The sequence below is a fragment of the Salvia splendens genome, chromosome 2, assembly GCF_004379255.2.
Source record: "Salvia splendens isolate huo1 chromosome 2, SspV2, whole genome shotgun sequence".
NCBI lineage: Eukaryota > Viridiplantae > Streptophyta > Magnoliopsida > Lamiales > Lamiaceae > Salvia > Salvia splendens.
Genome location: NC_056033.1, coordinates 14,212,034 through 14,353,376, shown reverse-complemented (window position 1 = coordinate 14,353,376; position 141,343 = coordinate 14,212,034). Strand labels below are relative to the sequence as shown.

Genomic DNA, 141,343 nt, shown 5'->3' with positions numbered 1-141,343 from the left:
TAGTTCTAAGGAAAACCGAGTATCAGCCAGAAATGCACAAACATAAACAACAAGTGCACTTGATTGAAACTTGTACTAATCTTGTATTTTCTATATCCTAAAAATAGGACAGCCAAAGTATACCATGCCACCTCGAGTACTCCAAGATATATCCCTCCATTTCCATACAACTTTCTTCAGCTTTTCTAAAGCCAGATCAACCTGCCAAAAAAATTACCCATAAAGTAGAAATGAGTCAATCATCTAATTGTCGAGCAATATTAAGTAGAGGTTGATACAGTATGAAGAGCTGGGCTTGTTATAAGAGGTGACAACAAATTTCATTTGTGAATTCAAATCTTCTGTAATTAAGAGCAAGAGAGATGCACAAAGATATATATAAATAAAAATAAAAGTATGCATTGATGCTTACAGAAGTCAAATAAAGAAACAAACATATTAATCTTCTGTGGTATCTTTAAGATTTCAACCAACAATTGGAAATGAAAAATGAACAAATTAGAGATCAATTCCCCTCCAACAAAAGTCCACTTAGTACCACAAACTCCAGAAAGTAACACATAGGTGCTCCCCTGAATTCATCAACTCATTGACAGTAATATCACCTCTCATAGTCTCATGGACTCGGATAACCACTTATTATAGTTCCTTCAAGAATTTCCTAAAATTTTTAAGTTGTGTAATATTTTAGGTCAGGTCACATAATCTTGCGAAATGATTAAAATTGAGAAGAAACAAAACTCAACCTAGAACAGAAAATGCAGATGCCAACCAATTCTTTACTGACATTAACATATTAAATCAATTTACCTGGCCTTGACATAAAGCTGCCTCCATTAAAAGCTGATCTGATTCTGATTGTATTGAAAAGGATATTGTTCCTGATGAGTCAAACCACATGCGTTCATATAGTCTCCTGACCATGCTGTAGTCTCCTCTAGCAGCAAACGCACGCATCATCGACAGAAAGAGGTGAGGCTTGGGCCTTAACAAAGGGTTCCAGCCAGCTTGTTTTACTATCTCCCCAAATACACAGAGGGCACCTAATAATTATTCCGGAGAAAACTGCATAAAATAACTACTTTGCAATGAAAAACTGGAATTCAAAGCAAAAGAGATATTGTATAAATAAGTACCAATGCAAAGCACAATAATCCAAATAATACACATATCATAGAATACAAAGAAAGTCAAATAATGCAAAGTGCTGGATAAAACTAATAGACTTAGGAGAAAATTAATACGAAGTAGAAGATGCATTGTCGATATAGAATACTACTCCCTCCGTCCCATCACATGTGACACATTCTTTTGGGCACAGGTTTTTAGATAGTGGTATTTAGTGGTTAAATGAAAAGAAAATAAAGTAGGAGTGAGAAAACAAAGTTTGGAGAAAAAGTAGGAGAGAGGAAAAAGTAAGAAAGGAAACGTCTCACTTTTAGTGGGACGGCCTAAAAAGGAATACGCCTCACTTATAATAGGACGGCCTAAAAAGGAATACGCCTCACTTATAATGGGACGGAGGGAGTACCTTTTATTGATCCACAGTTTAGCAGTGCATCAACAGCTGTAGTATATGCAACACGGTCGATAAACGTTTTGCCATGTGATTTCATTTCTGTGAAGATCTTCTTAACTGAGTTAATATCCTTGACACGCCCAAAACCCTACAATTGGTGTTTCGAGTAATTCATCAGACAATGGCACATCTTCACACAGTTTTTTAAAAATAAATATACTATCCTACTTCCCAGCTAGTCCAAACAAGAAAAACTCAATTAATTGCACAATCAGTAATAAACATAAAAAAATACCAAATATGTCTGTTGCTACTCCAAGATAACCATATTGATATCGAAAAAGGACTGACCTGTAGTAATGTAGTGTAAGTAACAAGATCAGGGGAAACATCAAAGTGTTGGTGGTTCTGTGCTTTATCCTGCAACAAACAAAATAATTCTTCAAAAACCAAGTTTTTATTACACAATAGCACTCCATTCAGGAAGCTCTAAACTAGCCTTTCAGACACTGCATGCGACCTTCATTTGCTCATAAAGTAGCATTGCTTTCTCTAAGTTTTCATTCTTGATACACGCAAAAATTAAAGTATTGTAGCTCAGCCTATCAGGATTCAGTCCGTGTCTCAGTATTTCATCATGTACACCTAAAGCTGCCTGGGGAGAACCAGCTGTTTTGTATCCCTGAAAAGAGGAAATACACGTCAATGTACTTATCAGCTCACGAAACTGTAGGTAGGGGAAAACAAAAGAACTTGCATAATTCCAGTAGAATATCACATAAGTGAATTACCTTCATCAACAAATTAAAAGTCAAAATTGATGGAGCTCCACCTTCCTGAAGTACATGACCATACCTTGCAAGAAGTCCATTAGCACGGCGGAGATCCCCTGCACTAGATCAAAAATACAGAGAAGAAAGGTAAGCAGATATAATTGAAACTGGAGGCAACTACACGAAGGGACCCCTTATGTGAAACTGAAAAATGAACTAGAACTATCATTATCTTTATACCATTACAAACGAAGTTAGATACTCCTACAGATTTTATATAATGAACTAGTGAAAGAAAACTTGCAGGTCTACAACGGATGAGACAAATAAAACCAATGTTTTGGGTTGAAACCCTAACCTGATTCAGTTAAAGCGTTCAACAGACCACAAATCATCTCTGCCGACAACTGTGGACTACCAACAGCTTTACCTTTCTCCACAGACTCAAGAACTTGAAATGCTTCGTCAATCATTTGAGAACCACCCAAACCCTTAATAAAAGACAACAACAGTTACAGGAAAAGATTTATACACACTGCTACACTATGGGAAACTGTTTGTCACCAGAATATGAAGAAAGATATAAGATATCGAAGATGGTGATGTCTAGCTCTTTACAAAAGGAGGTTGCTTTCAGACACTGCTACAGCATTCTGAAATTAACATGGTTCTCTACACATGATACTCATTTATCGTAATAATTCATTGCTGCTCTAATCTATTGAAAATCAAAATCAATTAACCCGATAGTACCAAGGTGAAAGACACTCCTTTACACTCTAAATTAAACTCCGATATCCAAACACTTTAGTTTGTTCTCAATGAATCCCAGTCCTCAACTTACAGACAGCAGTGAAAAGTGCATAATCTCTAAAAAAATTACATCAGTATTAAGTGATCAATGGCTAATGAAACCTTTGCTCATCTTCAAAGGAAATTAACTGAACGCCATCAACGATACAAGTAATTTACAGACTAATCTAGCAAGTCACCTAATGAAGACAATAATATTGCCATCAGCAATTTCTTCTTCCTCGAACAACAAGTTATAGTCCTTAACTTATGATATATTCAACCACCATCAAAGCACATTGTACTGCAAGTAACTGAACAGTCAAGTACCTTCAAAAGTGTACCATAAGTAACCTCATCAACCCCACAGCCATCTGGCTTTGACATTTCATCAAAGAATCTAAGAGCTGAATCAATATCACGGCAATGAACACAGGCCTGCATCACGGCATTCATCACGATTATGTTCAGCTTCCCATGTTGCTTCTTAGCAATCTCTATTTCCTCAAATATCTGGAGGGAAAAAAACAAGAAAAGCTACAATAAATTAATGATACGTCTCATGTTATATTACAAAGTTACAATCTCCAAAAGATATTTTACTAACTGGAGTAAGTGGAAGTGCATTGAGCCATTTTACACTATGGAAAAAAATGGAAATGATAAAATAACATGTCCTTCAACGGATTCTAGAATTCAAAATTGACATAACATTATCGAATCTGGAGAGTACTAAAATCACATAGGAATTTCACCAAAAAAGAGAAACAGCAAATTGAATCTCAGTGGCATAGGTAGTCGGTAAAATCAGAAATTTACCGTAGCGAGTTGGCGGCGGCGAGTGAGGCGGACGATGCGAGCAGTGAGCGACTTGAGATTAGGGAGGTCGGAAGCGGGTGATCGGCGGGGCGGCCACTTGCTCGCATAGCGTTTGCGTAAATGTCTATGAGGACGCGTGGTAGGAGAGCGAAGCGATGAGACTGCCGGCGATGCGAGGAGAGATGGTGGAGGTCGAAGAATCGGCGGCAGAAGCTGCATTTCTATGGGTGATCGAGGTTCAGGAAGCAGGCATGGCTGATGGAAGATGAGAGAAGAGTTATGGATAACGTGTGGGACGCAGAATCACCATCTCTACTGATTTCCAAACAGATTACATTACTCATTTTGTTCCATTAAATATTATAATCAACCTAAATTATTATACTATTGTTTATCGTATTTAATGAAATTATAACAAATTGAAAATTTCAAATGATCGTTTAATTAAAAACAATCAAAGTTAAAATCTATACTATCCCTTTTCATCAACTCTCAATTGGTGCGGATGTATAGGAAGAAACAATTAAATTGCTTTACGATGAAATCTATAAATTCCATTATTGATTATCTTTTAAACAATTCAAATTATATAACTCTCTATCAAATTAAATTTTCTTTTTTCTAGTTGAAGAAACATTACGAAAGAACTCACACATCACTACAAAAGATGCACCTAATGTAGCGAATTTAACCATAGAAAATTAAAACATAATTTATCACCATTCATTGGAATAATTCATGTTAGTAGTAGCAACTATAATATCACTATGCATCTTGGAAAATTCAAAAAACGAAAAAGTAAACTTCAAATTTAGTTAGTAGAAAACGCATTTTACATCTTTTAGGTGTTTGAACTCAAAATAATATTCGTGTCGGGTTTTCGTATCTTGCCGAAAATTGGTAGTTGAAATAGCACAAGTCGTGTCTACATATGGAATGGCGCAAGGGCCACACTTGACTGCAACGTTGGACAACGATGCTAGCACAGGTCGTGCCTTAACCGGAGGTTCGCGCATGAAAACCTAATTAATTAGAGTTAAGATTGCAATTAGTCTAGATAGAACCAGTCCGAGAATCAACTACGAAAAATCTTAGTTATCGATACTGCACTAGAACCGCCCATATTAATTATCAATTCTGAAATAATCAAACTTAAGAGATATGGTTATCGATTAAACCATAGCGAATAACACCGAGCATCCGCAATAGAACGAATGTCCCGGCGGACATCCCAAAAACACCTTCTGCCACGTCATAAGGACATTCCACAGCACTGTCACGTCATAAGAGCATCCCACTCCACAATAGCGGACATCCCAATAATAAAAAAATCAAAAATTCGGACGTCCGCAGAAACCGACAGACGACCTCTTGTCCGCAAGGGACGTCCGCATCCATCATTGACGACGCAATAGCGGACGTCCGCTGTTGCGGACGCTCTAAGGAACGTATTGCCTTAGTTACTCAAATAATAGAATATTAAACTTATTTAGAAATCTTTTTTGGTGTTTGTTAATGACAAAAGTCTTGGATGGGTTGTATAGTCAACAAATTGACTTTGCCAATAATTCTAGAGGTTTGACTTGTATTATTGAGTCTAACTTTATCCAAAATTTAGACTTTTGAGTTTTGAGGATGAGAAATTATAAAGTTTGTTCTAGATTACATTTCAGAAATTTCTAAAATCGTGGCTATATATCGTAGCAAATGATTATAGCAAGTTTTCAGCTACATCTATTTTTTTATTATATGTTCTGTTCCACACAGAAAAGAAGCAATTTAAGCAAATAATGATAAAGAAACCACACAAATACATTCTACATTTTAAAATTATAAAATGAAAATATAAAAGGAAAATTATAGTGTATGAACTGAGAGTATCTCCAGTGGACGGACATCCCACTAGGACATCCACTAGGACATCCCAAAAACACCTCCTGCCATGTCACTAGGACTTCCCATCCCACTGTCACGTCACTAGGACATCCCCTCCTATGTCCGCCATTCCCACTAGGACATCCCGCAATAAAAAAAATCACAATAATTTAATTATGTAAAAACGGAAATATAATTTTGACACGGAATACGGGAAAGCAAAATACGGACAAAAATACATATTCATAAAACATAAAAAAAACATAGTTAGAAAAAAGCAAAATACATAGTCATTCGAAAAAAGAAAAATACATAATCTGTTGGATATTTTAGTGTAATTGGATTAACTTGATTGATCAATATAATTATAACGAGACATCAAATAAGTTGGAAGTGCGGAGTGCACACTTATTTGAATTCGTTATGATTAGACGAAGGTTCGGGGGCAGCGCCCCCGAGAGCGGGGTCCAAGGGGAAGCCCCTGGCGGGGTCCAAGGGGCAGAGCCCCTGGCTGGGGTCGAACTGTGCAGAAATCTTCATCCGGAAATGAAATTTTCGATAATTGATGGACCAAATTGCAATTTTATAACCCGCCAACAATCAGTTATTTTCGGTTGTGAAATGAAGGGATGCAACGTTTCATCCTAAACCTCTACATAATCCAACATCCCCGGCTCACTCCGCGTTGAAATGAAGTTCAACGAGCCGTATATATAGAGTTTTTTTTTTTAAAATAATAATTTCCGGACGTCCGACCGGGACGTCCGACCCTTGCCACAGTGGCGGACGTCCGCCCGCCCGTCGCCGGGACGTCCGAGGACACCCGACATCCTCACGGGACGTCCGTATCCGACCTAAACGCCACAATGGCGGACGTCCCGGTCGCCCGTCGCCACGTCCGACCGGATGTCCGACCGGACGTCCGCCATTGGAGATGCTCTGAGGCAAGCCTTGCTATGATCAATCGGGAAAAGTCAAAGGTCTACTTTTCTACTATATTTGAGCAAGTCAATATTTAGTTAGTTGTGATTAATAATTATCATTGAAATTCTAACTAATAGTATAGTGAGATTATGCATCTAAATCATGGAGTACTAGTACTTGCAAGTGTGTTAAACCTCACTTTCTTGAATTTCCTCATTAAAGAAAAGGAGAAAAATGCTCACATCCTTAAAGATTGATACGGCTATAATTTAGTTATGGTTGTGAGATGACATTTAGTAGTCCTGATAGGTAAGATAAATATCAATGGGATATATTTGTCGATCATTGTGCTTTACAGTTTACCCAATTTCCAATTTTTGTATTTTTTTTTACTTGATTGACTAACAAATCAATTCGATTCTTAAATGATTCGACCGATTTTAACCAGTTCTACTAGTAACATTTATCATTAGATGAAATAAAGAAAACATAATTATGTTTTTCAAAACTTTAAACTCGAAAATTTGAAACTCTTGGTCAAAGTTTTTATCTAGGTTCACAGACTTTATCACCCAATATATAGTAGTACATGATTAATTATCAACTAAAATCTGGGCAGGGCAGGGGCCACGAAGGTTCTCTTGACGAAGTCATAAGTCGTCCACTCACATATTCTATTATTCCAAATGCGATTTCCATTGAGCCGCCTTCCTTCCCCCTTTCAATCTTTCCCATTGCTATAAATACCCAACTCCTCTATAGTTGTATACTACAGGATTAAAAAAAAAAAGAACTCAAAAATGGGTCTTCTCCTAATCCAAAGAAGATATCTCCTCTCTCTAACACTCTCAGCAATAGTACTCGTGGGCCTGGCTGCGGTGAAGCAAGTCTCGGCCCAAAACTGCGGGTGCGCGGCTGACTTGTGCTGCAGCCAGTGGGGGTACTGCGGCACCGGAGACGACTACTGCGGCCGCGGCTGTCAGTCGGGGCCGTGCAACCCCCCGCCCAGCAGCAACGGCGTCTCCGTGGCGGATATCGTGACTGACGCCTTCTTCAGTGGCATCGCCGATCAGGCGGCCAGCTCCTGCGCCGGCAAGGGCTTCTACACCCGCAGCGCGTTCCTCGACGCGCTCGGCTCCTACCCGGGGTTCGGCACCGTGGGGTCCACCGACGACTCCAGGAGGGAGATCGCGGCCTTCTTCGCCCATGTCACGCATGAGACCGGACGTAAGTTATTTAACTAACTACTACTGCTACTACTTTGGTAGTATATTATAATCAAAACATACCAAACACCCAAACAAAGTCATACTATTAATAATGGAGTATTACTATATTAATTAATTCATTTACCTACTTATTTTGTAGGAGTATGTATTTATGAGTGGTTCTATATTCCTAATTTAGTGGCTTTCAATTGGTGATGTGTTTGATCTGCGACCATCGATTTCCTTTTACTTTTATATTTGTGCTTTTTTTTCATTTTTCGAGTTCTTATTTTGATACACTAGTACCATTAGTTCCATGTCGTGCCCATCAATTTCAATTAATTGTGGTTTGTGGACCAGAATATCACCTTTCTTATGTGCAAGAAGCCCGAATAGTTAAATAATGGATTAAAATTCGATAATAAGCCCATTTGGTCCATTTAAACTTTATTTCACAGTAGTTAATTTGGGTTGATTTTCAAATTTATTTACTTATAGTGATAGTTGAAAATTTTCAATTAAATATACACATTACTCTTGTATTGCATCTCATATTTCATTGTCATCTTTACAGACATGTGTTACATCGAAGAGATCGACGGTCCCTCTAGAGACTATTGCGACGAGACGAACACGCAATACCCGTGTAATCCTAGCAAGGGCTACTACGGGCGAGGTCCGATCCAATTGTCCTGGAACTTCAACTATGGCCCGGCAGGCAACAGCATTGGGTTCGACGGTATCAACAATCCCGAGGCAGTGGCGACGGACAGGGTCATCTCCTTTCGGACCGCTCTATGGTATTGGATGAACAACTGTCATGACCTGATTGTTTCAGGCCAAGGTTTTGGAGCCACAATTAGAGCCATTAACGGCCGGCTTGAATGCGACGGAGGGAACGCCGCTACCGTCACTGCCCGTGTTGGGTATTATACTGATTATTGCAACCAACTTCAGGTCGATCCGGGCACCAATCTCAGATGTTAATTTTGTGGATTGATTTTTAAAATATAGTATAATTATTTTCTCTAAATAATGTGTATCATGTTGCGTAACTCTATCAATTTTATGTGCTAGAATAATTTATATACATATATGTTTATTATCCATAGTGATACGTTGATCATACTATGTTGATTGGGAGATGATCTACTTTTGTTTTTCTAAATACTAGTTCATTTTTATTGAGTGATAGTATTTTGCTACCCACTTTAATATTTGTGACGACAGATTAATTAACATTGATTTTCTTCTGTCTCTTATATACACTTTTCAATTCCACTAAACACATGCACGTATAAATATTTATTCACTTGTACATTTCTTATCTGAAATAGAATCATGCACGACAGGATCGAAAACTAAACGATTGAAAAATTTTCTCTTTTAATAATTGCAACATTAAAGTTAAAGATCACATCATATATAGTAAATTGGGGGTGCATTATATTGCTAATTTTTTAAGTTGCTAACTCTGCTAACTTATCAACGCAGTGTATTAAAACTGTCAACACGATGACATTAAAATATCAACACATAATATTGAAATATCAACAAAATTATGTGTTGACATTTTAATATCTCCGTGTTGATATTTTTAATACACGACGTTAATGAGTTAGCAGAGTTAGCAACTTAAGAAAGTTAGCAATTGATGAAACGATTCAAACCCCTAGTAAATTGAGTATCTAAGACACTTAAACTTTAATCATTATGGAGTATTACTATTACCATCACTAAACTAATATGCGTACCAAGTTACAACCAAAACCTTCGCATTCATTTTTATAAGATAATCTCTTCAAAGTTGTGCAAGAAAACAAGAAATATTGGGCTTGCGCTGTGGGAAAAGCTTTTTGGTATTTTCTGTGTTTGGAAGAAAAATCCTGCCTTTTCAAGCCATGGTGGAGGTTCGCGGATGATAAAAAAAAATCCCGTTCATAAAATTGGCATGAATGGTCGGAATTATTGTGAAGACAATATGCTACTTCACAAATCAAAAGTTAGGAAAAACAATGTTGATTTTTTTACTTATATTTTAGTCGTATTAAATGTTTCTACGACACTATACATTATTTTTTTACCTTATTTTTCATGTGAAGTATATATGGAATTTATTTTTATAAAGTACTGTTAGAAAGGAAAATATGTAAGTAAGGAAAATAGGTAAGCAAGGAAAAAAAATTAATTAGGGAATGAGTATTATGGTAAATCTTGCCAATTTTATGTAACCCTTGGTCTATTTAAAGGAGGCGTACATATTGTAATTCTCTGAACAAGTTGAATGAATAATACTCATATCTTTCAACATGGTACCAGAGCAAAGGCTCATAACAAAATCATCATAGCCTAATACCTTTCCCGACCAAGAAGGCGGTTATTTTCAACCTGCAACATGTCAGACGATGAAGAGAAACAAAATATGGAGGAGACACGATTAAAGATGAGTAAGAATGTTACTCTAGCCGTTAAACTCAACGGGATGAATTATCCCCTATGGAAACGGCTGATGAGAGTAGCCATCGTGGGAAGACGAGCAAACAGGTATATCACCGGTACACCGCAGCCGCCGGAACCTGGAATGAAGGGGTACACAGAATGGGAGGAAGCCGATATGACAGTGTTCTCATGGATAATTGACAACGTCGAAACAGAAATTGTTGTCGACTTTGCACATCACCAAACCGCGCAAGCTCTGTGGGAGAGCCTACAAACTACATTCGAAAGTACTGCAGATCCATATCTGTTGTACGATCTAGAGGAAAAGGCTGGCCGAATCGTGCAAGGGGAACATGGGCTAGAAACATATTGGCGACATCTCCACGGAATCTGGGTCGAAATTGACCGATGCCAACATCAACCTGTGGATTGCTGCGACAAGGGGATTAGCCAACTTCGAACGTATGTAGCAACAAGACGGCTGTTCAAATTCCTAACAGGCTTGAATGTAAGATATGACGGGATCCGAAGGGATATTCTCAAGGAAACCCCGTTGCCCTCAGCCGAGACCGCATACGGTCTGGTAAAACGAGAAGCTACGCGGTTGAAAATCATGCCGGCAGCAGACATCGATCTCCAGACCGGCGCAATCAACGATGGATCATCATCGGGCCAAGTCGGACACGGGTTCGCCGTCACAAAACAGCCACCACCACGAACCGCCGCGCAACAGCCCAATCGCCAAGGCAGTTTCAAACCCGACAAATCAAAATTTTGGTGCTCTCATTGCGGAAAACAAAGACATACTCGAGATACATGTTTCCTCCTCGTTGGATTTCCGGAATGGTGGGATGAAAATCAAAAGGCTAAAGCTCGATTAGCCATCGGAGTCGAAGATGGAGACGGATTATTTCTGCAAGGAGCAGGGAATAGGGAGATGACTAACACCCGTGGGAGAGCAGGAGATACCCGTCCTCAACCGGGTGGAGGCGGCAGGCCCGGCGAGGCAGCCTTCGCGGAGAAGAAAAGAGGCGGGTCATATGGAGGTAACGGATTGGGGTTGAGAAACCCCGATCCCCAATTTGATTTTCAGAATAAATCCCAAAGCATGAGTAATTTAATTTCTGGTCCTTATAGTTCAGAATATATGCAATATGACCCAGGAAAATTACAGTTAGGACCCCAGAAAAACTATATTCCACGTTTGACCCCAAAACTGTTTGAAAGTTTCGTCTTAAGTCCAAATTGTTTTGCACCCTTGGAAAATATACCTATTGCATGCATTGCCTAAAGTAAAATTGACCCTAAGGAGAGTGAGTGGATTTTTTATTGTGGGGCAACTGATACTATGACCTACGATCTGAAAGATTTTTGTGAATTTAATGGGGCAACTAAAAGCCAAATTCAAACTGCCGATGGAGAGTTGACCGCTGTGGGTGGGAGTGGAACCATTGGAATATCCCCAACCCTGAAGCTTACAAATTGCCTCTATGTGCCCAAATTATCTCATAAACTTATGTCTATCAGCCACGTGACAAAAGAATTAAACTGTACGTTACTAATGCATCCAAATTTCTGTGTATTACAGGATATCAGGACGAGGAGGATAATTGGGCGTGGCACTGAGCGTCAAGGTCTTTATTATGTGGATGAGATTACTCAACAAGGTGGCACCGCGATGCTTGCTCACGGATCTGCAAATCGGGAAGCTTGGTTGTGGCACCGCAGATTGGGGCATCCATCCTCGGGGTATTTAAAATTGTTTTTTCCAAAGTTTTCCCATTTTAAGGATATTACTTGCGAATCTTGTGTTTTGGCAAAAAACCACAGACAATCCTTTAGATCAAGTGATACTCGTGTTAAGACTTTTTTTCTCTAGTGCATGCCGATGTTTGAGGTCCAGCTCCTATTGTTGGTGATCATGGTTTTAAATATTTTCTCATTTTTGTGGATGACTGCACTAGATTGACTTGGGTATATTTTTTGAAGCATAAATTGACGTTTTTGAAAAATTTACCCGTTTCTTTACAATGATCCAGACACAATTCCAAACCACGATCAAAATTCTTAGATCCGATAATGGTAGGGAATTTGTTAACAAAGACATGACTGATTTTTTTAAAGAAAAGGGGTTAGTTCATCAAACTACTTGTCCTTACACTCCTGAACAAAATGGTATAGCTGAACGAAAGAATAGGATAATCCTAGAGGTCACGAGAGCCCTGTTTTTTTACTCAAATGTTCCTAAATTTTTATGGCCCGAAGCTGTTGCCACTGCTGTCTACCTGATTAATCGTTTGCCTACAAAAATTTTGGGTATGAAAACTCCTTTGCAGACTCTCGCATCCCTTACTGATATTCCCCCACCTCTCATACTTCCGCTCAAAATCTTTGGTTGTTCCGTTTATGTGCATGTACCGAAACACGAAAGAGGAAAATTTTCTGCATGTGCAATAAAATGTGTTTTTTTGGGGTATGGGGTAAATCAGAAGGGCTATCGATGCTATCACCCGGGGTCTAGGAAGGTTATAACAACCATGAATTGTAATTTTCTAGAAAGTGAATACTTCTATCACACCCAACCTCGGGGTCAGGGGGGGTGCTGTTCAGGGGGAGTGTGATAAAATTGGACCCCTCAGTTTTCTGATGCCACATCCAAGTATCTCGAACGTGGAACCAACAGAACAAGCTAGTGTCACTGCCGAGTCAGTCACATCTGCTGTAGAGCCTCCTCAACCGCCTACGCCTGAATCGAGTCCTCCTCCAGTGATATCCGAGGTAATTCCTGAAACTAGCTCAGATAATACAGTTATTACTCCTGACACTTTTGGTGTAGACGAGAATGAGAATGCAGCAATTGATGGTGATACCGGCCGCTATATACTCCCCAACAGAACTACTCGTGGGGTCCCGGCTAAGAGATACAGTCCTGAGAGGATTAGTAGAAGCCGATATTCTATGGCGAATCTGGCTAAAGCAAATCTAACAGAGATGGCTAGAGCGTTTGAAGCAACACTTTACGAAGAAGAAGAAATCTCATATACGGCCGAGGAGGCTATGAAAATTGCTCACTGGCGAGAAGCAATGCTAGTAGAAATGCGGGCTCTGATGAAGAACAATACATGGGAAGTATGTCTTAAACCTGATGGAGTTCGAACTGTGGGATGCAGATGGGTCTTCACTATCAAACGGAGGCCAGATGGGTCGATTGAAAGGTATAAGGCGAGACTTGTGGCCAAAGGATACACTCAGACTTATGGAGTTGATTATGCTGAAACATTCTCACCGGTAGCAAAAATGAGTACTATTCGAGTGCTCTTCTCAATAGCGGCAGTCAGGGAGTGGCCACTACATCAGTTCGACGTGACAAACGCATTCTTACATGGGGAACTGAAGAAGCCCATTTACATGGAGCCACCACCTGGATTTGTTGGAGATTTCGAATGAGGAAAGATTTGCAAACTAAAACGAACACTACATGGGCTAAAGCAGTCACCTAGAGCTTGGTTTGGGAGATTCTCTGAGGCAATGAAGAAGTATGGGTATGAACAAAGCAACTCTGATCATACATTATTCTTGAAGAAAAGAGAAGGAAAGATTACATGCCTCATCATCTATGTAGATGACATGATTCTCACGGGAGATGATGAAGAGGAAATAAGCAAGCTAAGGAAGAATTTGTTTGCAGAGTTTGAAATGAAGGACTTGGGATTACTAAAGAACTTTCTGGGTATAGAAGTGCTAAGGTCAAAGAAGGGGATCTTCATCAGTCAGAGGAAATATGTACTTGACTTGTTAACCGAGACAGGATTACTGGACTGTAAGCCAGCAGATACTCCTATGGTTCATAATCATGGTCTGCGGATAGTTGAAGGAGCCGAAGCCACTCACCGCACGAGATATCAACGTTTAGTTGGGAAATTGATACACCTATCCCACACTAGACCCGACATAGCTTATGCAGTTGGAGTAGTTAGTCAGTTTATGCATGCACCTCAAGTAGCTCACTGGGAAGCAACACTGAGGATTGTTCGATATCTGAAAGGGACAACGAACCATGGGATTCTATTCGAGAATCATGGACATTTAGATATTCATGGATTCACGGATGCTGATTGGGCAGGGAACCCAAATGACAGAAAATCAACTGCTAGATATTTTACCTTTGTGGGAGGAAATCTTGTCACGTGGAGAAGCAAAAAACAGAAAGTGGTAGCTTTGTCAAGTGCAGAAGTTGAATTTCGAGGGATTAAGAGTGGGTTGACTGAGATTCTGTGGCTGAGGAAATTGATGACTGAGTTGAACTTAAACTCACAGAAGTCATGTAAGTTGTTCTGTGATAATAAGGCGGCAATCAGTATATCTGAAAATCCAGTTCAGCATGATCGGACAAAACATGTCGAGGTGGATCGACATTTCATCAAGGACAATATAGAGGCCAAGACGGTAGAACTTCATTTTGTGAGATCTGAAGATCAGTTGGCGGATATACTCACGAAAGCTGTCGATGCAAGAAGCTTCCATGAGGTATTGAGCAAGTTAAGTATCGGTAATCCCATTACTTAACTTGAGGGGAGTGTTAGAAAGGAAAATATGTAAGTAAGGAAAATAGATAAGCAAGGAAAAAAAATTAATTAGGGAATGAGTATTATGACAAATCTTGCCCAATTTTATGTAACCCTTGGCCTATTTAAAGGAGGCGTACCTATTGTAATTCTCTGAACAAGTTGAATGAATAATACTCATATCTTTCAACAAGTACTAAAAATAATCAGCACTTACGAAAGTAAAGTACATAAGATATTTGCTAGATTTATAAATCACAATTTAAAAAATGGATTCATATGGACACAATGACGACATTTTTGGCAACGAAGTTAATAAATATAGAGACGTTCGTTAACTTTAATAAGTAACAAGAAACACCTGACACCTATAATAAATACCACATCAAAGAAAGCTTTTGATTACCAACAACGTTGAAGAGTAAAAAGCTTCGAAATCTATTTTATACTTAGGGCTTAGCAATGGTATTCCCTCTCCTAAGCCCAGGGCCTATCTTCATTTTCTCTTGCCACGTCAACATGCTCATCTCATAATCTATCTCCCTGCAACACGAGAGTCTATCCCATGGCCTATCTCAAAACTCATCTCATTTCCATATCATTACTATTTTATTTTATTTTTAATATCAATGTCTAAATATTTTAAATTAATATATACACCATAAATTAATTCTTTGTTGTATTACAATATTAGCAAAAAAGAATACAACAAGAAGCAAATTTCAATCAAATTAAAAAAGACAAAATACAACATCCTACGTTAGAAAACAAAAAAAAACAAGATAGAAGTAAAATTGAGACTGAGATGGGAGAGGGATGAACGTGAATTGATGGAGAATGAGATATATATATGGTGAGTAAAAGATGAATTAATTTTTATATTTTTTAGAAAAAGGGGAGATCGGTTGGGCCAATGTATCAGCCTTGGCAGTGGCGGACACAAGTGGAGGGGGTGAGGGGCTTAAGCCCCTCCCAAACTTTTTTTTAATAATAAATTTATATTATAAAAAATTTCAACTTTCTTAGAAATTATCTTAAGCCCTTCCCAAGCTAATATCTTTGGGGTTTAAGGGGAAGAAGATTTAATGGGAAGGAGGGGCTGAAAAATAAAATCACCGATAAAACGTCTTGGAACCATGGCAACCGCATATAATGGGAAGAAGAAGATAGAAATAAATAAAAGCTGTTAAACTTAAATGAATACAATATGATAATAATATTGAAAAAGTGAATACCTATTCCCTAGTTAAACGGTGGCACGATCTTGCAAGTGTAACTACATTTTAATGATCTTACTTATAATAATAAAACTTTAAAAATTGTTTCCTAAATTTGCAAGAAACATTTTTCTATTGAATTACCGAAAACTAAAAAAGTTTTTCCCTTATACAGCCACACTCCATTTAAATTTATTCCAAACGGTAGAACAAAAAAATATTGAATTTTTCTCCCACAAATTTCAAACGAGAATTACAACTTGTCTTCTTTACCACTTTAATGGGTTAGGCCAGGTCAGTTTTTTCCTTTTCTTTTGTCATAGTTCACAAATTCAAATTCATATTTTTAATTAATATAAACATATTTGTGTAGTTTTGATTACCACCTAAGCTTTAATTTGCCACCTATGTTTTGATTTTAGATCTAGGAGAAAAGTTATAAAAATCAAAAGTTCATATATTTATATTCAAATTTTAAAATTTACGAGATAATTATGCATTTTTTTATGTAATATTAGATACTTATTGCTTTAGCAAAACAAACACAACAATTTTATTTTTCTTTTTGTTAATATAAAATTATATTCATCCATGAATAAATGTCCCATTATTCACATGCTCGAATTTTAATGCAAAATTGGTAAAATAAGAAACGAATAGAAATAAAATGTGTTAGTCGAAAATGGATCCTTAATGAGAGAAAAAAATTTCCTAAAATGGAAAGTTTCTATTTTTAGGGGACTGACAAAAAAACAAAAGAATTTCTATTTTTAGGGGACGGAGGGAGTGTGAAATTTTTTAGTGAAGCCCCTGCCAAAATTTATTTCTGCGTCCGCTACTGAGTCTTGGGATGGAGGCGGAAGGATTAATTAAATAGAAAGAAATACTTTGATTCGTAAGTTTCTATCGAGAGAAGTGCCAACAAAAATGATTGATTCATACAAAAAGATTTATGTCGCTTCAAATTAAACTCAAATGTTTTTCGAAGTTTTTAGGCAATTAATATCTCTCACTATCGAAACATACTAATTATGCTTATTAACACGTAAATGATGTCATAGCATACTCTACCATAATTGCTTGATCTAAGAGAAATAAGTTAAAGATATCCAACTGTTTTCTTGGACTTATTAATTCTTACAGCTAGCAGACGTATTAGCGGTAGTAGTAGTAGTCAACCATAATACTATCATAAAAGTTTCCACCTCATCCACAAAAAAGACATTTCGGATTTTTTGTGTCTCCATTTATCCCACACTGCTTCTTCCATAGAATTTTAAATAAAGACAGTTGCCAAATTCTTGAATTCTGCAAAATTTTCAGCACAAGCATCAAGAAAGGTTTTTTCTGTGTATAGCTTTCGTTTGCAGAGATTCAGTTCAAGATTGCTGCAGTGGAATTTGACGCTTGCTATAATGGATTTCAAGAAAGAGAAACTAGTAAGGTACGGTTTCCCCCATGTATGATTTTCTACACCACATTGTTTGTGTTTTGTGTGAATTTGAATTAGGGGGCTAAATGTTAAGTCCCATTTCTAGGATTCACAGTGAAGAAAAAAGGAATCTTGAAGTTTATTTGGAGAAAAATGGGGCTGAAAACCTGGATAAGCCACTCCCATTGTTCAAGAATTCAGCCCATTTATGGAAATGTGAAGACAAGATTCCTAAATTTGGTAGGGCTAAGATTTATCCAGAAGGGTCAAAACCAGACAAGAAAGCAATTCTTGATCCTGGGAGTGAAATTGTGTTGAAATGGAACAGAGTTTTTTTGTTTTCTTGCATAATGGCTCTGTTTGTGGATCCCTTGTTTTTCTTCATGCCTTTTGTGCTAAATCAAGACAATTCTTCATGTATGCATACAGACCTGAGTTTGGGGATCATAGTGACATGTTTTAGGACAGTGGCAGATGCATTTTATCTCTTACATGTGATTATGAAGTTTAGGATTGCTTATGTATCTCCAAGCTCAAGGGTTTTTGGAAAAGGTGAACTTGTTATGGACCACAATAAGATAGCCGTTAGGTACTTGAAGTCGGAATTCCTCATTGATATCATTGCAGCATTGCCTCTTCCTCAGGTTAGTCGATTTTGCTTCAATTGGGAGTCCTTTGCAAAGCTAAGGTCATTGCTGTTTAGCTTGTTTGTGTAGATATTTAGTTTAGAGAAACGAGACGATCTATGGTATGGATGGTGAAATTTGGTGGTGCTGTTGGGAAAATCTTGAATGAACTTTGAAAGCTTGAGTAATTTTGTTGAATTTGCTTTTATTAATAGTCCTTTTGAAAAGTTATGGCCATTACTGTTTTACCTGTTTATGGAGAGATTTATCATAGGGAAACGAGATGATCTATGAAACAAATGGTGAAATTAGGCAGTGTTGGAAATATCTTGAATGAACTAATAAGGGCTTGAGTAAGTTTGTTGAAGAAAAGATAGCCAACTAGGGAAGCTTGAGTAGTTTTTGCTCGAAAAATATTCAAGAAATTATCCTAATCTTTTCTGATTCTTGATTTATGTCTTGATTTTCTATGGCTGAATTAGCTAAGTATTTGCTTCTCATTTATTCAGATAGTCATATGGTCCATATTACCAGCAATCAGAAGCTCCCATGCTGATCATACAAACAACGCTCTCGTACTTATTGTTTTGCTGCAATACATCCCCCGGTTGTATCTCATCTTCCCATTGAGTTCTGAGATCATCAAAGCTAATGGACTCGTCACAAAGACAGCATGGGCAGGAGCTGCTTACAATCTGGTGCTCTACATGTTAGCAAGCCATGTATGCCTAATTTTTCTTCGCTGAAGAAATTTCGTTTTGTTTCATTGTTTTGGGGGGGGGGGGGCTAAAATGCTTACTATTTGTTTTGTAGGTGTTAGGGGCTTCCTGGTACTTGCTGTCGATTGAGAGACACGCAACGTGTTTGAAATCTGCTTGTAGGGATGAGTTCAATGTCATAGGCTGTTCACTCCCTTTTCTCGATTGTGGCACTTTGAGCCACAATGACAGAGGAAGATGGGTAAACAGCACACAGGTGTTCAAGAAATGCAATCCTGATGACACCACCTATTTTAATTATGGGATATTTGGAAACGCCATTGCAAACAGCGTTGTGTCGTCTGGATTTCTAAAGAAGTACTTCTACTGTTTATGGTGGGGTTTACAAAACTTAAGGTATGATTCCAAACTTGTTCACTTTTGACGATATGCGGATATCATCATTTTTAACAATGCATTAGTTGTTTACATTTTTCTCAGCTGAAAGTGAAATGTTTAAAATTGGTTGATTCCTTATTACGATTCTCTGTTTCACTCAACAGTTCCTATGGTCAGACGTTGTCTACAAGCACGTTTATTGGAAAGACTATGTTCGCCATACTCATCGCCATCTTGGGGCTTGTTCTATTTGCTCATTTGATTGGAAATATGCAGGTAATCAAATTTTCGTTTCATACGAACTCTCACTTTGGATATTTTTGAAAGCTTACAAACTATGATCAGGAAAAAGAAGCACGAACGTAAGCCATAATTCTCTCCGATTGTGATGTTTCACTATTCATTTATTTATGTCTTAATGCCAGACCTATCTGCAATCTATGATTGTGAGGCTTGAGGAGTGGAGGCTCAGGCGTCGAGACACTGAGGAATGGATGAGGCATCGCCAACTCCCGGAGGCTCTCCAACAGCGTGTGAGACCAGTACAAATGGCTTACCACAAGAGGAGTTGATGAAGAATCGATCCTCCATGCCTTGCCAATAGATCTCCGTCGTGATATTAAGCGGCACCTCTGTCTAGACCTTGTTCGTCGTGTAAGACCTCCCACGATCTTTTCTACCAATATATTCTTAAGCTCGACGTTCCTTGTGAATCACTAAGATGAATACACATAATCTCGATTTTCAAGTCCCGTTCTTCTCCCAAATGGACGATCAGCTTCTTGATGCCATCTGTGAGCGCCTTGTCTCATCCTTGAGCACCCAAGGCACCTACATTGTCCGTGAGGGAGATCCCGTCTCGGAGATGCTCTTCATCATAAGGGGGGGGGGGTGCTGGAGAGCTCGACCACAAATGGAGGCCGGACAGGATTCTTCAACTCGACAACCTTGAGGCCGGGTGACTTCTGTGGCGAGGAGCTGCTCGCTTGGGCGCTGCTTCCTAGGTCCACCCTGAACTTCCCTTCCTCGACACGAACAGTGAGAGCACTCAATGAAGTGGAAGCATTTGTGCTGAGAGCAGAAGATCTTAAATTCGTCGCCAATCAATTCAGACGTCTCCACAGTAAGAAACTGCAGCACACTTTCAGATACTACTCTCACCATTGGAGGACGTGGGCTGCCTGCTTCATTCAGGCTGCGTGGCGTCGCTGCAAGAAGAGAATGATGGCTAAAAACCTCAGCATGAGTGAATCATTCTGTTTCTCTCACGACTTGCAGTCATCAGATGAAAGAGGCGGCAGCAGCAGCGGAGAATTCTTGGCGGGTGCAACAAAACCAAGGTGTCACCATACTTGCATCAAGGTTTGCAGCTAACACGAAGAAGGGAGCTCAAAAGGCAAGCGATTTGGAAATGCATAAGCTGCAGAAGCCTGAAGAGCCGGATTTCTCAGCTGATGCTGATGAGTGATGAGACTCGGCTCTGAAACCAGACACGCTGTTTTTAGTCTGCGTGGGAGGTGATACGATACGATCGTCTTAGGTATTCTTATGAAGACTAATATTTGTAATTGTTGCATTGGCTTGAATATGAATGTGGGGGTGTTTAGGCTACTAGTTTTGCGTAGGAAGTTCGTTTGTAGAGGTCGCTTTCAGGGCGTATGCTCCGTGTTTATGTTTCATCTCGTGTCTCACTTGATGGTGCTTCGTCTTAGACGATTGGCAAGCTGGGCGTGGTAAAGTTTATGTTCGAGGTTTGGAACTGTAATTTCCATGGAGATGGAACATAAACATAGAGAAAGTGTGACTGATACTTGTGAAATTTATAATTGTTGGATAATAGTGTATGTAATTTTCGTTATTGCAGCAATATATATATATATATATATATATATATATATATATATATATATATATAGGGTAGTGATCTATGGCAAACACCTCTTAACCAAATAACTAGAGAACAAATCATAGCCACAAGATCAAAAAAATCAATGGCTAGTATTAATTTTCGAATTTAATGAGATCTTAGCTCCCTCAATCACAAATTTACTCAATAATAACAAGGCAGGGGTATTATGGTCTTTGCACATATAAAATTAGGTTACGTCATTGGAAAATTCAATTCATTTGAAAAAGAAACATTGTTCTCCTTCGTCTACGCCGCTGTTGTCGGTTTTCCTCCAGGATTCCGCCTCCTCCTTCGTCTACGCCGCTTTCGGATTGCTCTCAGCCGCTGAATTCATGCTTTGGATTCGTCGGAGACTCATCGAGGAGGATGCTGCCGCTGTTGTCGGTTTTCCTCTAGGATTCCGCCTCCTCCTTCGTCTACGCCGCTTTCGGATTGCTCTCAGCCGCTGAATTCATGCTTTGGATTCGCCGGAGACTCATCGAGGAGGATGCTGCCGCTGAGTGTTAGATTCGGAGATGGCGGATACTCCGTTTCTTCAACACTGTCTATGGAGATTTGGGGGGCAAAGGATTTTACCGAGATTGCCAGTTTGAACGTGTATGGCAGTAGAAACAGATTTTGTTGTATTTTTTAGTATAGTTTATAACTCTTACGTTCTGATTAAATAAATATTCCACTGAATTTTATTTTATTTTCTTGTAAGTCTTACTACTATAGTTAATGATGTGTTGTGTACTCCATTTTATCTTGTAAATCATGCTAAGAGTGATGTGTTTTGTAAACAAGAGTGAAGTAAAATCAGAATAAGAGTGATTGTTTTGTGAACAACAGTGAAGTAAAATCAAAGTAAGAGTGATGTGTTCTGTGAATAAGAGTGAAGTAAAATCAGAATAAGAGTGATGTGTTCTGTGAACAAGAGTGAAGTAAAATCACAGTAAGAGTGATGTGTTTTGTGAATAAGAGTGAAGTAAAATCAGAATAAGAAGAGTGATGTGTTTTGTGAACAAGAGTGAAGTAAAATCAGAATAAGAGTGATGTGTTTTGTAAACGAGAGTGAAGTAAAATAATGCTTTTGTGGGGCAGAAAAATGAATTTAAAAAAATGAAAAATAAGTAAACGACAACAGCTTTTCATCAAAACGGCATCTTCGCCAATTCCTCCACATCATTTCCGAGTACACTTCACTCTTGTTCAGAAAACACTTCACTCTTGTTCAGAAAACACTTCACTCTTGTTCACAAAACACATCACTCTTATTCTGATTTTACTTCACTCTTGTTCACAAAACACATCACTCTTATTCTGATTTTACTTCACTCTTGTTTAGAAAACGCTTCACTCTTGTTCACAAAACACATCACTCTTATTCTGATTTTACTTCACTCTTGTTCACAAAACACATCACTCTTATTCTGATTTTACTTCACTCTTGTTCACAAAACACATCACTCTTATTCTGATTTTACTTCACTCTTGTTCACAAAACACTTCACTCTTGCTCAGAAAACACTTCACTCTTGTTCACAAAACACATCACTCTTATTCTGATTTTACTTCACTCTTGTTCACAAAACACATCACTCTTGTTCTGATTTTACTTCACTCTTGTTCAGAAAACGCTTCACTCTTGTTCACAAAACACATCACTCTTATTCTGATTTTACTTTACTCTTGTTTACAAAACGCATCACTCTTATTATGATTTTACTTCACTCTTGTTCACAAAACACTTCACTCTTGTTCACAGAACACATTACTCTTATTATGATTTTACTTCACTCTTGTTTACAAAACACATCACTCTTGTTTACAAAACGCATCACTCTTAGCATGATTTTACTTCACTCTTGTTTACAAAACACATCACTCTTACCATGATTTTACTTCACTCTTGTTTACAAAACGCATCACTCTTATTATGATTTTACTTCACTCTTGTTCACAAAACACTTCACTCTTGTTCACAGAACACATCACTCTTATTATGATTTTACTTCACTCTTGTTTACAAAACACATCACTCTTGTTTACAAAACGCATCACTCTTAGCATGATTTTACTTCACTCTTGTTTACAAAACACATCACTATTAGAATGATTTTAGTTCATGTTGCCTCCCAAATGATAGACAAATGAGTAGAGAGTATGAGCAAAAATGACAAAATCAATCAGCAGAAAATCACGAACTCAATTCTCCAACGTACAATGGAAAGAAAACAAAAAAGGAATTCGAAGTTAGAGAAGGAAAATGGAGTAATTATCATCATATCATTCTCGAATCGTAATTATAGCTAGGGATTGGTAAAAGCCCCTTGTAGAACCCTCTATTTCAAAATCTCCTCCAAATCTCACTAATTTACAAAATGCAATATCGAGAATAAGACGAGAATGCGAAAACAAATAAATGTTGATGGAGTTGAGCAGAAGCGAGTTCCAGTTGCGGCGCTGCTCGGTAATGAGATCGGTTAAGATTCAGCGAGCCGCGAACAACCCGGCGGAGGACGCCTTCAATGGAAGAACCGGCTCATGTGCGGCGGCGGCGGAGAGGTCGGCCATGGCAGTGGCTGGAGACAATTCAGATTCAGATTGTATAAATTGCGCAGAAGACAATTCACGCTGATACATTTGAGATATTGAATTCCAAAAATGCCCTTTGGCTATTATTTTTTTATAAAAATCTGCAAGATTATTTAAGCCATAAGATTAATTTGGAGTATAAAGATGTGTGGCTGAGATTTGTTCTCTAGTTATACACTTAAGATTAGTTATACATTGATCACTATCCTATATATATATATATATATATATATATATATATATATATAGGGAGATGATCAAAATAAAAATGCATTTAAATCCAGAAATGCAGCCCAAATCTTGGCCCTAGGATTAGATGATCTAATGGTCAATAATTAACCAAAAACACGGAAGGTCATAATTAAGCAATTTTAGGTCATATTATAATATTTGAGTTTAATGTCATGCTAAGATCATTTAGGTCATGCTTTGATAGCATGACCTAAAAATTAACTAACTATGACCTAAAAGTGCCTTACGTATGATATTGTTCTACATTTCTGTATTTAAATCTAGTTTTGCATAGATCAAAACCCTATATATATATATATATATATATATAGGGTCCTGTTAGGTTGAGATTATTTAGCTAAATTGAGAAATGAGATGCAATATCAGCCACTAATCCACAAGATTAACTAAATGTCAATAGCTATCACATTATGTCAACACGGGGGTATAAGTGTCATTTCATTTCAATAGCCAGAATATCAAATGTCAACAGCTCGTATTAAAATGTCAACAACTAAAAAATAACACTTACAATTCATGTATCAATACCGAGAATATCAATGTCAACAACTCGTATTAAAATGTCAACAACTAAAAAATAACACTTACAATTCACATTTGAATACGGAGAATGTCAAATGTCAACAACTCGTATTAAAATGTCAACAACTAAAAAATAACACTTACAATTCACATATCAAAATATCAAATGTCAACAACTCATATTAAAATGTCAATAACTAAAAAATAACACTTATAACACATGCAATCTGTGAAATCCAATCCAGAAATTCATTGGGGAAAAGACATAGCTCAACTTTCAAAACTTCAAATCGTTTCAAATTCAAAAATAACAGCCACACCTTTACGAATGGGTGATTCTCCGACGAGAAAAACAGAAAGGACGATGGATTCCGCTCAAAACCAAGTCTAGTGAGCAAACCAATTGCTTTATTAGTAAAGACAGCAGCGAATTGCGGATTTGATGAATCCTCGAACGCGGACTGCAGCTCCAACAATCCATCGGCGAGATCGAATTTCTCGAGTGGACTGATCGACCACCGCCGCAGAGGCGGAGCGGAGGCAGCGGCTGACGACGTCGGTTCCAGCGTCGGAGGGCGGCGCGGAGTGAAATTTGTCTAAGATTGAGGAGACAGCGAGCTTCGGGAGCGAAATTTGTCGAAGATTGGAGCGAAATTTGCCGGATCCTCATCCTCTCCGGCGCATCACGCGGCGGCGCCGGCTGTGGCTGTTTTGATCTCCCTCCCTGAGAAGTGAGAAGGCTCAGATCCAGGCCGCGCCGACGGTGGTATCGACGACGAACAGGTGCTCGGATTTGGGGATGAGTTTGCGGAGAGTGGAGAGCTTAGCGTATATTCTGCGCTGTGGCTTCTGGAGGATTAAATTACCATTTGACCCATTCATAATAAATTAATTTAAAATTATTTTTTGTGTGGCAAAATCTGGACCACTCATTTAATAAAAATGAGTGGCTGATGTTGCATCTCATTTCTCAATTAGCCAAAAAAATCTCAATTGATCATGGACCTATAGATACATATATATATATATATATATATATAGGGTCATGATCTATGGCAAACACCTCTTAACCATATAACTAGAGAACAAATAATAGCCACAAGATCAAAAAAATCAAGGGCTAGTATTAATTTTTGAATTTAAGGAGAAATTAGTTCCCTCAATCACAAATTTACTCTACAATAACAAAGCGGGGGTATAATAGTCATTGACGGCCAAAATAAGGTTATGTTGCAAATTTCAATCCAAAATCCATTGGTCTTCTTCACCTCGACACAGCTGTTGGCGCTCTGCTGCAGGAATATGACATGCTCCAATCTCTCCTCTCACGCAGGCTTGGGAGGCTGATCGGTCTTGTCGTTCTCGATTAGAAACGAGACTCTCCCGACGTTGCCGACCTCCATGGTGCTGCAGGAGTTGCGGTGCGAGGAGGAGACGTCGGAGCAGGAGCAGGAAGAGAGACGCTGCTCGCCGCATTCCGAGCAGACCAGCTTCACCAGCCTGTCCTTGAGGCAGTGAGCGCATATCCCCACCGACAACGAACTCAGATGCTTTCTGCACGGCAGCTTCGACACGGCGGAGTAGTTGAATTCGGGCACGAGATGCGAGAGTGTTTGAGCCAGGCTGATCATCGGAGCTGGGAGCTTCAAGAGGAGCTTAATCGTAAGCCTAATTGTATCGTCATGTGATCTGATTATGTGATTGAAAGAGGAACTTGCATAACAATGTTTTGATTTTTGCTATGTATGTATCATACACTTTGATCATCGAAGAATGTAAGATTTCGAAATTATTTATGTGAAATTAATTACCAACAAAATCTCTCCAAATTCTCGATTATTAATACTATTGTATAAGCAGTGTTGGGTAAATGCGTATTGTATTGGAGATCTAAAATGAGATTTTAGTTTTATGGTGAATGGTAATGCCAAAAACAAGAAAATTTTTATTCAATAGAATAGTTAGAGAAACAGACATATGTAAGAGTAATGACAAAATAAAATTTTGGGAGTTCGATGATGATATGTGAACTTTTTCAACAATCAATCATGTATGATTAGACTTTTGTTCTTTGACTAAACTTATGTAGTGATTTTACTTCACTATTGTTTACAAAACACATCACTCTTATTATGATTTTACTTCACTCTTGTTTACAAAACACATCACTCTTAGCATGATTTTACTTCACTCTTGTTTACAAAACACATCACTCTTATTATGATTTTACTCCACTCTTGTTTACAAAACACATCACTCTTATTATTTTACTTCACTCTTGTTTACAAAACACGTCACTCTTAGCATGATTTTACTTCACTCTTGTTTACTAAACACGTCACTCTTAACATGATTTTACTTCACTCTTGTTTACAAACTCTTATTATGATTTTACTTTACTCTTATTTACAAAACAAATCACTGTTAGCATGATTTTATTTCACTCTTGTTTACAAAACACATCACTCTTAGCATGATTTTACTTCACTCTTGTTTACAAAACACATCACTCTTATTATGATTTTACTTCACTCTTGTTTACAAAACACATCACTCTTATTATGATTTTACTTCACTCTTGTTTACAAAGCACATCACTATTTTTTTAAGTTGCGGAATTGGCTTTGACCAAATTTTATGATTTTTTTTATAATTTATCCTTATTATTTTTCTAAAACATATGAACTTTTATTTCATTAAATATTATAAGTTGTGGATTAATTATTTCGTATGGATAGTTCTGTTTCAGTATTAAATAATAAATACTGCTACTTCTTTTGCTTTTAAACAAACCAAAGCCCCAGCCAGTATTGCAAATATGTCTTTTTCCATTTTCTGAAAGAATAGTTCTGGGCTTCTGCAATCTTACTTCTTCTCAAAGGCTCTTCTTAGATATATCAGCATTTCTCTCGCTCTTCCGAGAGAGAGAGAGAGCGAGAGGGCGTGGCCCAGCAGATCTAAATCTTCAATTCTTAGTTGAGTTTGATGAGGATCTGTGCATCTTCAATGGAGATATCATATACACTCAATTAATTGCTCCGGCATACAGCGCCGGAGCCGAAGAAGTCGACGAGATCACCGACGGCGGCGGTGCAGCCGTCGGAGACGTCGGAGTGGGCGGAGCCTGCGGCAGCTCCGCCACAGAGATAGCTAGCGCGGCGCATGACTTTCGTAAGATTGGATTCACGGTGATTATATGTTATTCATGAATTCACATTGATGTATTGAATTCCCAAAATGCCCCTGGACAAGTTTTTTTTCATAAAAATTTGAAAGTTTGTTTAAGCCATAGGATTAATTTGGAGTATTAAAATGTGTGGCTGAGATTTGTTCTCTAGTTATACACTTAAGATTAGTTATATATTGATCACTACCCTATATATATATATATATATATATATATATATATATTCTTTACAGATGTGTATCAAATCACATGAAATTGATATTGTTTTAATAAAATAATAACATTGGTTTTTGAAAAAAAAAAGAAAATGACTCCTTTATCTTGTGCATCTAAAAAATGAATCACTTAATAAGATTCGAATGAAGTAGTATGGAGTATAATTTATCTTGAAATTCTCTGATTAAATATGCCTAAAAACACATTGAAAGAAATATTTTAAGATTTCAAATCATTAATATAAGTGGATAAGTGGAAAAATGAAATATATTGTATAGTTGGTCTTAATTAGTATACTTAGTCGTTGAAGGAAGTGTATTAATATTATTTATGACGACACTATTGTTGTTCTTCCAACATTGCCGGCTCTTTTAACGTTACTTTTAACGACAATCACCGTATTTATATCCAGTTTGTATCATTAATCGTCTTATTATTTGTTTCTCACTATTCATCTCTAAGGCCATATTTAGTATGATAGAATGTAAATAGGAATAAATGTGATTCCTACTTCGATTCCATTTATTTGTTTGATATAGTGAAAAAGAATATTCATGCGAATAAATATAGGAGAAAATGGAATGATAGTACAGAGAAATTATTACTATTTTATTACTATCTTCATTTCCTTCCAACCTTCATTCAATTTTATCAAAGAGGGTCTAACCGTACAGTGACTTGAGCTCTGGCAATAAAATGATATATGCATGTTAATTATGGTTTAACTTTTCATATGATTTTGCCATAATATAATTAATGCAATGGACTCGATCATCATTGGCTTATATATTTATTAGCACTAGACTTGAGCTTTTATAATGACTGAAAAAGTTTTTAGTTTCCATATGAGATCAGCATGTACTTATTATTGTTTTTTTCTGCGAAGATAAATTATTTAATATAACATGATTAAAGCTAATAAAGTGCTCACTTTTAACAGTTCATTCTCTTTTCGGTTTTGTGATTTTTTGAGAGATTAATTTAGTGTAAGATTTGATAAAATTAGCAAAAGTTGTGGATATTTTATGTAATAGAAATTAGCAGACCATCATCAAAATCAAATGAATCCAACCAAGAACACGCACAACACACACTACACACGTTCCTTAACGTAGACAGAGACATGAAACTTGCCAATTCACACCATTATACTATTAAATACTATACTCAACTCAAGCAATCATTTTTATTCAATTCCTTTTCACCTCAATCTCACATGGCTTCTTCCCTATATCCCACATCACCATTTTCAATTTACGTTTCTATTTCTAAACTTTTTCTTGGGGTTTCAGCACATGCTCTCCTCTCATCTCCCACCGGCCACCTCTCTCTCTCTCTCTACATTTTCTATTTGCTCCCAAAACTTGGCCTATTCTTATGTTTTTTTATTTGACTGACCACTTCCAAGAGATTCTTTCAGATCTACCGCAAAAGTTTTAGGCCCTGGATGAGATTATATCATTATAGCCTTGTTCTTCAAGCTCCCATTAATTTTCTTTTATCAAAAAGGTTATCTTTTTAGGGAATTTGATTGGTTTCTTGCAAATGAGATTGTTTGTTTTAGCCTCAATTTTTGCTGTGTTCATACTTTTTATACCATTTGTTCTGAATTTCGGTCAATGAACCTCTTATTTCTGAGGTTAAATTCCAATATCTGATAATGTTTCAAGTTATCATTATGCAATTCTACAATTCTTTCTTCTTTAAATCTCATATTCTGTATGCTAAATGTTACATGGGCTGCACCAGAATGAAATAAAAATTGAATCTTGGTGACCTGCAACTGTTGCATTAGAAGGGCTCATTTCTGTGAAAACAGATTTCATTATCATGTTTTATTGATTTTGTTACTCCTTAATACTTGGATTAATCTTGCTACTTTATCGATTCTTATAGGCATAAAAAACACCGAGTATAAGGCTGCAACGAGGCGAATACAGTTATCAGAGAGATGTTGATGCTTGCTAGAACTGCATCATTGAATCAGTGAATGCAAGAGTGAGTTTGTTGAGAGAGAAGAAATGGGGTAATTCTTTTGTTATTCTAGACTACAATTAACATTCCATAAGTGTACTGGACTTTTTTTTTGTTCCTGCTTTGGGAGAGACGCGTGATGGTCATGCGTCTCCCGTTAATGAAACACATCAGGGAGATGCGTCTTACACAAAGACGCATGAGAGACATGCGTCGTCAATTTTTTTATTTTTTTTAAGAAGACGCATGAGCGTCATGCGTCACTATGTTTTTTTATTTTTCAAACGACACATGAGCGTCATGCGTCTTAGGGAGAGACGCTCATGCGTCTCTAATTTGCATAAATCAGACGGACCAGAGGCAGTAGCTCCCATTTCTGCGCGAGAGAAAGAGAGGGACGCGAAACTCAAGCGATTTCTTGGCGAAATTGGCAATTTCCCGTCATATTCCGGTAAGTTTTATTCAATCTTTCAACATTTCTCCCTTATTTATTGTTTATTTGCATAATATTAGGGTTTTTAATAAATTTATCTTAAACTTACTATATTAGGGTTTATAGAAAAAAATTGGCTCTAATTGTTGTTGGTTTGTATATATATTTTTGCAGAAATCATGCAGTATTTGTGAGTTTATATTGGGGTGGTAGAATAGTTCAACTTTCTCAAGTGGGTATTTGTTATGATCCTCTTCGTGCGAGAGTCTCCATCGTATTGAATTCCTGTGTTTCATTCTCTGAATTAGTTGCAATGATACGTGCTAAGATAAGAATAGATTCATATCAACACTCCATCGAAATATCATGAAGGCATTGTCTGTTTGGTACCGGTACGAGTTATATATGTACTGGGGTTGACAGTGATGAAAGTGTGATGTTTATGTTCAATGAGGCTCTAAATTCTACTCGTCATATTGAATTATTTGTTGAGTATTTGCCTGTTGGAAATTTAGAAATCCCACCAGTGGTTGATTATGGTGTTGGATCATCTACGAGGGTTGAACATATGAGCTTTGATTGTGGTATGAATGAGCAAGCAAATGTTGCAGATGCTGCTGATGTTGGATTGAATACTCAAAAGAATGTTCAAGATAATGTTGATGTTCATGTTGTACGAAGAGACCTTGATCCACCATTGTCGTCATCATCATCTGATGCTATTTTAAGTGATGATTATCTGGGTGATGTTTCTAGTGATGAGGAGATCGTGTGTAAACCCGTCGTGCAAGGTGAACAACCACTTCCAGAATACGTTCACAGTAGGTTGAAATATTTTCGGAGACTACCGAGTGGTCCTTCTGAGGTACCTGATGTTGGTAATGAACACAGTACTATGTACTGGGATGCAGCACACCCGTATCGGATTAATGCGGGAACAAAATTTGATACCAAGCTGCATGTGAAGACTGCTATTACTATGTGGAGTCTAAGGCAACACCGACAATTTAGGGTGGTTGAGAGCAAATTAAGAAGGTGGCATGTCGTATGCAAATATCCAGCAGGGAGGACAGAAGATGGGGTAGCTATTATCAGCAAGACCAACGCTGAAAAAGCGAATGAATGTTCGTGGGAAGTTTATGTTACACAAAGGGCCCATGATGATATGTGGAAAATTAGGAAGTGGGTGGGACGCCATAGTTGTGAAGGCCATCATAATGATAGAGGACATGCTAACTTTTCATCATCAATGATCGCTTTGTGTATTCGCCATCAATTGCTAAAAAATGCCGAGTACAAAGCCGCAGCCGTAAGAAATTTTGTTCATGACAGATTTCATGTGGTAGTCAGTTATAAGAAGGCATGGTATGCACGGAGAAGGGCTATAGAGATTGTATTTGGTGGATGGGAGGAGTCATTTAGGGATTTGCCAAGCTACATGCTTGAACTGCAGTCAAGGAATCCAGGCACAATTGTTGAGTGGAGGCACAATGAGTTGTTGAGCCAGGGACGTAATAAAGTCTTCTATTACATTTTCTGGGCACTTGGGCCTGCTATTCATGCTTTCCAAGAGTGCCAACCAGTTTTAAATACCACGCCAGGCTGAGTCAGGTACGCCACTGTTATCTTGTTATACCACGCCATGTACCCGGACTCATAGGAATGTTAATGGACATCGCTGCGACGTCTTCGGTTGCCTGGAACCTTTCATACCTCAGGTCCCATTCCCCAATGTAGAACTGATGCGTGTTTTCCCAATTGTTACCTTTCTTACCACGCCGATCATTTTTGCCCAAATGATCGACATTTTTTAGCATCCTATCTACATATTGAGGAATATCCTGGTACCGATTAAATTGTCGGCGCACTCGTCCAACCTCATGTGCCTCGACATAGGACCAACACACCAAGTAAGTATCGCACAAGGAACATCCATTCACATCACTGCAGTAGTCAGGAAGTATGCAATGTGCATATGGCGTCCACACAAACTACAAACCAGCAATGCAAACGCTAAATTAACTTCATAATAAATTCATAAATTAAGTCAACATTAAAATAATATTCACCTGGTCCGGTCTAATCAGGGATATTTGATCACGGTAATGTTCAACCGAATATCTAGGAGCACTTCCTATTTGCGTAGTTCCTTTCCACCTATAAATAAAATTGATGTAAAAAAATAACCCAAGATGGATAAACAAATAAATATTTAAATATATACCTGGCACCACATGGCGTATATGACTCGTGCACGAGTGCTCCTATGAACGACGGTCTCAATGTGGACATTCTTTCCCACGCTCATAGTTGCAGAAGCATCATAGGCCCGCCCAACTCTTTTCTCTTATCCATGGAAGCCTCGCACAGATAATGATACAGGTAGGACAAAGCCGCACTTCCCCAACTAATAGTTTGCACCTCGTCCGGATCCTCAAATGCATTCAACCACATAAAAAGAACCTTACACCCCGTGGTGTCTGGTAGAATGAGACCTCCTAACAAAATTAGGGCATGGATACGTGCCCTTTGGATGTATACATATGTAGGTAGACCATCACCCAAAGGTATCCTCGTCTGGTTGATTAGAGCGGTCATCAGCAAAGCGCCTTGCTTTGTCTCTGTGGATGTATCTGGTATCCATCCCAACAAATCTCGGCACTTGCTAGGCCAATCAGGATATCCGACGTGATGGTCACGCCTTGTGAAAACGCGATCGTCCGCTCTCAAGCCCCAAATGGCTTGCACATCTTCCAAGGTCGATGTCGCCTCTCCGATCGGTAGATGGAAAGTGTGCATCTCCGGCCTCCAACGCTCAATCAAAGCCGTGATCAGCTCATTGTTGACCTTCATCGACTTCCCACAATCCATCACGCCTTTGAAACCAAAGGCGTCAAGCCAATACCTCTCATTCTCATGAATGTCGATATCCCATGTCTTACTTTCCGTCCGGCGAACTTTGAAAACTTGTGTTGTGCCATCTTTCAGTAGTTTATTTGAAATATGTTTTTTCTAAAGATATAGCATTGACGGATCTTCAGGTCCATATAATAATTGTCCGCTAGAACTTGAAGTTTCCATCTTATCTAATAACATATTCACAAAATAACAATTACAAACTCACATTTAAAATACAAATAACATATAAATTCAAATCATCGTCAAAACAATAAAACATTATAAACCAAATGATTCACTCATAATCCATTGAATACTATATATTGGAAACTCCAATTCATCACAATTCATGCTTTATAAGGCCTAATTTACATATAACTACTAAATTAGAAGGTTAAATTACAAGATACATTTCAACCCCTACTCTCTTCTCCAATAACAACCAAAATCACAACACCAAGCATCTCAAACATATAAAAAACTATACAATAGAATGAATTTCACCAATAAAATCCATTACAACTAACAAAATAACAAAACAACAGTCAAATTTGAACAATTTGTTATAAACCCTAATTTTCAAAATTGGGCTAAACCTACACAAAATATGCAAATAAACTACAAATAAGGGAGGAATGTTGAAAGATTGAAGGAAACTTACCGGAATATGATGGGAAATCGCTAAGAAATCGCCGAAATCGGGTCTGGTATCTTTCTCTCTCGCGTCTGCTATCTCTCTCGCCTCGCGTCTGCCCTTTCTGCCCCCCTCGCGTCTGATTTATGCAAATTAGAGACGCATGAGCCTCACGCGTCTCTCCCTAAGACGCATGACAGTCATGCGTCGTCTAATAAAATTAAAAAAAAGGCGACGCATGATGGAGATGCATCTCTCCCTATGACGCATGTCGCTTATGCGTCTTTAAAAAAAAGTAAAAACACCAACGACGCGTGTCTCTCATGCGTCTTTGTGTAAGACGCATCTCTGTGATGCGTTTCATTAACGAGAAACGCATGACCCTCATGCGTCTCTCCCAAAGCAGGAACAAAAAAAAGTCCAGTACACTTATAGAATGTTAATTGTAGTGTAGAACAATAAAAGAATTAACCCAGAAGAAATGGGGTGTAAGATGGAAAGTGATCAACCCGAGGATTTGGACGTCGTCCTGACCTCAATGTGGCCGGAGGACATGAATGAAACCGGCAGACAGTTCAATGTGGAGAGGCCCGGAGTAGATCAAGACATGTTGGAGAAGGTCACCATCAACAAAGAGCCTAACATAGTCGATTTTCAGAGGCTGATGGAGCTCACAAACTATAGTGATAAGGGCAATGGGCAGCTGGCCAAGTTGGTGAAGAATTGGGAGTTCAAGCAGGCGAATGTCGTGCGCCTCCTGAGAGAGGAGCTGGACCAGCTGAGCAAGCAGCAGCAAGAAGTGGAGCTCAAGAAGCTCAAGATCTTGGAGGGGCATCGGTTTGAGAAGGATGGATATGGTGGAGACAAGCGCCTTATTTCCATTCTTGATGAGAATCTGAGGTATTTTGTACCAAGATGCTCCTAAGAGGAGGAAAGATGTAGTCTCCTAAGGGAAGATAGTGGTGATAGACGCGGAGTATGACAGTGAGAAGCAGAGAGCAATGCATCTGGAGTAATGCATCTTGAGAAGCTTCTTGAAGCTAGCCTTCAAAGGGAGCAAGTGTTGGTGGAGAAGTTGCAAGAGAGTATAGAGAATTTGGAGAGGCAGTCAATTCCTGTGGAGGAGCTGTCTCAGGTTTTGAAGAGGGCTGATAACTTCTTGCATGTCGTCCTCCAAAATGCCCCCGTTGTTATAGGCCACCAGGTATATAGTTGTTCTCATTTGTACACACTCACATTGTAAGTTCTGGCTCTAGGCCGACAGGATTTGGGCATTTTGCAGGATAAGGATATGCGTTATAGGTTCATCTTCAACCATTTCCCGAGCTTGAGACGGAGCTGTTTGGTTCAAAGACATTCTTGATCTATGTGGAGCCTGTTTTCAGCAAGACAGGAGAGACCATTGGTGTAAATTACATGGGAATGGAAGTACTGATCAGGTTAATATCCAACTATGTAGTTGATCCGAAAAGCTCGTTTCTTTAAATCTCACACCGTTGCATTCTGTAACTGCAATGCAGGTCAGGAAAAGGGAGAAGATGGCGAAACTTAGAGAGGAAATCGCTGTGCAGAAGGCTATGGAGACGGAGCTTAACAAGACGATCCACATCACAGGTTATTCATCTTATATTTAGTTAGGTTGACTGCCAAAATATGGTGGCTAATCGGGTAGCTACATCGTTCCTACAGAGGAGACAATGCGCGCAAAACAAATGCTGGCGACAATGTCTCATGAGATAAGGTCTCCTCTCTCTGGAGTTGTGAGCATGACAGAGATTCTTGCAACCACTAACCTCGATAAAGAACAAAGGCAGCTGTTGAAGGTGATGTTGTCGTCTGGAGATTTGGTTCTTCAGCTGATCAACGACATCCTCGATCTCTCCAAGGTGGAGTCAGGTGTGACATTTATAGACCTGCCTTGTTTTGAAGTTTCATTTGTTGGTCTAAACATGAGGTGGTGTTTGCCTATCCTATAGGAGTAATGAAGTTGGAGGCGACCAAGTTTAGGCCGAGAGAGGTGGTGAAGCACGTACTCCAGACAGAAGCGGCCTCGCTACAAAAACTACTCACATTAGAAGGTCATGTAGCGGAAGATGTTCCAATCGAGGTAAGACAAAGGATCCATTGATTTCCAAGAAAAGAAAAATGTTATACTCGTTGGCAAAAGGCATTTACGGGTGTTGTTCTGTTCTAGGTTATTGGAGATGTCCTAAGGATTCGACAGATTCTCACCAATTTGATCAGGTAACCTTCAAACCAGATATTAACCATCATTTTATATATTTATGATGGTGTTAGTTTCAGTATCATTTTACTGTTCTTTTTTTTTCTCACAGCAATGCCATCAAATTTACTCATGAAGGAAAAGTTGGCATAAATCTGTATGAGGTTCCAGAGCCAAGTGATATAAACGAACAAGGCTCGGAGAAGAAGTCTCAAGATCAACCAACTGATTCAGCCAACACTAATGGCAACGGACACGCTATTAATAGCACTTCTAATGAAGAATCTGAGCTCAAAAACACGTCCTGTGATCAAAATGGCGGTCAAATGGATCAAGACAAGGAGGGTCGAACAAAGGCTGAGGAACGAGTGGTGTGGATCCGCTGTGATGTCTACGACACTGGCATTGGAATACCTGGTACCTTTTTTCATGTTTCCTCTATAAGTATGAATGTTGGTAGCATTTTCTGTGCTGATATCGAGTTGTGCTTTTTAAACTTGACGCGACAGAGCATGCTATGTCGAATTTGTTCAAAAAATACATGCAAGTTGGGGCAGATACAGCTTGGAAGTATGGTGGGACAGGATTAGGCCTTGCAATCTGTAAACAACTGGTAGTTATACCTCAACCTTGATTGAAAAGTTATCTGATATTCTTACAAGAAACCATGGTGTTAAAATTACAAAACATGGATTTCTGTAGGTTGAGCTTATGGGAGGTTATCTGAATGTGTCAAGTGTCGAGCACCACGGGTCTACTTTTACATTTGTCCTGCCTTACAAGGTCTCGTCAGCCTCTGATACGGATGAGACAGATGAACTATCTGATGCGGACCAACAAGATGTCCTAGGCGACGAAGATGATCTGAATTCAGGCGTGTTCCTTTTCCAGCCTCGGACATTAGGCACGTTGTTTTCTTCACAAATAAACGGAAGGATTCCCAAGCTCTTACCAAATATCTATGGAAACAACTGCAATGGTTTGCTGGAGGACTGCCCTTTGCCTTCTAGCAACAACATTGCAAGCAACGAGGGTGCCTCAGAGGAAGTTTCTGATTCGACTAGTGGTGCAATGGAGACGACGTCATCCATGCTTGAAATCCAACATGCAGGTTCAGACAACCTAAAAAAACAAGAACAAGAACGAGAACAAGACCGTTCTCATTGTATAGCTCGAGAAACAGCTTCTGAATGCTCTTCCACACAAAGAAGCAAAACAGTTGAGAAAGATGAGACAAAACAACACAAGATCCTGCTGGTTGAGGACAACAAGATCAACATCATGGTGGCAAAATCTATGATGAAACAGCTGGGCTACTCCATTGATGTCGTCTCCAACGGAGCAGAGGCTGTGAGGGCTGTTCAAAGAAGTACTTACCATCTCATTCTAATGGTATGATCAATGAAAAGTTACCATCTTCTGAAAATAAAAATAAAAATAAAAATTAACAACATGGTAGTTTTTTTTACCATTTTAGGTATGTTAACTTAAAAGGAAACTGTTGTTTGCAGGACGTGTACATGCCGGTTATGGATGGTCTTCAAGAGACAAGATTGATCTGATCATTTGAGGAAACGGGTAGCTGGGAAGAGGCTGTGAAGGCCGGATTAGAAATAGAGGCGGCATCTCATCAAGTTGAGGAAACAAGAAAGAGGATTCCTATCATTGCAGTAAGCTAGATCACTATTCTCATTCATCAAACCTCAAACAAAACAAAAACAAGAAATAAAAAATACTACTACTAGTATTTTTTATCATTGACAAGATTTTACGTGTGCAGATGACAGCGAACACAGTATCAGAAAGCGCGGACGAATGCTATGCAAATGGTATGGACTCATTTGTGTCGAAGCCTATTACTTTGCAAACCTTGAGACAATGTGTGCAGAATTATTTGGTGTGAATGTAATTTGTATGCCGAATTTGTACAGAACAATTTATTTGAGTTAGGAAATTTTTGATATCAATGTATAGTCCATGTTTTGCCTCATTAGTTTGAAAATTAAGTAGTGGTCTTGTTCCAAGTTTATGAGAGATTAATTTTGTGGTGTTTGTATGTGAAAGTTGAGTGATATAATAATACATACACCATACAATTTTCCGCCGTAAGGCATTCAATTTTACACTTTACACTAATAATGAGTAAAAGATCATTATAAATTTATGTGAAGAAAAATAAGTTTTAGTTTTTGAAAAATATACCAGGTTCTAATCATTATTTAATTTTTAAGTTAAATTTCATCCACATACATATCATTAATCATATGATTTTAAATAATACTCCATCCGTCCCATGTTACTCGCACTTTTCATTTTATGCCGTAAATTTGAGATTGATTTTTTAGTGTAATTAAATTAGAATTTTAAATGTAATGAGACGTCACCTAATAAATGAGCTCTTAACATAATCTAACATATTAATTAAATGCATTAATTCTAACTTAAACTATAAATAGTGTAAGAAGTTTGTGACGAGCCGAAAAGCAAAAGTGCAAATAACATGGGACGGGGGAGTAGTAATAACAGATAGCTAAATTAAATTAAGAGCGTGTTCACTATAGGAGATTTCCATTTCTAACATTTGGAAGAATTAAATCTTTTAAGAATTGAGTCATAATTAGCCACATATATAATTCTCTTCCCTATTGTTTAGTATCTTAGAATTGGCCCAAATATTATCCAAAACAAAGATTTTGATCGGGACGGAAAAAGCGTATTCAAGTTGATACAACAAGAGGCGACCGAGCATCTCAATCTCACACCCATCCCATCCACATTTGATCATATTATTAAAATTTATAAGTAAAAGAAGTAGTGTTATTGTTTATCCGGTGCCACTTCATAATAATCTTCTATTCAATGCAATTTGGATTCAAAATTTCAATATTTTCAAGTAAAACAGAATGATATCATTATATAAATCTACAAAACCGTAAATTTTGTATATGAATGACTCAGTAATAGTGTGAATAGTGAAAAATAGTATGCCCATTTCAATTCACAACTTTTGGCCCTAGAAATAAAATCCACAAACCCTAATTTGCAAGCGCCGCCTCTTCTTCTTCTTCTACTCCTCAGCACTATATATATCTCTTCCATTCCAGTCCCAATCGTATTGTGCTCTATATTTTGGCTGTAGAACTCATCTTTGATTTTCCTATCTTTTGTTGTATTTATGTTTTAGTAGTGAAATAAATTGCAAAATCGCCGTGACGACTCGGAAAATTCAAGCTCAACAGACCGTATTGCAGGTCTCTCTCCGCTGAGATTGTTACTTGCATGTCGATTCACCCGCTGAACTGAGCGATTCCCTCCTTATCTTCTTTTTCCTCTTTCACATACGGTTGTTTTTCTTTTATTTTTCCTGATTTGTTTCTTCATTTTTATGTTTAAATGGTTTTGGGGATCTGTTTACCGCGACGATAGAAAAGCTCCCTCTTCTGAAATACATTGAGGACGCTTGCCGGCAGAATCGAACCAATAACTAATTTGCCACTACTGAGTAAACTACACCATTTCCCCCTTATTAAATTATTTTTCTTATTTTATTTCATTTAGCCTATTTTTGAAGCAATAGTTTCCTACTGTAACCACTTTGAATCTTACAATTATTAGTAGTATGGTTTGATTTTATTTGAAGGATCGTCAAGTGATGAATACATTTACATATCTTAGGATACCTTTGGACACAGTCTATTTCTAGCTGTGGATGAAAATCAACTTTATTCTGATGATGAAAACTTCCTCTTTAAGTTTTTATTTGATTTTTATTTAATTTTGTAGTAGCGCATTTGTTTCCTACCGAATCGCACTACGCTTAAAAGGCTGCGCCAATATTGTTAAAAACAATAAAGGAATGGAGTAGTCTCTGAGCAATTGTGCGGAAATGAAATGCCGAGTTAAGCTCGGCGGCGGCCAGACAACCGTTGAGATGGATCCACAGATCAGCGCCGCCGTTTCTACGGTGCTTGTCTACTAAATCCATATCAAATTCTCTTCCAATCATCTCTTCTCTTGTTACTTTTTCTCTGATCAAACTCTGCACGAACAAAGTTTATAGTTTGGATTTGTCTTCCCCATGAGTTATGAGTCGCCGCTCCCCTTTTACTGTTCACCCGGCGGTAATCCTGGCAGTTGAGTTTTACCACTTGCTTTTGCGGAGGTAGGGCTGATATTTCGGTCATCGGTTAATCGATGACTGAACCGATAATCTTGGTTCTCGGTAAACCGAGAACTGCCTAATTCGTTTTTCGGTTATATCGGTTTTCGGTTCTGCATGTCTTAGTGTATAACATAGCATCTAAAAAATAAATATATAGGATGGGGCCACGCACATCTTTGGTTTCCTTATTGGCTTAAGCTAGTGTGGGAGTATTTGCTCTTTATTTCGAGTCCATTCCCCTTGTTATTGAAAAGGAAATTAGCCCAATGGATTTCCAGTTTCTGGTGTAACTATCTAATTGTTTTGAATACGTCTGAGAAAGGTTATGTGTTGCTATTTCAAATACGGTGTCTGGTGTGTCTGGTGTATCTTAGCTATTTCAACTCTTTCTGGTGTTGTTGACAATATGGTGTGTCTGGTGTATCTTAGCTATTTGAAAAGTTAAAGATGTATTAGTGTAACTGTTTTGAATTATTTTGTGCAGACTTGTAGAGTTGTAGTTGAAGATGTCAATTTCAGAGTCTTCTACCCAAGACATAGGGTGCAATCAGCCAATCCATGAAAATATGCTTGAAGATATTGAAGTTGAAGAACTAGAGCTTGAGGAAGAGGGGGAGGGAATGGCGCTGCCTGCATCAAAAAAGCGTAAACACGTAGTGAGGTCGGATATATGGAAAAAGTTTGATAGAGTGGTTGAAGATTCAATTATAAAAGGGAAATGCATGTGGAAATATGATATGTGCTGATCCGATGAACAATGGTCAATGAAGATGATTGACATTCTTATGTGGTGGAAGACATACGGTATTTCCTATCCTATTCTATCAGAGATGGCTAAAGGTATCCTTGCTATTCCTATATCAAGCGTTGCTTCTGAGTCGGCATTCAACATGGGGGGCGTGTGCTATTGATATTTAGAAACTCTTTGGCACCGGAAATGGTAGAAGCTTTGATATGCTCCGAGGATTGGTTGAGGTCTAGTTCTAGTTCTGTCGATCTCATGGAAGAAGAAGGAGAACCAATACCATTTTTGAAAAAACAATACTATGAAAGTGAGTAATTCGTTGCTATTTACTAATATATTTATTTATTCCTCATTTTGAACTCATTTTCTTTAATTCGTTATTTTTTACAGCGGTGGAGGCACTCTATAAGGATGGCAAAGTGATGTGGCCATTGGATGGTGCAGAATTGGGAGAATTGGAAAGAACTCATTCAAGTGATCATGATGAAAGTTAAATTATTGTGCATTTGGTTTGGAATTTGAAAATATTGATCTTGGAGGTTTTTTTAATATTTGAACTTTGAATAGTAGTTGAATTGAATAGGTTGCAAACATTGAGGAAAAAATATAATGCATAGTTTAACTAATTTTCCTTCGGCATTGCGGCATTGCGGTTTTAAAGTGTTCACATCATATTTTAATATTTTTCTGTAAAAGTAGTATTTGATGTAAATCTGAAGATTGAAATGAATATATAAACTCACAATTTGGTTCATCAAAGTAGTACAATATATAAAACTCCTGAATTAGCCCCGCATGGCAGTGGCAAATTTATTAATACAATATCCATTATATAAAACTCCTGAATTAGCCCCGCATGGCAGTGGCAAATTTATTAATACAATATCCATTTTACATAGGATTATGTCATGACTATTTCATTAGTGAGATCCTATATAAGGTTGTTTTGTTGGATTAAACATAATACAAATCGGTTGTTTTTATTTTTTTAATTTCTAATACAAAAGTACCTACATAATTTTTCTTATAAATTTAAACACTAAAACCGCAATGTTGTGGCCAAGGTTGGAATTTCTTGTGTGCAACATCCAAGGATCAAAACCTTTGAACTACATAATTTTTTTTAAATTCTGTTCCGGTTCGGTTAACCAGAACCAAACTGACCTTATTCGGTTAGGAACTGAACCGAACCGAGGCCAATCGGTTTCGGTTCCGGTGCTTCAATTTCGGTTCCTTTTGATTTTGGTTAACCGGGTATTCGGTTCGGTTAGAACTGAACAGACCAAATACCCTGTGCTATGCGGAGGGGTTCGATTCTGGATTCGGCGACTCGGATGCACTGTTGGCCGAAGCTTCCTCCAACGTTATCATTGGACAAAATTGAGAACCCTTATTCGGCCAATGAAATATTTAATTATTTGTGTACTAATTAATCATAGTAGGGTGAAATATTTATAAAATACATTAAAATTGCTAGCTAATTATAATAAATACTTTCTCTGTCTGACAAAATTTGTCTTATTTTGATTTTAAGAAATATAATGAAAAGTGAGTGACAAAATTAGTTTAACATGAATCTTATTTTTATATATTAGTTTTATAATAAAATATTAGTAGAAATGAGTTAGTGGAATATGAGGATGATTATTAGAAATATTAATTGGACATTTTATTTGATGAATGAAAGTGGAAAAATAGATCATCTTTATGGGATGGATGGAATATTTGTTAAATTTGAAAAAAGATAAAATAAGAGAAAAATATAGAGAAGTTGAATTAAACACCTCTATTAACTAGCACCCATTACCTTTTACAGACATCTTAACATCAAAGATCTAGTTTTCATCTCAAATTTTCAAGAACACTAATTTTATCTATCGAACCATATGTCTCAATTAGCCAACATTCTAAACCAAACAAGTACTTGTAGAATTTTAGAGAATGACGAGGACGCAACAAACATGTTCGTTTCAGCTTTCAATGATTGTTTCGAAACATGTTAGATTGAGATTAGGCTAGTCGTGCCCATCCAACTCAACCCAATTGTATGATTTTTTCAATTTAGCAACAGTTTGTAAAACGCAAGTTGTTATTTCAAATGTCAAAATATGTCAAGATATTAATTCTATATGTGCCCTCTAAAAACACACGTGTATATATTAACACAAAACTAATATAAATAAATCCTAAAAAAATATACATACACACCGAAAAATGTAATACTCCAGTATGTAATTTATAAAATTTTATACCTGTTAATTTGTTATGATATTTCGTGTCAAATTTTATACCTGTTAATTTGTTATGATATTTCGTGTCTTTGGTTTTGAATATTTGATACTATGTGATTTCTTTAAAAGATTTTAATTTTGGGGATTAAATTTGATGCCTTTCAGTTTTTGAGATTGAATACACAACTTTTTCAAAATATGGAATTGAGGCACGCAAACTTTTTATTTTAGAGGATTTTTGTCTTTTACTCCTTTTTTCTCTTCTTTTTTTTATTCTTTTCCCTCGTAAAATACATGAACTGACTAAAAAAGTAAACATTGTCTTATCTTCTCTTATTCCTTCTGGAGATAGATCAGGATGATAAATCAAATAACCAACAAGTTGACAGTTCTCTCACTGCCTCCCATTTGAGACCGGCAGTGCCAAATGCATTTGTGCTATCTATGTCTGATTGGTGTCATTATGTGCATATAAGTTACAAGTGATATTTGTATGTAATGGTACACAAGTTACAATTGATATTTGTATGTAATGGTACACAATTACACAAGTTACAATTGATATTTGTATGTAATGGTCAGTTCACCTATTTTGAGTGAGAATTGAATAAGAAAATAAGATAAAAGAAGAGAAGAGGGCAAAATTCTCGTTAAATGAAAAGTCTGCATACTCGATCTCAGGTGTAATTTGGATCTCAAATACTGAAAGATCATTCAATTTAATCGCAAAAACTGACATCTCTCATTTATTTGAAATGTCTGCCTGCCCTCTACAAGTTGGGGGCATTTTAGTCACAAAATTTTAAAATAATTGTAAAAGTACTATAAATGTATATAGTGCAAAATCTAGAAAATTCCCATTATATTTTATATTTAGACACTAACAACAAAGTTTATGACCTACTTATGTAAGTTCACTTCTAAAAAAATGGGTATAAATAAGCCTTGTTAGTATTCTTTTTATTTTGTACACATTCTTATAATCGTATTTCCTATTATAAATATGGGCCATTTTTCAACAATGTCGGAGGCCCAATATTAGTTTCAATTGTTGGGCGGAACTCGCAAGTTTAAAGCTCAAAATTTTCAACTCAACAAAACCAGTTTGGTCTGATACTTGGTTTTTTTTTGGGAACCCAACCCCTCCATTTCCTGCAGCTGAGACCCGTCGCCGCCTTGCCGTTGCCACCGCCGCAACGGCGCTGCTCACCCCCCGCCAATGCAATCGGTATATGATACGCTCTCCTATTCTTCTATCATTCTAAGATCTTTTATTCACACTCTATTGCTTGTGTGGTGTGTGTGATTGTTCTCAGATTCTAGTTCCCGCTCAAGGATCCTATTTCCTCCTCCGAATTCTGAATGGAAGCTCTCAGACATTCGAATCGTTTAAGGACCAGATATCTCTTTATTTTTCGCGGTTCCTTCGTATTAGTTCCAGTTTAGACCTAATCGAATCCAGGTAGGACCATTTCGTGAGTTGTTATCTCTAATCAGCTCATGTACATTGTAAATCGTTGCTGTTTATGCTCGATTAGGAGCACGAGTAGCGATCGAAATGAGAAGAAGGAAATTTCAGACGGTGGAGATGAGGAGCCGAGGGGCGCCGTTTTCAACGCGTTGGATGCAATGTTGAAGTGTAGTTTGGATCGGTTGAAAACTACGAGGTTCGTTTTGTTACATTTTTTATGTTTTGCTGAATATTTTGGGGTTTTGTTCGAATTTTGGTTGTGGAAAAACTTGCATCTGAGTGTAAAAGGATTTAAGTGTTTTATTTATTAGTTTGTGGTAGTAATGTGAGAATAGCTGATAAAAGAGTACTTTGCTATACTAGATCTCGTGTCTAGAGAGTGATGGCTCTGATCAACGTCGATTTTTTTTTGAATTGTGCTGCAGGGAAAGAATATGTTGGGGGCATTCAAGTGGGTATAGTTTCGTCTTTGAATCAGCGTCCAAGAGTGATATAAGTTTGATTAGAGCTTTGTGCCTGGAAGGTAAGCTAGGAGCAGCTTTACGTCTTTGGCACACTGAGGTTCAACAGCTTAGAATTCCTGATGTCCTCACTCACAATTACCTTCTAAATGCACTTTGCAAAAGCGGTGACATGGAGAGAGCAGTGTGGCTTGTTAACGAGATGTTAGTCCATGGCCCTCGCCCCAGTTGTGCTACCTACAACACTTTGATGAGTGGTTATTGTCTGTTAAATGATGTCGATAGAGCTCTGGATGTTTTTGCTGCCATGGATAACCATGGGGTGAGGCCAAATAGGGTCTCATGCAATATTCTTGTGCACGCTCTTTGCCAGAATGGCTTATTGCAGCATGCAACAAAGCTGCTTGAGATAATCTTGGATGACAATAATGATGGTGGAAGTTCAAATTTAATCACTTCAACCATACTTATGGGTGGTCATATCAAGAGTGGTAGCATTGTTGAAGCTATCACTTGTTGGAATGATATATTTGAAAGGGGTATAGAGGTCGATGTTGTTGCATATAATGTTATTATTCATGGATATTGTTTGAGAGGGGACTTAACCATTGTGTACAAGTCTTTGGGCAAAATGTATAAAAGTGGTCTTGTTCCTGACATTTTTTCTTATAATACAGTCATCAGTGAGCTATGCAAGTCAGGCTGGATTGATGAGGCATGTTATGTTTTTGGTGTTATGTCAAGGATGGGAATTCCTCCTGACCACATCACATATAAAATGATCATCCAAGGTTTGTGTATTAATGGAGATGTATCTAGAGCAACCTATTATATTTCACACATGCTGCAGAACTCGTTGGTGCCCAAGCCTCTCATCTGGAATGTCATGATCAATGCCTATGGAAAACGTGGACAAGTACAAGAGGCACTGTTCATGAAAACCAAAATGATTGAACTTGGTGTACTGCCCAATGTTTATACATACAATGCTCTTATTTACACACAAATAAAAGATGGAAGTATTGACAAGGCTTATTATCTGATGACTGAGATGCTGTTTAATGGTTTTTTTCCTGATGTAGTCACCTACAATTTGTTGATTGGTGCTTATTGTGATCTGGGAAACATTAGTTATGCACTCCAGCTGCACAATGAAATGGTGCAGAGAGGATGTGAACCAGATATAGTAACTTATACCGAATTACTTAAGTGCTACTGCATTAGAAGCAAAATCAGAGAGGCTGAAGATTTACTTTTGAAGATGTTGACGACAAATTTGACAATTGATCATGTGCCATTTATAATACTCATGAAGAAATGCTTCAGGATGGGGGAGCTAGATAAAGTTTACAATCTTCATCGCATATGGTTACGAAGGAGAAGAAATCTGTAATCGAAAGTCATGTGGTGAAACCGAAAGGACATGGTTGTTCTACCATGGAGCTTTTTGCTTGATAGTGCGCAGCTGGGATGTTCTCCTGGAGGTATTGATCTTCATTTATTTTGTCTCATTTGTTTGCTAGTTATTTGCTCCTTTTTCTGTCTGGTCTAGTTTTTTACAGATCAAGAATACGTGTGCTTGTGAAATGAGTATTAAGATTTGAAATACTTGCTGCCTTTATGCATGCACTTCATTGCTGTTTTTAACTGATTTGTAACTTATAACTTGAGTTTGCACAGATGTTTTTGAAGTGACAGCACCTTACTGCGGCTGTGTGAATAAGAACAATATTCTTATTATGATCACAAGGTGGTGCTGGAGCAACAGTTATTCAGCCTATCAACTAATCTTGGAGTAAGTGTCATTCACTGCATTTTTATGAAAACCACTTTTAGAACCTCAGAAACATGCACTCAGTCAGCTTAACCTTCTGGATAATGAAAAAATGCTGCAGCCAAATATGTAACTATCATTGCATATAATACTGTGAGCTCACTTCACCTTTCTGTTCCTTATCCTCTGTATGATTCTAAATGAAAAAAATGGTCATCGGATTAGTTGATGAAGTTCAACCTGTTATCCAAACACTTCAAAGTATCTATCAAATGTACACGTCCTTCTTCCCCTACATGTTATTTAGTGTCAATTCTTATTGTCCCATTCACAGGTGTTCCCTATGTGTTCTCCTCGACTCCCTGATATTTCTGTGGCAATCCGCAATATCAAAAGTGATCAAGGGAAATAAATATATTTCAGTCAACAAGCTTGGTGATCTGAAAAAACTTATTCAACTCTATTCCCTTGCTTTGATCGCAAAGTTTGTGCCTGGACAGTTGCTGCGGCCTCGTCCAGATTGAGGAAGTTGCTGCAGTACATCCAGCTTATCGAGGAAGTTGCTGCAGTACATCCAGCTTCTGAATGTGTCATAACGCATGTGGCTGTGATCCAGAGTTGACAACATCCACCAGACTATCAGGCTACTTCCTGAGAGACGATACTTTCAGGTACAATGAGTGTACACTTGTGCTCTGGTACGCGTGGAGAACAGGAACAACTTTGACATGCATAATGAGTTCAAACATCGAGTTGCTTAAATGCCTCGTGAGAATATAATTATTGAATTGGATGCATTTAACTTTGGTTAAAGGATGATAATCATAAACTATCACTAAGTTGTGTTCTAGAGTATCATTCAAGGAGGTACGAGTGCATTAATACTAGGATTTACATTTGTGGAAAATTTGCAATTTTCTTGGATACCAAGCTGGATTCTCTATGCACAATGGATGATTGCCAAATCTTTCAAACTTTGCTTACCGAAATTCACGAAATGAGATTCATCTTACTAGAATATTTACTTCATCTGATGTTAGTTCTTTTCAAATATAGATGGGAAATGTCTAGAATAATTTTACAATTTATCTGATTTTTTAGAATTTATAGCTTACATGTGTTGCTCATAGTTGCTTTAAGCAGAGCAGACAAAGACACAATTGAATCAAAATTTTTGACGCAATATTATGGTGTTGTTAGGTCTCTTGCAAAACCCCATTTCATAACCCAATTACATCATTCCCTACAAGTTCTGCCTCAAACCACAACTCGTATAACTCCGTGCCTTTCCTTTTACCACAATTTAATTTTATTATTAATTATCATTCATTTTGTAAAATTTAAATAAGTAACTCAATAAAATTAAGTTTCTAAACATTTAAAATGTAGTTTGGACATGTGGTTGTTCTTCAATGATCTCAGTAGGAGGTGGGGCTTGTTTCCATGCATAGAAGTCAGCCAACTTGTGACCATCTGAAACTATGTTAGTGCACCTTGAGTTGTGAGCTCACTTGCAACTTTTAAGCTAGATCTGACTGGCTCGCGGCCGTGGAGATGAGTATGGTTTGATTGCTATGGTTATGAATGTTGTTGAGTGAGACTGGATTTCCATTATCTCAAAAATGTCAATCGTATTGCGACAACAAGGTTGTAGTCAATATCTCCTGTTCAGCACAATATTAAGTATGTGTTTGACAGAAATCTTGACAAAAGTTATGACCTCCAGAAGTGTGATTATTCTTACCAAATTGAACTTTGTATACTCTACTTCTCCAACTTGATTGAAATATTAGAAAAGAAAAATAACATTTAAGGAAATTAGCAAGGTTAAAATTTATGATTTTAAAGACTAGTGTTCCTATAGTTTATAAGTTACCTAAATAGATTGATCTCTTTTATCAAAACATTCTAGAATAAATCAGAGGCCTTTCCGCCGTAGCAGTAATTAGAGGGGTAAATATATGACTCATATAAAATGTATTATCTTTGTTTCATATTAGTACAAAAAGTTTCAAGTTGACATAAATCATACAAAAAGTTTCTTTCGTGTTCAATTTAGTACATTCCGTTATATGTGTTTAAACGGTGTTAACTTTTTACTTATATGACGTACAAACCATGAAATAATTATAAATTTTTTTGTACCAATATGAAACAATCATAAAACTTTTTGTACCAACATGAAACAATGATGAAATATTTGGTACTTCACATAGACTAAGAGTTACACCTTTTAAACACATATAACGAAATGTACTAAATTGAAACACGAAAGGAACTCTTTGTATGATTTATGTCAACTTCAAACTTTTTGTACTAATATGAAACAAACGTGATACATTTTGTATGAGTTATGTATTTACCCCGTAATTAGATCGGTCCCGAAAACATAAGTGGGCAAAACAGTAAATAGATCAAATCCCCCCTTTTTAATCACAGAATTTAAAGAGGGAAAAAAATTGACGCTCAACTACAAGCAAGGGTTTAAGAATCCAGAAGTATCAATTGCGAAATCTCAGCTAACAATGATTCACCCATGGTTTCTCGATCTCGTACCTCTCGTGGTTGTTCTTCTCATTGTTGCTCACGTCCTCGTTCTGGTTAGAATCTCTACAATCTGAGATCAGAACAAAAATTCCTTCAATTTGTGTCGTTTCCCGTTGATGTTTGCTGTTTTTGCGTCTATTTGTGCAGGTTTATTGGGTTTACAGACTAGCAACTGATAAGCAGCCTGGAAGAACTAAGAGGCACTAAGGAAGCAGTGAACAGTTTACGGAAATTTTAAAAGAGGCAAGTAGAGTTCGATAGAGTCTGCTGTTCTATTACTTAATCGAATTAAGTGTTTATTTAAGTTTTCAGATTCGCTGATGCCTTAGTATTTAAGATATGGATTGTTTGAGTGATGGTTTGAATCTAATTTTGATATGGATTGTCATGTGATCTTTTGTTTAATTAGTTTTTTTTTTGCGAAAAAAAATCAATTATGATAGCTCAAGTCAGAATGCGATTATGGAAGTCTGAGATTAATAGATATTGCCTCTATTCATCTAATGTGAGGTACATCTATCAAATGAGGATTCTAACGTTTTTCTAAAGGTCAAGTCATCAGCCTGGCATCAAATTGAGAAGGGTTAGATAAAATTTATAGAGAGTTCAGAGTTAGATAGTGAGGATCTATAACTAACCATGTTTGAACTTTGAAGATAGTTTAGCTGTTTTTCAATTTCCATGTCAATATTGTTCCAATCAGGTAACAACCTGGATTGAATTATGATTGTTTTTCCTTGTCCCAGGCAATCTCTTTGGCGGATTCTTTCATTTTTACTGAGTTCCCATGCAAATTCACTTGGAGGAGATTCGCAGGTTCTTGTGTAACAGTTTACACATGATCAATTCTTGATAGCTTCATTGTTTGAGGTCTGTGGGGGATATATGTTGATGAATGTAAACTAGCAACTATAGTTGGATGATAATCACTGTACCATATCTGAATGTGTTTCTGGATACTAAGTAGATCTTTTCCCGTTCTTCTAAAATGTATGTTGTGTGAATTTCAGTTCGTATGTAGTGCTGTTCTGCATTTATAAAATGGAATTTCTTACTGGCTTCCTTATTAAACAGGCTTTTCCTTCCTAAATAATCATTCCTATATGCTTCAACTGAAAGTGAAAGTAAAGTGGATTAGGATTCTTATGAAGCATTAAACATTATCTTTTTGTTCTTGTTCTTATCATTTATCGTATATTATTGTTAGAAGTAATTGAGGGATTTGTTGAACCTTATGGCATGCCTTCACATTTTCTTTATCTCATCATCAACGAGGAGTTATTTGAATGTCTGTCTAGTTTGAAGTTTCTGATAGAGTCTGGCTTGCACTGTTCGTTTGATTATTCTATGGTGAGAGACGACTGTAGAGTATATGTTGCTCTGGCTGGTGTACGTACTTTCTTTTGTTTTGCATTCTAATGCCTGACTAGCTATGGTGAAAAAAATGGTTTTTATTGGCTCATCTTATTGTTGAGATGCAATGAAGATTATCAATTTGGTTACTGAGCTGCAGCATGTTGAAGAAAGTAATGCAGCTTCTGTTACTTAGCCCATTTCTGTTGTCCCGATGTGAAGATAACTCGTTTGTGCATATGATGTCCTCTTACTTTCGATGATTTTGAACTGACCTGGATGAAAAAGAGAAAGAACTAAATATAGCATTGTAGAGAGTCCTTAGAGTTTACAGGCAGTCTATGAAAATTCTAATAGAAAGGAGCAAAGTTGTATGGTTGGATCATAGCTCATCTTCGAAGGTAGTTGAACCTCGAAGATGAGCTAGATGACGAGACTTGAAGATTCCCGTTATGCGTTTGTTAACTTATGAGAGATAAAGGATGCTCTCATAAGGGCTCCAAATCTATTTATAGTGTGTTTCTGTTGCAGGTAGCCGTTTTGTTATAAATAAAGATTTGGATTAACTGCACTTGACTAATGGTTTGCTATGAATATAAAGAGCAATCACATTATGACATTTTCATAAGGGAATTTTACTTCGTATAGCTTTTTAGATTAAACCAGGCCCAACCAAAGAAGTAGGAGTGTATACATTGAACAATATTTTCGGCACAATCTAAAAGAAATAGTAGAGGGGTATAAGTATAACGGTACGGTAACGATATAAAAAATTTATCGTACCAGAATTTTTAAAATACTAAAAATTCAGTATGATATTTTGTCATATAGTTGTTTTAAGTATGGTATGAGATTCTCAATATAGCATTACTGCACTAACCCACCCGTAATTTAAGTATCGGCGTCTTTAAAAGATTGATCAAAATATTGTGAATATATACAAATGTTTTGTGAAAATAGGGAAATAGAAGCCTCACTTTCTTACATCAAAGGAAGCTCACTACACATTCGATAATAAAAGTGCGCTTACTTATCAATTGTGGTCGTCTTGTATATATCTCGACTTAACAGAATTCAAATATTAATCTCATATTTTATTTACTTTTTAACTAATAATTAGTTCGACATAATAACCTATAAGCGATTTTTGTAAAAAAAAAGTTTGTAATAAAATTTATTTGCTTGTAAGTTGTAAGTACAGGAACTGACGAACATTTGTTTTATAGTTCTCTCCAAATTTTATTTTCTTTAATATAAATACACTAACTTCGATAAAAAAAAAAATTTAAAAATTCTAACTGAAAAAAAATAAAAAAGTTACATATCCATATAATTTATACGACAATCAAAACGACATTGTTTTAGTTAAATATATTAAAAAAAATAAAAAGAAAAAACACAGACATCATCATTGTTCCATCTGACTCGTCTTTTTGCACTCTCTTTCTCCATTCCTTTAAGTTTTCCCACATGGAGAAGTTATGCTGCTTGAATCTCAGAGATGCCACCTGGAATGTGAAATTTTAAGTGTTGTCCACTCGCACAAACTGTTCTCCATCGTCGACTCGTCTTCGCCCAAAGTAGTTAGTTGTATCTACTTCAAATGCAATGAAGGAGTACAAGAGTTCGTTTCTTCTTTTTTTTCCAGATTTTCGATTGGGAAAACGTCATAGTAGTCGCCGCTCACCAGTTTTCTACTAATATTAATCAAATGAGGATACTTTTATTTAATCAAATCTAAGTTAAAAAAGGAAAAAAATGATTTAAATAAAATACATTCTAATCAATTTTCATTAGAGATGACTAAATGCCACGTAGTACACTTTATGTGTCCTGAAATTTAGAATGTATGTGCATTTAATTTATAACTAATTTTGTGATTGTTAACAACATAAATACATGATGAGCCAGAAAATACCTGACATGACATCATAATTATTCGATATCTGCAAACCAGCGGAAAGAGTCGTTGCGTTTTCAAAATTTCCAAATTCTCCCAATATGGCGGCTGTGCCTGATTCTCACTCCGGCGCCGGCGGAAAAATGCTTACCAATCGGCGGAGGCAGCGTCTCGCCTTTACGCCGTACGATCGCCCGCCTCCTCGTCCCTCGCCTAAAACCCCTAATTGGTTTACCGGTCTCATTCTACCCTCCGCTCGCGCCATAGCTTCTGGCGCCGGGAAATTAATCTCCTCCGCCATCTTCTCCGACGATGAATCCTCATCTTCTGAAGATGCCGACTCCGCTTCGGGTGCGCGTTCATCTTTTTTTTTGTTTGTTTACAATTTTTAGTATGCTTTCAAATTAGTACGTTAGTCAGTGTATGAGTTTACTTTCGCATCTGCTCCTAATTTTGATTCGTAATTCTAGAAGCCGTTCATCTGTACTGCTTCATTCTTATTTTGTTCATTCCATTGAATTTTAGACCTAACTTAGTTGAGTGGGTTAGCAGGGGCCACATCTAGATAGTGTAACAAAAATGCACATGCTTCGTGTAGAAGATTTTTGGTAGATGCTAAAGTTGTAGTTGAGATCGACGTTTTTATTCAGTACGTTGTAGTGGAGTTTACTATATTATCATCCAGCACAATTCGTAATCCTAAACTATTTAATCTTATTTTCAAAATGTGTTGAAGCTTATCAAATTGAAGTGAGAAATGCTCTCTCAGTTCACATAAAAACTTTAACAATTACTCCAATTACACTCTCTTATTTTTTTTGGGATACACTATTTGCATTCTCGAGTAGCCTTGTTCGTTTCTTTGGATTTTTATGTATCATCGAGTGCTAAAATTCCAGATCTAAAGACTTTTAAGTAGTATGCTGGAAAAAGAAGTATGGCAAGGGGGCCTCAGTTTGACGGTTGATATTAATATTGGAGGTTTTCATGTGATGATGTAATCTTGTTTATTACTATGTGCTTGAGAACGATTAGTGGGAGGGTGAGAAAGAGATAGAAATCGATTAGTTGGGAGTTATAGAAGGTAGATGAGCTTTGAACAATTTCATTTGTGGACTCCCCATTCTCCCAACTAAGAATAGTGCTCCTAAAGTTCTGTAATAGTTCTGTTAAATTGTAGTTGTCTGTTGCGCACTGCATGCCTGAAATAATTTGCTCTTCCTGCCTTTTCTGTAATATCTTTCTTATTCACTTGGCAGAGGATGATGCTGGAAATCATAATGTTTATGAAACCCTATGTTTTGGAGTCGATGCTTCAAACAAGGTAACTAGCTGATTCATCTAGATGAATCCTTAACTTTGAACTGGATGTCTTGCGTTTAGATGTAGTATACTAGTGTGCTTGTGTGTGTATAATTATTTATATTGATCACTGAATGGGGATGTTACTCTAAATCCCTTTAGAATTTAGATAAAAATTTCCCATTTTTTGTTATTGAACAATCTTTAGATAAGTTATTTCCTAAGAGAACATGAATCACTTATGATGTAAAACTCATTGAATGGTTAAATTGTTTCATCTTTGTCTTAAAAAGAATTATTGAAACTACAAACTCGAAGAATTGTCTCCCTGATCTAGCATCACCGCCCACCCTTATAGATCCCATGTTTAGTGGAATAGCTTATTTTGTCTGTCGAGGTTTTGGGATTTGACATTAGTTTCAGCAAAGTTGATTTATATTAAATTCAGAGTCTGATCAACTTGAATTTAAAGTATTCACCTAAAAAATGGATATTTCTTCTACCCTTTGCTGACATCGAGGGGGTTGGCAAAGAAAGCATTCAGTTCTTAATGGGTAAATGTCGTGCTCTTTCATGTCACCTGGATGACAACTAGAAACAATTTCATGCAATATTCCGCCAATTGTTTTTCATAGTATTGCCTCTATTGTCTATTTATCTTTAAGTTTCATTTTTTGGTAAGTTAGTATGGCATATCATCTGGAATATTGGCTGCTTAATATGGTGCTATACACTTATCCTTACTTTGCAAGTTATTTCTGCCAAATATTAATAGTTTGTGCAATTACATGTGGTTCATCCTTTTTGCTAGGAAAAACTGACTGCAGGAGAAATGATACAATATGGACAAGAGTCTCAGCTTAGTATACAGAGACCTGAAACAAAGTGGTTAATTGAGCAGCTCATTATGCAGGAGGAATTTTCAAGGTAATCTCCTTTAGGCAGATCTTGAGATCTCTTTAGTTATTCCAGTGTTTTTAAAAAGCGGACATGGCGGTGCCATGTTGCTATATCATGGCGAATTTTAAGAAAAAACATCATCACTATGGTGGCTTTTGCCTGTTTTCCGTGGTGGGCGCCATGGCGCCACCACGGTCTTTATGGCGCTCATTTTTAATTTTTAGCCCATTAACCCATAACACGCACTGTTTACCTACATAACCCGCCCTGTAATTGAATTAAAATTTTTTTTTTTTACCTACATAACCCGCCCTGTATTTGTATTAAAAAGTTTCAAGTCTAAAATCTCAAACCTATCGATAAAAAACCCAATTTCTCTCTCTCTGCCACCCAGCGCCGCCTAGCCTCGCTGCCCGCCTCCTAGAGAGTTTTATAGTGAATTTTTTCCTTAATTTCGAATTCAAATTTGAGGCATATAGAATGCATACATACATTATATACTATAGCAAAATAATACTGACATAGACACAAAAAAATAATACTCCTATAAGATACAAAACAGACATACAACAAGAGATATAGCCATACTATAACATATTTATTGAATGCTTCAGTTCAGTGGATATTTGATATTGTTTCTTAAGTATTTATATGTTTTTCTTTGTTTTTTACACAATAATTGCAATAATGTCCGACTTTAATTATTAGACTTTCCATTTAAATTGTTGAGCTAAGACTTTAATTGTTAGACATATTATAATTGTTTTATTATACTCAGTTAAGATGTATTATGACTTAGGGAAGTTAAACGATCATCTGCCTCTCCAATTTAACCTCACTGATGGCTGATTTTATTCAGGGAAGAGTGTGATAGGCTGACTAAAGTTCTCCATTCACGAGTTATAGACTGGTCGGCTGAAGCAGGGGATAAAAGATCAATTGCAAATTCCCCTCGGCAAACTGATGGTATTTGCAGTAGGGTATCTAGTAGCAAGTCTTTGTTTGAGTCTTTAATTATTTATACAGTTCTTTTTTTCATCAAAAGAAGATCCGTACATACTCAGTAAAGCTATTCAAGAAGCTAAGAAGTGGTTCCAAGGGAAGAAAGAAGGGTCCAGTTCAGTGGCAGAGTTAGCACGTGGAACTTGTAATCTTAACTCTGCTGCGATTGACCATGTAAGTCATGCATTAAATGATAGATATCAGAGAAAGTGACTTTTCCATAACTGTGAAGCTTCAACCATAGTTTTTTCCCTACATATATTTTAGATGAGGGACATGCTTTGAACAAATGCATTTGCTTCTTCTTGAGTTCTGAAGGTTTCCTTGCCTTGTGAAGAAATATGGATATGTATATAATGTCGTTGATCTTTGTTAATGCAGATGGAAAATGGAGCTGGTTCTCCTTTGGATATGGCCAGATCTTATATGAGAGAAAGGCCTCCTTGGGCATCTCCTATGGAACATGCTGAACTAAGAACCCCATTGACTATAACTATGGAACGTTTCAAGGAAAGAACACCATATTCAGCCACCGAAGATGTTTGGTCATCATCAAAGGTGCAATTTTGATTTTTTGGTGTCTCCATCTATCTTGTCAGATATGTAATTGCTTCCGATCCAGCTCTGTGGTACCTTCAGTATAAAATCATGATGACTATTTTGTGTCAATGTCATCTACATTTGAACTCACACTTTAAGGTCTTTATCTGTCCATGAATTAGCTTTATGGAGGCAATCTTGTGCCAAAGTTTTATTACACCCTTGTGATTTGATCCTCAATTTGGCCTAAAATATTTTTAGTTGCTTATTTCAATCAGTTGTTAACAGGATTGGTAATTTGACTAATGTCCCATTGCACATTGTAAATCCAGATGTGATGCTCTTCACCCATTTTCTTGTTTTGAATAATAGAATTTGTTACCAATATGTTGATAATATTTCTTAGTAAAACATAACTCCTTTTTTATTCATGTGATGCAAGCCTTTTCATCTGTTACATATCTTACTCACTTGCTTCGATTAATTGTTTTATTGTATTTCAGATACGGAGTTCTCTTGCATCTGGATCCTGGAATATCCAGGAAGAATTACGGAGAGTACGCTCAAAAGCAGTCGAAGATATGTTGCGCACACCACCTGCTAAAAATGCTTCGTCATTGTTTGTAATTGCAGCAAGTAAGGAGGAGTCCCCAGGAGCTGGTGGTGTGGGAGAAGAAATATTTAAGTCACACTCTTTCTGGAAAACAAAGGATGTTGGAGGGAATGCTGATCCTGCCCTTGTAGGTCGGATTTCTATTCTCTGCAATGTCAGCTAATATTTTGCAACTTAGTAGATCTGAATTCTCAATTCTAGATAATTATGTATATATTCAAATCGTAGATTAGGTTATGGCTTAACACATAGTTGATAACACTGATTCACAGTTTTGATTCTTTCAGCTTTAGAATCCAGACAAGATGGTAAGACCAGTGAAACACCATCATCACATCCAGATGTTTCAGCTTCTGGAATCAATAAGGTACAACTAACTGCCTTATGTTAGCTGTTGATTATGCAAATGCATGGACCTAAACATTGAATGAGTAGCTACACACAATGAGAATTAAACTGCTATGCTGGTGTCTTAGATGGTATTTAATCTGTTTTAAAGGATCCAGAAACAATTTTAAGTCATGGCGTACGAGCTCTATCTATGCTCTCACAGCGGACCGCTACTGATCATAACGAGCAGCAGCGTTCTGGTACTTGGCCTTCTGTTCATGCCCCCATGATTTTGCTGATTTTCTCTGTGCCAGTATGCTATTGTGTGTTGCGTTACAAGTGCTAAAACGGATTTGTAGAATGCAGCTGTGGATATCATCTGAGCTTTTGATGACATCTTCCTTGAACTAGCTAAAGAAAACATAAGAATAAGATATAAACCTAGAATGCAGTTATTTTTAATGAACATTGTTATTAGACTTGTGCAAAGAGGTCTGACGTTTCCTCTGCTTTGGTATTTAGCCGAACCACATGCAGCTAAGAGTAGTGGACATCCAGAAACTGGGGTAGGTGAACCCGGAGGAAGACTGTATATAAATGGTTTCTCACCAGCTCAAGCCAGGTTCTTAATTGCGGCCTGTTGCTCTTCTGACTGTTTAGCATATTTACTTGTTGCTGCTCGTGTGGTGATTATAGTTCTTCCAGATAATACTTTCTATCTTGAACAGTTTTCCTGGAGCAGTTATCAAACTGAACTCAAAGCAATACGATGAGGAAATCCATAATGATACTGCAAGCAACAAGAACATGCCAACAAATGGTACCACCAACATGGATGGCAACTGCAAGCTTCTCACTGAATCCTACATGGAAGTACCTATTGTATCAGAAACCAATAGCATAAACAGCAGTTCTCATACTAGTATGGATATAGAAAATGAGGAATCACAACTTGAGGTGACTCAGCCATTTGTAGAGAAAAAGAAAACTGTGAAACATCAAGGAAGAAAAGTGGGTATAGCCACTAGAAGAAGCAGCAGAGGGAAAGGTAAATGATGGAACCTCGTTTGCTGTTTTAGAGATAGATCTTCCACTCTTTCCTGGTCTAGGATTATACTCTAGGGGTTATTCGGTAGGACAGCAAATCGTTGGAGTTAGTTTATGAGAGTCATTTGTTTTTTCAGAAAGGCTGGTAGTTTTCTTAGAACAATAGAGATACTTGCTCAACTGGGAATAGTCTGAAAAATGGAAACTTTTCTAGTGACAGGTCGATGATATTGGAATATCTATTTGTTAAATGGTGTTTCATTTTATCTGATATGTCATGGTTTGGTTATTTGCATTGTGATATTACTGTTAGTTTGCAAAATTGGACATACTGTTGATATATGCCTTGTATTGGTATCGAACATCTTTGTAAATATGGGTGATATTGTACAATATTGGTCTGGTAATCATATACTGAACTAATTATGTTTTTATTTTTAGGATAATTACCCATTGTGATTCTGTGGTTTCAGCTTTAGATAAAAACTGGGGAAAAGGCTTCTGGCGACGAGGGCGGCTAAAGTTGAATTTTGGTGAAATACTCAAGTATAAGGTTAAGGAAAGAAACCGTATTAAATTTTGAAGGAGCTTCCTCCATTTTGTGAAAATACTAGTATGTCGTTTTCACTATTTGAAGGCATCTTTTCTCCTTGCTGATTTCTAAGAATATTATGAAAGCTTTGATATTCTCAGCCTTTTCGTAATAATTAAACAATTTAAACACACATGCTGGTTGGAATTGAACCCTACCGGTGATTAACCGGTTCACTATTTCGAGACATGCTCAAATTGAATTGAATTGGCGGTTAACTGTCGGTTTGTAATCGGAACCGATGTGGCGGTTACCAAGGGCCGGTTCAGGTTCCTCATTTTCAGAAATCGGAACCGCCAATTCGCCGATTCAAAGTAGGTTTCGGGCTAGGGTGTAGGCTTTCAGGTGTAGGGTTGCAGAAAACCGAATTGAACAGCCGCCAGTTCGTAACTGGAACCGGAGCAGCAGTTCCAAACCGCCGGACGGTTGGGTGTTTATCAAAGGCCGATTTAGGTTCCTCATTTTTAGAAGCCGGAGACGTTGGTTCGCCGATTCAAAGTAGGTTTCGGACTAGGGTGTAGGCTTTTCAAGTGTAGGGTGTAGGCTTTTCATGCTTTTCAAGTGTAGGGTTGCTGAAAATCGGCAGTATTATGAAACTGCCAATTCAGGCTGGTTCACGTCGATTCCGACGATTTTTCTGCTAGCAGGCGTCGGACGGCAGGTATAGCCTGAAAAGTGTCAGAAACCGCTGGTTTTCGTCAAAAATAGTGGATTTAGCCGTCGATTCAGCCGAAAAATGTTGGTTCGTAATTGGAACCACTACGGTGGTTTTGAACCGCCAGACGGTTCAACGGTTACCAAGGGCCAGTTTTAGTTCCTCATTTTCAAAAACCGGAACCACCGGTTTGCAAGTTCGAAGTAGGTTTTAGGCTAGGGTGTAGGGTTGCAGAAAATCGGCGATTTTCTGTCATAAATTGGCGGTTTCTACGAAACTGCCAGACTTGAACCGCCAATTCAGGCCCTTTGACGCCAGTCGCGGTGACTTTTCAGGTGGCAGGCATAGGGCGGCATGTGTAGGCCTGAAGAATGGTCAGAACTGGCGGTTTTTGTCAAAAATCATGGACTAAACCGCCGGTTTAGCCGAAAACCGCCGGTTCTAGCGGAAACCGCCGGTTTTCTCCTATACTTCCTCATTTGCGGATGACATGAGTTTTAATGAGGAATTGGTAAAGTAAGAGAAATGATAAGAAAAATTGAGTAAAGTAAGAGAAATAAGGAGCGAGTACATTTTGTTTAACCTAGGACTTCTATCTTGTTGCTCAACTCAACTGCAAAATCAACATCGTGTGAAGATAACTGTTGTAGTATTAAGTAAAATAAGGCAAATATATAGTATAAAAAGACTCTCCCCTATTTTTTCATCAACTACATAATTCATTTTGTTCTAAAAAACTTATCAGCTCAAGACCGACATTTATGCGTTAATTATAAGTTAGGAAATATTGGAATCGAAATGATGCAATTGATAAGGTCGGAATAAAACTGATGAATTTCAACGCTTGAGATGGAATTGGTAATATCAACATAGATTGATTATTAAGTTAGAAACTATTCTAATCCAATGGCAAAATAATTTCTGTTTAATGCCCAAAATAAATAAGTAGTGTTTCTTCAAGATTGTTCAATGATATAGAAATCTAATAAAATCTTCAACAAAATTTCATTAGCATTTGAGCCAATCTCCAACTTGAAATATTATTCTGAAGCTCAATAAAAAAATCTTGAAAGCATGGTTTATAGCTTCTGCCCTTGTTCTTGCTTATGCTCATCGACGTCTGCGATTGGAGGGAGTTTCTGCAGACAAAAAAGATCACATTTATACGAGAAATTAGAAAAAAATTTGGTGGGGCATTTGGTCGAACAGATTGTAGACACTGCGACAATTTGAAAAGGGTAATCACCAGATTCGGCTTGTAGATGTTGTGCACAATGGAAGCGCCGGCGAGTAGCGACGCGACTACGACGACGGACGACCATGCCAGCGACGGAGTTCCCGTCGGCTGCTTCCCTCCGCCGAATTTTCGATTCATCTCTTTTTCTTGCGTTGCGTTACTGCAAGTACTCTACAATTGGCAATTTCTGTTAATTGAAAGGAAACTATGTGTATTTTCATGGCTAAAGATTTAATATTGAAAATATATTCTGACATCTATTAACTTATGATAATAATGTTGAGTCACTTTTTTCTATGTTAAATTTTCTTTTCTTTTTTTTACGAAAATACTCTTTTCATAAGAGCATTCATAATAGGAAGGACTTCCCCACGGACTAGTACTAGAACTTCCCAAAAACACATTCTGTCACGTCACTAGTACTTCCCACCCCCACTGCCACATAGAGGTCCCAAACCAAACCGAACCGGCCCGGAACCGGAACCGCCGGTTCCGCCAGGCCGGTTCAGGTTTCCTATTTTGACGAACCGTAACCGGCAGTTCAAAACCGCCGGTTTCACCGTAACCGGCGGTTCGGCAGTTCCCTACAACTTTTCAGGCTACTTTCAGAAAACCGCCGACGAAACCGGCGGTTCCGCCGGATTTTCAAAATTTTGAAATTTTAATTTTTTTTAAAATTTAATCACAATTTTCCCCTATAAATACTCCCTCTCCTCTTCATTTCTACTCACTACATTCTTGTGTTAATAGGAATTTCTCTTCTCAATCTCAATTTATCTATTCTTCATCGTCATTCTCTCAAGTTGTTTACTTTATTTGCGCTCATAATTTACTCACTTTGTTAACGTTATCATATTCACACAATCACACTACTCTCTATTCTCCACTTTCAATTTTCCATAAATATCATGTCTTCATCTCATCGTGGTGGTGATCGGGGCAAGAGAATTGCCCAAGATCAAAGTGATACTCGTCGTCGACGTGCCCCTACTAGAGCACAAGTTGCGGAGGAGGTGGGAAGGCGAGCCTCTCTTCGAGCGCAAGTAAGTTCTAATATGTTTTTGTTTTTTGCTAATTTATGTTTATTAAATTCATAATTTCATTTTTTAAATCTATGTGTCTATGTGTTTTATTTTTGTGTTAGTATTTTTACTTAGTTGTATAATTTTCGTAGGAGGAAGAAGATCGAAATGCGGCCTTGTTACTTGCCCTCGCCGACGATGACCAACAAGGGGGGCATTCACATTCGGCTTCGCGTTTCGAATACGATGTGAATCTATCGTAGGACGAATGCGATGATGGATCGCATCAATTCCCCCCTTCTAGCGCCGGCCAAGTTGGCGAAAATGATGATGAGGAGGAGGCCGATGCTCCTCCTACTTCAGGACGACAAAAGAAGAAGATGCCACCAAAGTTGAAATCCGACATTTTCACCAAACATTACAAGAAGGTCCCGGTGGTAATTTCAAATCCTAATGATCCGACCACTACCGTGGAGACAAATGAGTTCAAAGCATATTGCAACTATTGCGATAAAGTCTATCCATTTGGTATCGGTGGGAGATATGGTACTCTCCATCGCCATTTGAAGACAAAACACCCCATGGAATATAGGCATACTAAGTCCCAAAGCCAAATAACTTCGCTTCCGGCTCATCGTCTCAAACAGGTACGCCTCTATTTAAATATGATCCCAAAAATGTTACCGATGCTATGGTAAGATGTGCGGCAATGAAGCATTTGCCGTTTAATTTTTTTAATGACAAAAAATATGAAGTTACTATGCAAACCGCTTTTAATGTTGCTACAAAAAGAATTCCCCCCTCAACTGCTCAAAGATCTAACAACCGGCAGTTTTTTGATAAAAAAGAGAAGTTGAAAAATTTCTATCCAACTTGGGGCACAAAGTTAATATTTGCTCCGATGTGTGGACGGATTCTTTCCAAAGAAATTCTTACATGGGAATTTCATGTCATTTTATAGACAATAGTTGGTCTTTAAATAAACGTTTAATTGGTTTTAGACAATTTCCTTCCCCACACACCGCACAAGCAATTGCATCTTTAATTATTCAAGTTTTGAATGATTATGAGTTATGCAACAAAATATTTTCGGTTGGTTTTGATAACGCAACCGCCAACACTGCAAGTATACCCGATTTAATTGCGGCTTGCTCCCCGTTGATAAGTGGTAAGTATTTTCACCAACGATGTATTTGTCATATTTTAAACTTATGTGTACAAGATGCTTTGTCTTTATGGCAAAGACATATTCAACCTATTACAACAGCTGTATCCTTGATTCACTGGAAGCCTCAAATTGGCAAGGCGTGGAAGAAGTATTGCCACTCGAAGAAAATAAGGTACACAACTTTTACTTTAGACGTGTCTACTAGATGGAACTCTACATATGATATGTTGCATTCTACATTAGGGCATATAGAATATTTGGTTGATTTTTATAGAACTTTCCATGTTGATGATTTATATCTAACTTCTTCTTGTTGGGATCAAATCATGAGTTTATTTAAATTATTCAAAGGTTTTAGAAATGTCACCATTGAGTTATCGGGTGTGTATTATTGCACATCCGTTCGTGTTTTAGAACATTGCATGTACATATCACTTGGTTTTAAAACTGCAATGAAAAATTCCGCAAATAATCTTGAATTAATGTGTGTTTTATATTACATGGTTAAAAAATGGCTAAAGTATTTCAATGAGATCCCAACGGTTTTTTTGCTTGCAAAAGTTTTGGATCCAAAATGGAAACTAGTTGGTAGTTTAAAATTTTTAGAATTTTATTACAACAATTTGACTTCTATTGATCTTGAACCACTCCGAGCTTTGCAATCGAATGACGAGGACGGCGACAACTACATAAACCTAGCCCAAACATTCCAAATAAACCTCCCCCACCTCTCAACCCTGCAAAGAAGTTTTGAGTTCGACTTGCGAGCTCTCTTTCACGATTACAAAGCCAAGTACAATAGTACCCACCAAGTGAGACCTAGACCCCCCGTCAAACACATAACTTTGGCTTCTTCCAAGTTGATGACCCCGACGCCCAATCCCAATTGGCGGACCTATACGACTTCAGCAGCGGAAGGACGGCAAATTCAGTAAGTGAGTTAGATTTATATTTTGACTCACACTTTTCATTCAATGAGGATGAAGGAGGTCCCGTTCCCCAACAAATCGACGTCCTAGATTGGTGGGGATCACACGAGAAAGATTTTCTCATCCTTGCATCAATGGCCAAGGTGATCTTTTCGGTTCCGGCTTTCACTGTTGCCGTCGAGTCCGCCTTTAGTGTTGGAGGCAACGTCTTGGACGACAGAAGAAGTAGACTCACCGGGCAAAACATGGAAGCCACCATGTTACTTGATGATTGGTGCTCCGCCGAAATTAGAGACCAAGAACCGGATTGGGACAATCAAGTAGTACAACCCGACCAAGACTACTTCCCCGACGAAGAAGAATAGGCCAATTCCTCCGATCAAGCCAAATAGGTAAGCAAGGTAAGAGAACTACGTGGACTTTGATTTCAAAATGCAATTGAGCATTGAGGATACGTAGGCATCTCAACTTAAATTTTAAATTTAAGTTGAGCTCAAGTCCTTTTCCTTTATTTCTTTTTTCTCCCATTTGTTTCGAATATGTAATTTGTAAATTGTAATCAAGACTTTAAGTCTTTTGTAATTTATAATTTTTAAGTTGTAATTTGTAAATTTTAAGTTGTAATTTGTAATTTTAAAGTTGTAATTTGTAATTTTGAAGTTGTAATTTGTATAAATAAAATTGCATTTGTACATCGCTTTATTCTAATTTAATTTATGCAAGTATATTTACATTTTTTACTTGAATTACAAATTTACAATGTAAAAAAAAATACCTTGAACTGCCGAACCGGCCCGGAACCGGATAGGAGCCCGCGGTTCCGACGGTCACGTGAACCGGCGGTTCAGGTTCATGCTTTTCTTGAACCGGAACCGGCGGTTCCGAACCGTGGTGACATCTACTGCCACATCACTAGGACATCCGACTACATAATAGTGGACAAACACTAGGACATCACGACAGACAAGTATAATAATAAAAATTTACAAATTCGCAAATAAGCAATTACTGAATTAAAATTTCGACATGAATACAGGCGGAGAAAGTGCAATAATGATTTTATTAAATAAAAAAATAAAATAATACAATGCAAAAAAATAATAATAATTTAAACAAAGTTTAATATACATTGAATCTTTATAGAGTTGAAATAAAAAAAAGTAAAAAAAATCAAAAAATGCTCTCGTCCGTCCGGTGCTCGCAATAGCGGACGAGCGGCAAACCCGACGGACGAGGGGTCATCCGCAATAGTGGACGAGCGCGACGGACGAGCGGCCGCTTGTCCGCCGGCTCGTCCACTATTGTGGATGCTCTAAAGGACATTCTTCTTTATTAAAATATATAGTTTATGTATTTTAATTTTTTATCCATTTATTAATCGAGTGAAAGAAAAAATAAGTAAGAAGAGAAAAAGAGAATGAAGGAAGGGGAAACAAATAAAAAAAGATAAATTAAATATTTTAACAAAAAAAAGATAAGTAGATTGGAATATATTTCTCTCTTATTCATTTTATCTCATTCCCATTTAGTATTTATTCAAATTTTTATTCATCTATATCTAAATATTTATTTATGTTTAATAGTAATAAGTATTAATTATGTAGTACATCAAACTAATGTAGTATTTAATTTAGTCCGTTTTTCTAAAAACATACTTGCATCTATCTTTTGAGATGTCTTGCTTATATATATTTAGAAACAAAATTTGAAAAATAAATACAACTCCGTAATACAAATAAATTTTGTTGTGAGAAAGCCAAGATTAATATCGAGAATGGCTCTCCATTAAAAAAAAGGTTAAAGAAAAATGTCGGGATCGCACCGCACCCGGTCGAAGGCCGCTCCGGACTGGACGGCGGAGGAATCCCTAATTTTGGTGAACGAGATCAGCGCCGTCGAGTCCGAGTGGGGCTCCACTCTCCCCTCCTTCCAAAAATGGCAGCAGATCGTCCAGAACTGCAACGTCCTCGACGTCAACCGCAACTTGAATCAGTGCAAGCGCCACTGGGACGCCCTCCTCACCGCCTACCGACGGGTTAAACAAGGAGCTCCGCCGGATCGCTTCTTTCCACCTGACCTCTTCGCCGCCGTCGATCAGTGTCTCACTAACAACGTTAAAAGAAATGACTGCGCCGGAGAGGCTGAGGAGGAGGATTGCGACGGTGCGGCGGTTCCGGAGGAAGAGGAGCAAGTAGCTATGGAGACTGATCCGGATTCCGATCCGGAAGCGCAGGGCCAATTGACTAAGTTATTCTTTGAAATCGGTATGTATAATTTTCCCCCTTTTTGTTTCCCTCTTTATTTTCCTCTTTTTATTTCCAAATATTTGGGTAATTATTATGTTTGTTAATACGTACTTTCTTATTATGCAATCGATTGTACGTTTTTAACAATAATGTCGAAGAATTTTTCTTCATGGCTCAACTCGTGTAGCGATTTAGAAAGTACAAAATTATAAGATTGAATTTGTAGCCATTTTCATGACTCTGAGATAATGTATGTTGTGCTTCATACTACCTCCGTCCACAAAAAATAGACAAAGTTGTAAATTACACGGGTTTAATGCGCAAATGGTAAAGTAAGAGTGAGGGATCGAAAAGGTAGTGTTAGTGGATTGTAGGGTCCACATTTAGAATGATGTGTAGGGTTAGTATTCGTTTAAAACTTTCCGTATTTAGAATTGGTCTGATTTTGGTGGACAACCAAAAAATGGTAAAAATAGTCTATTTTCTGTGAACAGATGTAGTAGTTTTGTCTGTTGCTGGTAGAGTGAGTGTGCTCAAGCCTTTATTAGTTTAACTCTTAAACTCTAACCTTTTGGCCTCAAGCAAAATCCAAAGGCTGATTAGTGTATCTTGACGTCGTTCATTGAGGGATGGTGAGGTAGGCTGATTCCGTCGTGGTATACTAATTTGGAATGGAATTATTTTGCTTAACTAGTTTTTTGGTATAAATCTTCTTTGAGTGTATTCGAAGAGAGAATAAAGTTTAAAGATTATTCTATAACATGACCATTTAGTTGTGAGTACCAATCTGCCTTAAAGATCTAATTTAAGATGTTTATGCATCGTGATTACGGACATTAATATAGGTATACCAGAAATGGGAACTTTGGGTTTTTATTTGTTTGATTTCTTTAATTGACTTCGCATATGCACTTCAAACTGAATATTGTAGTATCCTTCAAGAATGTAGAGGACAGTTGGTCAGATCTAATATGGATTATATCACCAACTTGAGAAACATGTATTCTCTAGGAAAATCAAATGATCCTTCCTATGTTTATCTAGTTCATACTGATAGAAAGAGGCGCAAACAACATCTTTCCTTCGTTAAATATATGAAATTATTATTAACTGTTGCTTCTGGCTTTCTTTTTTATGTGCATGTTCTCTCACCCATGGTTCACTATTCAGGTGCTTATTTATGGCTTAATGGACTCAAGTTTTGTTTATATCTATGTAACTCTAGTATTATTAATAATAAGTTCCACTTAATGTTGAACTATTCCTAATTCTTGTTTGGGCTAGTGCTGTATGCCTTATGTCTCATTCCAAGCTATATATTTTTGTCATCGAAGAAAAACAAAATCTATTGATTGGTTTTATCGCCATTGTCGTTTGTTCCTCACAGATTCCGTTCTTGATTGGTTCATATTCTTCTGTTTGGCGCTGATTCTTCAATATGCTGTCACACATATATGTTTCACATTTAACCAAGAGTAGTTTTGTTATGAACTTCATTTTTTGCCCGTCTGGAGGTTTTTGAGGGCTGGGGATGATTGAATGAGTATACTTGGTTTCATTCTTGCTTAATTACTTATCCAAACATTGTTTCAAAATTAGGTTCCAAGAAACAGAGACCAAGGATGAAGCGTCAAAAGCGCAGACTTGAAACCCAAAATCCGTGGGGGTACTTCACGAGCACGAAGAAACCGCATGAAGAATCTAGCAGCATGCAGGAAGAGGCTAAGAACACAGATAACGCCGTTGAGAGCTTGCATGAGGAGATCAATACCGAGTCGAAAGAGCAACCAGAGTCGGAAGAGCAAACACTGGCCACGATGCTGTGGGAGAGAGCATTGCAGATCAATGCAATCGTGGATGGAAACCTAGCCGATGATGTAGATCTGAAGAATGCTGAGGCTGTTCAAATGGATTTCACTAGACGCCAAGGCGATAAGCTTATAGACTGCCTTGGGAATATCTCAACCACTCTTAATCAGCTTTGTGACTTAGTCCAGAAATGCAACTGATTTTTCAAAAATTTCTTGATTTTGTATATATTATGTCTAATGTAACTTTGCACTAAATGAATTGTCTTGAAATAGATTTTAATTTGCCACAACTTTCTTGAAATTTCCATCTTTTTCCAGTGTTGCAAATTCTGCGTCAGTGGCAAAATTGTGATAAGGGGATGGATATGAGGCCAAATTCAGAGACACAGACAGAGTGGCGATTGGGTGGATGGATATAAAGAAATTAAAGTGATTGGCAGCCAAAAAAGGTATGGCATTTCCTACAAACATTTTCACCACCACTTGTCCGAATCCTATTCTGAGTTTCCCAATCAATCAACAATTACAAAACTCAAAGTCAAAAAGGGCTTATGGTATGATGATTTTTACAAAGTTAATTACTTTAGGTGAATAATTGAGCTGATGAAGAAGAGTGTTGTGGGATATTGTGTGTAAGTTGCAGTGGCATACTGGCATAGGATGGGTTGTGTGTGAGTATTGTAAAGGGGTTAAGACGAATGTGAAAGGGGAGAAGAACAAGATCTATCGACGTTGCCCTTCTTGCAGGGCAGTGTGTAATTGCAGTCTACTCCTTCAACTTCCTTAAATGCTACTGTATTTCAATCCACTTTTTAATGGAATGTTTCCCTCTTTTGCAGATTTTCAAAATGTAAGGTCTCACATTTCCAGATGTAAATAAATGATGGCCTACGATGACCAACCATCATGTCTCTCTATCACCTTACACTAATTACAGAATTCATTTCATTTTTAAACAAATTTCATCTCTCAATTATCTATTTCTTAAATACTATACTCTTTCTTTTTTTGTGAATTCAGTACTTGGGTCAAAATTTTCCGTATATCTTTGTGTGTTTGTTGTACACATACATAATCGGAAACTTTAAGTAAAATAATAATAACTCCATTTTGGATGTTTGTGTAAACGTTTCTTTAATTAATTAGTGTAAGTGCGTAAGAATTTGTTATATTTATTCAATTCATAGTAAAGTATTAAAATTACTGCCTACAATTAGTTTACTTATTGAATTGATGATCAGCTCTCAGCTATGATTTTTGCAAAATCGGAAAAAAAAAAGAACTAACAATGAGTATTAGTACTAATGATTGAATGAAACACTACAAATCTAATAAACTTTTGCTTTAGGGAAAAGCTTAAAGATACATTAATCATCTACATAAATTGGCATGGGAAATTCATAGATCCAAATCGTAATAGTATAAGTAAAATAATTTCTAAAATGAATACTCCTAATATTTAATCTCCCATATACAAAACCATGGACTCCAAAATTAATTGAGGTGGTGATAAAAAGATATGAAGTGTGAGGAAAGAAATCAAGAAAGCAATTTTAAAGAGAATAGATATCCCACATCAAAATTGCAATGGACGGGGTCAATGGGCGATCCCTAAGGCCCATGGCCTAGGTTGGCAACCTCCATTGCACTGTGGAGGGGCGCCCGCCTAAGGTCGGCCCAAGTGGTCGAGCGTACGTCAGAGGCTGACTGAGTTCACGCGGCCCCCACCAGTTCTAGTTCAATTTTTTACCTATATATTTACTAATTAGCTAATTAATCAAAAGTCTATACATCACCTTTGACAAAGCAAGTAAAGGTATTATTGAATTCAGAACCACAACACATCCAAAAACACACAATCTAGAAAAGAAACATGATGCATAAAATTGGATAAAACAAGTAAGGAAAAAGCCCCTAAACCTTCATTTGGAAATGGGATGGCCCTCCCAAGTCCACATCTCCGGGTCTCCCGGATTCTGATCAAGCCCAGAATACGGGGAGCCATTATCTGCACGGCTCCCCATCAGTCCGGGAATGCTGCTGATGTAGTCCTGTGGCGTGGTGAGGTAGTTTTGGAGAACATGGCTCAGGCTCGGTGTCAATGAGCCACGAGCCACCATATCCTCGGCTAGCTTCACCTTGGCTCGTAGAGCCTCAACATCTGATCTGAGCACGCGGTTGTTTGTCGTGGAATCTTTGAATTGCTGAGTAGCATCAGCTAGCTGTTTGAACAGAGTTGCACTATCTCCTCTTAATTGTTCCACCTGTTGTTCGAGATCTGCTAAGTGTTCTTGCTTCCTTCGTCTAGATCTTCGCGCAGACTCGCGGTTGGAGACCATCCTGCAACCATGTTTTTTTGCTATCAGCATACTATCTAGAGTGTTTTTATCACATTTTTCTGTCACAAGCACGTACCTTTTGATGCGTTTGACATCAATGGGGTTCGTGCTGTGATCATAGGAACCAGCTTCTATCTCAATGTCCTCCTCGTCTGATTGGTCGTGTGATGAGCCGCTGCTGGCGCCAACTGCTTGATTGTCCGCACCCTTTGAGGTATACGAGCTGTCGACTGAAGAAGAAGAAGAAGGACTCAAACACATAAACAAGTGAAAAAAGGAATAAGGATCACTTGACTTGAGTTACTACCACAGATGGATGATTGGGATTCAATGGGCTTCCAAGGCCAAGATTCCGGCTCTGCTAACGAGTTGGGAGCTGATGGATCTCTACGGACTTCCTGAAAATCGACAAGGCTGTATAGTTAGAGGAGGGTTCGATGAAGAGAGCATGGATTGATGTAGTCAAATTCGCGGTAGGAGTGTACCATGGTGGTTTTTAGAGGTATAGAGAAGAATCAATAATTTATTGAACCTTGATGTTCTTGAGAAATTCAATCTGGTACAAATGATAAACTTATAATGTGCAGGGATAGCTATACAGATTTGAGGTAATAAAACTGACCAGTCATCATCATTTTGCACACTTCCAACCTATCCAAATGAGTTACTACTACTTAAAAAAGGGCAAATTTCTCTAGCAACATATGCTGTCTTGGAACATGACAAAATGATAGAATGAATGTAGAAGAAGAAACAAGACATGAAGCAACATATGCTATCTTTCAAGATTCTTTGAAAGAGAAAAGAGGGCTTCCAATATCAACATTCAACACCATGAATGCTTAAAGGGAAGTACTTGTTATTTGGAGATTATGAAAAAGGGTTCAATCAATCACCACCTTGAACAAGTTTTCTACTTTTAAATGACAGATTAAACATTATGTGGTTAAAGATCATTGCTTCCAAATTGCCTAAGTATAAAGATAAAACAATGCTAAAGCATGAGCTTTAATAAGCTAATCTTCACTTTTAAAAACCTTGACTCAGAAAGAACCCAAACACTACTTTCCTTTGGCACTATTGTTTTTTCTTAGCCTATCACTTTTTTCCAAATACAGAAGTTACCCACAGTAAAACTGACCAAATCAACCAAAATTACAACTGGAAAATGGAATATTCGATAAACAAAAGATATGTCAAAACAAAAGCATCTTCGATAAAAAATGGAATCTTGAAACCCCATCAAGCAAATTTTCTCCTGCAAATATTCTTTAGCTCTTTTATTCTGTAATTAATTTCACTTTTTTCTATAGCTCCATGAAAAACTCATGAACATGTCCAAGTTTCTATTGCAGAAAACTTACTGATAAAAATTCATTCTTTACTGAATGTGGAAAAAGTTGTATAGGTCCATCAAAATCCCATTAATAATTCCAAGTTTGAATATATAAGCAATATAAAAAACATACTACTAACCATATTCTTGAAAGGGAAAGTGAGACGATTGGTGTGGTCCATGGCAAAGAGAGCATGATAGCCTTCAAAGTGATGAATTTTTCTGTCGTCTTCAGAGGCAAAAAGTTGTTGAAAATCTAATTCAGACTGGCTTCTCTTCATGTCGCCACAGCCATAGATTGAACTGTTCTTCAATATCGTATTCTTGTTATCCATTGCAGATTGCAGAGGCTCGCCTTTCTTGTATATTTTCAATTTCTTGAGTTTTTTGTTGTCTTCTTCACTCACAGTTTGTGTGGGAGTGAATGAGAGGGAGGAGAAAGGGAAGAAATGGAGAGGGCGCTGTCAAGTATATAAGGTGGGGAAGTAGGAAATGAGGGAAGAAGCAAAAATAAAAGATGCTTTTGTTATTCAATTCAATATTAGTAATAAAAGGTGGGAATTATTGCATGAACAAATGCACTTCTTTCTTGAGATTTACCTTTTTACCCTTAGAACTCTACTCTTTCAATTCATCAAAAAATTTGTCTCAATTTTCTTTGTGCATATAAAAAATTAGTTAGTATTTTTTTTACATACTCCATCCGTCTCTGAAATGTTGTTCAAGTTTGACTTGACACGAGTTTTAAAAAATGTGAAGAAAAGTGAGTTGAAAAAATTAATGGAATGTATGTCCCATATTTATATATTGTTTTTATAATAGAATGTGAGTGTAATGAGTTAGTTGAAAGTTGGGCCCTTTTACCAAAAATAGAAAAAAAAAGTAAAGTAGACAACATTTCACGGACGAATCAAAACAGCAAAACTGAATAATATTTCACAGACGGAGGGAGTAATTCACAATACTCAGCACATATTTAATGAGACATATCCATGCATTACATCACGCGTGACCTAAAAATACCCCAAAATGATTGTATGTGATGTGTGCAACACTACTAAAGAAATCATATTCAATAAAGTGAACTACATAAAATGTCTAACGTTTTCATTTGTTACACTATAGACCCTTGACAAAAAAATATCGCCACAAGACTCTAGCCTTAAACATAATCACATATCATGTTTTTTCGGACTAAAAGACCCTTCAGCCCTAAAAGGGCATTATGGGCATATCACATGGAGTTCTGCAGTGGCGGCCTGCAACCTGTCGTGATTTGACGTTTGTGCGTCAGCCGTCAGTTCTGATGTATGTGCGTCAGCGGCGGTTTGTATGCAGTTACACCACATATACACGCCACGTATACAATATTACATTCGTGATTTATCAAATAAATTTTAAAAATTTCACAACACTTATTTTCGGTCTTCACTCTCCCACCCTGCCTAAATTTATATAGTATCACATTACATTAATAATTAATGGGATGACAGTTCTTGCAACAACAAAAGGAAAAAAGAAGAGATATCATACTATATACTCCTAATTTGCTGACTTCAGCATTTATTTTTGCTCTGAGTAACGTCGTGCCTATTTTTATTATGCTGCTAATCAATATTAATTAGTTAATAATATCTGTATAATTCAAAATGCATGTCACACTTGTCGAAATAAAGGCAGCCTCCTCTATGGAGTGCATAATTATTTAAATATTATTTCTTAAAATTTACCACTTTCTTGTTAGTCATGATTCTTGACATATCACTTAATAATAGCAACGAAAATTAAAATAAAACAATACTCCATATGATTTGGATCCGTAAGTCGTAACTGTATAATTAATTAGTGTTTACCCAACTGAAAAAAAAATCTACACGTAAAATTTAAAATAGTAAAATAGTGTTTTTCTAAGGTAATATACTTTATTCTTAATCCGTTCATAATTAATGGAGTAGTTATATTATTCTATTAAATTAATTCTTTGATATTGTTAATGTTTAGTATTCAATGCTGTTTTTTTATCAACTATCATAAGATTCACAATTATGGGTAGTGAACAAATAGAATATGACGAGCCTGTGAATTTTATTCCTTATTATTCAACGAACGTTTAATATTAAATTTATTAGTAATAATTTACTGAATTTCAAACAATAAAATTTGCCTAATTCAAAATTAGAAGACCATAATTTGCGAGTTCAATAAATTATGCAGCAGATTTTTATAACTATATATGTTGCAATAGTAAAAATAAGTTTCACGAACTCAACATAAGAAGCTAACCATAATAAGCGAAACATAATTAAATTTTCATTTGTTAATGCTTGGTAATAAACTACTGGTAGGGTTGCAATATCGAGTATTCATTTGAACTTTGAAGTGCATCATTGTTGTATGAGTAGGTGGACATTGATATTTGACGGAATCACTATTCTCAATAAGACTTAATTAGTTATTTATTTCATTTATTTGTGAATCGTGGTTTGACAAAAGGGCGGTCTGCAAGCTGCACTGCATGTATTGATTTGACCAAAGTGCAGAGCTAATGTCTGCAAAAGTGTAGGTGTGTGCAGAGTAAGCCTGCAAGTGTTGGTAATATGACTGAAATGCCCTTCAAGGCATTTGGGCATTTTAGTCCGAAAAATGGCTACAAATATACGATATGTGATTATGTTTAAGGTCAGAGTCTTGTGGCTTTTTTTGTCAGGGGTCTGCAGTGTAACAAATGGAAACGTCAGAGACATTTTATGTAGTTCACTCTATTCAATAAATCGATATTTTGGTATGTATTGAGATTTTGTTTTATGTTAACAATGAAAATTTTCTTATGTATAAAATGTAATGCGCAAAATATTTAGTTTTCACTCCATTCCATTATTAAGGGCACCCGCAATGGGGCGCCCGATGGCACGCCCTATGGCGTCCATCGCCCTCGGGCGCGGACGATGCCCCCATTGTGGATGCCCGCCATCGTCCGTCCCCTTCGTCCGCGGCCGATCCATAGGGCGCGCCCTATGTCGCGGATGATGGCCTATCGTCCGCGCCATTGTGGAATCGACGGACGATGACTCGGACGATAGGCCATCGTCCGCGCCATCGGGCGCCCCATTGCGGGATCGGCGGACGATGGTCGCGGACGATGACACGCGTTTTCGATTTTTTGTATAAATACCCCTACCCCAACTTCATTTCTAACATTTCATTTCACGATTTCACTCTCGAAACTCAAATTTTTATTATTACTACGAAATGGGTTCAAGTCCCAAGAGTCCGATGTTTGGGGAGGCTCGTTGGCCGGGTACAGAACCGGATGAATATCGACCGTTCGACGACAACACGCAGTACGATCCCGAATTCAGCACGGAATCGTACGGTTTGGATGACATGGAGCCGAATATCTCCGGGGGTTGATCGATGAGCTGCGCCGGGAGTTGGGAATTGCGTAGATTTTAGCCAACTCAGAACGTGTAACTTTTGTTTAATGAATGCAATCTTCGCCGGTGTTTAGTTAATCGTTGTATTTTTTAATTTAATTTGCATTACATTTTTTAAAACATTTACATTAATTAACAAAACAATAATATAACATTTAAATTAATAACATATAGGGTGCCCCATTGCAGGTGGGGGGTAGGAGGATAAAACTGATGACGTGACGCGCCATAGGGAGCCCCATTGGGCGCGCCTTAGAGCGCCCCATTGCTAATGGCCTAAGAATTTAAGATGTGTTTTTAAGGTCAAAATGTTAAATAGATACACAATCATGTTATAATAATTGTGATGTATTGTTTCGAGACCATAGTACTACTACTTCTGTTTACTAAAATAATATTAGTAGCGAACAACTCAAGTTTTAACTTAAAATTGATAAAATAAGAAAGTTCTGCGGATAAATAGTTAAATTATTATTAAAAATAAATATAATCACACAAAAAGAAAATGTATTATAAATAGAATAAAAAAGTAATTTTGATGAACAAATAAAAATGATAGAATATAATTAACTTTTGGGTACGTACAGGTATAATATACTTACTCTCTTTGTCCCATTAAATATGAGACATTTCTTTTGTGCATAGGTTTTTAAGAGTGAAAAATAAATAAAAAGAAAAAAGTAAGAGAGATAAGAAAGTAAGAGAAAGACAAAGGGTAACTTTTTGACATAAAAGGAAATGTCTCACTTATGGTAAGTCGGCCGAAAAAGAAATATGCATCATTTGTAATGAGACGAAGAGAGTATTACTAAGTACTACTCTCTCCATCCCACAATAATATGCATTATTTCCTTTTTAGCCGGTCTCACAAGAATATGCACTTTTCAATTTTAAAAACTATTTTCACTCTATTGAGGTGAGACTCATTCTTCACTAACAATATTTTAATTATTTTTTTTCTCTACCCTATTTTTACTTTATCAATTTTGCATTAAAATACGTGTCAAATCTAGAGTGCATGTTGTTTAGGGACGGAGGAAGTAGTATTGCGTATAATGATGGTTGTTGTCTTGTTGAAATATAGATCATCGACCTTGGAAAAAGTTGACATGTTTGAAGATATTTTATTTACATTGTCAATCTCAACCTTTTGGGGTTATTCTTATTCTGGTAATTTTGGCCTACCGTGAGGCCAATTTTTCCTCTATTTGGCTTCCCGAAAAATCTCAAACTCTTCAATTTACTATCCTACTGTAATGAGTCATGAAAAATAGCATAAAATATTTATAACCTTATAAACCACATTACTTTTATTGTTTCATTCTGAACTCTTTATTTGTTAGCTAAATCTAAAGGCATACATTTATTGAAGTAATTGTATTGTGCATGTGCAAATGTTACTAGTAGAATTGTAAAATTGAAGATCGAAAAGTTTTATAAACAAATCAATTATGTTAAACAGCTTTTATTAGCACTTGGGTGGACTAGGAGGAGAACTGATAAAGTAGGTATTTCCATATTTGCAGCTTTGAGAATCCTTGTTTGTTAAGAAAAGTTATTTAAATTTTATTCTCCACCATCCAATTACTACTTTCCTAGTGTTGGAAACAAAACATTTCTTTTTTCTTTTTCGAATATTAACACTTTTTTTAATTGACCGAAGTGCTCTGTTGTCCCAAAATTAATTTTTTCACACTTCCACAAATTGTTGGAAAAATCATAAAATTTAGTCAAAATTTTAGTCTTGCAATTTATGAATAAACAAAATTGTTTAATACTATAGCTAATGTTTTTCAAGAAAATGAAGTTCTTTTAATATGCATAAACGACATTGTTTAACTCACAAAACGGTGATATTTACATAGTACTGATTTTTAGAATGTCATCAACAAATTTCACCAAATATTATTGTTGTGGAATAATTAGAAAACAGATTCAAAAAAAAATTTAGCTAATTTTTTAATTTATGAAAAACCCCAGAATTTAAGTTTGTTTTTTTATGGTTTCTTTGGACAATATGGCCAAAAATAATTACACAAAAGGGAAAAGCACTCTCACTCGAACAGGGGCACCCGAGCAGATTAGTTGTGTTTTTGTTTTTCTATCCAAACCAATATATTTGTTTCAATTTGGGCCTTTTAAAACCCCTCGCTCATATGAACATTATTAATATTCAGCCTAAATAATACTCCTACATCCGTACATATTTTTACTATAAAATGTTAGTATTATGTAAATTTACATTACATTATATAGTAATTCTCTATTCTTCAAATATTATTTTTTTGCGTATTTGGGGCTTATTTCCACGCTCTTCTCTTGATGGGCTCCGGCAAAAGCCCATTCCATATAATCTGAAAAGCCCAAAACGATGGAATTAGAGGCTTCCTCCATTTTAGATACGAAAAAGTATTTTCTTTCCTTAAGCTTTAATTAACAAAAAGTCTTAATTCGACATGCACATGCACCCCTCCCATAAGCCACCATTAGCATAATTCAGTTTTAATACCCTAGTGAAGCTAATGTTAGATATGGAATTTGTCAAACATTTTTTATTATCTGACTTTTAGTACTAATAATCGAATATTGAAGAGTAGACTTCTTCTTCCAATCAAATTTACTTTACTTGTTATAAACGGTCACATTAGAAGATGAGACTTTTTTTTCACATTGGAAATGAATTATTCACTATGATGATGATCTATTTCAAACCCACCAATACCAAATCATGAATTAATTTCAAATTTTGAAATCCGAGAAACCCCATTTCACCTTTGACACGCATGGTAGTGGCCCACGTTTTGCTTTGACAAGTGTTTCCTACCTGTCCATTCCCGGGCAGCTCGGGCAGCCACCCCATTTACTTTATTTTAACTTTCGTGGAATAGATGATAATTTTAAGAGAAAAGGAAGTCCAAGGTCAGATAGGGTGACATCACTTTTAAAATGACAATATGACAATAAGTAACATCTAATCTGCAATATGCATGTAAGTAATATGTGATACACATGCAAACAATTCAGCATATGGTTCCGAGTAATATGTGATACACAGACAAACAATTCAGCATATGGTTCCGAGCAATATAAGATACGAAATCAGAGCACTATCCTAACACCATAGTTAAAATGACAACTTAGGCAAGCAATCTGCGATACATATACAAGCAACTCGGTATATGGTTCCAAGCATGCCATGTGACAGGCAAATAATTAAGTAAAGATAATCAAGCAATCTACTATATATAGACAAATAAGCATGCCATGTGACAGGCAAATAATTAAGTAAAGATAATCAAGCAATCTACTATATATAGACAAATAAGCATGCCATGTGATAGACTAAGATTGAATCTACTCTTAAATCTAAGAGTTGACGTACTCTTAATACAATCCTAGGTAGTCCAACCTAAATTATTTGTGTTACCGTTTACAATTCCAAATTGAAAGGATAATGGCTATTAAATACAAGATTTATACTTAATTTATATTCTTGCCGGTTCTAAATTTCTAATGTAATTGCATCATATTCCTTTTAAGTCATCTTACTATAATATTTTATTCGTTTATCTTTATAATAAAAATTTACATATTTAATTTAATTTCTATTTTATTTTAATCTTTATTTAATTATTTATATTATTCTCTCTTAATTATCTCTTGTGTACTTATTTTATCGTTGTAACTCAAACAATCATTCATTAATCTTTGTACGCAGTATTTTATTTTCTCTATCAAATTAATATACAAATATTTAATAATTCCATACTTTTATATTTTTTACCATATTTTTCATTCATTGTGTCATTTAAAAAGATTATTTATCGGTAAATACATGAACTTTTAATATTTTCTAATTTTTACTCAAATTTTTATTTTTAAATATAAACACATAAATTTCGGTTTTTTCTAATTTTTTTTAAAATTGAAGATGATGTGTTCGTCGAAAGTGTCAATGTGGCAAAAAGCAACAGCTATTGAAGATAAAAAAAAATACAGGAACATTCGAAGTTTGTAAAGTTTTCCCAAATTTTGAGATTTTTCTAGAATTTCCCCAAAGAAATTTTATAGTACTACTTTTTTTTTCTTAACGATATATTTCTTCCAAATCATTTAATGAATATTAAACCATTAGACATTTTATAACCGTTAAGAATGTGAAAAGATTAAGAGCATAGTTTCACATTTCTCTCTATTAGGGATGTAAATGTAACCCGTAACCCGTGGGTCGGCCCGAATAACACGATAAAAATATAGGGTTAGGGTTGCAATTTTGCAGCCCGAATTTGAAATCGGGCTATTCGAGTTGACCCGGTCTGGTCGCCGGGTTAGGTGGGCTGACCCGGTCGGGTTAAGGATTCTGGACAGCACACAGTCTTTGTAACGAGCATAACTTTCTCTACAAAGCTCCGATTGAAGCGTGCAAGATACTCACGCGAAGCTCTTTCGAAGACGAAGAGAATGATATGAATTAGTGGCTTATCGGACTTCAAAATCACGAGAAACATTGACTCGAAAAAGGTTGCTGCATATCAACATATTTTGTGTACGTTTTTCTAATCCATTTTCTATCAATATTCAACAACACATGTAAATATACCAAAATATAGAAATATAATCAAAAGCATCCAAAACAACTTTCTAAAACCATGCAAAATCCAAATACGTCAACCGACTATATATGATCACGAAAAAAATCATTATGTGGTTCATGGATTCATAAATACTCGTATATAAAAGCTTTCTTTTAGTATATTTCCAATATAATAGTGCAAAGTGTTTTGATGCCACTTCGTCATTGAATTATACGTACTTTGATGATTCTTAAAACAAAGATAAATCAGTATTTGACTTATCTACAGCTGAAACAAATTAAATTTGACCAATCATAATTCAAGAAAACTTTAGAGTTACTCCAATTAGCTAGCATCTTGATAATTCACTCATCAACAATTCAAAATATTTTTGTTACATCTACGCTCCACCTCTCACGTTATGAAAATTTTATTCAATTTTCTAAGAATTTGTTTATGTTTGAATTTTGAAACAAAGTGTTGATTTATGTTTTAAATACATAAACATAAACATAAACATACTATTGAAGATATTTATAAATAATTACATAAATATGTAATGAATGAGTTATTTTAATTTGAAAAACTAATCTTTTTTAAAAATATTAAAGAAAATTAAAATTATGTATTTCATTATTGCATGACTAATTAAAAATATGTATATAATAAAAAAAATTAAAAATACGTATTATTTTTTTGAAAATAGTAAAAAAAAAACTAAAAATACTTGGCCCGAATAACCCGATGGATAAGCCCGAAACCCGAAGGGTTAGGGTTAGGGTTGAACTTTTATAACCCGAAAAAACCATAACCTGAATAGCCCGCACCCGAATGGCCCGACAACCCGAACGAGTTGGCCCGATTGACATCCCTACTCTCTATTATATAAACCCCCTCCCACAAAACAGACATTCACCATCTCTTCTCTTTTCTTCTCTTCTCTTCTCTTCTCTCCTCTCCTCTCTTGTTTGTGGAGAAAAAGAAATAAAGTTATTATTGAGATGGAGGGCAAGAAGATGAAGGCTCTTGGCGTTGCATTGACAATCGTGGCCCTCTCCGCCGCGAACGGCGTCGCAGCCGCAGAGGCTCCAGCGCCATCCCCCACTTCCGACGCAACCCTCTTTGTTCCCACTTTCCTCGCCTCCTTGGCGGCCATGGCTTTTGCTTATATCTTCTGAACAATTCTCATTTCACAATCTTCTTTTTCCCTTTTTAACTTATTATTTTGCTCTTACTTACATTGTATCGGATTTGGATTTACTATTGATTTCCTTGTCATATTTTTCCTTTTTTTTATTATTATTAATAAGACTCATAATCTTCTATACCACTTATCTTACTTTATTTATTGCTTCTCATGAAATTAATTACGTCTCCTGTGTTAAAGAATGAATTATTAAATGTTGGTTAACATTTAAAATACGTGTTTATTCTGCTAAAAATATTTCACCTAAGATCCGACGAGACGAATCAGAATATAATATTTAGGGTATTTTAAGAATGTAGGAATATTTATTCCTATATGTGACCTATGTAGATATTGATTTAATATCAAAGATCAAGTTCAACACAATTCAGTTGAATTCTAACATGAAAGACGATTCCGTGATGGATCGGTTTTGATTAAAGAGTTAGAATCGGGTGTATTGATAACCCTCTTCTCTTGCCTTGTATAGATGATATAAATATATGTATATTAATATGTATAAAAGATTAAAATATGTAGGATAAAATCTGATGTATGTATGAAGAGGTGCCAACGAACGGATACGACCCTTTTGAAAGGGTGTGTGTTGTCTATATATACAATCATATTTTACAGATTTAAGTACACACAATTTACTACAAAATATCACATATTGAATATACAGAAAAGTAACGTTTATATCAGATTCTTCTCCATCGAAAGAATCCGTAGAGGAAAGGCCAAAGAGACGAAAAGATCAACCGCAGCTTTTAGGGGAAACATCAACACGTGGAATTCCACCCTACATCAACTATAAGCTATGGATGGAGGTTGATAAATCATCTCTTTGATGTGGTATATGTTATGGTTGAATTAATACGAATCTAGAATGTGATTTCGGTATAGAAATCGGTAAAACATCGAAAGATGGCTAACAAAGAATTCATGAAAGTTTACTACGATGAAGATTAGGGACATGAACAAAACATTATGTAAATGAAAAAAAACAGTACTACTCCTGTATAATAAAGAATCTTGCGCAATGCGCATGCACTCCCTCAAAATGATTAAACATCAACATAGATGTATTTCTTTCTTCATTCTCTAATAGGTGCCTTCTAATTTTAAATATAAACACGTTCCAAAAAAGTAAGAGAGAAGTTGAAAATTTTCCTTTTTTGAATGTGCTTTATTTTTCGTGGACAATAAAAAATGGCAAATGTGCTCTATTTTTTGTGGGCGGAGGGAGTAGTATATATCCTATATCATCATCATCACGGAAAAAAATTTGGTCACAGCAAAAGAAGAGGATCAAGTTATTGTACAAGTACGAAAATTTGTTATAACGATTCCATTTTCCAATCAATATTCACCTAATTTTCTTGAAACAAGAATCTTGTTAACGGGCAATAATTAAGGAAGTATTAATAATGCTATTAGCACATGCATCTTCATCATGAGAAAAAATTCCCTAGTCTAGACATACCATTTGGTATTTTGGTATAATGACGTGGTATGCCAAACAAATATTGAAGTGCGGCTATTAATTTAAAACGGTAATTTTAATTATTTTCAATTTTTTATATACTTTTTTTGCTAGCATGAAAAAATTTAAGAAATTTGAATAAGTAGTTGAAAGTATTTAACAAAGTATATATTTCTCCCATTAGATTCAATAAGTAGTTGAAAGTATATGTCAAATAATTAGTTGTTGGGCATACCAACTCATTATGCCAAAGACTAGGGAATATTTTCTCCTTCAACATAGCTAGACATAAATACCAAAGTTTAACACCTTTCACATATCCAAATATCACGAGTATTTAATCTCTACTTAGCCATAGGGATGTCAATGTAACCCGAACCCGCGGGCCGGCCCGAATAACCCGATAAAAATACTGGGTTAGGGTTGTAATTTCGCAGCCCGAATTTAAAATCGGGCCATTCGGGCTGACCCATTCGGGTTGTCGGGTTAGGCGGGCTGACCCATTCGGGTTACGGGTCGGCCCGTCGGGTTGAAGGCTTCTGCACGGTGAGCAGTTTTTGTAACGGTCATAACTTTCTCTACAAAGCTCCGATTGAGGCGTACAATATATCCACGCGAAGCTCTTTCGAAGAAGAAGAGAATGATATGCATTAGAGGTTTATCAGACTTCAAAATTGCAAGAAAAATTGACTCAAACAAGGCTGCTGCACATCCACATATTTTGTGTACATTTTCTAATCCATTTTATATCATTTCTCAACAAATATGTAAACATACCAAAATATAGAAATATAATCAAAATCATCCAAGACAACCCTCTAAAACCATGCAAAATCCAAATACGTCAACCGACTATACAAGATCACGAAAAAAATCACTATGTGGTTCATGAATTCATAAATACTAGTATATAAAAGCTTTCTTTTAGTATATTTCCAATATAATAGTGCAAAGTGTTTTAACGTCGCTTCGTTATTGAATTATGCGTACTTTGATGATTTTTAAAACAAAGATAAATTATTATTTGGCTTATTTACAGCTGGAATAAATTAAATTTAACCAATCATAATTCAAGAAAACTTAGAGTTACTCCAATTAGCTAGCATTTTATAATTCACTCTTTAACAATTCAAAATATTTTTGTTACATCTACGATGCACCTCTCACGTTATGAAAATTTTATTCAATTTTCTACGAATTGATTTATGTTTGAATTTTGAAACAAAGTGTTGATTTATGTTTTAAATACATAAACATAAACATACTATTGATAGATATTTTGTAAATAATTATTTAATGAATAAGTTATTTAAATTTAAATATCTTAATCTTTTTTAAAATATTAAATAAAATTAAAAATACGCATTTCATTGTTGAATGATTAATTAAAAATATGTATATAGTTAAAGAAAATTTAAAATACGTATTATTTTTTTGAAAATATTAAAAGAATTAAAAATACGCATTGGCCCGAATAACCCGGTGGGTTAGCCCGAAACCCGAAGGGTTAGGGTTAGGGCCGAACTTTTATAACCCGAAAAAATCATAACCCGAATAGCCCGTACCCGAATGGCCCGACAACCCGAACGGGTTGGCCCGAACCCGAACGGGTTGGCCCGATTGACATCCCTACTTAGCCATTTTGCTGTCCATCTCATAATAATCGCAGAAGAGAGAAAATATCACGTTAAAATCAACTTAAAAGGTCTCAAACACTTTTCAAATATGGTAGCTTTGATAGTTATAAAGAGAGAAAAGAGAAGATTTCATGGTGAAGAACATGAATCAAGTAGATAGTTTCGCACATGGCATGCTATGTAAGGTTGAGACCAGACAATGCATGCATCCATCTTTCATGTATAATTATTATAAGCGCATGTCTGTCTATTCAAATTTCCAAATAATTAAACTTTTTGGCTGCTTTGTAGGTGTGGGTCTATTCTAATTTTAAGCCTTTATTTCACCACTATGGTAAATAACACATTATGCTTATTTGGACTTGTTCTCATCAACCTGTATATTTTACAACCAAAGGAATATGTCTAAGAAATTTACATGCTTTTCTCTCACTAGAGTCGAAATCTCAAGTCTTTACATAACATATTTCTCAAGGCAGACCAGAGTGACTGCAAAGACTAACGATTACATCGGTAAAAGGGAAAACCCCAGTGGCAACAAATGGTACAAAAATGGTTCACAAGTCCTTGGAAGATAATGCTCTAGATGATGACGTCTCACCCAATGAAACAGAGGCCAAGGATGACGCCCAAACCCGAGCATTCCTGGCTCCCTTGTGGAAGTTCCTAGTCTTGCACACCTTTAGCTTGCTCCAAATTCTCTCGACATCAATCAGATGCAGTGCTCGACCTATAAGCTGCCTTGACTCACCGAAGATTCCCATATTCAGATGAGGAATATATGCCAACCAAATCGACATTATATGAGATGCGATCTCTGGGAAGAGATATAGAAAAGCCCTTGACATGACGAATACAACAGAGACTAGCAGATAAGGTTCCCTTAAGAAAATCTCTTTCAATGATGCTCCTTTCCAATCCCCAAATACTCGCTCCTCGCTCTCTATATTGCATGTTGTGTCTTCTACCATATCCACTACAGGATCCAGCCCTAACCAAATAAAAGAATTTCATCACCCACAAATGCTTAAATATAATGATCATGTCATCACATAGATAAAGGAAGATACAATTCAAGGAGGGATGAAAATTATTTTGGCTATCTTCTGATATAGGACCTCACACAGAGTTAAGGTCATTTATGAAGGAAAACACACGAAGATAAATCTGATCAGATTCTTAAGCTTAAGTTAAGTAAAACTACATAGAACGCGTACGCACTCATCAATCCACAAACATATATACGCATGAACTCAATCAGGCACAATCTTAGGGAATCAACTTTTAACCATTGGTGGTACTGGTACCTGTAGCTTTCTTGTAGAAGTTTACAATAGAATGGAGATCTTTTCGACCATGATATCTCACTCTAGTAGTTTTATTCACAATCAGTAGCGACGGTACACTATGAATCCCATATCTTGAGAAGACGCTGCACGCAACAGACAAGTTAAACTAAGGCAAGGACTTGAACACACACAATTAAAAAAAGAAAGAGTTTAACCATCCCTAGGTATCTAAAAGTTAAAAACGTGAGCTAGAACATAGAAGAAGCTAAGAAAAAGGAGAAACCATAACTATCAAGGATCCTACCCTACAAAAGTACTAGTATAATATTGTTATAGAGCTAAGAGAATCATCCATACTAAATATTTGACCAAGTAACATCTTCAGGTAGCCCGGTCATTTAATCAAACTACTGTTGAAGCAGATGCGGCAATGACCACAACCTCTGGGTAGTGAAAAGAAATTTTGTAAATGGAAATTCGTAGGTTTACAAGCTTGTATTCTGCAGTGCGGCAGTGCCAACAATAGACGGCTGCAAATAGACATCTACTACTTTTGTGTTAAACTGGTGCTGTGTGATGGATGAGTGGAGATGCCCATATCTCTGGTTTATAGGCGACTACACAAATATAGGTTCGCCATCCTTTGAAATGAATAAGCTCTTCATAACTTGAAGAGGTGACAATATAGGAAGAGAATACACTTACCTGGGCAAGACTGAGGTTTGGTCGACCATTATATGTTTGATCTGTGGATACATGGAACTAAGGGTAGAAAACCTTGACTTGAAGATGCTTGAGAAAGGACACCATGAAGCATAAAATAGAACGGCAGTATATTCATTGTCTTGAATGGAGCTCATAGCATTTTCAAGGGATTCTTCATTCACCTTCAATTACATATTAATGCATCAATAAATAATTAAAATATTAAACATAAACCACAAAAGGATACCTCTAAAAATCGACATGGCAGAAAGATATAGACAATCTAAACTTAAATATTTCAAAATCTAAACACACAGAACTACTTCTCGTACGAATCCTACATCGGCTCCGCATGAAAGTTTGGGATAGCATATAAGCACATGTCAACCCTTTAGCTTTGATCATGGTTTTGGGTTGAGTTAGGGCTCCTTCACTTATATGGTTATCAATTTGGAGCGTGCCTACAAAAAGGAGCTAATGGAAGGTGTGACGACCTAAGGGGCGCCACCGAAGATGTTGGTCAAGGGGCAATAAATGGATGGTGGGACTTGATTTGAAAGGGGAATAGATTGATTCGAATCCCACATCGGTTCCACAGGAGGGAGTCAACCCTTTGCCTTTGACTATGGTTTTGGGTTACCCCTAACTTCTATGCTTATCAACATCACTCATGTATATCAATCCCACCGAACTATCTAACATTATTATAATTGAACACTACCACGCCACATATACGTGTAGTTGAATTCCTAAGGTTGATACTTGGCACTGTTTAGTCATTTTAATAACATAGCTCATTCATTTGGTTGTGTGTTTGTGTGTGTGCAATTGATATTTCAGTACAGATATTACTTGAAGTTACATAGGCTTCTGAGGGGAAACACTAGAGGTACCTAATTTCAATGATAGAGAGTTTTAAAAACCGAAGAAACAACAAACAAGTCAAGAATCAAGATAGGCTTCCAACAAAGCCAAAAAAAATATTCATACCAATAACATTCAGCTCCAATGCTCCATACAACTCTATCCCACATCATTTTACTCTTTTTGTGCAAAAGCATACAGCTCAAGTAGTAAGATGAAATATGAGCTCACAATAACAAAGAAAAAAACAGAGAGTGAAAAAAAAAGGCGTGCAATTAGATGACAACACCGATAACATCAAAAATTCCTCTAATAGCCGACATACGCATACAAAATCGAATAATCCAGACATAAATATTAAAACAAAAATTAAGCAAAAGCAACAGCCTTGAAACCCTAGACGCACTTATGTGCAATAATAACAAAAAAACGAAAAAAATAAAGCGGCGAAATATTTACAATAAAAAAATTACACTAATAAATTACCTGAATTGGGGGCGAGGAGCAATGGATCGATAAGGGGCACTGAGAATTCAGATCGTGAAGAAATTCCATGGAATCACGTTCACAAGTCGATGATGAAGACACTAATCGAAACGACGTGGCTGATGCCGCTAATACACACATGAATATACATACACATTTCCCCATCGGAAACTCCATGAACAACATCAATAATATTACAGATTTCTTCTAATTATTAGCCAGAAAAAATCGGACTTTTTCTAACGGGAAGAAAAACTAGATCAGAAAAACAAGAATTGAAAAGCTATCGATTACAAGGGATACTACAAATTTGAGGAGTGACAAATGTTTTATTTCCTACGTATTTGTTTACCTTTTCTTCTTCTAATCTCCGGACTCTTATCTCTCTCTTTTACTCAGTTGCTCGCCATTTCAATTCTTATATATTTATATGTCCTCGTATAAAATGGTGGTATTTTTATATTTTATATTTATTTTATTCAAATGGCTGCAGGTGCCGTGTCTTTTTTTTTTTGGGTTGGCGTAATTTTTAAAAAATGTTATTATCACATTCTCTTTTTGTTTCATAAAATAGATATTTTTATTATAATAAAGTTTTTAATACATAATTAATATTATAAAAAAAGTGAATGGAGTTCTTTAGTGGATAATGAAGTCGGTTTAAATTACCAAAAACAAAAATAAACTATTTTTATGTGATTTAAAATTTTGAAATTCAAAAAAATCTAAGTGTATTATTTTGACTACATGAAATTAATAGTTTATACTCCAATGCAAAAATGTTCAACAAAAAATGTCATCACATTTAATATAAGAAATAGTTATTGGATAGTATATTTATTTCGTGTGGCTTTAATTTAGAATAAGAAAAACAATAATTATGAATTTGGGATAATATATTATGAAAACGTTAAAGCCAACTATGCACTGTACGGTTAGATTAATTCGCAAGTTGGGCTTTTGTATTAGCCCAGACAGAAATGATATGCAATACATTTACACACCAAATCTTAGTATCCAATATATTTCATCGACCAACCCAATTTATCTCACATTAAACAAATTTATCTCACATTAAACAATATCCATTTACCTTTTATAATTTTAAATCAGAGTTGTGATTAATGCCAAACTACTTTTAAAGACCAAACTAAAGACTAAATCTCATCCATCCATTAATCACATCCAATGGTTATCAATCAAGTGGTTATCAATCAAATTGACAAAAGGGTAGTTTTGGAAGACCAAAAATGATTGTATATACACATCTTCCTCCCTTCCCAAGTCCCATTAACTGCAGTGGGAGGCTTGGTATCCGACAGCTTAGGATCGGCGACGGCTCTCACAATGTAATTTCGCCTAGTCCTCGAGAAAAAATGGTGATTCCTGGACTACAATTCCAGCCGGCAGCGAGGGAATACGAAGAGGCTCGATGGAGATGATTGGTTACAAAGTGGGCGAGTTGTGCAGCCGCGTCCATGGCGAAAACTTTGACAGCTGCAATTCAAACCAGGGAGCAATGAAAACGAGAATTGGACATGTGTTGGAGCAGAGGAAGAGAAATTTTAAGTGTGTGCCATGCGTTTTATTAGGTGAATTGCTGAAAGTATGAGTAGTTAAATCAGCAAGCCGGGAAATACGTGGTGGAATCATAGCCCACCCACCTTTGTTTTTATTCAACTTGTACTATTAGTGGCTACGAATTTGGAGAAGAACAAGTGTGAAAATCATCGTTATTTAGATTTCTATATTACTTCATTCAACTAGACTATTACTTCGTTTAGTTACTTTATTACTTTTCACTTAGATTATTACTTCATTATTTAACTTTCTATATTACTTCACTTTTTCTATTCTATTACTCCATTCAAATAGTTTTATCACTTTATTCGACTAAGTTATTACTTTAAGGGATTCTTGAGCAGATGAGGAAGAGCGATTCACTACTTCATTCATGTGCGCATTTACTTCATTCAACAAGTATATCACTTCATCACAATAGGATTTTACTCCATTGAACTTCAACTGGGTTTTTACTTTAGTCCATTACCTTATTAAATGATGTTATAACTTCATCAATATTGACATACAAATACATCATAATAAAGAATAAATACTTAAATTTGAAAAAACTTCACACAGTATATTTGCTTTAAATTTTATAAAAAATGTTTAAGCAAATTCAAATTCAAAGTGGAATAAAGTAATAAACCATTGGAATGAAGTAATTAACTATTGGAATGAAGTAATAAACTGTAAATGTAATTTGACAAAAATACCCTCAGTTGAAGTAATTTGGCTACCTAATGAAGAGTGAAAATTTTCACTACATCATCTCATCCCATCCATAAAAAACTAGATCTAAGGGCCCTAATTTAATCTCTAATTCTACTAAGGGGTGGATTGGTACATAATAGGACTCTTTTCAATCATACTACTTGATGTTTATAAATTTTATTTAAATTTCACTCTAACCCAGATTAGTTTTAGTTATTAACATAATAAAATTTAATGTATTTATATAATATTTAAATATAGATATTATAAGAATAAACTTTTGTGAGCAATTCCAATAATAATAGTTGGTATTAAAATTTCGGATTCAAATTTTCGGTCAATTCAAATTGAATCGGATTCATTTTTTATAAAAATTTAATTTTTGGGTTGGATCAGATTGGACAATTTAATCCGAAATCCGAATGTTTCCCCCTCTTTGGGAACTCCATTAATGAAGGCTTAAACCACTATATTTACTATCCAAGCGATTGTCCATCATCATATTCTATAGTGATACCAACTTATTTTCTAAATTATGTTGTCTCTTCTATTCTATATGACAATTCAATATTAATAAAATTCCTTAAGAATGGTAGTGAATGAATGAGCAAATCTTACTTCTACATTGTCTGATAAGGTATTCAATTATTTTTTAAACTCTATTTATCTCTTTACTTTGAAGCATTTTATCTCAAATGGATCAAATGGTTGATGTTGGTAATTAGGGGTGAGTATTCAATTTTGTTTTGATCTATCTATTTTTAATTTTCTTAGTGAGGTGATAGCTCATATGATCTTAAATGCATATACATGTGATAGTTTTGGGATATTCCCTCAAAAACAAAACCCATGCAAAAGTTCAATTCACCAGCAATTTCCAATAATCCTATTTATACAAGGAGGATGCAACTAGGGGCAGTTGGTGTTTTAATCATGCTTTAACTTTCAACAGCATCCTATGTAGGTTAATCTTAACACTAAGATGAAGCTGGAAAAAGAGTTTATACAATACTAGAACCCTATATAACTATACATACACAGCCACCAGACTTTGAAATGGTCACTGGTTAGTAAATACATATTCTTCATTACGGGCATTATACTGCCTCCAGGTGCGCTGATTTCAGTCTTTAGAAAAGTCAAGTAGTGCTAACAATAGTGTCAAGGTCATAGCATGATCTTCAATTCATCAAACGCTACTCATGCCACGCTTTACCACAAAAAGTTAGGAAGTTTAGTAACATTCACCAGAGGTGGAGCCAGTGGCCTTTGGCCCTTTCATCCAATAGTTTGTCATAATTAAACCATAAATACTCTGTATTGAGCTTATAACAAGAGTCAATTAGTCATCCATCAGTTTTACATTGTTTATTCATGTTTTATACATTTAGCAAATATATAATTGAATAGCCTTTACTAATATCATAATTAACTGACTTTTCTTTTTGCTCTGTGTTTTTCAGTATTACATATATATGATGTATAAAGTGTCCTAATTTAAAGAGGTAAACATCTTTGCAGTTTTTTTATGTACGACATTTTTATTAATTAATTTAGGTAAATGGTTGTTTGCTGATGAAAAATCTCACCTGAAAACAAGTGAAATTTAAAATTACATTCTTTATTTTGACTATGAGCACGGCCTCAATATTTTTTTTAAAAAAAAGTCAGTTCTTCCCTTGTTTGTTGTCAGACTTGTGTTATGCATTTGCCGTCACGACAACGATGTACAAAGAAGAGGTCGCGAATAGAAGAACTTCTTGCCTTAGTTCAGTTCAAGAGTTTATGGACTACATTAATATGTTCAAGCACCCTAAAGGTGTTGAAACTTTAGGTCCATTTGATGTCCCTCTGAAGGGTTTACATGTAACTACAAAAACTTATTTAACTATGTCAAGAAACATGACATATCCCTAGAACAGTTTATCCATGGGTGGGTTATATGTGTTGTGAGGGTGCTCGGACTTCAAGTAAAAAATGTGAGACAATTTATATTACAAGCATTTTTTAAAAAAAAAACTCTATGTTCATATTTTAGTTGTTGACTTTTGGTATAACATATGAAACCACTAGTAGGTTTTGTTTTGTTGACCCGAAATTCATAACATGTTGTAGTGGGATATGTAATTTTTTTTTTTCTACATTCAATTTCTAGTTTGTTAACTGATGAAGTCTCGAAAAATATTTTTAATTTATAAGATTGTTTATTTTTAGGATATTTTGAAAGACAAATTTGTGTGGAATGTGCCACTTCATGGCGTAACCCAACATGTGTCATGTGTGAATCTTCATGTCATAATTCAGTTAAAAACATACTCATCAAATTAAAACATATAGGGCTAGAGTGTGCCAATAATTATAACATATCAAATTAAAACATAGTATCAAATTAAAACATATCAATATATTGTCATATACTCCCTCCGTCCCTAAAATTTGTCTCATTTCACTTTTTATCATTTTTTATAGTGGACCCCATATTCCACTAACTCATTCCTACTCACATTTCATTATAAAACTAATATATAAAAGTAGGACCCACATTCCACTAATTTTTTCAACTCACTTTTCATTATATTTCCTAAAACCTGTGATGGGTCAAAGTGGGACAATATTTGAGGGACGGAGGGAGTAATTATGATAGTAGAGACTAGAGAGACCGAAAAGGGAATGAGAATAGGGGGAGAGAGGGAGGGAAATGAGAGAGCATTGCTTCAATTCTATGTACTAGCTAGACTAAAACTCTTTAATTTTCTTAAGGCAAACTGTTTGATTTGGTGTGTTTATATAGATATCTTAGTTATGTTGATTTCCTTGCACTGAACTCATTTTAAGAAATTAGAAAGAATTATTTTTAACTTTTTTTCCATTAATGTTGGTTGATTACGCAGAAAATGAGAGTAACTGATAAGGTATAGGGGAGGGTAGAGGGGACAAACGGCCAGTTGAGCTGAAAAAATGGAGATTTTTGAAGACGATGCTTGAAAGTTGAAAATGATCTGCGAAGATAAATATTATATTTGTCTGAATATATACAACTGCAATTGAGTTTACAAAGGTTACTGTAAAATCTCGAGAAATTTAATTAGGAGCATGAATATTCTTGTGGGTACTCGAGTTTGGTTAACGCTTCCGGGTTCAACTTCCAGTAATAAAGGAAAATGTGACAGTATAGTATAAATATAATTAAACTTCACTACTATTTGTATGTATTTCCGTTTGTTTCTTTTTGTTACTATTTGTATGTATTTCCATATATGTTTGTTTCTTTTTGTAATAATCTAACATTATTTTATTTATTTTTAATTTGAACATTACTCTTATTGGAAAGAGAGTTCGTGAGATTGAAGCTGAAGCTCAATTTTAAATCAGACGTCTTTTATCCTGCTTGTTATTATAGTCGTCAAATGAGCTTAGCCCAACCCATACCCAACATCGGAACGTCTTTTTGTAATAAAGACGTCTTTTATCCTTCTTTCTATAGATTCAGACTCAGGTTAGCCCAGGACTACCGGTGAAGTAAGTCGGGACGGGTTGGGTTGTATAGAAAATTATTTTTTCATATATGTTTTTAAAGTTTTACGTATTTTGAAATTTTATACTACATTCAATTCCTAAAAACAGGAACTTTGGAAACGACACGAGTTTTAATGCAAAATTGTTAAAGTAGGAGAGAGGAAGAGAAAAAATAGGTAAAGTAAGAGTGATGAAGACAAAGTAGTGGAATTTTAGCATATCGTGGGGTCCATTTTCTAAAAGGGTAAATTTCCTTAAAAGTCACAAACTTTGGGGAAAGTTTGGTTTTTCCCACAAACTATAAAAGTTGCGCCTAAAGTCACGAACTTTATTGGATCGTGCAAATTTCCCAAACTACCCGAACTGACGACATATTTCCATTAAAAACTTATCCCACGTGGCATGCCGGAGGCGTGACTTGGCAAAAATTTCTGACTGGGCACAAAATGACGTTGTTTTATGCTTTTTTATTGAATCTTCTTTACATGTCGCCGATTTCATCCTTAAACCGTTTGTCGACGATTTCACTCTTGTCGATTACGTTTTTCGTCGATTGAATTGGGGTTGCGCTTTCGAAATCAGCCAAAAAGAGGTTATATTACCTGAGTTCAGAAATTTTGCCAAGTCACGCCTCTGGCATGCCACGTGGGATAAGTTTTTAACGGAAATATGTCGTCAGGTCGGGTAGTTTGGGAAATTTGCACGATCCGATAAAGTTTGTGACTTTAGGCGCAACTTTTATAGTTTGTGGGAAAAACCAAACTTTTCCCAAAGTTTGTGACTTTTTAGGCAATTTACCCTTTCTAAAATCGAAAGTTTTTATTTTTATGAAATAGACAAAAAAGGAAAGAGTTACTCCCTCCGTCCCAAGATATTACACTCGTAAATCTTTTGGCACAAGAATTTAGAAGGTGTTGTTTAGTGGTGTAAGTGGGGTTGGTAATAAAGTAAATTTTTACCATAAATAGAAATTACTCAAATATGTTGGGACACCCCCAAAGTGGTATACGAGTCTAATATCTTGGGACGGAGGGAGTACTATTTTTAGGAAACTGAGGGAGTAATACTCTCTCTCCGCCTCTGAAAAGTATAAACTATTTCCTTATTTGTCCAACCCTAAAAATTATGAACTACTCTATATCTAATTTTGGAAAAGTTAAATAACACATTACAAACATTTTATTTACAACTTATACCATTACACTACACTACTAACGATGTGGAGTTCACTCTTCACGAGCACTACTTAACATTTTTATCTCTCTCTCTCTTGTTTTACCAATTGTACATTAAAACCTGTGACGAACCAAATGTTCATACTTTTTAGAGACGGAGGGACTATTGTAAATAAATAAATAGTTATATTATAGTAAGATTTTATATTTTCATTTCGAATCCAAGATTTTATATTTTCATTTAGAATCCATATATAATCATCGGATGATTTTAAAATTACATAAAATACTACATTAATATTTATAAAATACTATAATTAACATTCAAATTAATTTTATTGCATTGATTTTTTAGAAAATTCAAATGTAAAGGAATTAAAAAATATATAAACTAATATAAAAATTTACAATAAATATAATTAAAATCATGTTAAGATTAGAAGAAAAATAATTATAAATATAGGATTTTTAGTTCTAGGTCATATTTGGGTCTGGCCTGAGCCGATCCTTGATCTGGGTTGGGTTGTACGTTGGTATGGGCTAGGTCAACCTTGTCTAGGTTTGAATTTTTGATGGTCCTGAGCCTGGGCAGGGCTTGGGTTTGACAAATGGCCCAATAAAAACACACTTCAACATATGAGCCCGGATTCCACTATCTTTCTCCACTTGTTTTTTTTTACATTTCTTAAAACTCGTGTTGAGTCAAAATATACTTCTATTCCGGAACAGAGGAAGTATTATTTTTACTTCATGATATTAAATAAAGAATTTCATAAAAGTTCAGCTCGACCCAATCCAACCTAGTCATGGGTTTAAGCTGGGTCGAGAGTTTCTCTGAGCCTAACTCAAGCCGACCTATTTAAATGCAAGTAAACATTTAAATCTCATAATAATTTTAAATGTTACTTTGGTACACAGAGAAGAAGATACAATATAGATCAGAAGAATAAGTATTTTAGAAGAGAGAGTAAGAGTCACCCTTAGGCTACTGAAGTTTATGTTACATGTAGTGTAATAAAATACTACATACTATTTCTATACTTCGATTCGAGGGGGCGATTATATTATTTTAGATTTGGCTCTATGAAACATTTGGACTCTCCGAACGGCTTGGAGGAGGCGAGGCGAGGCGAGGCGAGGCGGTGGCCCAAATCTACCTCTGCTTTCATGGATCCATTTTCCAGAATTAGACGGCAGAATGTTTAAAAACTTACTTATATGGTTGCACTTTTCCTTTCAAATTGTTTGTTAAAATTAAAAATTGACTCTGTCTACTTCAAAATGCCATCTGAATAAGGTTGAGGCATGCACTGCATGCGAAATTAATAAATTTGGTCTTGAACTTGATAAAAAAAAATATGTAACATTAGGATAAATTCTCCAACAATTTATGCTTATAAAAGATGTAAAATATAAAATGTAGTCCTACTTTTGCAAGAAAAATACAAATTTAGATGATAGGAGAGGAGCATCAATTTATTAATAGCTTCTATTATAAAGATGAGGCAACTTCTTCCATCTTCAATAGGTGAGAATATCCATATCAAAATACAAACTAAACTACTGAGGCACATTGGATGATCCCTCTAGAAGTTTCTGAAATAATCTAATACTCTGGACAAACAACAACCTCAATCAATTTCTTCCTAACATGATTTAGCACTATTTGATGTGCTAAAAAAGTTGCAAAAAATGATTTTGATTTTTTTTTTGTTTTGTTTAACTTGGACAGAACATTTGGTAGAGAGTTTGAATATCCCAGAAAGTATCATTTGAGTCATTGATGGTATCCCAGTATTCATTTATGCCATTCATGGCATAGAGTGATGCTGATATCTGCCTTTCAACCTTCAATCTTTCAAAATCCAGGAATGGGGCCGCCTCAGTTGGGCCCTCCCCACCTCTTCTAGGGACATATGGTTGAAGTGCAGCCGTGTCAACATCCAGAGCTTGATCACACTGATTGAAATGAGGCTCCAAATGGCTGAAGTCGGGCTTATATGCATCCTCGGATGGATTGGAGGTGAAAACAAGAGAGCCCTTCATTTGGTTGCTGCTAAAGTTGTCATTAGTACTGTACTGAGAGCTACTACTATTACTATGGCGAGCAACGGCCTTGATGTTGACATCTTGATCAGAATACCTTCTAGCAGCGGTTGGAGGGATAGTGGCCTTATTTTGGCTCCTCTTTTGATTCAACAAGTTCTTGATCTTCAAAGAGAGGGCCGGGTTGCAAGGCATGGTGTTCAAGAAGTTGGTGCGCGTATTGGATCCACGCAGGAGGCAGGCAGCCTCGTCATAGGCCAGAGCTGCCTCCTCAGCTGTGTCGAATGTGCCTAGCCACATGCGGATCTTTTGGGTCGTGTTCTTGATCTCGGCCACCCATTTTCCCGAGGGCCTCTGCCTCACTCCCACAAACTTGCTCTTGCTTGGGCTTCTGTTTGTGGGCTTATATGTTGTGTTGTTGTTGGTTGAAGAGGAGGTATGGAAGTGAAGTTCCATGGTTTGGTTTGGTTGTTTTTTGAGGTTGTAAGAAGGAAGAGAGAAGTGTTAAGTCTTGGTTTGAAGAAGGAGATGATAAAGGGTGTTTTTATAGGAGGATTAATATGTCTTATGCATTTGTCTCTTACTCTCCTTTTAGGTTTGAAGTATATGATTTGTATAGAGTTGACTGGTTTCTTCAAATCATGAGTCGTAAGCATGACTAATTAGTATTATTGTATTCAATGTTGTTTTGAACATTTATTATGCTAGGCATGCCTTATCCCATCTTTGGATATTGCTCTACACGTTCTAGGCCTCTTTTTTGTGCTAAGTTTCGTGAGGGGGTTGATGGCATGAGTTGAGCCTATAATCACACTAATATATGCCCACAAATCAACACCTTCTAAATCAAGCTATATCTATAACACGGTCACATCCATATAATACCTTCAAATTCCTTAGGCTTCTAGTCAGTTGAGAATAGATTCCTTTTGGGGAGAGAGTCAAATTATGCAAGGACAACAATATTTGCATACAAGTCCAATAATTCAAGTTTGCACATAAACAAATAGGACATGGCTGCCACATTTCATTCTTGGACTATACATGAATGGACTAATAAACAAACCAAGGTCAAACATAGTCTAGATAAAGACAATTCTTACCTTTTATCATGGGAGTAGTTGAAGGTTCACATATTATTCTCTTACTCAATTGTTCAACATAATCCAAAGGCCTGCCAAATTTCACAACATTTTAAGAATCTCTCAAACATTGCCACGTGGATGAACCTACAATGCTCTCTTATTTAAACTAGTTTGGGGGAAAAAATGAAAACCTACTTCCATGTCCACAAAAAAATTGACTTTTTGTGGATACAAATTTTAATGCATAATTGATTAAGTATGAAAGATAGTGAAAAGTTGGTTAAACGGAGGAGATAAAAAGAAAATTGGTAGAAAATGAATTAATTTTAGTGAGCAAATAAAATGAAAAAAAAAAAGAGAAGAAAAGAGTGTAACACACTAGTATTTTTCATAATTAATGAGCCTATAATAACATTAACTAATAATGAGGCAAAAGGAGTAAGTTAGAGGTGACTGATAAAGAATCTTGATGCGCATGCTTGGAATCCTTATTGTCATAAGGTGCCAAGAACTACTTTATAATATTAGGAATAGTTGTAGCAACAACTTCATTTAGAAGATGTGATTGGACAAGATGAAAAGGTTCATGGGTTGTTGGGGCAGTTCTTCAACTCCAACCATATAACTGTCTGATTTCCTATAGGCATAAACCAATTCAAGTATCATTAACATAATGATGAAATACTAAAATGTAGTGGACTATAGCATGGGGAATATTGTACAAATGAATATATATTACAAGTACAAAGATGTGAATTGAACATCAAGTATTACTTCTCAAATGGCTAGCTGGAAACAAGAATTGTTTTTGCCAAATCCCTGTACTATTAACAATCACAGATGTAACAAAAATAAAAGGACAAAAATGAATTATTTGACCAAAACTGAGACAGGAATTGCCTCTATGGCAATCCACAAATAGCACAAATGTTCACAAAACCCCACAGATAAATAAAAGAGCACCAGATTCTACCTGGTTTTGGATGCAACACGGGTGACCTTGTAATATACAGTCCACAGACTCTCCTCCATTTCGTCTTGAAATGGAGGGCTCGACCAAAAACTTGCGCAAAAGAATGCGGAACATCTCTCTCATTGGAAAGAATGGACGAACAAATGCTTGACCGGCACAAAATCAACTATTGCTGCACGCATCATCAGTCACGACCACTACGTTGAGAGAATTGTCTGCAACGCCAGCTGCTGCTGAGGCTGCAAGGACGACCACGTGGAGGCCAGGGTTGCTGGAGGCAGTGTCTGTTGTAGCTGCCTCAACAAATTTACCATTCGACTGGCAGTTTGCTCCGAGGCAAGATCCTTGCCAGTACAGAGAACCTGCAAGGAAACAATTATATAACGACCTGACCTCACGGAAGAAACATAATGAGATTATAAAAGATCCAAAAATTGGGATACAGAAATAAGAATAGATTCAGGGCTTCTCAAACCAAAAATCAGAATCCCACCTAAATTGTTACAGAATTATCAAAATGACTACAAAAGAATGTTTTATAGGGTATACATGAATAATGGTCCAGATTCCAGAAATTGCTTAACATAACTAACCTCAGCAAAAACAGAAACAATTTTCGGGAGATGCTGATTGTTGGGCCCCAGAAGTTCCAAATCCGACCTAAAAGGGGAAATTGTGGTCAATAACAGAATATAGGAAAAGTAGAAATGAGAACTCAAATTTTATTTAAGAGGAAAGAAGATCAACTTCAGGTCCTCACCTCTCAACCATTGAGCAAAGCTGGTCGTGAACAGCTTTTGCCTCAATAACATCACCCTTTATTGGTAAACAATTCAACCAGGCAGGAACCACCTATTACAGCAACTTTACACAGTGAGAACTAATCGAATGCGAAGAGCAAGGAAGTACTAGCACAGTATTCAATTAAACGTGAAAACTTAGACTGAGACAACATACTGTGATTCAGACAATATATACATTTTCTTCGGAGTAAGAAAAAATGTCACGGAAGAGAAACAAAAAAGTTTTATCAGAAAATGCCAACCCCCCCCCCCCATCAGATGGAGAGATAGAGAGAGAGATACCTGAGCTGAATCAATGCTATCACGATGATACTGACATATCTTTCCAAGAGCTGAAACAGCATTATCATATGCCATCACATTGTCCGGCTGCAAAGCATTTGGGTGCCTAATAACTACATTGAGCCTCGAAAGAGCCTCTGAACAAGATTCCAAAGAAAGGTCACTAGGTTAAAGATATAAAGCTTAAATTTGCTTTCTATGAGCCACATTCAGACAGCTTTACCTCCAACAAGTGGTTTAAACACAGAACTTCCGAACTCAGCACACACTCCGAGTCCATATACAGCAGCCTGGAAATAAAATTAGTCAATTAGGATATGATAGAATAACATAATTAAGATTATGTGAGAACACAAAGATAGTCCAGAGCTTCAGCGAACCTGTCGGACATCTGTGTTTTCGTCATTGCATGCCTCCAAGAGGAATGGAAGATATGTATCATAATACCTAGTGCAAATAATAAGGACAAGAAGTACATAAGTATTTTCACACTGAGACCAAACTCAAATATTTCATGGTATGTTAACATACTTCAGAGCTAAGTCACGGCATTGCTCAGCTACATCATCAAAGATGCAAATGGCAATCCTTCTCTCTTCAGCCGACTTGTCCTTTCCCTGCAAGAAAAAAGGAGTGTCCCAATCATGAACAGAAAAATTTAGGCTTGAGATATAGATTCAAGTTTCATGTTGTTAAACTCTGTTCTAATTCACTGATCTTGCCCGCCAACAAGTACCAGACAGGGATGAAAATAGCATACTCCATCCGTCCCATAGAAATAGGCCATTTGGTATTGGCACGGGTTTTAATGCATAATTGGTAAAGAGATGAGAAAAAGTAGTTGAAATTGTGTAGTGGATAGTGGGGCCCATAAATAAAAGGTAAAAGAGGAGGAAAAAGGTTGCCAAAAATGGATATGGACTATTTGTATGGGAAGGACGAAAAAAGGAAATACGGCCTATTAAAAACATGAAAATGGAAATTACTTACCCACATCGGCATCAGGTATGATGACAGTTCATCAAAGAAAGGTAAGAAGGAGCCCTTGAATGTTTTAATTAAAGTTCCCAATATTTCACCAACCTGAAACAAAAATGATCAGAAGCAAAAGGTTAGGAAGGTCTCATGTTTCCAAACTGACAAAATTAATAAAAAATGGTTGTATCCCGAACAGCCAAGTGTAATAGACTAACTTGGTCAAATACTTCTTCTTCTTGCTCATTTTCCTCTTTAAGAAGTTCTCCCTCCTCATCATCAAAATCTTCAGCTTTGGCTCTCTCAGCTCTCTCCTTTTTTCTACTTGAGCTAGCTGTGATCACCTGTTTTATCTCTTCCACAATGCTTCTAACCTGCCTCTCGTCTAAAAGAGATCCTGAAATCTGAGAGACATACACAGGGAAATGATGAGTTAAATTTAAGTAAAAACAGTTAATAAATGATGTTCAGACTGATTGTGTAACTCATTCAAAAAAACTCATACAAATCTACTGAATAGCACAATTAACTGATTACTCTAGCAAATTGAAAATAAGGTAGGTAGATAGTTGTTGCAGCCTCTTACACATCGTGCATAAAAGTGAGATAATGAAAACATTTCTTAAATTAAAAGATCTTCATAGAATCAACAGAACACGATACACCAGAAATGTAAGGACTGAAAAATTAGGTCTGTTGACTTCCATTTTTCACACTTTTCACCTGGCACATATTTCAACTTACATGGTGAAATAATTGACCTAAAATCTTAGCTAGAATATTTAAGGAAATGGACTTAAGTGACCAACCTGCACACATTCATTCAACGCATCCAACATGTTTGCACAGATCTCTATATCAGGTTCCTGAGTTGCATAATAATTGATACCTTAGTGCCCAGATACTATAATCATCAATAACAGAATACCAATCTCAAGCTTGTACGATTAACTAAAACAGACACCTTGTGTAAGGCTTCCACTAAAGCAGGAACAATGAAGTCTAAGAGCTGCTTAATATAACTCTCATTACGACCCTGAGCAATTCCTTTATCGACAGCCAGTTTTGCAGACCGCAACAGCTCCGGCATTGCTAGAAATTAATAATGGAAGTATCGGTCTATATTAGCAACTTAATATTCTGTATATGGAAACATAGAAAGTAAAATCTGCATTACCTGAGACAGCAGCCTTCCTGACTTCTTCATGGAAATAAAATTTCAAAAGAGGAACCAATGTTGGGGCAACCTGCGAGCACAACATTCCATAATGTTTTTAAATTGTGGTCCACAATCAACAGAATCAAGCAGACCATTTCATTTTCACTAACCTGATCAATCCATGGGTAAAAACCTTCCTTCAACTCATCAGCATAGCAGCACAACATATTGCAAGCGGTGGCCTTCTCCTCTAGGACACTAGTCTTAATCCCAATTCTTTTATCCCCAAGGGTTATGGTCTCCATGCTGCAATATATAGAAATTTGTTCATACCGGAAGCAATTAGAGACACGCACTATTGGAAAAAATTTGAGCACACGGAATTAATAGTCATAAGAAAACAGTACTACTATACAAAACAATATAATAGTTGGTCTTTCCCAGATGCAAAAAAAGAAGTTACAGTATCTTCTACCTTTCAAATATTTTAGATACAAGACATAAAAGAACCTTCAACATTGCACAGGATATTCTCAGAGGGATGATGATGGAAGTTAATGGGAAACTTAATAGATAAAGAATGGATGATGGCACATTGGCAAATAAGGCCAATTTTCATTAAAACATGAAAATAACTTTTTAAAGATAAATCTACATGATATAAGACAGTGTTCACCTTTCATCGTCTGATTCATCAATTTCATTGTCTGAATCAGCAGATGTGATGAAAACATCAGGCTTTAGCTGAGCAGACTGGAGCAGAGGAGGCATGACCACACTCATATAAGGAAGGAAATCCTGACCCAAGCACTTGCAAAGTCTGGCCCATGCCTACAACAGAAAAAAAAATATGAATTCTTATAATGTTACTGCCCTAATTTTTCAAGTCATCTGAAATCTGCAGCTCTCAAGGACAAATGGCATACTTGTAGCATGTAACTGGTAGTAGGATCATCGGTCTCCATTTGTGATCCTTGCAGTGACATTAGCACTCCCATTACCTTGCAAAAATGAATGAAACTCATATTATTTTGAATCATGGATTCATGATTGAGCCTTGGGCAGATACTGATATTGCAGATATAACACACCATTCTGTATAGAATGTGCAAGTGAGAAAAGCAACAAATCAATACACAGCACAAAACAAACACAAATAAAATAGCACAGTCATCATAAATACAACAATCAAGACCCAGATCTTTTCAAACCTACCTGTTTAGCATCCTCCTTGAATTTCTCCTTCCCAACAGCCATCCCCACCAAGCTGATGCACTCCATAGCTTTTGCACGAAGCATGCGGTTAGACTTGTCTGTGGCATTCTCTAAGATAACTTTCAAGTAAGGCATAACTGCATCATAATATTTCTGGAAGTGTTCCTGCAATCATAATTCCAATAGCATGACTGATAAATCCGCCAAAAATAAAGAAACTAACAACACGAGCTATAACGAGAATGGTGTACCTGAGATGAATCAGCTACCGAAGCTAAAGCAGTTAAGGCACCCTCCTGAACCATTTGCTTGGAATTCTACAATTTACAAAACATATATCAGTGTTCATAGCAACAGCTAGTATTGCATAGCCATGCCCATAATATATTCCCACATAATTTTTTCTAATTCGCAACTTCACCTGAAGAAGTAGAAGCAGCTTGTGCACTATCCCATCTAAGTAAGGTGTCAAAATTTCTGGAGTGCAGTTTTCACTGAAGTTAAGAACTGCTGAAGCTGCATGTGCCTGCAGAAAATGGAAAGAACTATTCAAAAAGCACATAATTCAGTTTCAGGAACTTAACATAAATGACATTAGCAATACACAAAAGTAAATGACTAGTAAAAGGAAGAGGTTTGGGAAACAGGGGGGAGTTCAACCTCCTGTATTCCTGTTCAATAAGCCTGATCACCAGTTGGAAATTGCTCCCAGATAAGTCATATTTTGATAAGTAATGCAGAAGATAAGCCTGATCACAGACCTGTACTCTAGGGTTTTGGAAATCATCCATAGCTGCAGCTAGAGCCGGCAGCACATGCTGATGGAACTGAATTTGCAAATCTGGACCTAAGTCTGTTGATAGCTGACCAATTGCATTAATAGCTGACCATCTCACACGTGGATGAGGATGTTGAAAGGAATTCAAGACCATGCTCACCACATGTTCCAAATCCTTAACCATCACCTGCAATATGGAAATGAATTGTATTACTCTCAGGTTGGTGCAGAAGAGATACATTTGTGCTGCTAACAAAGCTAGTACAAGAAATCCAATGCTCCTGATATATCAATGCACTTACGTGAGCATGAGACGAGATGCCAAAAACCACCAAAGGAACATCTAAAACAAACTCTTAACAAAACAACAAAAAGCTATAAATGGCGTATTGTATATGAGCATGAGACAGCCATCTATAATCCAGCTCAGTTATTACTTGACCACAAAAACTCTTATAATGAAAATTCACAATGTCTCTAATCCAGCAAAGTTATATATCTTTTATTGTTATATACCTTGGAGCAGCCCTCTGCAATCTGTGCAAGTGCAATGAGTGCTGCGTGATGCTTCTGCCACTCAGGAGCAGAAAAGCACGTTTGAAACTGCGCGGATGCCACGGGGACAATTGTATTCCCACCAAGCGCTATAGAGAGCCTATCTAAGCATTCCTGCCCAACACTATAATTACTCGTCTCCCCTGCATCCTCGTCCTTGACTTCTGCACTGTGCCACTCCGGATCATCCTCCACATCCAAAAGCATCTTCATCAAATTGGCAAAAAGCCTGCTAATGAACTGCGGCAATTTGCGCATCATCCCAGGTGCTCTTTCCCTTGCTTCCGCTAGTGTAATCACAAATTCAATTGCTAAATGACGCGTGCCTTCCTCCAACCTCTCCGCTTCGGCAATCTGCAACATGGCACCAACAACATCCACAATCTGCCTCCTCAAAAACCTCGGTTCCGTCCCAGCCAACTCAATCAACAGCTCCAACGCCTCCTGAGCAGTAGCCTCCTGCCCCGAGTTCAGCGACTCAGTCAATGTCCTAATCATAGCTGGCAACAAATCCTGGAACCTATCGCGATCGCTCGAGCTCGTCAAGCACTGAATAAAATTGATGACAGCGCTCAACGCAGCGATCTTCACATCTGGATTGGAGGAATTATTCAACACGTTGAGGAAAACAGTGTGCAAATCAGTGATATACGGAATCAACGTTTCCCCGATGAACTGCGCCAGTTGTGAGAACATCAGGAACGCCGATTCCTGCAGCTTCGGAGCACTAGACGTCACGCACTGAAACATAAACGGCAGGATTTCCGGCCACTGATTCTCCGGCACGAGCGAGGAAGCGAGCTCCGAGACGGTATCGCACAGTTTCTTAATAATCGATTTCGACTCCTCGCTCTGGAGTGAGGACAACAGGAGGTTTTTAACAGCGGAGCGAGTCGACTCGGTGAGGTTCGGCCAGATATACGAGTCATCGCGGGTCAATTGCTTCCGCATGAGAATGGCGGCCATGGCTCGCGCCTCCTGGTGCACGGACGATGAGATAAGGTGGCCGAGTTTGAGCACGAGCGAGTTAGGATCGTTCTGCTTAATCAAATTGAAGACTGACTCGGCCTGGGATCGCTGCTCGTTGGAGGAAGACATCAGGTGAGAAATCAGGGTTTCGAACGGCGCCGGGTCCGCCCCCAAAATCGCCGCCAATTGCGCCTGCTGAATCTGAGTCGACTCGGCGTCCATCTTCCCGAGTCGCCGCGATAATTCTCTAGGGTTTTTGGTGTGTTGTTTTTCTCTGTGGGGTGGCGCTGGCGCTCTCCTCTCTTCCCTCTCTCTCTTCCCTCTCCTCTCTTCCCTCTCTCTCTATATATATACACTATGTAATTGATTCTATCCAGTGACGGTGCCACGCATACACAAACAACCGTTCGCGGAAATGCGTGCGTGGGTAGTTTGGTAAATTCAGGGATCGGAATCCTGCGAGGCCGAATGTACAATCGTGAGCAGCGAAGGGTACGAGTACGATGTGTGGAAGTGGGAAAATCTGGGAGGTAAAAATTTAGCAGCGGCGAATGATGATTAAGGTGGGCCTAATTAGGGCAAAGTAGGATGTGATATGGATTTGTTGGCAATAATTTTAACATATGGGCGGCAAAATTAATAAATTATGAATTCAACAACTACATTAAATAAGACTTTACCACTTTATACAGTTTAATGTGAATACAGGTCTCCAATTGAAGTTACCATCGATTTTATGGTGTAAAATCTAAATAGTATTCGCTCTATCCTATAACAAATGTCATATTTTTTTCTTTTTTTTGTTCAAAAAAAATATCACATATCTTTTTTTTTAAAATACTTTTCACATATTAATTTAAAATATTATTTTCTTTCTTCACCTAACTGTGAACAGACTAAATAATAAACCGAAATTCTTAATGACGGAAGGAAAAAATACTTTAAAATTATTTATTATATAATTCAAATATAGTTTATGTATACTTAATTGCTATGCTAATTAATGCAAGTAGTATATAACTTGCAAATTAAAACAGACAAAACCTATGCATTGGTTCTTTTATTTTTAGTACTATCATTATAACCTTCTACCATGTTTTTGTTTTAATAAATTATTATACTAGTATTATCTTTCATTTAATTTGGTCCTTATTTAACAGATTTTATACCTTCCCTCAGGAGAACCTTCAAATATATCAATATTTGGAATAGGTTTGACCCCTTAGAGTGAGATGTTTGTTAAAAAATTTAATTATACTTATTTTATATTTTATGATTTTAATTATGCAACTTTCAAATTTTTAGGATTGTAAATTTTAATTAAGTATTTTGAATGAAATGTTTTTTAAATAGATGTATTTTTAAATTGAAATGGTATGGCCAGTAAATAGTTAAAGAGAAAAAATGATTAAAAGATGGAGAGTTGCAAGTGTTTTCTCTTTAATAAGAAACGGAAGAAAAGATGGTGCGTAACTCATGAATATTGTAATTAAGAGACGGATTGAAAACGGGGTTGTTGATGGCCTAACTATTGCATACTATCATCAAACATTATCTATATTACAAAGATTGTACAGCATGCTGTAAAAATAGATAAAAAAATTAATAAAAATGCATAAATTAAATAAGTAAGTTTCTCAAGTGAAGGAAAATTTATAGGTATTGATTTCATTAACCCTCTATGCAACTCATGTTGGATATATTGTAGTCTTACACCAGCAAAACTCTTGCTATTATAAAAGACCAAAAACTAGAAAGGAAATGTTGTTCACTTTTGTCATTTTAGTATGTCCTCAAAATTTTGTCTGCTTTTATTTCAATTTTGATAAGTGGACCTCACTTTCCACTAACTCATTACATTAACATTCCGTTATAAAATCAATATATAAAAGTAAGACTCACATTTCACTAGCTTTTTCTCTCATCTTTCTTTACAAAGTCAAACAATTTTTTTAAAATCTGCACCGGGTCAAATATGGACAACATTTGGCCAATGAAGGGAGTATAACAATAACAATATAACAAAAGTAACACGAAAGCAAACTATTGTCTTTTTCAAGTCGAGTCGAAGATCTCTCTTTCCGCAAGAGATATACACATCGGGTAGTGCTCACTGATTGACGCAATGTCCAAAAGATGAAACGATTTTCCTCTTATCGAGTAGAAGCATGTCAAACTCATAGGTATCAACAAACTTGATTTGGAGGCTAGAATCGAGCAATGCAGTGCTCTTAAAATATAAACCAATATGCTAGAGAGCTGAAAGAGAGAATAGAGAAATCCTTTGAATTGTGGTATATCTCTCAACCGCACCTATTTATAGGCTATGAGAGACCACATGAAAGGTCTTGACATTAAGGGTCGTAAACTAAATCACTAAAGAGATGGAGGTTACAAGAGGTGGACAGCCAAAAGGCTCCCCATGATCTCAACTACTCTCAGTTACCAACAACTCAATTTAAAAAGAGTGAACTACATAAATGATGAATGATCTTTATTTTATATCGTTTTTTGTACCTCATGATAAAAATAACCTTAGGTACCAAAGATGTGATATTTTGGTCATGGAGGATATTTTTTGAAATCTCAACTAAATAGTACCAGACATGTGATTTTTTTATCTTTCTTTCTTATTTCTTTTTTAGTTTCTTCTTCTTTAGTTTCCTCTTCTTTCTTTTTTCTTCATTTTCTTCTTTCTTTTTAGTAGTATTTATCTTCCTTTCTTCTTTCTTTTTAGTAGTATTTTATCTTCCTTTCTTCTTTCTTTTTCTCCTTAGTTTATGTTTCCTTTTTTTCTTTTCTCTTTTTTTTTCTTCCTTCTTTTTATTGTTTTATACATACATCTAATTGCATTCTTAATATAAATCAAGAATAAAATACCTAATTAAATTAATTATTTATTAAATTATTTTATACTCATTTTAGGATTGAAACACCTAACTAAAAATATTCAACTCTTTATATCATTATATCATTATGAATACAATTCACAATTTTGAATTTTTATTAAGATTATATTGATTTGTTATTCATTTAATAAAAAATAATAATATATTATTATATATTATATGATTCATTATTATTATTATTATATAATATATGATTCATAATATACATAATTATACTATAATTATTTTCTAATTACTACTATTTTTTAGTATTATAAAAAATAATACTCCATTCGTCCCCGATTAAGAGTCATTCTTTTCCATTTCGGTCCGTCCCCGATTAAGAGTCACTCTTCCACTTACTATATTTGGACATCAAAAATACCCTAAAAGTCAAAGAGGTCTCACATTTCACTATCTAACTCCATTTATTACACCACATATTCAAACACTTCCTTAAAACCCATGCCCAGTCAAAGAATGACTCCTAATTGGGGACTGAGGGAGTATTATTTTAATAAATAAATATAATTATAACTATAATTATAATTAAGTATATTTGAATGATATTAAAAAATAAAATAATTATTAATTTATAACATCAAAATAATAATGTTAATATTGATTATTAATAGTAGTGTAAAGAATGAGGAGAATGAGAGAAGATATTATAATATTATTTTTGGTACTAGTTTTGTGTATGCCCAAAATATTCTCTATGACACAAATGAGAAAATGTATTTGTTTAGAGAGCATTTTTTGGTGAAAATTGCATCAGGTACAAAAAATGTGATTTATAGGTAAAAAAATAATATAAAATAAAGATCAAGTACTATTTATGTGTGAAAAATCATGTACCATTTATGTATGACAGTCACACATATCAATAAACTGTAGTAAAGATGTTTGATTATAGCGTTGACCCTATTATGAGTAATGAGAATTACATTTCCTAAAAGTCGGCGTACTCTCACTTAGTCATAAACATCATTGGTTATTATTGATTTGGTCCATAGTAATTGTAACGCTATACGCTTTGCTATTATCAATATAATATAACCCAGCGAATTGATATCTTGAAGGTGACGATCACCCCCCACAGACGCATAACTATAAGAGAGATACGGGTGAAAGCCATGAAGTGAGAGTTAAACCAAAAATCAACATCTCAGAACCTAACGATGGTGAAGAAATAAGAGATGGACGTTACTATTTGAATAAAAAATATCACTCCATTTTGGTGGTATAAGTATCTTCATACTACAATGGTTTTACCGATAAACTTACCTTTGACCTCAGTTGAAACACAACTGACGAGAAATAAGATGACATGTACTATCAAACACGAAAATATGACTGTTTAACACCGGGTAAAAGGCCATTTTCTTGCCTTTTCCATGTTGTGGATTTTTTCCTAGATTTGATATACTTTTAATTATTTAATTGAATGATTAATGTGTTCATTTATTTCTATACGTAATTAATGGGTTTTCTCACCCATGAACACTGTTTATATTTAAAAAAATAAGGATTTTTGACATGTAGAGAGTCAAGATCTAAAGAAAAATCTAAGCTCTTCGCACTAAGAGCATGATTGAAGATTGAACATCAAATTCATCCACCAGAGAATTCGTCCACATTTGTTGTCTATATATTTTAAGATTATATGCTTTACAATATTTGGCCACACTTGACCAATTTATACTGATTAATTCGTTTCTCAGTGTCTAATTTTATTTGTGCTAGGCTTAATAATTCAATAGCTATCTATAATTTGATGTCTATTTAACTCAGATTTAGGACCAATAAGTAATTTAAAAATTTGAGGAAAATATGTTCTAACTTCTAAGGGGATAGTTTAAAGGTTAGAAGTTAATTTGGCATCTACTACGCATCTACGAGGGAAGATATTAATGAGGAGATATTATGAAACATGTTCAACTTATCTTTGTCTCACAATCCCCCCAATGTGTTTAGCAGATTTAATTTATGATCCTTATTGCATAAATTTAATTTAGGGTTCAAATTGTTACATGTGTTGTAGCAAATGTGAAGCATGTTTGGAATAGTTATTGTTGCTTTGATTTTCTTATAATTTTTTTAATCTATGCTTCTTGCTTATTTTATGACCACCTTTGCTCGGTGACAGAATGACAAGCCACCTTTGCTAGCTTGGCCGTACTTTAGAGAGTTTGGCTATGTGAGTATTAAGAAATAGCGGATTTAGACCAATCTCCTAATATTTATGCTAAACTTTAACTCATTTTTCAGTATATATCATATCAATAGTAATTTTACTCCAAGAATTTAAATCAAACCAAGCATAAAAGAATATTTCATATTCATTTACTTTTTATACTTTTTCAATCTTATCTACTTATGTAAATTACACATTAACCCCACAACACTTTATCAATAATTTATATAAATCAAATACCATACTATATTTTTTTATATAAAAATAATTATTTATTGCAAAATTAATTTTAATTAATCGAAAATAAATAAAAGTTAATTTGTCAAAATTGAAAAAAAATAAATATGCTCAATTAAAAGTGTAAAGATATCTCAATAAAATTTGAAAGATGTCCATTTATATTTATATTAAGAGTGATGCTAAATGACCATAATATGGCCAGCCATAAACTTAAAATATTAATAAAAATTTGTGTGATTAATGCTAATTCAACAAAATCGATACACCCCAAAAAGAGTAAACTTGTTGAGACTATTGTGCCATTTACTTGAAATATACAATTCCTAATATCTTTTATGCAAATATAAGTATAACCCATGTAGTTGAATATTTTTTTTATATTTTTAATTTATTATACTCCGTAGTTCGTAAATGCATCGGTTTCATTTTCTTTTTTGTTAAATTTTAATTATTAACCATATTATAGTTTGATTCCATATAAAAAAATATTATTTTTTTATTATTGCATCATAGTAACTTTATTTAATAATAATTAATTATAGGCATTATCTTAAATTATTAATAATAAACTATTGCATTTTAATACATTTTTTATATTTGAATGATTGTGAATATTAATAATAAGGTTCAATTGCTCTCCTACTCAATTTAATACTATTTGAAAATTTAAACTTTATCTTGTATCAAATAAAATAAATTGGGGTTTCGGTCGTTCTTAAATTCAATATATCTTTTATTTAGTTGAATACTTGAAAATTTCAATTTATAGTATTAAATTCAGTTGAATGATTGAGTAATTTAATCTATCTCAAATTCAACTAATGGTTCAATTGATTTTGATTTCAAATTGAAAAATTGAATATTTCAATTTCATCTTTAATTCAATTTTTAGAATTATAGATCTCAGTTAATCTCTAAATTAAGTTGAGTACCAAATTGATTAATTTGTAGATAAATTAAAATTCTACTTTTTTCTTATTGGTAATTATATTCCCAGTTGATACATCTAAACTAACTCGGTCGTATAATTACCTAAACATTGATTAAAACATTAATTTATTACAATATTTTCATAGCTATTACTATTTATTAATAATTACATAAATTATGACAATATATATACTATTACAAAGTATAGCTATTTTTTCCTATTAGTAATTATTTTTATTGAACCATTTATTAATTGAGTTTACTATAACATTTGCAAATTAAATATTAAGATGGTTGGTTGTAGTTGAATATATATCAAATTTGCAACTACTACATCTTTATGATAAAAAAAATTATGCACTTTGCACAGGTATGAGATCCCCTGCAGTGCAAGAATACGCAAAAAAATGTTGTTATGCAAGAAACACAAAGGGTAAAGAATGAAAGTATGAAAAGGCAGGTTATTCTATTTTGTTCTCTTTATTTATTTTTATTGTAAACTGTTTTTTATATTTAAACAATAAAAAATATTATAAAATTTATTAAAAGTCATAAATTAGCATACTTACACATACAAATTATCATATTTGTAAATATAAATAAATTTAGTAGCATTTCATATTTATAAATGTGAATAAATATTTATAATAATTTTTTTGTTTAAGTGTAGAAATTGGGCAATTCATAACAAATACTACATAAAAGAGTACTTAAATTGAATAATATGCGTTTCATTCATAACCTTGTGTATTTCTTGTATATCAGCATTTGATGTGCGTTCCTGCACCGGAGGGGATCTCATCCACTTTGCATATAGGTAATGTAACAACTACCCATCATACCATAATCCATGCAAGCTCAAGAATACAATAATGATTCAAAATACTGTAAAAGTTTCTTCAAACAAAATTTCATGTTGTTATTATGTTTTTACATTATTTTGAATAACAAAATTTAGTAATTAATTTGATACAGGTACTATAATATAATAATCATATATGAAATTAATCTTAATAATCATAATTTTATAAGTAATCCGGTCATCTATCATCGGCTAGCTCGTTTTGAGTCTAGGTAATTAATTTATACTATCACTATTTATTTATAACATCATATGTACAAATTAAGTAAAATAATACTTATTAATTTATGAAATTATATTATAATAATTGCTGAAAACAAAAAATGAACAAACCTAAATAATAATAATTATAAAAAAATGTTAGAACTGGATTAGAGAAACGAAATAAAAAAACAACTACAATTAAATAAAAAAGGGTAATAGCGTAAAGTTAGTTGAGCATTAAATGAGATATTTGAATAATTAATATCTATAATGCCTTAATGTACTAAAATGTCATTTTATGGCTATGACCACGAAGCTTTTCCCTTACAGTAAGAGCATCTCCAATGGTGGCGAGCGGACAGGCTAGCCGATTGCCGGTGCTGGCCGGTCCGCTCGCTGAATCATTAGAACCGGCGAGCGCCATTTCGGCAAAAAAATCGGCGACCCGACGCCGATTTTCGGGCGCTAGCCGATCCGCTCACCCGTCGGCTAGCCGCCATTGCAGGCTCCCGATCGGCAAGCGATCGGCCAGCTAAAATTTTTTTCCGAAACACTATATATACGCGATTTGCACGTCATTTTCATTCGCACCACTTATTTTAACAAGTTTTCTCTCCATCTTAATTTCTGTACAAGAGCAACAACGTGAAATGAGTAATGCGGGTGGTAGTAGTGGTGGTGATGCTGAAGAGTACGAACGGCAAATGAACGAAGAGTTGGAGGCCTATACTTCCCGCGAGATAAACCGGTTGATACAAAGGGCTTTGCAGCCGGCGGTACCTCGACCTCCACCCATTGTCCACCGACGAGCAGTGATTGATCGAGATCACGTAGCTGCACATCAGCGGTTATATGAAGACTACTTTGCGGAGGAGCCGCGTTTTGGGGCGCCTCTTTTTAGGCGGCGTTTTAGGATGCGTAGGGCAGTGTTTATGCGTATCGTTGATGCTTTGGAGCGTCGATATTTGTGTTTCCGGTTTAGGTACGATGCGGCTGGCAGACCCGGCCACACACCTATACAAAAGTGCACTGCGACAATCAGGCAATTGGCCTACGAAGGCGCGACAAACATGTGGGACGAGTACCTCCATATTGGTGAAACGACTGCCCTGGATTGTCTGAAGTATTTCTGTCAGGGCGTCATTGAAATATTTCGTGATCAGTATCTTCGAAGCCCTACCCCTGAAGAGTGTCAGGATCTGATGCAGATGCACGGGGAGAAGCATGGGTCCCCCGGGATGTTGGGCAGCATAGATTGTATGCATTGGGAGTGGAAGAACTGTCCCGCTGCCTGGAAAGGGTTCTACACGACCGGCTACGAGGGAAAAATCCCACGATGATCCTCGAGGTCGTAGTTGATTACCGGCTGTGGATTCGGCATGCATATTTTGGGGTAGCCGGGTCGAACAACGACCTCAACTCGTCGCCCCTTTTCAACGAGCAGTGCCAGGGTGTCGGTCCGACCATCAGTTTTATCGCCAACGGGAACCAGCATGATATGGGATACTGCTTGACGGATGGGATATATCCTAGGTGACCCGTCTTTGTGAAGACGATCAGATGCGCATCAGATGAGAGGAAGACCTACTTTGCGGAACGGCAGGAGTCGCCGCGCAAGGAAGTGGAGCGCGCATTTGGTGTGCTCCAGTCTCGATGGGCGGCAATTAGGGGTCCAACGCGTTTGTGGCATGTCGACTGCATTGTTGATATAATGTACGACTGTATTATCCTGCACAACATGATTGTCGAAGATGAAGGTGTACAACTGACTAGTTGGGCCAATGACGATGCTAATGAAGCCGGCCCAAGCCACGTCGTGGCCGCCCCCAACGTACGAAGGGGGTACCTCACGATGAAGTCGGTTGCCTCAAGGCACATGCCGACATGCGCCAAGTGGATGCTCATATTCGACTAAAAAAGGATTTAATTGAAGAGTTGTGGGCGCAGAGGACTGCACGTCGTTAGATTTTTTTAATTAATGTACTTTTTTTAATTTAAATATTATTATTGAATTTTCTCGTATCTGTGTCGTAAATTTAATTCCGTATTTTGTGTAATTGTTAATTATTTATTTTTTATAATTTTTTTTACTGTGACTAGCCTATTGTTTGTCCAGTTGCTTGTCCTGATGATGTAGCATGAGGAGTTTTTAGTGCTGATGATGTAACGTGAGAAGTTTGTGGCTAGCCTGACCTATTACAATTAGAGATGCTCTAATTAGCCCATTACCCCAATTAACTTGAAGCCCAAATAGGTAATTTTAAGACTAAAAAGTAAACACGAGGCGCCCACTTCCATCGTCTTCTTCTATGCGATTTATTCCCCAATCTCTTCAACAAGCAACTGATAGCCTTTCCCCATAAACACGTAATCATCTTCAAATAGAAATGAAAAGGAAGGGTGTAATTACAATTTTTTTTAAAAAAAAAGCAGATTTGCGCCTTGCTACAGTATTACTCCATCTTTAGGTGGATACTGTTCAAAAACGCAAAAAAAGTACAATTTGGGATGGGTTTTGGAGTATGATTGGAGCTCATTTCAACTACGAAGATGGATTATGGAGTATGGTTGGAGATGCCCTAAAGATTTATGAACTATTCTAACTGGATTAGGCCATTTATTTGGGAATTTGTGAATTCTTTTCAATTTTCGAATGCCATTTCCCAATTTGTGACATCGTTCTGTAAAATTGTTGGAACGCAGAGAATAATGCTTCTAAGGCAGATTCCAAAGCGCTGCATTTACACCGCCGCCGCATTGCCTGAACCGCGGCCTTGGCTTTTCGTGGGTTTGGGCAATCCAGGCGACAAATTTATGGGCACCAGACATAATGTGGGGTTTGAATTCATTGATGCATTTGCGAAATCACATGGGATTGCGATGGACTCTGTGCACTGCAAAGCCATATTTGGAAAAGGCACGTTACATATGATTGATTACGCTTGTGCTAAGAATTTAAATCACTTTGATTTTGTAATTAGCTGGATGTGGTTTTCAGGTATTATAAATATGGTTCCAGTTTTCTTGTCAAAACCTCAGACTTACATGAACTTAAGTGGTGAATCTGTAAGAAATTCATTGAGACTTGTTAATGGATATTCTGTTTGTGTGTGTGCTGCTGAACTAGTTAAGTTAACATTCTTTTTATGGTGGCAGAGTGGTCCTCTTGCAGCCTACTATAAGCTTCCCCTTAACCGAGTTCTAGTGGTATGCACGAAATTCGTGTTTCTTACTATTATGGGATTGATACGTTTTCATACTGATGCCCAGATATTTCAATTTTAGCTTCATGATGACATGACTTTGCCCTGTGGAGTTCTTCGTCTGAACCCCCTTGGAAATCATGGAAGTCATAACGGGTAATATATAGATCGAGTGGTGAATTGTGCTAATTGGTTATTTATTTTCTTTCATGCTGGATTTCGTTACTAATAGAGACGATGGATGCCTTCAATTTCTCATCTTTAAACTGAATGTTTTAAGCCTATTCATGACAAACTTTTAGCTCTCTTTAAGTATATTTTTTTTGTTTGTGGCTTCCATCATACTGTTGTGCAAATCTGAAGGCCATTTTTATGTGAAAGAATTGTTGGATTTTGTCTTGTGGTGAGTATGACTTTCTTTCTGCTGTTTGAGCTTTATGATCCATCTGATTTGTCCAGAATGAAGAGTGTTATCAATCATTTTCGTGGGAATAGAGAATTTCCTCGTTTAAGAATTGGTATGTTGGTTTTTCCCAACTAAGGATTTTCCTACATCTTTTTAACTGCAAATAACACAATCAAGTGTAATTCTTTTGTTTTATTAGGTATTGGGAGACCTGCCGGTCAAATGGATCCAAAAGCATTCTTACTCCAAAAATTTAATGTCAGAGCTCGAGAGAGGGTATGTCTATGTGCTCATATTTTCTTAAAGTAATTTGTTAGTGCGCTTTACATAGTAGCCTTGATTCTCATGACTCATGCATAAAGGACTTTAAAGGAAGGAGAACCTGCCGTGCTAAAATAGCTCGTATGATCTATAGTTAGTTTTGCATGATTTAGTGGGAGAATTTTGAGCTCTATATTTGATAATGCTTAGCTTGAATAGCCTTAACATGGATAGTTTGTTACTATTTGTGAATGCATCTCTGATAATTATATAGGCAAAGGTTCATTAATATTCCCTTTTTAGAATGGCAGATTGATGCTGCATTACAAGAAGGTGTCGATACTCTAACGCAGGTGTTGTCCAAAGGCCTCACAGAGAGTGCACGATGCTTCAACAAGGAGCAGAAATACAAGCACTTGAGACTACAAACCATGCCGGTATGATAGAAGTACTCAAGCCAAATTTCATGAATGTTACGTAGTATTTTTTTTCAAACCTTCGAATTGGATTCTCAGTATGACATGGCAACGTGAACGCCATCGTTTGCGGACTTGCTGCGAATGGAGTTAGTTCCTGTAGCATATTCACAACCCAAAGTGGCTGATATCTCGAAGGAAAACAGCGCGTCGTGTAGCTTCACACGCAGCTGAGATGAAGAGATGTGGAAATCTCATCAAGTCCAATGAGCTGCTGTTGATGCGTATAGACAGGAGTATACCTTTGTTTTTTTCTTTTCCTTTTCCTTTTGATGATAGTACATGGTGGTTCAATTAATTGTAAATGTACTTAATTGCTAAAGTAGAGCGGTTTTCTGGATGTGTACGGAGTAGTAAGATAATAAAAAGTGAAAATTGTGAGATAGTGAGTATTAGTTTTATATAGGACTATGGGTTTAAAAAGTTGGTGGAATGTGGAGTTTGCATACTAAAAGTAGAATAAATTTAATAGTTTTATAAATTGTGGATAATTCAAAATGACAAAATGGTTCTTTATAAACAAATGCAGTATTATTTTAAAAGGTTTTATGAAGAGATAAATGATCTCTTTTTAAAAAGGTGACTAATTCATACGTGTAATACTACGAAATGCAGCGCAAGAAAAGGAAATTACCATAAAAACAAAATCATTTCTACATTTGATTCAAAATAATAAATGAAACAAACCTACTACTCCCTCTAAAAATTGAAACAAATAAAAAATGATTAAACTCATCTATTTCGGTTCATTGATCTAAACTTGCTCAATAATTTTCATTAAGATTCACGTTCAATTAATAATTTGTTCTTTAATCTCTAATTGAATAAAACTCGTTAAGCATTAAATGTGGTACCATAAATAATTTGACGTGTTCGCCTTTAAAGATTCTGTTACCAAAAAATAGACAAGGCAAAATCTCCTTAATTTCGGCAGTAGAATAATTTGCGAATAAGGAAAATCTCCTCCATATAAAAGCAGAAATAACCAACACATTTCACACCAAGCCTCAATTGAATTTTTTTTTAATTTCTATATTGAAAGTTAAGCAAAATGGGAAGGGCAAAGTTGAAGATGGAGTTGATCGAGAAGGAGAAATCACGAAATACGACGTTCAAAAAGAGGAAAGAAGGGCTAATCCGCAAACTGAGCGAATTCACGACTCTCTGCGACGTGAAGGCCTGTATGATCATCTACGGCCCGAACCAGACCCGGCCCGAGATCTGGCCGCCTCAGGACCCGGAGGAGGTCAGGCGCTTCATCGACCTCTACAAGTCGAAAAGCAGCGGAAGCGTGAGGAAATCCGGCGTGGTGGAGTTTTTCAACGAGCGGAAGCGGCAGATCGAGGACGAGCTCAAGAAGCTCAAGCGGAAGAACCAAGAGGCCAAATACCCGACCCGACCCGAACTCCTGAACGTGATCAGCGAGCACCAGCTCCGCCATCTCCACGCCGAGCTGACCGACAAGGCGCGGTGCGTGAGATCTCGAATCGAGCTGCTGAAGATGAAGCAGAGGCCTCAAACAGAGCAGAACGCGATGCTAATGGATCATCGCCGATTGCATCCTAGCCCCGTGATGGTGGGGATTGGATCGAGCAATGCGGCTAATATGCAAATGAAGCGCCAAATCTACTACGAGTCGGCGAGCGGATTTTATCAGTCGTGGCCGCAGTACATGGTGCAGCCTCCGCTTCCGCTTCCGCCTCTGCCTCCGCAGCAGCCTTACTTGCTGCAGGCGATGGTCCAGCCGCAGATGCAGTTTTTGGGAAATCAAGAGGAGATGATGATGATGAGAAATCAGGCGGTTAGGGCTCACAATCTCAATCAGGATGGGGTCAAGTATGAGGATTTCACCAACAACAGGATGTTCTCTTGCTAGGGTTTTGGTTTTTGATTTTGAATTTCGATTAGGGTTTAGATTTTCTTACACTTCTTGATATTTTGTTTTTATTTTATGGTCTGCTGCAATTTTTGATACTTACTATGATTGTTATTTACTCAAGTTCCATTTGATATTTCGAGTTTATGTTTGGTTTTTCTTTATCTTATAAAGGTTTGCATATAACGGAAATTTTAGTCTCCTGTTTAATGATACATCTATAAGGTAAATGATTAAATGAACTAAAAAATTGTTTATCAGCTATTGAAATTAAACTATCACTAATTAGGCCAGGATTGAGGCATGTATTGCTTAGCTGTTCTATATTTTTTACAATTTTTGTTCACTGTTGTTTGTGAAGGAGGAGGAGAATCAGCTGATTTTTTTTTTCAATTTTCGTTCATTGTTGTTTGAGGAGGAGACTTGCCTTTGAGGGCTTCACTTATTAATTGTTTCATATTAGTATAACTTAGAGCATCTCCAAGAAAATGAAGTGCATGTCTCGTTGGTAAGACACATCAAGCTCCAGCCATTTACCCTAAAATAAACCTTAGAAGAATATTCCCATTCACTTATCTTTTATACTTATACTCCCTCCGCTTTTTTAAAAATAGCAACTATTTCCATTTTGGGTCGTTCTTTAAAAATAGAAACTTTAGAATCTTTCTATTTTAGGAGATAGACCTCACAATCCACTAACTCTACTCTCACTATTTTTTCTCACCCTTTCTCTTAATTTACTCATTTTTCTTTTCCCCTCTCTTACTTTACCAATTCTTCTCACTTACTTTACCAATTGTGCATTAAAATCCGTGTCATTTCAAATGTTTCTATTTTTTGAATAGGAGGGAGTATATTTTTATCTGAATCAGACACTAACCCCAAAACTAGGGTTGGAACGGTACGGTATACCGCACCGAAATGACCATACCGCATACCGTACCGTACCGTGCGGTATGACCAAAAACCATACCTTTACCGTACCGCTTTTGTCGGTATACCAAAATTTAGATATCGTTATCATACCGCTTTTGTCGGCATACCGTACCGTGATTTCGGTATACCGCAGTATACCGTGATTTCCGGTATATGCCGCAATTGCGGTATATACCGTATTTGCGGTATACCGTGTTATTTGCGATATACACCGTAAATTTGTGGTGTATACCGCAATTGCGGTATGATGTGGTATAACGCGGTATACCGCGGTATATACAAAATGCATACCTTTACCGTACCGAAAACTATCGGTACGGTACGATACCGTACCGAAAAATACGGTATACCGAAAATTCGGTATTTTTTCGGTACGGTAAGTGCGGTATTTCGGTATATTTTCCCATCCCTACCCAAAACATTGTCACTTAAATTAAATTAAATTATATATTTGGTTTATGTTTTTCTATTTAGAATTTCCATAATATAATGTTTAACAATTATTTTGAGTATTTAATTATTTAGTAATTTATTTTATTAATATAACTTATTTACTTACAGCATTATATAATTAAATGAATTCCTAATAAATCAATTAAAAACGTGTAATATACTAATATGGGCTAGCCCACTACTCAATAACTAACCTAATATTAATAGAATTAATTTAGGCTATTATTTCTTACTTTTCTTCTTTCTTTTTCCATTGCTAAAAGTTTGCTCTGCATTCTCTTCTGTAAGTTTTTTTTTCCATACTTTTTTCTTCTTGAATTTTTATTTCTCTTTCTTTCCTTTTCCTATTTGATAAATATAGATAGAGTTAGACTTGCAATAAATTATAATCTAAAAAGTGTTAGTGTAAACGTGAAGATTATAAATTGTTTTTTTTTTCCTGCAGATTATTATACTCCCTCCTTCTCACGAACTACGTACTTTCCGTTGCGTCCCAGGTATGTAACTCGATCTAGACAAACGTGGGCTTACTTTCAAAGAGTGGTTAGGACTTAGCCTTCGACTGTTGCCAACTCGGGGGTTGAACCCAAGAACTTCTGTTCTGAGTGAGAACCGTTCTAGGGAAATAGGAATTCTGCACGCACCTTGAGAAACTAGACCAAAGTACCTCTTGAGTTCTGAACCAGAGAAGCGAACACCCTCTTCACCGGAGAGTTCCCCTATTGGGCTGAAACTGGAAAGTCCCTAACACCGGCTTCCTAGAAACCTATAGAGCCAAGCTAAAGCTCCTTTTCTCTTACGACTCGAACAGGCAGGACCTATCTCGACAGTTGAGAGTACATAAGAGTCTTGTTTTGTCATTTCTGTCCATCCCACAATAAGAGTTTTATTTCACTTACCATAAATGATAAGTAGGCCCCACATTCCACCAACTTATTCCAGTCACATTTTGTTATAAAACTAATATATATAAATGAGACTCATATTCTACTAACTTATTTAACTCACTTTTCTTTACATTTCTTAAAACTCGTGTCATAACTAAATAAGACTCCTATTCCGAGACAGAGGGAGTAGTAAATAATTTTGCACTCTTTTACCTTTACAAAGTTATAATTTTTTCGCTCAAATTTATTTTATCTTGTGTGAAGACAGATAAAATTCTGAGAGGGAAATCCTTTTGAATTGGTTAAAACATAAAAGAGTATTAAAGTTGGAGGTTGAAGGTTGAGAGGGAAATCCTTTTGAATTGGTTAAAACTTAAAAGAGTAATAAAGTTTTTTTTTTCTTTCTTAAAACTCTGAAGGAGGAAATTAAATATAAACTCCAGGAAATAAATTACATATTAAAGTTGGAGGTTGATGGTTGCCTTCAAATTAACTCATATGCAACTGAAAGGATATCATGTAACTATAACTGTTTTTTGCTCTCTCTCTCTCAAAAGTCAATTTATACAATATAGAGAAGTGTGCATCCAATTTATATTGCCATTTCCATGAGCCATATACATTTCGAGTGACACGTTATTGTAAAACATAAAGAAACATAGCATAAATGATTGAATCCGGTCTTTGAATTTAATTTATTTCAAATCGATTAAAAGCCATGATTATGTAACCACCCAAATAAAGTATGGATTAATAATATTGAATGGGAGGTGAAGCTCCAAAGATGGTGGGGGCTTCTTTCATCATTGCAGCTTCTGCACGCTTGGAACTTAACTAAGTAACCAAATTTGTGCTCCTCTCAAATATTTTATTTATTTATTTACATCATGGCATAATAAGATATTTAATCAGCATGTAGGCATGCTGGTGATCACCATATTTTAACAAATACGAAAATATATTAATGCTGCAATTGAAAGATTTATGTGGCCCTCACTTTCTCAACTCATGATATAACAGTGAATGATGGATGTCTATGTCGATTCCATTTAGTTAATTCCATATTTTCGTCAACACAAAATATATCGAGGTTTCAATTTTGAATTATGTTAATTAAGAGATTAGAGAGTGGGATGAAATTAATACTTAACAAGAAAGTAGTTTTTTTGTATGATCGCTCGAGTTTGAAGTTATTGAACGACAAAATATGAAAATTTGAAAAAAGATAAACCCGGAAAAGGATCAATGGTTCTACAAATACGTCTTATTTATGAAAGATGGTGACCTTGGGTGTGTTATAATGTTAACTTTTCTTAAATTGCTAACTTAATAACTCATCAGTGCAATATGTGTTGACATTTTAATACACTGTGCTGACATGTTATATATAATAATATAAATGTCTAAAATATCAATTAAGTTAATGTTGACATTTCAATGTCATCATGTTAACATTTTTAGCACACCGCATTGATGAGTTGGCAGAGTTAGCAATTTAAGAAAATTAACAACTTATCACACCCTGATGACCTTAAATTTTGACCAACATTTAAAAGTAGTTATATCTTGAAAAACAATATGCATGCCCAATGAGAGATGGACAGAGTAGGACTAAGACTAGACATCTTCTCCCAAACATAAAATTTGAATATCTAAATAGAGAAAATAATAATGAAATAAATATACTATATGCTCCATATAAGGCATTAATTTGGTGGGAGAAGAAAAGTGGAACATTCTTTGACCCAAAAAACAATGATGATATTCTTATTGAGGCCCAGAAATGGACCCTAAAAAACATGTGCATTTATCACTTATCATGCATACAAGTATTGAATCAAATAGTAGGGAGCATTTATTTTTCAATAGAAAAAATAGCAGTATTTGAGGGTAGGATTGGGCTATATATAAAGTTGAGAGATAGGGACAGAATATAGAAAAAGGATCAAATGGTGAAATTCAAGAGGGTATGTGTTTTCTGTGGAAGTAATGTTGGATATAGAAAGATATTCAGTGATGCAGCTCTTGATCTTGGAAAAGAACTGGTAAAACCTGCATGTTCATCAATCTCTCTATCTCTTTGATTATATTTTATATTTATATATCGAATACAATACAATATAGGTGAAGAGAAAGATGGATCTGGTATACGGAGGAGGGAGCGTGGGGCTGATGGGTTTGGTGTCTGAAACGGTCTACGATGGCGGACGCAGCGTTCTAGGGTAACCTAGCATACTACCTTATTTTGTTTATTTTGAAAATTAAGGTAATCAATTTGAATGCTTGTTTGTTTGTTTTGGGTAGAGTTATCCCAACAGCTCTTGTCCCTGTGGAGGTAATTACATTTACATCATCTTCTCAGTGTTGGTATTGGTATATATAGAAATATGAATAATTGAATGAATGGTTGATGGATGTTGCAGATATCTGGTCACGCAGTGGGAGAGGTGATGGTAGTGGCTGATATGCACCAACGCAAGGCGGAGATGGCTAGTCGAGCCGACGCCTTTATAGCGCTTCCCGGTAGCCAAATAAGTTGCTACTACTACTTCCAAATTATTTACTTGTTATTAAATCTAATATATACATATATATTTGATTTATGAAAGGGGGCTATGGAACTATGGAGGAGTTGCTGGAGATGATAACCTGGTCACAACTTGGGATTCACAACAAACCAGTAATCTCTAACCCTACATCTTTCTCTCTTTTCTTTTTTTCTCAAATAAAAAACATTGTATATTTGTATTAATTCTCTTCATAAAACCCCACAACCTAAATAAATACTGCAAAACCGGTAAACTAATCTGTTATAAATTAAACCTACTTAGATACTACTATACTATAATTTTATTGTGTTTTATTGTACGTAGCAATTTATTACTACAATAATCTTTTTATATTTTAAATTCTTCAAACTTTAAAACCTATCTATCTATTATGGAGTAATTACATGCGTATCAAACTAACCTAAAAACTCGCTATTTAGTATCAACGAATTTTCGTCACTGAACAAGGTTAGGGACAGATTAGTGTCGAATAGAGCCATAATTAAAAAGCTTGTCACTAAAAAATTTTCGCTACGAATATGTTGGTCTAAAGTTACTAACCCACCAATGACGGAAAACATAGACGGCTGCTTTGTTAAGGTCATTTTATGATGGAATTATCTAGTCACTTATTAGTAACAGACTCACTATCGTCATTAATCTGTCAGTAGTTACTGAGGAATCAACCGTCGTCACTAATTAACATTTTTTGTAAGGGAGATGTCTTTTTAGGCCCTCGAGGTAAATATCTAAACTGTATACCAACTAGCATGGTTTCTGAAGAATAACTTTATCTAAATTATTAGGAAAGCCCATAATTTTAGTATTTGAGAGCGTCTTTATCTTATGAATAGACAAGAAAGGAAGAAATGAATGAAAATATGAATTTGGACTAGGCAACCACTCCACCACACTTGAGATCCCACCAAAAAATTTGGGTCGAGTTGAGAATGCACAACACAAATCCGATAGTGAAAAAAGACACGTCGATCAACAAACTAAAGCTTTGGATAATTGCAAATCTTAACTAATAATGCAACCAAGATTTGACTTTTGATACAGCCTCCTGATGCATACATTCCAACAAATTTGCATTGAATTGTGATTAAGACAAATGATGCTGAAATTAAATAAACTTCTGCTGACAATACACAATGGTCACAGCCTCTGTCTTCAATAATTCAGCAATGTAAACATCAGGACTTTCCATCTTTGACAAAGTTTGTGTTTATCTCGAGCAGGTCGGGCTCTTGAACGTCGATGGATACTATGACTGCTTGCTCGGGATATTCGACAAAGGTGTCCAAGAAGGGTTCATCAAACACTCAGACAGAAATATAGTCATTGCTGCTAAGACTGCTGGAGAGCTTATACAAAAGATGGAGGTACTAATTTTCCAACACACATCATTTCAACCATAAAAACCAGAAATCCCTAAACCATCAATGCAAAGAAGAAGGAAATAAAGAAAACAACCACATTTAAGCAGCAAACCTCATAAACCGAGCATGTTCTAGAAACTAGAGCACGTCGTCTTATAATCTTTCAGTCGAAACCACAATTTCATCTTATTCGATGCCCTCTGATCAGAATTTGGAACTGATGTAGGGCCATGAACCGGTGCAAACCCAAGTAGCACCGAGTAGAAGTTGGAATGAAGAAGACCCTGAGACAGCAAACTTATAGCCGTTGTGGACATTTCAAAGTTTTTGGTCTCACTAAAGCTTTTCTACTTATGGTACAGAGTTGTGTGTGGAAGGGAGAGGCAAAACAGGGAAAAAATGTGAATGAATTTTTGCCCGAAATCGTAATGTTCCTCTTTGTTGTTGCTCATTCCTTCAAGAAACTAAATTATTCACAATGGAATAATCATGTTTGCACATAAATAGTGACATTTTCCACTAGAAATTAAAAAAAAGTATTTCCATACAGCACAGATGTATCATGAATGACAAGATCGTTATCAAAGTATACAACAAAAAATATCTGTAGGCACAGAGATCCGAAAAAAAAACTTTTTTCTTGAAAACAAATACAGAACAAGACAGACAAAAAAGGATATGTGAAACAACATACATAAAGAAAGGAATGTATGGAACGTGCTTTAACCTGGTTTAGCACGTATTGATCCCATCCTTGCAATCTGCGGTCAAGTTATAGAACGTCTCCACCCTTGTCTTTGATCGGAAAAGGACCTCAGTATCCACTTCGACCCTCATATAACCATCAAACTCAACCGGACGGCCAACATTCAACAGAGTTGTCTCATTGTACCATTCACTGGCATTCCCCCACAAATGCTGGTAATCATCGAGCAAATGAACTTTGTAGTGGGATCTCAGCTTGTCGAAGTAATTGTAGAAGGGTTCATTTGTAGCAATGTACAAATTTCTCCAAGGTGCAACCGCCCCCTGTAGTTTAGCAACCAGGGCATCCGGTGAAGTATCTGCATCCAGATGAGGCCATAACTCCTTATTCTTCGCCTTCTCCCCTCGAACCACATGAACTGCATCAAAATCCCAATCCATACTCCCGCTGATTGCTGAAACTATATTCATCAATCTTTTAGATTTCCAAAGCGCTTCCCACGGCCTCTCAATGTATTTAGCACTCGGCCCTTCACACACCCTATACCAATAATTCTCCGGCTCAGGAGCATCAAACTGCCTCCATATAATGGGAGTCTTATCTTTCCTCAGCTGCATCGGCGTCACCTTATAGCTAGCCACCTTCCTAACCGGGATTTTCCTCTTATGACTTCTGTCCCATCTCCTCCAGTCTTTCATGAACTCACCTTCCTCCACAATCGAAGACACCTCTTTCAAATGTTCAAAATCAAAATAGAACCTAAAATCTTTCCCTTCCTCGTCCTTGTTGCTCTGTGTGTACGTAGAAGCTAAACAAATACTCAAATCCATCACAAACGTCCGGTTCAGAAACTGGGCCTCACCAAGACCACATAAGAAGCTCCAGATAAAGTGATTCATTCCTTTGCAATAATCCCCTCCCCTCGAATAGTACAGATACCTTCCCTTCCTAAATTCCGAATCTGATCCCAACACAGGAATTGTATCATTGATCTCCTTGTCAACGACAGGAGAAAACTTACCACTTTGCCCCCTCCCATTTCCCCTAGATTGCATCCATGGACGACGCGCATTCAATCCAGAATGCCAGCGCCCGGGACGAATCACCTTATAACTACAATCATCATTATATCCCAACTTGAATCTCCTAAAATCCCTATACTTCCTCCAAGACTTCTCCTTTTTGTTCCTAAACCTCCACGCTACATCACATTCATCCTCCTTAGAGCCATTCACCGGAGTCTGGTAATCCAGAAACGCAATAGCCTTAAACTGCCTCAAATTAAACCTCTGGATCGCAATCAAAACCCTAGGATCAGAGCAATTCACGACAGTCAAATCCTCACAACCAGATTTCAAGGTCGCATTTGTCCCAAGATCCGACTCGGATTTCTCAATCGAAGATTCAGTAATCGGTGACAATGAGCCCTCAGGCGTCGCCACCGGAGAGGAAGCAATGTCCTCGCCAGTTTTCAACACGGAATTATCGGTTTTAAAGGTGGCATTTTCGACGTCGGTGAAAATCTTAGTCAGAGCTCTCGACGACTCCCATGGATCAGGGGGTTGGTAGGTGATGGCAATTACAGTGAAGACGAGCACAGAGAATACAAACACAGAGAAACATACATTGCTAATTTGCTTTATTATATTCTGCCCAATGGGATCTGTTGGATTGAAATCTTTCATTTGTGCAGAACCCTAATTCCACCAATTTACTCAAAGGGGGCTCATAAAAGAGAGATCTTTACAGAGACTGCAGATAAATTGAAGTCGAAGAGATTGCGGAGAAAGAGAATCGGAGCTTACAGTAGAGCTGATTGAGTGCTGTTCTGTTCTTCACTTTTGAATACAACCACCACCTCTGATCTGTCAATGCCTTGTTCCAGGAAGCTGATTGATGGAAAAATTGGGATCTTGATTGACAAAAGAAGAAGACGAAGAAGAAGAAGAGGGGAGAGAGAATTCGCAGAGAGAGAGGTGAAGCTTGGGTTGAGGTTTGATAATTTAAGCAGCAATTTTACTGAATCTCATTGTCTCAATATCTAAGAAGATTTCGGCAAAAAATGAACTAGATCCTTGAAGATGCAGTAACCGAAATAAATTTTCTATTCCGACAGGAAAAGGCTAATAAAATCGAGATCAAGTGATACCACAATTCATATAGTATTTAATAGATTTATTTTAATAACCAGGGAAGTAGTCTCTCTCAAGATTTTTTTAGGAGTAATTCTTACTGTAATTTTTACCATTGATGATCGATTAGTGTTGAGAAAATTCAAATTAGAGAATAATGTCAAATTCTGGCGTAATTTATTTAAAAGTGTAGAAATCTATGAAAAGGTGTAGATTCTAGCATCCACAATGGCGCCAGTCCCGGCAGACGCCTGGCCGGCGTGCCGGAGTTCCGCGCGGGACGTTCGCCATTGTGCAGCGGTGACGCGAATACGGACGTCCACTGCGGACACTGGAGTTCTGCGGCATTCCCGGGACGTCCGTCGCGACGTCCTTGCGGAGGTCCGCCATTGCGTTGACTTCACGGACGTCCGCGCGGACGTCCCGATTATTTTATTATTTTTTTCCGAAAATTCTATAAATATGGCTCGTTGAACTTCATTTCATTCGCACCACTTGTATTGACGAGTATCTCTCTCTCTAAATACTTTTCTTTTGAAGATAAATGGAGCACCACGATAGTGATTCCCCCGCCACGAGCGAGTCACAGGGACCGATCTTTCCCATTGGCGGAAGTACCCCAATGTCCGCCACGATGTCCGGAATGGCGGGGATGATGCCCCAACCCCAAATAACGATGAAGATGATGCCCAGGTACTACAACATGTACCCGCCTTGGTATGGGATGATGCCTCAAATGCTCGGGGTGAGTGCCGGAATGACCCCAATGGCGGGGATGATGCCCGGAATGCCGGGGATGATGCCGCCCCAGATGATCGGGATGATGATGCCAAGGATGATGCAGGGCTCGCCTGTCGCTGTGGAGGGAGTAGGCAGGGGGTCCCCCAATCACCGGTGGACAATGTCTGTCGCCCCTATATGGATTTACTGTCGACGGACAACCCCCCGAGTTGGGGCTATCCCCGATCCGGGATTCTCTCACAGACGCACCAACGGCGACATGGAAGAGGGGGAGGACAAGGAGATGGAGGGGCAGGGGACGGGGTACTACCTCGCCTACGGCGGGGTACGATGGTGAGGCGGTGGCCGCTGAGGTGGGGGAGGGATCCGGCGGAAAAAAGAGATCCGTCTGGAGCACAGAGGAGTGCATTGCGCTTGCGAAGGCGTGGATCAGTATAGTGGAGGATCCATATATCGGAGCTAACCAGCATATCGACAGGATTTGGTGGCGCATTAGTCAAAGCTACCTCCAATTCAAACCACCAGGGGAGAAGCCTCACAACGGAGAGCAATGCCAGAAACAGTGGGAGCGGCTGAAGAGGCAGCTCAGCCGATTCGCCGACATTTACACAAACAACCTCCGCTCGGCAACCAGCGGCATGTCTGTCGAGGATGTGAAGCTTCTGTCTCACCATCAGTTCAAAGACGTTGCGGCGGGCTTCGGGGAATTCAAATATTGGGAGGTGTATCTTGTGGTGAAGACTTCAGCCAAGTTTATTGCGGGTGTTGAATCTGGCTAGCCGAAGCGGACGAAGATCAAAAGTCCGCGGCGCGGATGGCGAGTGGAAGCTCCAGCGGGTCCGCCGAGGCCCAATCGGCAGCTCCTACCCAAACTATCCCGAGCTCCGCTCACTCACCCGCGTCGCGCAACATGAAACCCTGTTACGTGCAATGGTTGAATGGCAGACATCGACCGATCGCCATTACAGGTTGTCGCTGAAGGATATCATCAACAGTATGCGGCGCGATTTGGGGTTGGGAGACATGGCGGAGAGTGGCGACGAGGGGACTACCGACGGGGACGACGAGGGTACTGGCGGCGGGGAATCAAAGGAGTGAGACATCGGTTTTTTTAACTATGTAATTTTTTTTAATAATTATGTATGTTTTTTTTTGTACTATGTATATTTTTTTTAAATAAAGTGGTTGCAATTTCTTCGTATTTGTGTCGAAATTTTAATTCCGTAAATTGTTTAATTCGGTAAATTGTTTAATTTGGTGAATTTGTGAATTTTTATTATTATGGGAAGTCCGTCGGGATGTCCTTGGGGATGTCCGCCACTGTGCAGTGGGATGTCCTTATGACGTGGCAGTGCCGTGCGAAGTCCTAATGACGTGGCAGGAGGTGTTTTTGGGAAATCTGCGGGGATGTCCGTCGGGACATCCGCACCACTATGGATACCCTTATGAATTATTTCCAATTTTGTCGGAATAATCTCCATTATTATTTCCAATTTTGTCGGAATAATCTCCATCGCGGCCAACTTAATCATGGTAAGGGGTAACATTCTATAAACTCTTTCAGAAACAATTCTGTATAAGGCCATTAGCAATGGGGAGCCCTAAGGCGCGCCACGTCATCAGTTTTATTCTCCTACCCCCACCTGCAATGGGGCGCCCAAAGGCGCTCCCTATATGTTATTAATTTAAATGTTATATTATTATTTTGTTAATTAATGTAAATGTTTTAAAAAATGTAATGCAAACTTAATTAAAAAATACAACGATCAACTAAAAACCGGCGAAGATTACATTCATTAAACAAAAGTTACACGTTTTGAGTTAGCTAAAATCTACGCAATTCCCAACTTCCGGCGCAGCTCATCGATCAACCCCCGGAGATATTCGGCTTCGGCGGGTCCGTACACTTCTTGAGCATTTTGTGCGTCTGCAACAACGTCCTCACCATCGAGGCTGTTGCCAACTTCTCGTACGTGGCGGTCGACGGGTGCAGGGTCGGGAGCGGGACCTCGATCGGCGATGGGTCGGCGGCGGTCGAGGATGATGTCGCCACCGTCTTCCCCTTGGCCTTCGCAGCCTTGACGCCTATGGGACGCAGGGAGGACATCGGTGTGCCGGAACTCTCAATATCCTCGTACGGCTGGTCGAGGTCCACCGGACGAGTTCCGCTTTCACCGCTAGTATAACCACCAGCTTCGGTGTTCTTCGTCCTCTTTGACGCCCCGGTGTGCAGAATCCCGCCTTGGAACTTCTGCTTGTCCCTCAAGAGCGCCCAGATGGCCTCGTGCCTGAACTCGCCGTACATGGACTGGTACGACAACAACGCTTTGGAGCGCACGTCGCTCAAGCTATCGCCGCTCCCCTGGGCCCTCGCGCACTTCTCGTACTCCGACGATAGGCCATCGTCCGCCGATCCCGCAATGGGGCGCCCGATGGCGCGGACGATGGCCTATTGTCCGCGTCATCGTCCGCCGATCACACAATGACGCGGACGATAGGCCATCATCCGCGGCATTGGCCGCGCCCTATGGGAAGGGCAAAGGGGACGGACGATGGCGGGCACCCACAATGGGGGCATCGTCCGCGCCCGAGGACGATGGACGCCATAGAGCGTGCCATCGGGCGCCCTAAAGCGTGGTATTAATTCATCTCCTCACAAACAACAAACTAAAAAAACAAGTACTACTATTATTATTATTATTGAGAAGACAATGACGGCGCCCAATCTAGATGCTCCTGCGTCCGTCATTTATTAAATGTCTTATATTTATTGTAAGAAATTATTTAATTTTATGGAGTAAAATGACTAGAAAAGTTAGTGGAATACATGACCTACATTTATATATTGATTTTATAGTAGAAAAGTAAATGAAATGTATGATATACGTACTAGATATAGTAAAAATGAAATGAAATATTTATTGGTGAACAGATGAAAAAGAGAAAAAAGGGACAATTAATGGCAGATATAGGGAGTACTCCCTCCGTCCACCATTAGAAGTCGCATTTCTTGGCAGCACAAATTCTAAGAAATGTTAAAAAAAGTGAGTGAAAAAAGGTTAGTGGAATAGTGGTACACTTATAAATATTAGTTTTAAATGAATTGTGAGTGGAGTTTAGAGTCGAGGGAGTTAGTGGAAGATGAGACTCTATTACTATTTATGGTAAAAGTAAATCGAGATTCCTATTTGCGGACGAACTAAAATAGAAAAATGGGACTCCTATTCACGGATGGAGTATATTAGTAAAAACTAAAAATAATACAAGTTCGTTTTGCCCACTCTCACAAATCAATCACAACACAGGGTTGTACAGCATTATTATTTAAAATTAATTACAAGCCCAACAAAATAAAAACCTTCACTGGAAGGCATGATCATAGTCATGGTATATGAAAGTCTTGCGGATGAAATGTGACAGCCATTTTGAAGCCACAAAGCACAACACAGCCATCGAAGCCACATAATACCTCGCAGCAACGGACATTGCACCCTGTTTGGCTGCAGCTACAACTCCAACCAAAGCAACCGAGATAACTTGGAGGGCGGTCTTTAGCACGTTCAGACGTTTATAAGCGACGCTGCAGCTGCTGCAACTCACCGTGTGCGTCCAGTACCTGATTAGGCCATTCACAAAGTGAAGCAACGATAGATCTATATTTCTACTTAGTCGGTAAACATTGTGATAAAAGATTGCAACTTTTGTAATCACCTGTCAAAGAGCTGCTCTTTTGGAGGAGTGGGTGGAACCTCTCCGCTATATTTATTTCTCCAATCAACTTGTGTGCCACCGTACTTGTTTAGCCACCTTCTGAATGCTGCGGGTAAGGCATCTGCCTTTGTTGGAACGTAGCAAGCTTTATGCCAATTGAGAGGGCCAACATCTCTCAGCTTTCTTTCCTAATGGAGCATATATACATACATCTTTCTCAAATAGACCTATCTATGAAATGCCTCTAGACTCTAGATATCATAACCATTGCTATACATTCAATAATACTATTAAAGATTTGACTAAGCTCTAATCACAATACTTGCTAACAGATTTCACAGATTTAAGTAAGCAAATTTAGTACTATGAGAGAGAAAAAAGAACAAGGTTAAGTCACCTCCACATGAAGCAGATAGAGATCGGAATCAAGAATCAAGTTGGGTGTCATATGAAGGACCCAGCGTGGAATAATCCAGTCCAACCAGACAGCAAAGTTCCTAGGTGCTGCGAAGATCAGCCTGCTACGACCTGGACTAACCGGAACGCAGTAGAAAATGAGCATAGATTTTTTATCGGAGGGAACATGTGGTAGTACCGTCGGGACCGGGGGTAATCCCACCTGCACGAAGGAAACACATAACGCTAAGATTATTGGGTGGATAAATATGAAACGTGACAAATGGAAACTGCTTACATCTTTTTTTCCATCTGATGATGTCTTGTTTGTGCTTTGATCATCCCCACCGGGAGAGTAATGGCCGTAGAATAGGCAAGGTGCAATGAAGTAGTTGTCCCCAAAGATTTGCTTTGCAGTAAAGCCATCTACATCCACTTTCTGAACACTTATCTCGAGCGGTCTCCCTCCTTCTCTGTCAGCCTTCAAGGTGCAGGATAATATGTTCTGTCAGCCATGTCAAACCCGCGAAAAAATGCACGATGAAAATTATGCATAGATTTACTTATCTCTCTGGCAACTCTCCTGTTTTAACCATGCCATAATGTGCATAAGGAATATGAGCAGGATCCATAAGATTTTCAATCAGGATTTCATACCTGAAAATGTAAACGTAGGTTAGATTCAATTTGAAATCTTGATACTTAACCATCCCAAACCTCTTGGTCTGGTTTTGGATAGTGTGCAAGTTTTATGTAATTCGATGCTGTTGTAAAAGCGGTTATGAAGCTTATGATGGTGTGAGTTATGGATAGCTGCCAATAGCAGGGTTCAAGATTCAGTTATGTATAGGTAAAGTATACAAACTTGTAGTCATTGAGGCCATCAAATTGCAGCAAAGCAGGATAATCAGAAGCTGAAATAGTATAACGAAAGATTCAATATAAATGATAAAGAGTATTATTCGCATACCCGTAGCCTATCTCCCTTGAAATGATCATAGTGGAATATGATGGGTCGTCAAGTTCTGGGATAAAATGTGGCTTCTTTGTTGAATGTATGTTCTTAAACAGCGGATCCGAATTAGGCCAGAACCATAGAATGCCATTTTGAAGGCAACTAGGATAAACGGCTACACACGCCTTACTGGAGGTGTGAACCTGTTGTGTTGTGATGGAATAGAGTAATTGAGTAATCGAAATAAACAGAGACATTGATACTCAGATTTACGTGGTTCACCAACATTGTGTTGGCTACGTCAACGGGACTTAACGGAGAACAGATTGTATTATAATTGTTGTTACATATTATAGAGTTTCGTGTCTCACTTCTATATAAATATGCACACAAGACGGGCTAGGCCAATATGACAAATAGGACCCAATACAGCAAGACCTGTTTGGTTAGTGACAAACCATATAGTATATTCAAGGCATACTAATAAAACCTTGACATCATTATATGAAGTGTCGAGTTCGAGCCCTCTTGGCATCAGTTATAATTTCCTCATTTCTATAGAAGTTTATTTGTAATTTCCTCTTATATTGGAGTTTATCTAAAAAAAAAGCGTACTAACAAAACCTGCAAGTTCAATTCCCTTTCATCATTTCAAAATCTTGAATTATGAAAGTGAGGAATCCCAAAAATGCATTACAAAGTCACATATCAAGCATCCAATTTGCAATATTATTTGCCTCTAATGAGGCAATTAAATTGTATTAACAAAGATGTTGTTACAGAATATAACAATTGTGTAATCGAGGCAAACAGAAACGTAAAGAGACACAGAATTTAAGTGGTTCACCAACGTTGTGTTGGCTACGTCCACGGACAGGAAAAGGAGAACAAATTGTATTCAAATTGTTTTCAGATTTCAAATTTATGTGTCCTACTTCTATATAAATAGGCACACAAAGGACGGGTTAGGCCCAATATAATAATTAGGGCCTAAAACATAAACATATCATAGTGACGGGCTAGACGAAACAGTACAGATTCAAGGCATACTAACAAAAGACAAAAATGATGAGTGGACTCACGGGAGGGCCGTGTCGAGGGGCTTGAGGGATGAATTTGCAGTCACCGGCGCCACCAAAGCACCAGCCGTGGTAGACACACTGCAGCCTGCCCCATTGATCGATCCTCCCTTCCGAGAGGGGCGCCATTCGGTGAGGGCAACTATCTTCAAACACCTTCCATGCATTCTCATTCCTGTCCCACCACACCACCAAATCAATCCCCATTACTTTCTTGGCATGAGGCCTTCTCTTGTCCAGATCACGCACCGGCCACACAGGGTACCACTGCTCGTACCACTCGAATCTCTTCTCACTCTTCTCCGGTTGAATTGATTCCTCCGTGGAAGGAGCGGTTGGAGAAATGGCGGTGAAATTCTTAAAATTTGATTTCTGGGCTGGGAGAATAATTCGCGGAGATGATGGGATGTGCACAATGGGTTTAGGGAAAGTGTGTGTTGAGATGAGTTGGCGGTGAAATGATGGGAAAGATGAAGCTCTTAGAGCTTCCATGGCGGATTCGTTTTAGCACTGATTCAGTTTCATCCAAACGTATGGAGTTTAAATAGAAACTGACAATGCGAAACTAACAACTATACGAGTACTATTCATGAATATGAATGCGGTATTATCTTTTTTTTAAAAGAGTGTACAGTAGAACTGAATTGACACTTGATGAAGAAATTTAGAAAACCAACAACCGTTGTTCCAAATGAGAAAACTTGTTGGGGTCGGAAAAAAAAAGAGGATGTGGATTCCACCCACAATTCTCCTACTGTATTTGTATTCCATGCATTCATTAGAGTTTAAGAAATTGTTTATGTTAAAGTAGATAAATAAAAAAAAGTAAAAAAAGAGAAAAAAAGTAAAGAGAATAGAGTCCAATGTAAAGAAAACAGAGGGAATATAGTAAAAAAGAGTAAATTATGGAAAAAAATGTTTATTATTACTATATATGGAAATAACTCAAGTACGAGGAAACTTCCTAAAATGTAAAAATGATTCAAACTGAGGGAGTACATAATCTAACTTTAATCGATTTATAAATTTTAAGTGCTTATAATTATTTTGTAACATTTAAAATAAATTTGAAATTCTAACTTATATATTCGCATATTTAAGAAAAAAAATATTGTTTTACTAAATATTGTATAATAAATTCAAATCACTAAACCATGTTAAAATTTAATAAAGAGTTTTTATATCATTTCTTTTTTTTACTGCTACTATACAATATGAAAAATAAATAAAAAACTAATTCATGATTTAATTCAATTAAATCTAAAATTAAAAGTATTATATTCACATAGTATGAAAAATAAAAAAAACTAATTCATGATATAATTCAATTAAATCTAAAAATTAAAAGTATTATATTCACATAGTACAATTTATGTACATTTATTTTTATTCATATTTTTCAATTGGGGACTCATTCCAAACCCGTTTATGAATTCAAATAAACGGCAGTCGCATGCAAATAAATAGTAGTGGTAATAATAAGGGATGATTTTTTAAGTACTATTATAACACTCATGTTAATTCGTGTGCTCATCCATCATATTCTTAACACAAACAACAAAGATGCATAAATAATGTAATTTATTTCAAATTTAGTGAATTGAGAATTATCAGGTTCGTAATTGATTAAATTCAATTAATTTATCTCAATAATAAGTATGCATCACATTCATTCAAGATGGAGATAATTAGTTATCAAATTGTTTGTGGCATAGTGTTTAAGTACCTACTTGCATAATTCTAGCAATAATATACGTTACCCTCTTGTAAGCTTATTTCAATAATTTTTCAAATGTCACATTCTTTACTCACATGACCATTTTACGTGTAATAGCAATTTAATTTGGTTCTCTCTTTTATGGGGAGAAGTCACAATCACCATCTACTTATATAAAACAATTAAATTTCTTCTCGAAATTTAGCCCTATTTATCAAACTTGTTACTAGTCCCTCAGTTCGCAATTTAAATGTCAACTCAACACATTTTAAAAAATATACTAATAGAAAGTGGGTTAAAAAAATTAATGGAATGTGTGTCCTACTTTTACTATTATAAGTATATCATTGTTCTATAAAAGTATACACTCTTGGTTGGACACAAGTTTTAATGCACAACTAGTAAGTAAGAAAGATTAAAAGAAAAAAGTAATTAAAGTTTTGTTAGTGGAGAAAAGTCCCAACTCATCACAAAGAAAAGATTTTCCAAAATTAGAATGTGCATACTCTTGTGGGACGAACTAAGAAGGAAAAATGCATATATTCTTGTGGAATGAAAGAAGTATATTAGTTTTATAATAATATGAGTGAAATGAGTTAGTGGAATGTAGGATCCATCATAATGAAACCTTATACATGCACAAATTTTAAGACATAATGTAATAAACTTAAAAAGAAAATAAATTAAAAGAAAGTCATGATTGATAACATCAAAACCAATTAATATTATTCAACAATTTTACCTATAACTTATTACTATAATGGAGTATTAGGAAAGTATTTAAATATCAAAACAACTTAAATCATATTATGAAATCATAATTTACAGAAGGAAAGCAAATTAAACCATGTCTGCGATGCTTCACAATAGAAGCAATTGTTTAAAAAATAAAATGCATAACATGCATGATAAGAATTAAAAATACAAAATAAAATGAATTTGAAAAGAATTGATAATTTTCAAAGTAAAATGCATAATTTTTATGAGAGAATCAAAATGCATAAGAAGAATTAATTAAATAGACTAAAAGAGCAATAATTTTTTTTATTTTTCTACTTTCTTAAACAAAAAACATCATCGTTACATGTCTATTTCACATTGATGCATCATCTAAAACAGGAGTAAGTACTACATTTTAGTAGCGATGTCAATCGGGCCAACCCGTTCGGGTTGTCGGGCCATTCGGGTACGGGCTATTCGGGTTATAATTTTTTCGGGTTGTAAAAATTTAACCCTAACCCTTCGGGTTATTCGGGCCTAAGTGTTTTCAAAAAGCTCGCATAGTCAAAAACACTAAGTGAGCTACATATAAATTACTTTCATGTCAATCTATGTTCAAACTTAAAACTAAAGATATTAAAGTACGATAAGTAGTCAAATATCATCAAGGTTTAGCCCATTACATATTTAAGAGAAACAACGAAGTACAATTAAAATAAAATCTAAGCATTTGAATGACGCTCTTCCACATCAATAACGTTTGAAGCATCAACTGGATCTTTGGCATCGAGCTCATAGTCTTCATCATCTATTAAAAAAAGATATTATATAGTTTTTGATAATTTAAGATAAAAAAACTTACCAAAAAAAGATATTATATAGTTTTTGATAATTTAAGTTAAAAAAAACTTACCATTGGAATATCCACGCAACCAATTACGTAAACAAATAAGAGCTTGCACTTTTTCAGGAAGGAGCCTATTTCTGTATTTATTCAAAACATACGCTCCAATACTAAATGAAGATTCTGATGCTACCGTTGTTATAGGAATGCTTAGCACATCACATGCCATTGTAGAAAGTTCTCCAAAGCGGGATGCATTATCTCTCCAACTTGAGTAAATCAAGCTCACCATTTTCAGCCATATGACCTTCCTCCAAATAAACATCCAACGGTGACTTTGCTTCAGAAGCTGCACCTGCTTGATTCTTACATATCTACAACATTAATATTAGAAAATAGTCAGTCCTAAATAAAATAAGCACAATGAAATATTTGAATAAAAATTAACTTACAAAAGTACATGAAATATTTGAAAAAAAAACTTACAGCAAAGTCGTCTTCCTCCCAATTCAACAATGCTTGATTAATTTCTCCTCCCCTTACTTCTTCACCCATGAATTCAAGTTCCCTGACTTGAGAACTAGAACTTCCACGACTAGCTTGAGGAACTTTAAATAAAGATACTCAACACCCCTTTTCTTATACTCATCATATAAAGCATACAATTTCATCTTCAGCTTCAAAATTTTATCCTTGCTTGTAAGATGATCAATTCTTGAATAAAAATAATCCAAAACTTTGAACTTCATTCTCGGATCAAGCACTGCTCCTACAGAGAGTATTTCACTATACTCTTTCCAATATTTATCAAATTTCAGTTTCATCTTAAGAGCCATAGACTTGTCCACTGCATCTTGATATTCGGACATTTTATTCAATAAAGATGCAATCTTCCAGATTTCCATAAAATAGAGATTGGAAGTAGGAAATGTTGAACCAGAAATCAAAGTAGTGATATTATAAAATGGCTTTAAGAATCTACACATCACTTCTCCTCTTACCCACTCTTCCTCTGTCGGGCATTGCGTACAATTCAAATCTTCAAATTGCAACATATCAAAAACATGCCGGTATTTAATTCCACTACAAAGCATCAAATATGTGGAATTCCAACGAGTAGGCACATCCAAGCAAAGTGAAGAAGTGAATTCAACAACAAATTTTTGAGCACATTCCTTAAACTTCATCAATATGCCTTCAGATGCTTTTACATATTTAACATTGCCTCTAATCTTTTCTATAGCATCACAAGCAACATTTAACCCTTCTTGAACAATAAGGTTCAAGATATGTGCACAACATCTAACATAAAAATATTCACCCTTGCACAATAATGAGTTTTGTATTTGAAGTCTGGTCTTCAAAATTTGAACCATAGTATTATTGGCAGACGCATATCCAAAGTTAAAAGAAAAAACTTTCTTCTCTATCTTCCAATCTACCAATATATCAAAAATCTTTTGAGCTAATTCGGGTCCACCATGCGGAGGAGGCATAGAACAAAAGGCAAGTATTTTGCTATTTAATTTCCATCTATCGTCCACATAATGCACAGTCAAACAAATATAACCCGAATTAGTGCATGCAGTCCAAACATCCGAAGTTAAGCACAACATCCCAGAAAGATTATTCAGTCTAATCCTTAGTTTCTCCTTTTTAGAATTATACAAGTTTATCACATCAGCGGCATGAGTATTTCTCGAGATGAATTTTACATCAGAGTTCAAATAAGCGTGATAAGCTCTCACATGTTCAAATTCAACCCAATTCAATGGAAGATCATGTGCAACCGTTATCTTAGTCATCATCTCCCGACAAATTTTCGGGTCTATTACTTTAGACCTAGCATTTAACTTTCCCTCATGATCACGGAACATAACATTCAAATTTCCAAACATTGGTTTTTTCTTACACACCTTCAAATGACGACTAAAAGTAGAAGTTCCGTGTTTTGTACCTTCATATGTGTATACTTGATCACAGTGATTGCACGTGACGGTAAACTTTCCATCCTTATTGGGCTCTTTTGCCTCTGTAAAGTGATTCCAAACGTCCGATGTTTCCTTTTCTTAATTTTAGAATCATCTAGAATCTATACATCTTCATCACTTTCCTGAATTCCCTCAACAAAACTTGGAGATGAGTCTTCCATATCGATCAACTGTAACATAAAAAGTAGAAAACAAAATCTATATATTAATAGAACAATCTTCAACTTCGAAGTGTGGAAATAAGAATGCTCAAATGTGAGAGAAGAAAGCATACCTGATGAATGAGTTCTGGCGTCAAGTTAAATGTCACATTGTTTGACTGAAATACAACAAAAGAAACAGAAATGGGAGGTCTAATGTTAATAAATAGAATAACCATGGACCATACCGACGTTATCAAAATTTATAATAAGGCAAGTTTCAGCTGATGCAATGGAATCAAGCTATATAAAGATTCCCGGTTAATTATAATAACTATTAAAAATACAACACAAAATATAATCGGTTAATAAATGCGATTAGTCTAATTAAATTTCTTTGACATGCTATATTCTTGCTAAAACAGTCTTTGTTCTTTCAATGAATTTCATCATAGCAAAGAAGAAAATAAGAGGGAGAGCCTTAAACTGTAGTCGAAGAGGAATAACTAAAATAAATAAAATACTTTATTACTTGTATGATTAGATCAAAAGTGTTATCAGACATGATTTCAATATAATTCAAATGTACCATTGTATCTAAAGAATAGTTACGAAGAATATGTAAAGGAAAGGAAAAACTCAGTATCGTTTTTCACCTTAACTCAGCACCGAAAGCACAACAAGAACCACAATGGCCCTGATAATTAGAAACCAAATCAGGTAAGAATTTCCAAATATGATAATTCAAGTATGAGGAGTAAGGAGACAAGAGGAGCAAGTTACCTGATCTTCAATTTGAGATAGACGTGAGGGAGTTGGATTTAGAAAAAGGCTGCGCATCAATATAAGATAAGAAACCCTAGATGAAGTTAAATCCCTAAATATTAATATTAATTTTAAATAGCAACCCGATCGGCCAACCCGCAGCCCGACCGGGTCAACCCGAATAGCCCGATTTCAAATTCGGGCTACAAAATTGCAACCATAACCCTATATTTTTACCGGGCTATTCGGGCTAGCCCATCGGGTCCGGGTTATATTGACATCCCCACATTTAAGGGTCCACTTTTTTATTTAGCCTTGGTCACTCTTACAAATAAATTCTTACAACAAATTTGCCTTTGTCACTCTTACAAATAAATCACAAAGTTGCACACCCTTACTATT

At 36.6% G+C, this 141,343-nt stretch overlaps 14 protein-coding genes, 2 long non-coding RNA genes, 4 other non-coding genes and 4 pseudogenes across 31 annotated transcripts in view; 15 read left to right on the top strand and 9 right to left on the bottom strand.

Annotated features, from left to right (window-relative positions):
* The window catches only part of LOC121789460 (pentatricopeptide repeat-containing protein At5g10690-like), a 5,842-nt gene extending 1,619 nt beyond the window's left edge, over positions 1-4,223 (bottom strand). Inside the window, exons 1-9 of the mRNA XM_042187918.1 lie at positions 3,904-4,223; positions 3,415-3,597; positions 2,651-2,783; positions 2,311-2,408; positions 2,040-2,201; positions 1,871-1,939; positions 1,532-1,667; positions 811-1,043; positions 124-201 (exon numbers count right to left, since the gene is read on the bottom strand). Of these exons, the coding sequence (XP_042043852.1) occupies positions 124-201; positions 811-1,043; positions 1,532-1,667; positions 1,871-1,939; positions 2,040-2,201; positions 2,311-2,408; positions 2,651-2,783; positions 3,415-3,597; positions 3,904-4,122 (1,311 nt within the window). The 5' untranslated portion in view covers positions 4,123-4,223. The remainder of the gene's footprint in view (positions 1-123; positions 202-810; positions 1,044-1,531; positions 1,668-1,870; positions 1,940-2,039; positions 2,202-2,310; positions 2,409-2,650; positions 2,784-3,414; positions 3,598-3,903) is intronic.
* A 3,204-nt stretch (positions 4,224-7,427) lies between these two features.
* On the top strand, positions 7,428-9,078 carry LOC121761657 (endochitinase EP3-like). The gene is made up of 2 exons (XM_042157293.1): positions 7,428-7,929; positions 8,485-9,078. The coding sequence occupies exons 1-2, from the start codon at positions 7,503-7,505 to the stop codon at positions 8,895-8,897; spliced, it is 840 nt and encodes a 279-aa protein (XP_042013227.1). The 5' UTR covers positions 7,428-7,502; the 3' UTR covers positions 8,898-9,078.
* An 8,257-nt stretch (positions 9,079-17,335) lies between these two features.
* On the top strand, positions 17,336-21,123 carry LOC121789449 (annotated as a pseudogene).
* Positions 21,124-34,227: 13,104 nt separating this feature from the next.
* On the top strand, positions 34,228-38,090 carry LOC121770366 (annotated as a pseudogene).
* Positions 38,091-39,157: 1,067 nt separating this feature from the next.
* On the top strand, positions 39,158-41,658 carry LOC121789434. Its single transcript, XR_006048041.1, has 3 exons — positions 39,158-40,274; positions 40,759-41,326; positions 41,410-41,658. It is a non-coding gene; the product is annotated as an uncharacterized LOC121789434 (long non-coding RNA).
* On the top strand, positions 39,315-39,421 carry LOC121793224. The gene has a single exon (XR_006049060.1). It is a non-coding gene; the product is annotated as a small nucleolar RNA Z107/R87 (small nucleolar RNA).
* LOC121793184 lies at positions 39,519-39,618 on the top strand. The gene has a single exon (XR_006049023.1). It is a non-coding gene; the product is annotated as a small nucleolar RNA R30/Z108 (small nucleolar RNA).
* Positions 39,754-39,850, top strand: LOC121793221. The gene has a single exon (XR_006049058.1). It is a non-coding gene; the product is annotated as a small nucleolar RNA snoR31/Z110/Z27 (small nucleolar RNA).
* On the top strand, positions 39,919-40,106 carry LOC121793229. The gene has a single exon (XR_006049065.1). It is a non-coding gene; the product is annotated as a small nucleolar RNA snoR143 (small nucleolar RNA).
* A 2,689-nt stretch (positions 41,659-44,347) lies between the features above and the next one.
* LOC121789415 (pentatricopeptide repeat-containing protein At5g24830-like) lies at positions 44,348-47,974 on the top strand. 2 transcript variants are annotated; one of them, XM_042187892.1, is made up of 6 exons: positions 44,348-44,478; positions 44,567-44,712; positions 44,789-44,917; positions 45,147-46,666; positions 46,863-46,977; positions 47,291-47,974. In XM_042187892.1, exons 1-4 carry the CDS (start codon positions 44,470-44,472, stop codon positions 46,573-46,575), a joined length of 1,713 nt encoding a protein of 570 aa, XP_042043826.1. In that variant the 5' UTR covers positions 44,348-44,469; the 3' UTR covers positions 46,576-46,666; positions 46,863-46,977; positions 47,291-47,974. The 2 variants fall into 2 exon arrangements, with proteins under 2 accessions (XP_042043826.1, XP_042043832.1); XM_042187898.1 differs by lacking the exon at positions 46,863-46,977.
* Positions 47,975-52,193: 4,219 nt separating this feature from the next.
* On the top strand, positions 52,194-59,146 carry LOC121789396. Of its 3 annotated transcripts, XM_042187871.1 has the most exons (13): positions 52,194-52,480; positions 52,814-53,107; positions 54,016-54,080; positions 54,870-54,985; positions 55,818-55,924; positions 56,004-56,134; positions 56,342-56,518; positions 57,004-57,244; positions 57,401-57,480; positions 57,613-57,703; positions 57,966-58,065; positions 58,172-58,491; positions 58,964-59,146. In XM_042187871.1, exons 1-13 carry the CDS (start codon positions 52,465-52,467, stop codon positions 59,071-59,073), a joined length of 1,848 nt encoding a protein of 615 aa, XP_042043805.1. In that variant the 5' UTR covers positions 52,194-52,464; the 3' UTR covers positions 59,074-59,146. The 3 variants fall into 3 exon arrangements, with proteins under 3 accessions (XP_042043805.1, XP_042043819.1, XP_042043813.1); XM_042187885.1 differs by lacking the exons at positions 52,194-52,480; positions 52,814-53,107 and adding an exon at positions 53,130-53,506 and having other exon boundaries at positions 58,964-59,141; XM_042187879.1 differs by lacking the exons at positions 52,194-52,480; positions 52,814-53,107 and adding an exon at positions 53,517-53,737 and having other exon boundaries at positions 58,964-59,145.
* Positions 59,147-60,636: 1,490 nt separating this feature from the next.
* LOC121772177 lies at positions 60,637-61,213 on the bottom strand. Its single transcript, XR_006044276.1, has 2 exons — positions 60,984-61,213; positions 60,637-60,876 (listed from the first exon to the last, which is right to left on the bottom strand). It is a non-coding gene; the product is annotated as an uncharacterized LOC121772177 (long non-coding RNA).
* A 4,608-nt stretch (positions 61,214-65,821) lies between these two features.
* LOC121789384 lies at positions 65,822-68,440 on the top strand. The gene is made up of 2 exons (XM_042187867.1): positions 65,822-66,357; positions 67,939-68,440. Exons 1-2 carry the CDS (start codon positions 65,901-65,903, stop codon positions 68,346-68,348), a joined length of 867 nt encoding a protein of 288 aa, XP_042043801.1. The 5' UTR covers positions 65,822-65,900; the 3' UTR covers positions 68,349-68,440.
* A 1,289-nt stretch (positions 68,441-69,729) lies between these two features.
* LOC121793258 lies at positions 69,730-69,878 on the top strand (annotated as a pseudogene).
* A 45-nt stretch (positions 69,879-69,923) lies between these two features.
* LOC121761624 (bZIP transcription factor RISBZ3-like) lies at positions 69,924-72,316 on the bottom strand. 4 transcript variants are annotated; one of them, XM_042157265.1, is made up of 5 exons: positions 71,966-72,096; positions 70,975-71,045; positions 70,797-70,887; positions 70,566-70,719; positions 69,924-70,490 (listed from the first exon to the last, which is right to left on the bottom strand). In XM_042157265.1, exons 2-5 carry the CDS (start codon positions 70,975-70,977, stop codon positions 70,073-70,075), a joined length of 666 nt encoding a protein of 221 aa, XP_042013199.1. In that variant the 5' UTR covers positions 70,978-71,045; positions 71,966-72,096; the 3' UTR covers positions 69,924-70,072. The 4 variants fall into 4 exon arrangements, with proteins under 4 accessions (XP_042013199.1, XP_042013205.1, XP_042013185.1 ...); XM_042157271.1 differs by lacking the exon at positions 71,966-72,096 and adding an exon at positions 71,112-71,943; XM_042157251.1 differs by lacking the exon at positions 70,975-71,045 and having other exon boundaries at positions 71,966-72,316.
* Positions 72,317-84,504: 12,188 nt separating this feature from the next.
* On the bottom strand, positions 84,505-87,894 carry LOC121789375 (5'-adenylylsulfate reductase-like 5). The gene is made up of 4 exons (XM_042187861.1): positions 87,487-87,894; positions 86,137-86,318; positions 85,450-85,574; positions 84,505-85,133 (listed from the first exon to the last, which is right to left on the bottom strand). Exons 1-4 carry the CDS (start codon positions 87,670-87,672, stop codon positions 84,700-84,702), a joined length of 927 nt encoding a protein of 308 aa, XP_042043795.1. The 5' UTR covers positions 87,673-87,894; the 3' UTR covers positions 84,505-84,699.
* Positions 87,895-95,312: 7,418 nt separating this feature from the next.
* On the bottom strand, positions 95,313-105,790 carry LOC121789357 (importin-5-like). 4 transcript variants are annotated; one of them, XR_006048027.1, is made up of 22 exons: positions 104,287-105,790; positions 103,754-103,957; positions 103,414-103,518; positions 103,244-103,309; positions 102,993-103,157; positions 102,704-102,778; positions 102,454-102,608; positions 101,948-102,083; positions 101,796-101,865; positions 101,583-101,710; positions 101,428-101,484; positions 100,837-101,022; positions 100,634-100,726; positions 100,175-100,260; positions 100,024-100,090; positions 99,867-99,933; positions 99,644-99,780; positions 99,319-99,410; positions 99,152-99,218; positions 98,559-98,920; positions 97,604-97,674; positions 95,313-95,613 (listed from the first exon to the last, which is right to left on the bottom strand). XR_006048027.1 is itself a non-coding variant. In XM_042187847.1 (20 exons), exons 1-20 carry the CDS (start codon positions 105,514-105,516, stop codon positions 98,756-98,758), a joined length of 3,351 nt encoding a protein of 1,116 aa, XP_042043781.1. In that variant the 5' UTR covers positions 105,517-105,790; the 3' UTR covers positions 98,338-98,755. The 4 variants fall into 4 exon arrangements, 1 of the variants encoding a protein (XP_042043781.1); XR_006048023.1 differs by lacking the exon at positions 95,313-95,613 and having other exon boundaries at positions 97,403-97,674; XR_006048028.1 differs by lacking the exons at positions 95,313-95,613; positions 97,604-97,674 and adding an exon at positions 98,052-98,222.
* LOC121774341 (ethylene-responsive transcription factor ERN1-like) lies at positions 96,174-96,956 on the bottom strand. The gene has a single exon (XM_042171234.1). The coding sequence runs from the start codon at positions 96,954-96,956 to the stop codon at positions 96,174-96,176; it is 783 nt and encodes a 260-aa protein (XP_042027168.1).
* A 9,131-nt stretch (positions 105,791-114,921) lies between the features above and the next one.
* LOC121768286 (peptidyl-tRNA hydrolase, mitochondrial-like) lies at positions 114,922-117,362 on the top strand. Of its 3 annotated transcripts, XM_042164744.1 has the most exons (9): positions 114,922-115,177; positions 115,319-115,532; positions 115,614-115,681; positions 115,772-115,822; positions 115,901-115,974; positions 116,278-116,336; positions 116,424-116,500; positions 116,797-116,922; positions 117,001-117,362. In XM_042164744.1, the coding sequence occupies exons 1-9, from the start codon at positions 115,166-115,168 to the stop codon at positions 117,016-117,018; spliced, it is 699 nt and encodes a 232-aa protein (XP_042020678.1). In that variant the 5' UTR covers positions 114,922-115,165; the 3' UTR covers positions 117,019-117,362. The 3 variants fall into 3 exon arrangements, 2 of the variants coding, with proteins under 2 accessions (XP_042020678.1, XP_042020667.1); XR_006043339.1 differs by having other exon boundaries at positions 114,922-115,532; positions 116,789-116,922; XM_042164733.1 differs by having other exon boundaries at positions 114,922-115,532.
* A 558-nt stretch (positions 117,363-117,920) lies between these two features.
* LOC121771623 (agamous-like MADS-box protein AGL14) lies at positions 117,921-118,971 on the top strand. The gene has a single exon (XM_042168455.1). The coding sequence runs from the start codon at positions 118,013-118,015 to the stop codon at positions 118,835-118,837; it is 825 nt and encodes a 274-aa protein (XP_042024389.1). The 5' UTR covers positions 117,921-118,012; the 3' UTR covers positions 118,838-118,971.
* Positions 118,972-122,362: 3,391 nt separating this feature from the next.
* On the top strand, positions 122,363-125,548 carry LOC121789345 (cytokinin riboside 5'-monophosphate phosphoribohydrolase LOG8-like). The gene is made up of 7 exons (XM_042187834.1): positions 122,363-123,158; positions 123,238-123,335; positions 123,418-123,448; positions 123,537-123,636; positions 123,723-123,793; positions 124,904-125,047; positions 125,271-125,548. The coding sequence occupies exons 1-7, from the start codon at positions 123,063-123,065 to the stop codon at positions 125,346-125,348; spliced, it is 618 nt and encodes a 205-aa protein (XP_042043768.1). The 5' UTR covers positions 122,363-123,062; the 3' UTR covers positions 125,349-125,548.
* A 16-nt stretch (positions 125,549-125,564) lies between these two features.
* LOC121789329 lies at positions 125,565-127,879 on the bottom strand. The gene has a single exon (XM_042187817.1). It carries the CDS (start codon positions 127,433-127,435, stop codon positions 125,777-125,779), a length of 1,659 nt encoding a protein of 552 aa, XP_042043751.1. The 5' UTR covers positions 127,436-127,879; the 3' UTR covers positions 125,565-125,776.
* Positions 127,880-131,823: 3,944 nt separating this feature from the next.
* Positions 131,824-135,336, bottom strand: LOC121789339 (protochlorophyllide-dependent translocon component 52, chloroplastic-like). Its single transcript, XM_042187823.1, has 7 exons — positions 134,768-135,336; positions 133,701-133,888; positions 133,298-133,387; positions 133,029-133,218; positions 132,732-132,953; positions 132,335-132,522; positions 131,824-132,239 (listed from the first exon to the last, which is right to left on the bottom strand). Exons 1-7 carry the CDS (start codon positions 135,254-135,256, stop codon positions 131,984-131,986), a joined length of 1,623 nt encoding a protein of 540 aa, XP_042043757.1. The 5' UTR covers positions 135,257-135,336; the 3' UTR covers positions 131,824-131,983.
* A 2,458-nt stretch (positions 135,337-137,794) lies between these two features.
* The window catches only part of LOC121789322, a 5,854-nt pseudogene continuing 2,305 nt past the window's right edge, over positions 137,795-141,343 (bottom strand).

Bases quoted from the DNA above. Each gene is read 5' to 3' on its own strand.
- LOC121761657 (XM_042157293.1), top strand. From the start codon at position 7,503: ATGGGTCTTCTCCTAATCCAAAGAAGATATCTCCTCTCTCTAACACTC. The intron at 7,930-8,484 runs GTAAGTTATTTA...TCATCTTTACAG, and splicing joins TGTCACGCATGAGACCGGAC to ACATGTGTTACATCGAAGAG.
- LOC121789375 (XM_042187861.1), bottom strand. From the start codon at position 87,672: ATGTTGTTCATGGAGTTTCCGATGGGGAAATGTGTATGTATATTCATG. The intron at 86,319-87,486 runs GTAATTTATTAG...ATGTAATTGAAG, and splicing joins GCTCCTCGCCCCCAATTCAG to GTGAATGAAGAATCCCTTGA. The intron at 85,575-86,136 runs GTAAGTGTATTC...TGTTGCGTGCAG, and splicing joins CAAACCTCAGTCTTGCCCAG to CGTCTTCTCAAGATATGGGA.
- LOC121774341 (XM_042171234.1), bottom strand. From the start codon at position 96,956: ATGGAACTTCACTTCCATACCTCCTCTTCAACCAACAACAACACAACA.
- LOC121761624 (XM_042157251.1), bottom strand. From the start codon at position 72,160: ATGGATAACAAGAATACGATATTGAAGAACAGTTCAATCTATGGCTGT. The intron at 70,888-71,965 runs GTTAGTAGTATG...GTCGATTTTCAG, and splicing joins CTTTCCCTTTCAAGAATATG to GAAGTCCGTAGAGATCCATC. The intron at 70,720-70,796 runs GTAGTAACTCAA...CTTCTTCTTCAG, and splicing joins ATCCCAATCATCCATCTGTG to TCGACAGCTCGTATACCTCA.
- LOC121789329 (XM_042187817.1), bottom strand. From the start codon at position 127,435: ATGAAAGATTTCAATCCAACAGATCCCATTGGGCAGAATATAATAAAG.
- LOC121789345 (XM_042187834.1), top strand. From the start codon at position 123,063: ATGGTGAAATTCAAGAGGGTATGTGTTTTCTGTGGAAGTAATGTTGGA. The intron at 123,336-123,417 runs GTAACCTAGCAT...TGTTTTGGGTAG, and splicing joins GGCGGACGCAGCGTTCTAGG to AGTTATCCCAACAGCTCTTG. The intron at 125,048-125,270 runs GTACTAATTTTC...GAACTGATGTAG, and splicing joins AGCTTATACAAAAGATGGAG to GGCCATGAACCGGTGCAAAC.
- LOC121768286 (XM_042164733.1), top strand. From the start codon at position 115,205: ATGAACTATTCTAACTGGATTAGGCCATTTATTTGGGAATTTGTGAAT. The intron at 115,975-116,277 runs GTAATATATAGA...TGATTTGTCCAG, and splicing joins AATCATGGAAGTCATAACGG to AATGAAGAGTGTTATCAATC. The intron at 116,501-116,796 runs GTATGTCTATGT...TTAGAATGGCAG, and splicing joins ATGTCAGAGCTCGAGAGAGG to ATTGATGCTGCATTACAAGA.
- LOC121789357 (XM_042187847.1), bottom strand. From the start codon at position 105,516: ATGGACGCCGAGTCGACTCAGATTCAGCAGGCGCAATTGGCGGCGATT. The intron at 103,519-103,753 runs GTCTGTGATCAG...CATTTTCTGCAG, and splicing joins TCCAAAACCCTAGAGTACAG to GCACATGCAGCTTCAGCAGT. The intron at 99,219-99,318 runs GTGAGGACCTGA...TTCCCCTTTTAG, and splicing joins CTTTGCTCAATGGTTGAGAG to GTCGGATTTGGAACTTCTGG.
- LOC121789415 (XM_042187898.1), top strand. The intron at 44,713-44,788 runs GTAGGACCATTT...ATGCTCGATTAG, and splicing joins TTAGACCTAATCGAATCCAG to GAGCACGAGTAGCGATCGAA. The intron at 44,918-45,146 runs GTTCGTTTTGTT...ATTGTGCTGCAG, and splicing joins GATCGGTTGAAAACTACGAG to GGAAAGAATATGTTGGGGGC.
- LOC121771623 (XM_042168455.1), top strand. From the start codon at position 118,013: ATGGGAAGGGCAAAGTTGAAGATGGAGTTGATCGAGAAGGAGAAATCA.
- LOC121789339 (XM_042187823.1), bottom strand. From the start codon at position 135,256: ATGGAAGCTCTAAGAGCTTCATCTTTCCCATCATTTCACCGCCAACTC. The intron at 132,523-132,731 runs GTGACTTAACCT...ATGCTCCATTAG, and splicing joins TCTATCTGCTTCATGTGGAG to GAAAGAAAGCTGAGAGATGT. The intron at 132,240-132,334 runs GTGATTACAAAA...TGGCCTAATCAG, and splicing joins AAAGAGCAGCTCTTTGACAG to GTACTGGACGCACACGGTGA.
- LOC121789396 (XM_042187871.1), top strand. The intron at 54,081-54,869 runs GTAACTAGCTGA...CCTTTTTGCTAG, and splicing joins GAGTCGATGCTTCAAACAAG to GAAAAACTGACTGCAGGAGA. The intron at 57,245-57,400 runs GTCGGATTTCTA...TGATTCTTTCAG, and splicing joins TGCTGATCCTGCCCTTGTAG to CTTTAGAATCCAGACAAGAT.
- LOC121789384 (XM_042187867.1), top strand. From the start codon at position 65,901: ATGTCGGGATCGCACCGCACCCGGTCGAAGGCCGCTCCGGACTGGACG. The intron at 66,358-67,938 runs GTATGTATAATT...TTTCAAAATTAG, and splicing joins TAAGTTATTCTTTGAAATCG to GTTCCAAGAAACAGAGACCA.